The sequence below is a fragment of the Oncorhynchus mykiss genome, chromosome 21, assembly GCF_013265735.2.
Source record: "Oncorhynchus mykiss isolate Arlee chromosome 21, USDA_OmykA_1.1, whole genome shotgun sequence".
NCBI classification, from domain to species: Eukaryota; Metazoa; Chordata; class Actinopteri; order Salmoniformes; family Salmonidae; genus Oncorhynchus; species Oncorhynchus mykiss.
Genome location: NC_048585.1, coordinates 55,335,920 through 55,479,569, shown reverse-complemented (window position 1 = coordinate 55,479,569; position 143,650 = coordinate 55,335,920). Strand labels below are relative to the sequence as shown.

Sequence of the window (143,650 nt, the reverse complement as noted above, 5' to 3'; positions counted from 1 at the left end):
ATGCTTGACAATTGATATGAAGTGTTTTACAGAGGAATGCAGTGTTTGGTTTTCAGAAGAGACAATGGGACCCATCTAGTCCAAAACGTTAGTAGAAGGAACCATGAGTTCTGCTCAGTATCAAGTATCAGCAAGACAATGATCCAAAACACACAATCAAGTAAACATGAACATTTTTAAAAGCAACACATTTGTAGATTTGGAATAACCTCGTCAATGTCCAGACCTAATCATACCAACTGAGATGTTGTGGCAGGACTTGAAATGAGCAGTTCATGATTGAAAACCCACAAATGTCCCTGAGTTTACTTTTTAACACATTAACATTGGGTGTTACATAACTTTGTTGTGAAATAAATTAAATAAGTATGTAATTGTTGTGTTACTTGTTCACTCAGGTTCCCTTTATCTAATATTCTGTTTTCTTTGAAGATCTGATAACATTCTTCATCTTAAATATGTAAAAGTTGAGAAAATTAGAAAGGAGACAAATACTTTTTCACAACACTGAATATCAACATAACTACAAATAACTAATTTACAGACATGATGTGTGAAATGTCTATCTTGAGAACAAACCCTGTAATAAAACAACCAAGTCAAGAAAATTATCAATAAAAACATCTCATGATAAAACACTAATGTTTATACTTAAACAATTTATTTAATAAAACACATTTATTTAGGGTGAAAAAATACATCCCAGTACAGAGAATTAATATAACTAAAAAAGAGAAATTAAAGGAGAACATTTTACATAACTAGAGTTCTCTCTTTGTCATCATCCTCTTCATCTTCTTCTCCTCCTCTTCTTTCTTGGGAGACCCCTCTTCCTCCTTGTGGAAGACCTTCCCATCAGGCTGCTTTTTCCATGTCACTTTGGTGTCTGCAGGTAACCCCTGCTCCTTCAGCTTGTTCCTTATCTGGAGAAACACAAAGACACAGAGAGACCCACACGTTTATACCATCTATTGCATCTTGTCTATACCGGTTGGTCACGGCCCATCCATATATATGTGTTTGTGACCAATAACATCTGCTAGCCATGTGTTTGTGACCAATAACATCTGCTAGCCATGTGTTTGTGACCAATAACATCTGCTAGCCATGTGTTTGTGACCAATAACATCTGCTAACCATGTGTTTGTGACCAATAACATCTGCTAGCCATGTGTTTGTGACCAATAACATCTGCTAACCATGTGTATGTGACCAATAACATCTGCTAGCCATGTGTTTGTGACCAATAACATCTGCTAACCATGTGTTTGTGACCAATAACATCTGCTAGCCATGTGTTTGTGACCAATAACATCTGCTAACCATGTGTTTGTGACCAATAACATCTGCTAACCCTGTGTATGTGACCAATAACATCTGCTAACCATGTGTTTGTGACCAATAACATCTGCTAACCATGTGTTTGTGACCAATAACATCTGCTAACCCTGTGTATGTGACCAATAACATCTGCTAACCATGTGTTTGTGACCAATAACATCTGCTAACCGTGTGTTTGTGACCAATAACATCTGCTAACCATGTGTTTGTGACCAATAACATCTGCTAACCATGTGTTTGTGACCAATAACATCTGCTAACACTTGTGTTTGTGACCAATAACATCTGCTAACCATGTGTTTGTGACCAATAACATCTGCTAACCATGTGTTTGTGACCAATAACATCTGCTAACCATGTGTTTGTGACCAATAACATCTGCTAACCCTGTGTATGTGACCAATAACATCTGCTAACCCTGTGTATGTGACCAATAACATCTGCTAACCATGTGTTTGTGACCAATAACATCTGCTAACCATGTGTTTGTGACCAATAACATCTGCTAACCCTGTGTATGTGACCAATAACATCTGCTAACCATGTGTTTGTGACCAATAACATCTGCTAACCCTGTGTATGTGACGAATAACATCTGCTAACCATGTGTTTGTGACCAATAACATCTGCTAACCATGTGTTTGTGACCAATAACATCTGCTAACCATGTGTTTGTGACCAATAACATCTGCTAACCATGTGTTTGTGACCAATAACATCTGCTAACCGTGTGTTTGTGACCAATAACATCTGCTAACCATGTGTTTGTGACCAATAACATCTGCTAACCGTGTGTTTGTGACCAATAACATCTGCTAACCATGTGTATGTGACCAATAACATCTGCTAACCATGTGTATGTGACCAATAACATCTGCTAACCATGTGTATGTGACCAATAACATCTGCTAGCTATGTGTTTGTGACCAATAACATCTGCTAGCCATGTGTTTGTGACCAATAACATCTGCTAACCATGTGTTTGTGACCAATAACATCTGCTAGCCATGTGTTTGTGACCAATAACATCTGCTAGCCATGTGTTTGTGACCAATAACATCTGCTAGCCATGTGTCTGTGACCAATAACATCTGCTAGCCATGTGTTTGTGACCAATAACATCTGCTAGCCATGTGTTTGTGACCAATAACATATGCTAGCCATGTGTTTGTGACCAATAACATCTGCTAGCCATGTGTTTGTGAAAAATAAGATTTGATTTGAATATTTCACTCTGTATTAGTCATGTGTTTTTGGATATCCCACTGTCTCTGAGAAACGTGGGGTCACGGCCAGGATAGAAGGTCGTCCACAAACAGACTAGATCCCAGACCAGAGAGGAGGTCATCTACAACAGACTAGGACCCAGACCAGAGAGGAGGTCATCCACAACAGACTAGGACCCAGACCAGAGAGGAGGTCAAACACAACAGACTAAGACCCAGACCAGAGAGGAGGTCATCCACAACAGACTAGGACCCAGACCAGAGAGGAGGTCATCCACAACAGACTAGGACCCAGACCAGAGAGGAGGTCATCCACAACAGACTAGGACCCAGACCAGAGAGGTCATCCACAACAGACTAGGACCCAGACCAGAGAAGAGGTCTATACCGTTTGTATCATTACTGAGTTGGTTCTTCATGATCAGGATGAAACTCACCTGTTGTAAGATGACGTCCTGAACAGCAGGATCACTGAGGTTCAGATTTTGATCCTTCGGGGTCACTTTCATTCTCACCACCTGTCTCTTCAGTTGGGGCTTCTCAGGGGTCTCCACAGCTGGGCCTACAAGATAATACAATCCCACAATGACAGAAGTGAATCATGGGGGAAACAGAGTTCTCCTGTCATCATTATATCAGGTAGATCAGGTGGAAAATATGGTAACTTACCATAGCAGATGAAAGGTTTGCGGACGTCACAGGACACATTTATTAGATTTCTCCATTTAAGATATTTATACTTTTCAGAATAATAATAAAAAGAAAATAAATTTTCAAGAACATAAGACGACATCAGAGTACAGTTGTATCTCTGATCTGTTGAAGGCCATCCTGACTGCCAGTTTCTGAATGAGGAGTCACTCTGGTCTGACCATCTCCAGGAGTCTAGAAACAGACCGATCCACACAGGAAGTCCCCTCAGTGATATCTTCTTATTTATCTCTGTGTTCTCAGTCTGGTTCCTCACACTGACCAGGTCTGTGTGATTCTGTCTGCAGTAACTCTGAGCATCTATCCAGGTCCTGTTCTCCTGAATTAAGACGTATGTTAGGTTGGTGTCTTGTTTTCCTGCAAAAGTCAAATGTAATAATCAATACAAATATCCAGTGAAATATAATCTACTGATCATCTATAGTAAATGTTGTAATTGATTTGATAACAGATCATTAACTGATTAACAACTTAAAGCTATCATGGGTCTATGTTTCAACTCAATGGCAGCCCCAGGCTTCATCATTAGTATGTAAACACTCACCATCATAACAGAGGAAGTGATGCTGGTCATCACAGGATGTGTTGTTCCACAGACCAGCTGTACTCATTAATGCACAGTTACCATTTTGGGGTGTCCCAGTGTCCCAGTTTCTGAACTCAGTCTCCCCCTCTCTGTAGAAACGTCTGTCTGCCAGAGACCAGTGCCACTTCATTGAGTCTCCCTTCTTCAGTCCAATCCAGTGTCTTAATTTTAATTTATAGTCAATGACACTGGTAATCAGCCTGTTCAGGTCCTCCATGTCATCTACTGTGGCCAGGTCAGTGTAATGTGCTCTGCAGTAACTCTGGGCATCAGTCCAGTTCGTATTGTTGCTAATGAGGTGATACTGATGAAGGCATGAGGAAGGTGTGTAGAACCCTGTTAACAGAATAATGATTAATGAGGGATATTTTCTCCAGCATCTCCTCAACCCCAACCACACTATCTATGGATATGTTAACATACAGTACAGTACACCATGGTGTGCAAACACACAAACACACACCAACGACATCCATAAACACACACCCATCATACATGACCGCACATTCCCTGCATGGGTATTCCCACTAGGCCACCTGCCACCCCAACATATGTAAAAACACCTAACAGAAAATAGGGCTCATAAATATAAAAATGTATTAAATAATTTAGCAATATTTGATTTAACTTGTACTAAATAAATGATATATGAATAAATACCTATACAAAAGAGATTTAACTGATAAAATGCCATAAGTTGGTCATCAAGATCATTTTGTGAACCAAATGGGACCAAAATGGACAGCCGATCCAAAGAGTGGGCTTATTTCAGGAACAGTGAACTCTGTCCTCATCAGATATGAGCTGCCAACACTGGGCAACACTGGGCCAATGGGATAATATGGAGCTGATTAGCAAGGACGTATCGCTGGGACACACACACAGAAAACTGACCTGAGATTAGCAGGGTGAGATACAGTAAACTAACCTGAGATTAGCAAGGTGAGATACAATAAACTGACCTGAGATTAGCAGGGTGAGATACAATAAACTGACCTGAGATTAGCAGGGTGAGATACAACAACGTTTCCATCACTGTGAAATTCAAAGGATATATGATTAAAATGAATGTACTTCAAGGTTGCAACACTTCACCAACACAAACTGTCTTTCTCCTTCTTTACTGATATGACGTGGCAGGACAGGTGGAGATAATGCTCCCCACATAGAGGGTTATCACCTGTTCAGAGACAGGAACAATCAGTGATTGTTAGGTTAGGTTTCTAAAGTATTGGAAGTGGGTAGGGATGAAAAACCTCAACATAACATTTCCAGTGAGCCAACAAGGGTTAGAACACATGGTTGATTATTCTACAATGGAAACTTCAAAAACGGTAATAAAAACAGTATCTTATAAATAATATAAGCATTTATCTACAATAAAATATGTTAGAATTACAAAATGATTTCACAACCCAAAAAAGGCCTCACCTGTTTGTAGAAATCTCTTACTCTCTGTCTATCTCTCTCTCGCTATATTACTCTCTCCCCTTTCTCTCTCTCTGTCTCTCCTACTGTGTGCATGTTATCCCATGTTTATCCATATTTAAACCTTACACTGTTCCTCATTTGCTTGAATTTGTTATTCATCTCAAGTTAAAACAAAACTGTGACGTGACATGCATCTCACTGGATAAGGGGTTGGACAGAACTAGAGAAGGAAACAGTTACATTTGCATGTGATGTTGCTCTTGATTCAAAGGAGATAACACACTCCTCCACTCTAGTCTATTACCCAGAAATTGCTTCATTGTACAGAAAAGGGTTGAGTGATATCTAGTATTGTTCAGGTGAGTGAGTGAGGCCTTATTTGACAGTGACACTCCCAGGTACAGTCATGAACAGGGCTGGAGGTACCACACAGAGACAGACAGGAACCCAATGGACCTGGTCTCAGCTCTCACTGGTATAAGCTCTCACTGGTCTCAGCTCTCACTCTCTGAAAATGTGTTTTTTTAAGACACATTGTTTTTTTTCACCCTGTTTATATTTGAATGTTATTCAGGAAATGATTGTGTTGCTATGGTAAAAATGTACACTGAGCGCACAAAACATTAGGAACACCTACAGTTGCCCTCAAAACAGCCTCAATCGAGCCTCAATTCATCGAGGCATGAACTCTACAAGGTGTCAAAAGCGTTCCACAGGGATGCTGGCCCAAGTCAACACCAATGCTTCCCACAGTTGTGTCAAGTTGGCTGGTAGTGGATCTCTTCTCCAAATAGCTCGTTGCATCTCATCCCTCATGATCAATTGGATTGATATCTGCTGACTGGTGAATGACTGTTAACTGTCATGGAGAGAGCAGGTGGTCCTGATGTTTTGAAAATGTCTAGATAAACACCTCCAGCGTTGGGTACTCTGCCCTCCCTCTCCTCTGTTATTGGGTGCTCTGCTCTCCCTCTCCTCTGTCATTGGGTGCTCTGACCTCCCTCTCCTCTGTCATTAGGTGTTCTGCCCTCCCTCCCCTCTGTCATTGGGTGTTCTGCACTCTCTCTCTCTCCCCTTTCATTGACTGTGAATTAATGCAAAACTTCAGTCTTTTTCAAATGCAAATCATTGGTCAGCAGGTCATGGTTACAGTTGACACCTGTTTGGTGGTTGTGATGGGTATTAATGACTAACATATACATGAAATATGAACCAAATGTAACAAACACACCAATGTAAACCTTTATTTGGTCATAAAAAATGTGTAATTCACATAAAACCTTGTTGATGAATGACAGATTATTTCTTGAAATCTAAATGAACTTCCAGGATGGTAATCTGACATGAGATCTGTGCTTACAACTGGGACTTTCACCTGAATCATTCATTGATGTCAATCTACAGAAATTCCAGTGATCAGATCTCAAGTCTGAATACTGTCTATAATGACTGAGGAAAAAGAGCATCTCTCACCATGTTATTTATTCATATTCCAAATGAACCATCAAGTCTACAGTTGAAACTAGGTTCTAATATATAAACTAACAAAAGAGATTCAAACAATGAACAATGTTAAAGATTTGTAACTTAAAATCACATCCTATGATAAAACAATACTAATATACAATAAAACAAAATTCAATATTTTCACGCCCTGACTGTAGATTGCTTTGTATGTTTCCTGTTTAGTGTTTTGTTTCACCTTTCAGGACTGTTCGTTTGTCGTTTTTTTTTTCTCGTATATGACCACTTACCACGCTGCACCTTGGTCCACCTCTCCATCCACCAACGAAAGCCGTTACAAATATATGATTGAACAATATTAAATATGACCAGTACAGATAATTAATGTAAATAAAAAGAGAACTGTAAGGAGAACATTTAACATAACTAGAGTTCTCTCTCTGTCCTCATCCTCTTCATCTTCTTCTCCTCCTCTTCTTTCTTGGGAGACCCCTCTTCCTCCTTGTGGAAGACCTTCCCATCAGGCTGCTTTTTCCATGTCACTTTGGTGTCTGCAGGTAACCCCTGCTCCTTCAGCTTGTTCCTTATCTGGAGAAACACACACACAGAGACCCACAATATTCACTCTGTATTAGTCATTCTGAAGATCTACAACTACCATTCCTTCCTGCTATACTGAGACGATCTTCACTTTAACCCTTTGACTCTATGAGGAGATAAGGCTTATATTTGTCCTGTTTCTGTAAGGACCGACGCTGGAGTTGAGAAGCAGGTACCGGGAGTCATCATTTAATTAGGAACAAACATGGAACAAGACAGGAACAGCGTCAATACACTGATACACACTCTGTCCATAGGACAACAATCAGTCGTATATTGCACAATCTGGCCTTTATGGAAGAGTGGCAAGAAGAAAGCCATTTCTTAAAGATATCCATAAAAAGTGTCATTTAAAGTTTGCCACAAGCCACCTGGGAGACACACCAAACATGTGGAAGAAGGTGCTCTGGTCAGATGAAACCAAAATTGAACTTTTTGGCAACAATGCAAAACGTTATGTTTGGCGTAAAAGCAACACAGCTCATCACCCTAAGCACCCTATCCCCACTGTCAAACATGGTGGTGGCAGCATTATGGTTTGGGCCTGCTTTTCTTCAGCAGGGACAGGGAAGATGGTTAAAATTTATGGGAAGATGGATGGAGCCAAATACAGGACCATTCTGGAAGAAAACCTGATGGAGTCTGCAAAAGACCTGAGACTGGGACAGAGATTTGTCTTCCAACAAGACAATGATCCAAAACATAAAGCAAAATCTACAATGGAATGGTTCAAAAATAAACATATCCAGGTGTTAGAATGGCCAAGTCAAAGTCCAGACCTGAATCCAATCGAGAATCTGTGGAAAGAACTGAAAACTGCTGTTCACAAATGCTCTCCATCCAACCTCACTGAGCTCGAGCTGTTTTGCAAGGAGGAATGGGAAAAAATGTCAGTCTCTCGATGTGCAAAACTGATAGAGACATACCCCAAGCGACTTACAGCTGTAATCGCAGCAAAAGGTGGCGCTACAAAGTATTAACTTAAGGGGGCTGAATAATTTTGCACGCCCAATTTTTCAGTTTTTGATTTGTTAAAAAAGTTTGAAATATCCAATAAATGTCGTTCCACTTCATGATTGTGTCCCACTTGTTGTTGATTCTTCACAAAAAAATACAGTTTTATATCTTTATGTTTGAAGCCTGAAATGTGGCAAAAGGTCGCAAAGTTCAAGGGGGCCGAATACTTTCGCAAGGCACTGTATTACACATTTTTAACATGGCCTCACCGGTTGTTTGTAGGAAAGTCTGTCTCGCTCCGTCTATCTTGCTCTCTCCAGATCTCTCTCCTTCTGTGTCTATCTCCCCTGCTTGGTCCTATATACATCTTAAACTGATACTCATTGCTTTTAATTTGTTTTTCATATTCTGTTTCCAAACAGGGGTATGCAAAATGGAGTAGACATTCTCATAAAGTTATTATCTTACTCAAACAAACAGATGGCTCGTAACATCTATCACTATAGCAAAAGGTTTGGACAAAGCCAGGGACACCAGCTGAGCGTTTTGTCAAAGTTTAGAAACAGTTTTTTGAAGGAAGAATTCATGAAAATCAATTGATTTTAATTAGTCACAGTATCAACTGAAACATGATCCAGTGCCTTTTTCACATTCAATGTACCTTTAATCTTCGCTTTAATTAGCTTTTAAAATATAACTAAATGTGTGGATTGTATAAAATTAGCTACAAAACTGCAGATTTACACTCTGGCCAAACGTGTAGAATTGTAGGAAATTAAAACAGAGGGAGGAAGAGAGAGTGGGGTATATGAGGTAAATTGACCAAAAGTGGTAGCGGGGGAGGGGCATAGAGTTAATAGAAGAGGGGGGTGGGGGTGGGGGGGGGGTGAATGTGGCCTAAATTGAGTTTGACACTCCCAGGTAAAGACACTTGACTGGAACAGGACTGGAGGTACACCACAGAGACGGGCGGGAACCCAGCGGCCCTGGTCTCAGCTCTCACTGGTCTCAGCTCCCTGACCAGCACTACTCCCCCTACATCAGCAGTAAATATCATAACCCAGCGACCCTGGTATCAGCTCTCACTCCCTGACCAGCACTACTCCCTCTACATCAGCAGTAAATATCATAACCCAGCAACCCTGGTATCAGCTCTCACTCCCTGACCAGCACTACTCCCCCTACATCAGCAGTAAATATCATAACCCAGCGACCCTGGTATCAGCTCTCACTCCCTGACCAGCACTACTCCCTCTACATCAGCAGTAAATATCATAACCCAGCAACCCTGGTATCAGCTCTCACTCCCTGACCAGCACTACTCCCCTACATCAGCAGTAAATATCATAACCCAGCGACCCTGGTATCAGCTCTCACTCCCTGACCAGCACTACTCCCCCTACATCAGCAGTAAATATCATAACCCAGCGACCCTGGTATCAGCTCTCACTCCCTGACCAGCACTACCCCCTCTACATCAGCAGTAAATATCATAACCCAGCGACCCTGGTATCAGCTCTCACTCCCTGACCTGCACTACTCCCCCTACATCAGCAGTAAATATCATAACCCAGCAACCCTGGTATCAGCTCTCAGCTCCCTGACCAGCACTACTCCCCCTACATCAGCAGTAAATATCATAACCCAGCAACCCTGGTATCAGCTCTCACTCCCTGACCAGCACTACTCGCCCTACATCAGCAGTAAATATCATAACCCAGCGACCCTGGTATCAGCTCTCACTCCCTGACCAGCACTACTCCCCCTACATCAGCAGTAAATATCATAACCCAGCAACCCTGGTATCAGCTCTCAGCTCCCTGACCAGCACTACTCCCCCTACATCAGCAGTAAATATCATAACCCAGCAACCCTGGTATCAGCTCTCAGCTCCCTGACCAGCACTACTCCCCCTACATCAGCAGTAAATATCATAACCCAGCAACCCTGGTATCAGCTCTCACTCCCTGACCAGCACTACTCCCCCTACATCAGCAGTAAATATCATAACCCAGCAACCCTGGTATCAGCTCTCACTCCCTGACCAGCACTACTCCCCCTACATCAGCAGTAAATATCATAACCCAGCAACCCTGGTATCAGCTCTCAGCTCCCTGACCAGCACTACTCCCCCTACATCAGCAGTAAATATCATAACCCAGCAACCCTGGTATCAGCTCTCACTCCCTGACCAGCACTACTCCCCCTACATCAGCAGTAAATATCATAACCCAGCAACCCTGGTATCAGCTCTCACTCCCTGACCAGCACTACTCCCCCTACATCAGCAGTAAATATCATAACCCAGCAACCCTGGTATCAGCTCTCACTCCCTGACCAGCACTACTCCCCCTACATCAGCAGTAAATATCATAACCCAGCGACCCTGGTATCAGCTCTCAGCTCCCTGACCAGCACTACTCCCTCTACATCAGCAGTAAATATCATAACCCAGCGACCCTGGTATCAGCTCTCACTCCCTGACCAGCACTACTCCCCCTACATCAGCAGTAAATATCATAACCCAGCAACCCTGGTATCAGCTCTCACTCCCTGACCAGCACTACTCCCCCTACATCAGCAGTAAATATCATAACCCAGCGACCCTGGTATCAGCTCTCAGCTCCCTGACCAGCACTACTCCCCCTACATCAGCAGTAAATATCATAACCCAGCAACCCTGGTATCAGCTCTCAGCTCCCTGACCAGCACTACTCCCCCTACATCAGCAGTAAATATCATAACCCAGCAACCCTGGTATCAGCTCTCAGCTCCCTGACCAGCACTACTCCCCCTACATCAGCAGTAAATATCATAACCCAGCGACCCTGGTATCAGCTCTCACTCCCTGACCAGCACTACTCCCCCTACATCAGCAGTAAATATCATAACCCACTGCGTCTGTACTGATGAAATATGCTCCGTTTCTCCATACTCTCTCTCTCTCTCTCCCACACTCTCACTTTCTTTCTCTCTCATCTGGTCCCTCTATATTTATGTCCCTCTCCGTTCTCCCTCTCTTTTTCTCCCTCTCCATCTCTCTCAGAAAGACATGACATCTTTCTCTCACCTTGCAGGTGTTTGTTTATGTCACTTTAGTAGTGCTTCACTCGTTCACTCTTTTTTCCAGTCCAGTTCTGTTTAATGTGTTTAACCATCCTTGTAGGTACCAGAAGTCCTCACAAGGAAAGTTCAACTTGGAAAATTCAGGCAGGTGGGGACATTTTGCCAGTCCCCTCGTGGAAAAGGGCTATTTTAGGCTTAGGGGTTAGGTCTAGGGTTACAATTAGGGTTATAATTAAGGTTTGGGGTTATGTTGCTGTACCCCAGGAAAAGTAGCAGCAGCTATTTGGGATCCTTAATAAATACACATCAGTACAAATACAGTTAGGTATAGTTTTAGGGTTAAGGTTAGGCATAGGGTTATGTTTAGGTTAAGGTTAGGGTTGGATTTAGGGTTAGGGTTTAGGGAAAATAGGATTTTGATTTGGTCCCCACAAGGACAGCAATACAACATTTTCTGTCTGTCTTTTTCTGTAACAATCAATAGCTTGTAAATAGGCTTATGGAGGTCATGAGCCCAATACTCTATCTCTGCTGATGCTGTTGTTGTTGTTGTGTTAACAGTCCCTTATCGCATTTAGTGGTGAGCATCGCTGTTCGTAAAGTACAAAAGGTCCTGTCAGGTTTCTACTATCATGATCTCTGCCATTGAGGGCGAAATAGTTTGCATAAAGATAGTGAAGGAAAATACAGCATATGGAGAGAGATCCGGATCAAAGCTACAAAACAATGTACGCAGGGCAGAATTAGGCCAATATCCACTAATAATAAAAACTCAAAAGAGAAATAAAGTTTTAGAAACATCTAAAATACAGTGACCCCATCTCATATCAATACCAAGCCCTGCAATGCCAAGAGCAGAGCAAATAAGAGTCCCCTCATTCAGCTGGTTCACGAACCTGGTCTACGAACACACTGAAGCCTCAGGATCAGAACATCCAATCAACCAAATTACAACACAGTCAAAACAAAACTACATTACCTACTGGGAAACACAAGCACAAAACAATATTCAGTTCTATCTGGCCCTAAATCATTGTGGCTAACTATTTGACCATGGTTACTGATCAAAACCTAAGAAGAAAATTGACAAAGTACAGGCTCAGTGAGCACAGCTTTGCCATTGAGAAGGGTAGACACAGGAAAACCTGACTCCCTGTAGAGGAAAGGCTGTGCAACCACTGCACACCAGCAGAACCCAAGACAGAGCTGCATTTCGTGACAAAGGTCAAAAATATAAAACAATTAATTGTCATTTCCCCAAATTTGAAACCCTTATTCAATGTTTCAAAGACCTGTCTGATGATGATAGAGTCTCCCACTTAAAAAGATGAGAGAGGCCTGTAATTTTCATCATAGGTACACTTCAACTATGACAGACAAAATGAGAAAAGAAAATCCAGAAAATCACATTTTAGGATTTTTAATGAATTTATTTGCAAATTATGGTGGGAAATAAGTATTTGGTCACCTACAAACAAGCAAGATTTCTGGCTCTCACAGACCTGTAACTTCGTCTTTAAGAGGCTCCTCTGTCCTCCACTCGTTACCTGTATTAATGGCACCTGTTTGAACTTGTTATCAGTATAAAAGACAGCTGTCCACAACCTCAAACAGTCACACTCCAAACTCCACTATGGCCAAGACCAAAGAGCTGTCAAAGGACACCAGAAACAAAATTGTAGACCTACACCAGGCTGGGAAGACTGAATCTGCAATAGATAAGCAGCTTGGTTTGAAGAAATCAACTGTGGGAGCAATTATTAGGAAATGGAAGACATACAAGACCACTGATAATCTCCCTCGATCTGGGGCTCCACGCAAGAACTCACCCCGTGGGGTCAAAATGATCACAAGAACGGTGAGCAAAAATCCCAGAACCACACAGAGGGACCTAGTGAATGACCTGCAGAGAGCTGGGACCAAAGTAACAAAGCCTACCATCAGTAACACACTACGCTGCCAGGGACTCAAATCCTGCAGTGCCAGACGTGTCCCCCTGCTTAAGCTGGTACATGTCCAGGCCCATCTGAAGTTTGCTAGAGAGCATTTGGATGATCCAGAAAAAGATTGGGAGAATGTCATATGGTCAGATGAAACCAAAATATAACTTTTTGGTAAAAACTCAACTCGTCGTGTTTGAGGACAAAGAATGCTGAGTTGCATCCAAAGAACACCATACCTACTATGAAGCATGGGGGTGGAAACATCATGCTTTGGGGCTGTTTTTCTGCAAAGGGACCAGGACGACTGATCCGTGTAAAGGAAAGAATGAATGGGGCCATGTATCGTGAGATTTTGAGGGAAAACCTCCTTCCATCAGCAAGTGCATTGAAGATGAAACGTGGCTGGGTCTTTCAGCATGACAATGATCACAAACACACTGCCCGGGCAACGAAGGAGTGGCTTCGTAAGAAGCATTTCAAGGTCCTGGAGTGGCCTAGCCAGTCTCCAGATCTCAACCCCATAGAAAATCTTTGGAGGGAGTTGAAAGTCCGTGTTGCCCAGCAACAGCCCCAAAACATCACTGCTTTAGAGGAGATCTGCATGGAGGAATGGGCCAAAATACCAGCAACAGTGTGTGAAAACATTGTGAAGACTTACAGAAAACGTTTGACCTCTGTCATTGCCAACAAAGGGTATATAACAAAGTATTGAGATAAACTTTTTTTTATTGACCAAATACTTATTTTCCACCATAATTTGCAAATAAATTCATAAAAATTCTACAATGTGATTTTCTGGATTTTTTTTCATCATTTTGTCTGTCATAGTTGAAGTGTACCTATGATGAAAATTACAGGCCTCTCATCGTTTTTTAAGTGGGAGAACTTGCACAATTGGTGGCTGACTAAATACTTTTTTGCCCCACTGTATATATATACAGTATATACTGTAACTACACTGAGCAACAATATAAACGCAGCAATCAACAATTTGAAAGTGTTTACTGACTTACATTTAAAGAAGTTTCTGTACATTGCTTGCTGTTTGGGGTTTTAGGCTGGGTTTCAGTGCAGCACTTTGTGACATCAGCTGATGTAAGAAGGGCTTTATAAATACATTTGATTTGAATTTGATTTGAACGAAGTAAATCAGTCAATTTAAATAAATTCATTAGACCCTAATCTTTGGATTTCACATGACTCGGAATACAGATATATGCATCTATTTGTCACAGATGCCTTAAAAAAAAAGGCAGGGGCATGGATCAGAAAACTAGTCAGTATGGTGTGACCACGATTTGGCTCAGGCAGCGAGACATATCTCATTCACATAGAGTTGATCAGGCTGTTGATTGTGGCTTGTGGAATGTTGTCCCACTGCTCTATAATGGCTGTGCGAAGTTGCTGGATATTGGTGGGAACTAGATAACTCTGTCGTACATGTCAATCCAGAGCACCCCAAACATGCTTACTGGGTGTCATGTCTGGTGAGTATGCAGGCCATGGAAGAATTGCGACATTTTCAGCTTCCAGGAATTGTGTACAGATCCTTGCTACACGTGCATGTACATTATCATGCTGAAACATGAGATGATGGTGGAGGATGAAAGGCATGACAATGGGCCTCCAGGATCTTGTCACGGTATCTGTGCATTGAAATTGGCATAGATAAAATGCAATTGTGTTCATTGTCCTAGCTTATGCCTGCTCATGCCATAACCCTACCGCCACCATGGGGCACTCTGTTCACAATGTTGACATCAGGGAACCGCTCGCCCACAGGACGCCATGCGATCCACCCGGTACAGTTAAAACCGGGATTCATCTGTGAAAAGCATCCCTCTCCATCGTACCAGTGGCCATCGGAGGTGAGCATTTGCCCACTGAAATCGGTTACGACGCCGAACTGCAGTCAAGTTGATACCTTGGTGAGGACGAAGAGCATGAAGATGAGCTTACCTGAGATGATTTCTGACAGTTTGTGTAGAAATTATTCAGTTCTGCCAACTACAGTTTCATCAGCTGTCCAGGTGACTGGTGTCAGACAATCCTGCAGGTGAAGAAGCCGGACGTGGAGGTTCTGGACGGGCGTGGTTACACATGGTCAACGGTTGTGAGGTCGGTTGAACATATAGCCAAATTCTCTAAAACTATGTTGGAGAGAAAATAACATTCAATTCTCTGGCAACAGCTCTGGTGGACATTCCTGCAGTCAGCATGCCAATTGCACGCTCCCTCAAACGTTAGACATCTGTGGCAATGTGTTGTGTGATAAAACTGCACATTTTAGAGCGGCTTTTTATTGTCCCGAGCATAAGGTGCACCTGTGTAATGATCATACCGTTTGATTTGCTTCTTGATATGCCACACCTGTCTGGTGGGTGGATTTCTGTATGGTACCGGAGCGCCAAGTCTAGGTCCAAAAGGTTACTTAACAGCTTCTATCCCCAAGCCGTTATACTGCTGAACAATTCATCAAATGGCTACCCAGACTATGTACATTGACCCCCCCCCCCCCTTTGTTTTTACACTGCTGCTACTCTATGTTTATTATCTATGCAGTCACTTACCCCTCCCTACATGTACAAATTTCCTTGACTAACCTGTACCCCCGCACATTGACTCGGTACCGGTACCCCCTGTATGTGACCTCGGTATTGTTATTTTATTTAGTTAGGACTTGGACTTCATTGTAGGTTAATTAAGGGCTTGTAAGTAAAAACGTCACATGTAGGCTTAGTGTGGGCAAACCTGTGCTGGCCTTGGTGTGGGGAAACCTGTGTTGGGCTTGGTGTGGGGAAACCTGTGTTGGGCTTGGTGTGGGGAAACCTGTGTTGGGCTTGGTGTGGGCTAGCCTGTGTTGGGCTTGGTGTGCTCTAACCTGTGTTGGGCTGGTGTGGGCTAACCTATGTTGGGCTGGTGTGGGCTAACCTGTGTTGGGCTTGGTGTGGGCCTGTCTGTGTTGGGCTTGGTGTGAGCTAGCCTGTGCTGGGCTTGGTGTGGGCTAGCCTGTGCTGGGCTTGGTGTGGGCTAGCCTGTGCTGGGCTTGGTGTGGGCTAGCCCCTGTCCACCTTGCCCACCAAATACCCACATGGGGCCAATGGTGTCATGTTTGCTGGAAGTCTCCCGGGTGAGAGAGAGGTTTCTGTTCTTCCTTAAATTATTCAGTTTCTGTAAATGGCATGGAATCAGGAATAGAGTTTTAATTTTCATTCCAAACCAAACGGGCTCAGGCCGGGCAAGGCCTGAATTTCTGAGTATTCAATGGGGCCGGTTTTGAGCTTGAACAAAGAACAACAGGGCAATGCTACAGTATGCGTGTCACTAAAGCCACATGTTAGCATACAGTTGCTTAGCATACGCAAATGACAAACAAAGTAGCCTTCCACCACCTTCCATGTTACGTCACAACCACAGTACAATATCACCTTCTGTAGACAACATCTGTGTAGGTGCAAGGAGCCACCAGGCTCTCTGGTGAGAGAGAGGTGTCAGTTCTTACCTTAAATGATACATTTTCTGTAAATGGCATGGAATCATGAATAAACGTCACCTCATTTGTTGTCCGTGGTAAAATAAAGCACTTTGGACGTAAAAAAAAAAAAAAAAAGTTTTAATGTTTTAATGTAGAAGCACCCAAATGATTGTCTTGTTAGTTTTGGTTGATTTCCAACATGGTGGCTCACTGTCTGGCTTGGAACTGTGTGGAAAGAGTCTTTTCCCTCTCCTTAGAAAAACCTCATAGACAGTCACATGCAAACGCACAGATGAAGACTGGCAGGCCAGCAGGCAAACACACGTGCATACACGCACACACAATCTGAATAGCTTCATTGTGGCCTGCACAATAGGGAGGTGTCATCATTTAGTAATATAGCAGGATCAAAGGAAGAGATGGGAAATACACTTTTCTTAAGTCACTAATAAAATAAGTGTAACTGGTTCTGTACTGGTACCTTTCTGTGTTGTGTTCTGGTGAGGTGGAAGGGAAGAGAAAGTTCTGGACACAATTACATGACTGCATGGAATAGATACAAATAAATGGAAAACGTTCACAAGTATATTTGCCTGATAAAGACAAAAGACCGTGTATAATGCCCGTGAGAAAGTCGTCAGAAAAGTCACTCTGTCTGTACCTGAAAGAGACCGTCTCCCACAACCAAAGCTAACAGTAGCTGGGCTAGCCTTGCAAAAGATGCAATCAAAGTTGCACTTGGATATTGGATAAATCATCCCCATTCACAGTATATATTCCTACTAACAGTAGAATGAATGACGATATCATTTTTTGTGTCTTTATTTTTGTGCATTTGTGAACATTTGTGAACATTTGCGAACAAGCGCATTGAAAAGACGGGAGCCTACATAAACACACACCTCTCCTCGTCACGCTCTGAGCACACTGAGGAGTAAAAGCACGACTCCCGTTGATGACATCACAGAAAAAGAGAAAAAGAGTTGACTGTTGAAAGTAATGTAATACATCTCAGAATAACCTTCAAATAATATATTACATATATTAAACAACTGTTACATCAGGAGTTTAGACAGCAGCTGAAGCTGACTGAACCTGAAAAGGACAGCATTAAAAGATAATGTAACACTTTTGGGTGACCAATTACTAAGCAATTATTTAGATATTTATATTTATGATATTTACTGTTGGGTTATTATATTTACTGTTGGGTTAGGATATTTAATGTTGGGTTAGGATATTTACTGTTGGGTTATTATATTTACTGTTGGGTGAGGATATTTACTGTTGGGTTAGGATATTTACTGTTGGGTTAGGATATTTACTGTTGGGTTAGGATATTTACTGTTGGGTTAGTAAATTTACTGTTGGGTTAGTAAATTTACTGTTGGGTTATGATATTTACTGTTGGGTTAGTATATTTACTGTTGGGTTATGATATTTACTGTTGGGTTATGATATTTACTGTTGGGTTATGATATTTACTGTTGGGTTAGGATATTTACTGTTGGGTTATGATATTTACTGTTGGGTTAGGATATTTACTGTTGGGTTATGATATTTACTGTTGGGTTATGATATTTACTGTTGGGTTATTATATTTACTGTTGGGTTATGATATTTACTGTTGGGTTATTATATTTACTGTTGGGTTATTATATTTACTGTTGGGTTATGATATTTACTGTTGGGTTAGGATATTTACTGTTGGGTTATTATATTTACTGTTGGGTTAGGATATTTACTGTTGGGTTATGATATTTACTGTTGGGTTAGGATATTTACTGTTGGGTTAGGATATTTACTGTTGGGTTATGATATTTACTGTTGGGTTATTATATTTACTGTTGGGTTATGATATTTACTGTTGGGTTAGGATATTTACTGTTGGGTTATTATATTTACTGTTGGGTTAGGATATTTACTGTTGGGTTATGATATTTACTGTTGGGTTAGGATATTTACTGTTGGGTTAGGATATTTACTGTTGGGTTAGGATATTTACTGTTGGGTTATGATATTTACTGTTGGGTTAGGATATTTACTGTCGGGTTAGGATATTTACTGTCGGGTTAGGATATTTACTGTTGGGTTAGGATATTTACTGTTGGGTTATTATATTTACTGTTGGGTTATGATATTTACTGTTGGGTTAGGATATTTACTGTTGGGTTAGGATATTTACTGTTGGGTTAGGATATTTACTGTTGGGTTAGTATATTTACTGTTGGGTTATTATATTTACTGTTGGGTTAGGATATTTACTGCTGGGTTAGGATATTTACTGTTGGGTTAGGATATTTACTGTTGGGTTAGGATATTTACTGTTGAGTTAGGATATTTACTGTTGGGTTAGGATATTTACTGTTGGGTTATGATATTTACTGTTGGGTTATGATATTTACTGTTGGGTTAGTATATTTACTGTTGGGTTATGATATTTACTGTTGGGTTAGGATATTTACTGTTGGGTTATTATATTTACTGTTGGGTTATTATATTTACTGTTGGGTTAGGATATTTACTGTTGGGTTAGGATATTTACTGTTGGGTTATTATATTTACTGTTGGGTTATTATATTTACTGTTGGGTTAGGATATTTACTGTTGGGTTAGGATATTTACTGTTGGGTTAGGATATTTACTGTTGGGTTAGGATATTTACTATTGGGTTAGGATATTTACTGTTGGGTTAGGATATTTACTGTTGGGTTAGTATATTTACTGTTGGGTTATTATATTTACTGTTGGGTTAGGATATTTACTGCTGGGTTAGGATATTTACTGTTGGGTTAGGATATTTACTGTTGAGTTAGGATATTTACTGTTGGGTTAGGATATTTACTGTTGGGTTAGGATATTTACTGTTGGGTTATGATATTTACTGCTGGGTTAGGATATTTACTGTTGGGTTAGGATATTTACTGTTGGGTTAGGATATTTACTGTTGAGTTAGGATATTTACTGTTGGGTTAGGATATTTACTGTTGGGTTAGGATATTTACTGTTGGGTTATGATATTTACTGTTGGGTTATGATATTTACTGTTGGGTTAGTATATTTACTGTTGGGTTATGATATTTACTGTTGGGTTAGGATATTTACTGTTGGGTTAGTATATTTACTGTTGGGTTATTATATTTACTGTTGGGTTATTATATTTACTGTTGGGTTATTATATTTACTGTTGGGTTAGGATATTTACTGTTGGGTTAGGATATTTACTGTTGGGTTATTATATTTACTGTTGGGTTATTATATTTACTGTTGGGTTAGGATATTTACTGTTGGGTTAGGATATTTACTGTTGGGTTAGGATATTTACTGTTGGGTTAGGATATTTACTGTTGGGTTATTATATTTACTTTTGGGTTATGATATTTACTGTTGGGTTAGGATATTTACTGTTGGGTTAGTATATTTACTGTTGGGTTAGTATATTTACTGTTGGGTTATGATATTTACTGTTGGGTTAGGATATTTACTGTTGGGTTATGATATTTACTGTTGGGTTAGGATATTTACTGTTGGGTTAGGATATTTACTGTTGGGTTCTTATATTTACTGTTGGGTTAGTATATTTACTGTTGGGTTATTATATTTACTGTTGGGTTAGTATATTTACTGTTGGGTTATTATATTTACTATTGGGTTATGATATTTACTGTTGGGTTAGGATATTTACTGTTGGGTTATTATATTTACTGTTGGGTGAGGATATTTACTGTTGGGTTAGGATATTTACTGTTGGGTTATTATATTTACTGTTGGGTTATTATATTTACTGTTGGGTTATGATATTTACTGTTGGGTTATGATATTTACTGTTGGGTTAGGATATTTACTGTTGGGTTAGGATATTTACTGTTGGGTTAGGATATTTACTGTTGGGTTAGGATATTTACTGTTGGGTTATGATAGTTACTGTTGGGTTAGGATATTTACTGTTGGGTTATGATATTTACTGTTGGGTTATGATATTTACTGTTGGGTTAGGATATTTACTGTTGGGTTATTATATTTACTATTGGGTTATGATATTTACTGTTGGGTTAGGATATTTACTGTTGGGTTAGGATATTTACTGTTGGGTTAGGATATTTACTGTTGGGTTATGATATTTACTGTTGGGTTATGATATTTACTGTTGGGTTATGATATTTACTGTTGGGTTATTATATTTACTGTTGGGTTAGGATATTTACTGTTGGGTTAGGATATTTACTGTTGGGTTATTATATTTACTGTTGGGTTATTATATTTACTGTTGGGTTATTATATTTACTGTTGGGTGAGGATATTTACTGTTGGGTTAGGACATTTACTGTTGGGTTAGGATATTTACTGTTGGGTTAGGATATTTACTGTTGGGTTATGATATTTACTGTTGGGTTAGGATATTTACTGTTGGGTTAGGATATTTACTGTTGGGTTAGGATATTTACTGTTGGGTTAGTATATTTACTGTTGGGTTATGATATTTACTGTTGGATTATTATATTTACTGTTGGGTTAGGATATTTACTGTTGGGTTAGGATATTTACTGTTGGGTTATGATAGTTACTGTTGGGTTAGGATATTTACTGTTGGGTTATTATATTTACTGTTGGGTTAGGATATTTACTGTTGGGTTATGATATTTACTGTTGGGTTAGGATATTTACTGTTGGGTTAGGATATTTACTGTTGGGTTAGGATATTTACTGTTGGGTTAGGATATTTACTGTTGGGTGTAGATTACATCTCACATTCCAGTGTTCCTAATGGAGGTGTAGATTACATCTCACATTCCAGTGTTCCTAATGAAGGTGTAGATTACATCTCACATTCCAGTGTTCCTAATGGAGGTGTAGATTAAATCTCACATTCCAGTGTTCCTAATGAAGGTGTAGATTACATCTCACATTCCAGTGTTCCTAATGGAGGTGTAGATTACATCTCACATTCCAGTGTTCCTAATGGAGGTGTAGATTACATCTCACATTCCAGTGTTCCTAATGGAGGTGTAGATTACATCTCACATTCCAGTGTTCCTAATGGAGGTGTAGATTAAATCTCACATTCCAGTGTTCCTAATGAAGGTGTAGATTACATCTCACATTCCAGTGTTCCTAATGGAGGTGTAGATTACATCTCACATTCCAGTGTTCCTATTGGAGGTGTAGATTACATCTCACATTCCAGTGTTCCTAATGGATGTGTAGATTACATCTCACATTCCAGTGTTCCTAATGGAGGTGTAGATTACATCTCACAGTCCAGTGTTCCTAATGGAGGTGTAGATTACATCTCACATTCCAGTGTTCCTAATGGAGGTGTAGATTACATCTCACATTCCAGTGTTCCTAATGGAGGTGTAGATTACATCTCACATTCCAGTGTTCCTAATGGAGGTGTAGATTACATCTCACATTACAGTGTTCCTAATGGAGGTGTAGATTACATCTCACATTCCAGTGTTCCTAATGGAGGTGTAGATTACATCTCACATTCCAGTGTTAACTAAAATGTGTTAGTCATGTGATATCTCATTTGGTCCAATGGGGGGCACTGCATCATTCGTGGGGAACGTAATGTTGACTTTTGACTTGTTTAAGGTTAGGGTTAGGCATAAGGTTGGCAGTGTGGTTAAGGTTAGGGTTAACATCAGATATTAATAGAGAAATTGGCAGAGTTTCTGACTGTGGCTATGGTAACTGGTGAAGATCCAAGCTTGTGCTTTGGCACAGTAGGCTAATACAGTTTTGAGGTGAGCTGACGACCCAGGTTCAGTTGGTACTGTGACTAATTAGAATCAATTTATTTTCATGAATTCCTCCTTCAAAAAACAGTTCCTAAACTTTGTCCAACCCTGTTGCCATAGTGATAGATGTTACATGGCACATGTTTGTTTGACTAAGATAATAACGTTATGAGAATGTCTACTCCATTTTGCATACCCCTGTTTGGAAACAGAATATGAAAAACAAATTCAAAGCAATGAGTATCAGTTTAAGATGTATATAGGACCAAGCAGGGGAGATAGACACAGAAGGAGAGAGATCTGGAGAGAGCAAGATAGACGGAGCGAGACAGACTTTCCTACAAACAACCGGTGAGGCCATGTTAAAAATGTATGATATTTTTAGCATTAATGTAGAGAAATTAATGTAACCCAGTTTTTTTTTCAATCATTCTGGTTACATTTCAGATGTAATTGGTACCTTTTGAAATCTCTTGGAACACAACTCTAAACTGAGTGTAGGAGTCTCTGATCACATCACACTGATGGAAACTTCTTTGTACCTCACCCTCCTAATCTCAGGTCAGTTCAAGATGTGAGTTTGTGTGTGTGTGACACGTGTGTGAGTGTGCGTGCGCACGCTTGTGTGTTTTCACACCAAGGTGTACTGTACTATATGTTAACAGATGCGAAGATAGTGTGGTTGGGGGTGAAAGGTTGATGGATAAAATGTCCCTCATGAATCATTATTCTGTTCACAGGGTTCTACACACCTTCCTCATGTCTTCATCAGTATCACTTCATTACCAACTATATGAACTGGACTGAAGCCCAGAGTTACTGCAGAGCACATTACACTGATCTGGCTACAGTAGATGACATGGAGGACCAGAACAGGCTGATTACCAGTGTCAGTGTTGATGATTTGTTCTGGATCGGACTGAAGATGGGAGACTCCATGAAGTGGCACTGGTCTCTGGCAGACAGACGTTTCTACAGAGAGGGGGAGACTGAGTTCAGAAACTGGGACACTGGGACACCCCAAAATGGTAACTGTGTTTTAATGAGTACATCTGGTCTGTGGAACAACACCTCCTGTGATGACCAGCATCACTTCATCTGTTATGATGGTGAGTGTTTACATACTAATGATGAAGCCTGTTCTAAGTGCTGGAGCTGCCATTGAGTTGAAACATAGACTCATGATAGCTTTAAGTTGTTAACCAGTTATTGATCTGTTATCAAATCAATGACAACGTACTGTAGATTATATTTCATTGGATATTTGTATTGATTATTACATTTTGCTTTTGCAGGAAAACAAGTCACCAACCTAACATACGTCTTAATTCAGGAGAACAAGACCTGGATAAAAGCTCAGAGTTACTGCAGACAGCATCACACAGACCTGGTCAGTGTGAGGAACCAGACTGAGAACACGGAGATAGAGAAGAAGATAACACTGAGGGGACTTCCTGTGTGGATCGGCCTGTTTCAAGACTCCTGGAGATGGTCAGACCAGAGTGACTCCTCATTCAGAAACTGGTGGCCAGGATGGTTCATACCAGATCAGAAATTCAGTTGCACTCGGGTGTCTTCTCGTCGCGCTTCTTCTTTTTATACTAAATGGATAAATACGCCCTGTGAAAACTACGAGCCTTTCATCTGCTATGGTAAGTTACCATATTCTCCACCTGATCTACCTGATATAATGATGACAGGAGAACTGTAATGTTGCCCCCATGATTTACTTCAGTCATTTGAATCCAAGATGGCGTAGCAGTCAGACGTCTTTGTCTTGTCTCGTCACATGTGTATATGTATTTTTATTCTCGTTCTTTTAAATATATTTTCTAAACCTCAACTTCAAAAATACTCTCCTGCAACCCGCCTCACCCAATGTGTTGTGGATCTGTTTTTTTCCCCTAAAGTATTTATATTTACCTCCGGACTGGAATACCTCTTCTGAAGCTCGCTGGCTAACTAGCTACCAGCTATCAGTCAGCTAAACACTGCTAGCGGTCATCAGCTAACCTTTAGCTCGGAAAGCTCTCGCCAGTTCGTACAACGCGTTTCAAACCCGAGAATAACGGACCTATTTTTCTCTCCATATCCCCAAATTCCTACCACAAACTCTGAACCTTTTCATCTGGATCATCACAGCTAGCTAACTGCAACCCAGGTTGACTACTCCTGGCTAACGTTTGACTACTCCTGGGCTACAATATCCGGACACCTTCTACTGCCGGTATGGGGCACGGAACCCCACCGATCCTCTACGACTAGAATACAAACATAATCTACCCTAGGATTCCAACAGGCCCCTCAGGCGCTACGCCCGCTGAAGGCCCATTCTGCTAACCTGCTAGCTACCTAGAGCTACTTGGAACCCTACTAACTCCATGACTGGTCAATTGACGTCACCACAAGAAGAGGCAAAAACAGACTTACCCCCATCGCGACGTCCCCCAAAGGCTAACTTTCTAGCCCCGGTCTACTAACTGCTAGCTTGCCTGCCCTGGTCTGCTAACTGCTAGCCCCTGCTAACTGCTTGCTTTTTAACCCGGTCTGCTTACTGCTAGCTTGTTTAGCCCCGGCCTACTAACTGTTAGCATGTTAGCATCAGCCTGCTAACTGTCTGAATCGCCATGTCCCCAGTCAGCCCAACCACTCACTGGACCCATATGTTCACTTGGCTACGCATGCCTCTCTCTAATATCAATATGCCTCGTCCATTACTGTCCTGGTTAGTGATTACTGTCTTATTTCACTGTAGAGCCTCTAGCCCTGTTTAATATGCCAACCAACCATATTGTTCCACCTCCTACATATGCGATGACATCACCTGGTTTAAACGTCTCTAGAGACTATATATATATATATATATCTCATCATTACTCAATGCCTAGGTTTACCTCCACTGTATTCGCATCCTACCATACCTTTGTACACTATGCCTTGAATCTATGCTATCGTGCCCAGAAACCTGCTCCTTTGTTCTTATAGCATTCAGCCGTACCCTTATCCTACTCTGTTCCTCTGGTGATGTAGAGGTGAATCCAGGCCCAGCAGTGCCTAGCTCCACTCCTATTCCCTACCTTTCAGAAACAAGTCTCTCACTGTTGCCGCTTGCTATAGACCTCCCTCTGCCCCCAACTGTGCCCTCGATACCATATGTGAATTGATTGCCCTCCCCATCTATCTTCTGAGCTCATGCTACTAGGTGACCTAAACTGGGACATGCTTAACACCCCGACCATCCTACAATCCAAGCTTGATGCACTCAATTCCACACAAATTATCAATGAACCTACCAGGTACAACTCCAAATTCGTAAACACGGGCACCCTCAGTCATCCTAACTAACTCGCCCTCCAAATGCTGTTTTCATTCAAGACCTCAGCGATCACTGCCTCATTGCCTGCATCCGTAATGGGTCTGCGACCAAACGACCACCCCTCATCACTGTCAAACGCTCCCTAAAACACTTCTGAAAGAGCTGAAAAATCTAGACCTCTACAAATCAGCTGAGCTAGGCAATCTGGACCCTCTCTTTCTAAAATTATCTGCCGAAATTGTTGCAACCCCTATTACTAGCCTCTTCAAAGGGGGAGACACTCTAGACCCAAACTGCTACAGACGTATATCTATCCTACCCTGTCTTTCTAAGGCCTTCGAAAGCCAAGTTAAGAAACAGATTACCGACCATTTCAAATCCCACCGTACCTTCTCCGCTTTGCAATCTGGTTTCAAAGCTGGTCATGGGTGCACAGCCATGCTCAGCCACGCTCAAGGTCCTAAACAACATCATAACCGCCATCGATAAGAGACATTACTGTGCAGCCATATTCATCAACCTGGCCAAGACTTTCGACTCTGTCAATTACCACATTCTTATTGGCAGACTCGACAGCCTTGGTTTCTCAAATGATTGCCTCGCCTGGTTTACCTACTACTTCTCTGATAGAGTTCAGTGTTTCAAATAAGAGGGCCTGTTGTCCGGACCTCTGGCAGTCTCTATGGGGGTGCCACAGGGTTCAATCCTCGGGCCGACTCTCTTCTCTGTATACATCAATGATGTCGCTCTTGATGCTGGTGATTCTCTGATACACCCCCGCAAATGACACCATTCTGTATACTTCTGGCCCCTCTTTGGACACTGTGTTAACTAACCTCCAGATGAGCTTCAATGCAATACAACTCTCCTTCCGTGGCCTCCAACTGCTCTTAAAACGCAAGTAAAACTAAATGCATGCTATTCAACCGATAACTGCCCGCCCGTCCAATATCACTACTCTGGACGGCTCTGACTTAGAATACGTGGACAACTACAAGTACCTATCTGTCTGGTTAGACTGTAAACTCTTTCCAGACTCACATTAAGCATCTCCAATACCAAACATACCCTCGTAAAACTGACCATCCTACCGATCCTCAACTTCGGTGATGTCATTTATAAAATTGTCTCCAACACTCTACTGGATGCAGCCATCCGTTTTGTCACCAAAGCCCCATACACTACCCACCATTGCGACCTGTACGCTCTCTTTGGTTGGCCCTCGCTTCATACTCGTCGCCAAACCCACTGGCTACAGGTTATCTACAAGTCTCTGCTAGGTAAAGCCCCGCCTTATCTCAGCTCACTGGTCACCATAGCAGCACCCACTCGTAGCACGCGCAGCAGGTATATCTCACTGGTCACCCCCAAAGCCAATTCCTCCTTTGGTCGTCTTTCCTTCCAGTTCTCTGCTGCCAATGACTGGAACGAACTGCAAAAATCTCTGAAGCTGGAGACTCATAGCTCCCTCACTAGCTTTAAGCATCAGCTGTCAGAGCAGCTCACAGATCACTGCACCTGTACATAGCCCATCTGTAAACAGCCCATTGTTACTGTAATTTAATTATGCCAATGTGCTTTCATCAATTGAAAACCCTTAATCTATTTTATGAGAATTTATAAGATTCTTGTTGCATAAAATAGACGCAGACCAGTCTTTCAATAATAGGTAACATAATTTATTCTCGGAGCGCGCTGCCACTTAACCACGAGCAACAGTTTATATACAGATCATGACGTCATTTCATTGCTTTAACAGAATCCCCTCCTCTCGACCGGGACAAAGTGAGGTGAAAAGTTCATTCTAACTTACTAACACACTCCCAGGTAACTTTTGACCCCTCAACATTATCGATATGTGTTTACACAGTCCCCAACCCATTCGTTTCTTCCTAGTTGGAATGGTGTTCATTAACTTTAATTACTCCTTCTCCGTGTCACACAATCCCTTCTTATGAACTCATATTGTTAATCAGATATAATAAAACAGAGTATAAGTTTACTTAGTTACAGTTCCATTTAAAATGGGGATATTGTTTATTCATAATAATTCCAACACCCATCTATCTACCTACCTCATCCCCATACTGTATTTATTTATTTATCTTGCTCCCCAGTATCTCTAGTATCTCTACTTGCACATTCATCTTCTGCACATCTACCATTCCAGTGTTTAATTGCTACAGTGCCTTGCGAAAGTATTCGGCCCCCTTGAACTTTGCGACCTTTTGCCACATTTCAGGCTTCAAACATGAAGTGGAACGACATTTATTGGATATTTCAAACTTTTTTAACAAATCAAAAACTGAAAAATTGGCCGGGCAAAATTATTCAGCCCCTTTACTTTCAGTGCAGCAAACTCTCTCCAGAAGTTCAGTGAGGATCTCTGAATGATCCAATGTTGACCTAATGATGATAAATACAATCCACCTGTGTGTAATCAAGTCTCCGTATAAATGCACCTGCACTGTGATAGTCTCAGAGGTCCGTTAAAAGTGCAGAGAGCATCATAAAGAACAAGGAACACACCAGGCAGGTCCGAGATACTGTTGTGAAGAAGTTTAAAGCCGGATTTGGATACAAAAAGATTTCCCAAGCTTTAAACATCCCAAGGAGCACTGTGCAAGCGATAATATTGAAATGGAAGGAGTATCAGACCACTGCAAATCTACCAAGACCTGGCCGTCCCTCTAAACTTTCAGCTCATACAAGGAGAAGACTGATCAGAGATGCAACCAAGAGGCCCATGATCACTTTGGATGAACTGCAGAGATCTACAGCTGAGGTGGGAGACTCTGTCCATAGGACAACAATCAGTCGTATATTGCACAAATCTGGCCTTTATGGAAGAGTGGCAAGAAGAAAGCCATTTCTTAAAGATATCCATAAAAAGTGTTGTTTAAAGTTTGCCACAAGCCACCTGGGAGACACACCAAACATGTGGAAGAAGGTGCTCTGGTCAGATGAAACCAAAATTGAACTTTTTGGCAACAATGCAAAACGTTATGTTTGGCGTAAAAGCAACACAGCTGAACACACCATCCCCACTGTCAAACATGGTGGTGGCAGCATCATGGTTTGGGCCTGCTTTTCTTCAGCAGGGACAGGGAAGATGGTTAAAATTGATGGGAAAATGGATGGAGCCAAATACAGGACCATTCTGGAAGAAAACCTGATGGAGTCTGCAAAAGACCTGAGACTGGGACGGAGATTTGTCTTCCAACAAGACAATGATCCAAAACATAAAGCAAAATCTGCAATGGAATGGTTCAAAAATAAACATATCCAGGTGTTAGAATGGCCAAGTCAAAGTCCAGACCTGAATCCAATCGAGAATCTGTGGAAAGAACTGAAAACTGCTGTTCACAAATGCTCTCCATCCAACCTCACTGAGCTCGAGCTGTTTTGCAAGGAGGAATGGGAAAAAATGTCAGTCTCTCGATGTGCAAAACTGATAGAGACATACCCCAAGTGACTTACAGCTGTAATCGCAGCAAAAGGTGGCGCTACAAAGTATTAACTTAAGGGGGTTGAATAATTTTGCACGCCCAATTTTTCAGTTTTTGATTTGTTAAAAAAGTTTGAAATATCCAATAAATGTCGTTCCACTTCATGATTGTGTCCCACTTGTTGTTGATTCTTCACAAAAAAAATACAGTTTTATATCTTTATGTTTGAAGCCTGAAATGTGGCAAAAGGTCGCAAAGTTCAAGGGGGCCGAATACTTTCGCAAGGCACTGTATATTGTAATTACTTCACCACCATGGCCTATTTATTGCCTTAACTCCCTTATCTCACTTCATTTGCACTCACTGTATATTTACTTTTTGAAGAGGCTCTTCAACTGAGACAGGTGGTGAGAGTGAAGATGACACAAAGGGATCAACATCTGAACCTCAGAGAGCCTGCTGTTCAAGACGCCATCGTACAAGAGGTGAGTTTCACCCTGTTCATGAAGAACCAACTCAGTAATGATTTAAACTGTACAGACCTCTCTGGTCTGGGTCCTAGTCTGTAGATGACCTTTTCTCCTGACCGTGACCACGCGCTCTCTGGGTGCCTCAGGGAGAGTTGGGATATGCAACAACAACAAAAAAAAATCCAATTCACACATGTATATTAAAACACACGTGTACATGTGTGAAACAGGAACGTTATAAGCATAATCTCCTCATAGAGTGAAATGATTGAAGTCAAGAAAGAATAACTATTGAAGAATTAAAAATACTGTGTTTGTGTGTGTTTCTCCAGATAAGGAACAAGCTGAAGGAGCAGGGGTTACCTGCAGACACCAAAGTGACATGGAAAAAGCAGCCTGATGGAAAGGTCTTCCACAAGGAGGAAGAGGGGTCTCCCAAGAAAGAAGAGGAGGAGAAGAAGATGAAGAGGATGATGACAAAGAGAGAACTCTAATTATGTTAAATGTTCTCCTTACAGTTCTCTTTTTATTTACATTAATTATCTGTACTGGTCCAGATTGTCTCAGTTTAACTGAAACAGGTCTTTATCTGAGATACAGTTAATTGTTTTATCATACAGAATATTGTTTAATCATATATTAATTTTGTTTTACAATAGTGTGTGATTTTAAGTTACAAATCTTTAACATTGTTCATTGTTTGAATCTCTTTTGTTAGTTTATATATTAGAACCTAGTTTCAACTGTAGACTTGATGGTTCATTTGGAATATTAATAAACGACATGGTGAGAGATGCTCTTTTTCCTCAGTCATTATAGACGGTATTCAGACTTGATCTGCTCACTGGAATTTCTGTGCATTGACACCAATGAGTGATTCAGGTGAAAGTCCCATTTGCAAGCACATGGATCTCATGTCAGATTACCATCCTAACAGCTCTGTATTTCTTTACTGGAAATTCATTTAGATTTAAATAAATAATCTGTCATTCATCTACAAGGATTTATTTGAATTAAAATGTTCATTTTTATGACCCAGTAAATAACACAGTTGCTAAGAAGTGTACAGGTGCCATTGCAATGGTGGTCATCACACCACAGTTTTTTGGTTGTGATGGAGCAATGCTTCCATGGAAGGCTACTTTGTTTCTCGTTTGCCTATGCTAAACAACTGTTCACTGACATGTGCTTTAATGATGCACGTAGCCTACCGTAGCATTGGCCTGTGGTTCTTTATTGAGCCTTGCCGTTGTTATTTTTGACAATAAATTGTGGTGTTGTGGACCAGTTGGGTTTGTGGTGTACTAGCATCTACTGTTTACTGTTGTCCGGTAGTGTCACTAAGATACCAGTAGAGAGAGGAAGTTACAGCACCAGGAAGTGAATAAGAGTATTGTTGGAAACTGACTAAATTACTTGAAACTTTTAGTATGTTTGAAACAGTGCATTTGGAAAGTAGTCAGACCTTTTGACTTTTTCAACAAACAAAAAAATACGTTACAGATTTATTCTAAAATGGATTCCGTTTTTTTTTAATTCTCAGCAATCTACACACAATACCCCACAATGACAATGTGAAAACAGATTTTTAGAAACTAGAAACTAAAAACAGAAATACCTTATTTACATACAGTACCAGTCAAAAGTTTGTACACACCTACTCATTTGAGTTTTTATTTTGTATATTCTCTCTGGGTATTAAAAATAAAGTGCATAGATTGCTAAGATTTAAAAATATATATATATATTTCAGAATAAGGATGTAATGTAACAAAATGTGGAAAAGTCAAGAGGTCTAGCAGTGGAAAGTAACGTGTTATGGTTTAGATTGAATGATTTATGTGCAAATGTATTTGTGGCCAGAGGCAAAGTACAAAGAAGTCCCGTTTCTGAAACTAGTGGACTGCGGCAGGTTGAAAGAATCTGCACTTCTTAATCTCAAGGTTTCTCCTGACTGATAAGAAGACTGGAAGATGTGTGGAGGAGTACAGCGTTTCTGGGCTGGTACTGGGACGATGAGGGCACATGCCTAGCAACAGAGATGTATTGGCTGTCTAGATGTTGGATTATACCTTGAAATATACTTATACTTATGGTGTGTAGTAGTATAGTAGCGTGGTGTGTAGTAGTATAGTAGCATGGTGTGTAGTTGTATATTAGCATGGTGTGTAGTATATTAGCATGGTGTGTAGTTGTATATTAGCATGGTGTGTAGTAGTATAGTAACATGGTTTGTGGTAGTATTGTAGCATGGTGTGTAGTAGTATATTAGCACGGTGTGCAGTATAGTAGCACGGTGTGTAGTAGTATATTAGCATGGTGTGTAGTATATTAGCACGGTGTGTAGTAGTATATTAGCATGGTGTGCAGTATTGTAGCATGGTGTGTAGTAGTATATTAGCATGGTGTAGTGATATAGTAGCATGGTGTGTAGTAGTATAGTAGCATGGTGTTCAGTATAGTAGCACGGTGTGTAGTAGTATATTAGCATGGTGTGTAGTAGTATATTAGCATGGTGTGTAGTATATTAGCACGGTGTGTAGTAGTATATTAGCATGGTGTGTAGTATATTAGCATGGTGTGTAGTAGTATATTAGCATGGTGTGCAGTATTGTAGCATGGTGTGTAGTAGTATATTAGCATGGTGTGTAGTATATTAGCATGGTGTGTAGTGATATAGTAGCATGGTGTGTAGTAGTATAGTAGCATGGTGTGTAGTAGTATTGTAGCATGGTGTGTAGTAGTATATTAGCATGGTGTGTAGTAGTATATTTGCATGGTGTGTAGTAGTATTGTAGCATGGTGTGCAGTATAGTAGCATGGTGTGCAGTATAGTAGCATGGTGTGCAGTATTGTAGCATGGTGTGCAGTATTGTAGCATGGTGTGCAGTATAGTAGCATGGTGTGCAGTATAGTAGCATGGTGTGCAGTATTGTAGCATGGTGTGCAGTATTGTAGCATGGTGTGCAGTATAGTAGCATGGTGTGCAGTATAGTAGCATGGTGTGCAGTACAGTAGCATGGTGTGTAGTAGTATTGTAGCACGGTGTGCAGTATAATAGCATGGTGTGTAGTAGTATTGTTGCACGGTGTGCAGTATTGTAGCGTGGTGTGTAGTATTGTAACATGTTGCGCAGTGTAGTAGCATGGTGTGCAGTATAGTAGCATGGTGTGCAGTATAGTAGCATGGTGTGCAGTATTGTAGCATGGTGTGCAGTATAGTAGCATGGTGTGCAGTATAGTAGCATGGTGTGCAGTATAGTAGCATGGTGTGCAGTATAGTAGCATGGTGTGCAGTATTGTAGCATGGTGTGCAGTATAGTAGCATGGTGTGCAGTATTGTAGCATGGTGTGCAGTATAGTAGCATGGTGTGTAGTATAGTAGCATGGTGTGTAGTAGTATTGTAGCACGGTGTGCAGTATAGTAGCATGGTGTGTAGTAGTATTGTTGCACAGTGTGCAGTATTGTAGCGTGGTGTGTAGTATTGTAACATGTTGGGCAGTGTAGTAGCATGGTGTGCAGTATAGTAGCATGGTGTGCAGTATAGTAGCATGGTGTGCAGTATAGTAGCATGGTGTGCAGTATAGTAGCATGGTGTGCAGTATAGTAGCATGGTGTGCAGTATAGTAGCATGGTGTGCAGTATCTCCAACCCTCTTCCTGGAGAGATACCCTCCTGTAGTTTTTTGCTCCAACCTCAGTTGTAACTAACCTGACTCAGTTTATCAACCAGCTAATTATTATAATCAGTTGTGCTAGATTAGGGTTGGAATGAAAACCTACAGGATGGTAGCTCTCCAGGAACAGGGTTGGAATGAAAACCTACAGGATGGTAGCTCTCCAGGAACAGGGTTGGAATGAAAACCTACAGGATGGTAGCTCTCCAGGAACAGGGTTGGAATGAAAACCTACAGGATGGTAGCTCTCCAGGAACAGGGTTGGAATGAAAACCTACAGAATGGTAGCTCTCCAGGAACAAGGTTGGAATGAAAACCTACAGGATGGTAGCTCTCCAGGAACAGGGTTGGAATGAAAACCTACAGGATGGTAGCTCTCCAGGAACAGGGTTGGAATGAAAACCTACAGGATGGTAGCTCTCCAGGAACAGGGTTGGAATGAAAACCTACAGGATGGTAGCTCTCCAGGAACAGGGTTGGAATGAAAACCTACAGGATGGTAGCTCTCCAGGAACAGGGTTGGAGAGCAACGTTGTAGACAAATGTTAACCCCTCCCCTGCTTGGTTCCCCCGTGTATCGTGTTCAGCCAGACAGTCTCTCACCATTGCTGTGTCTGGATTCTGCTATGTTGCTACCCCCCCCATGTCTACAAGGTTTTGCCATGCCAATGAGAGAGCGGTTTTATGTCATGCCAACGTACACCCTTCTCTTCCACTAACAGACACTCTGTCCTCCAGGGCAAAGGGCTGGGTATGGTCCATGTCCCCTTCTTAGTTAACGCCAAGGAGTGACAACGCACGTGCACACGCACGCACACTCTCCAGGGAGAGTGTATGGAAAAGTGTATACCACACACACACAACTCTTCCTCTCACTTTCTCTCTCACAAGCACACACAGGTCCCATGTAGCAGAACCAGTGTTGGTTTATTATGGACTGTGGAGCGGGAAGGGAGTAGGAGAGAGAGCGGGAGAGGGAGAGCGAGCCGGAGAGGGAGCGGGAGCTGGAGCGGGAGCCAGAAAAGGACCCGAGAGGGAGCGGGGGAGACAGCGGTGGAGGCAGGTGAGACAGCGGTGGAGGCAGCAGGGAGAGGGAGCGGGAGCCGGAGCTCGACAGCGGTGTGGAGGCAGCAGGGAGAGGGAGCCGGAGCGGGAGCCAGAGAAGGACCCGAGAGGGAGCTGGGGAGACAGCGGTGGAGGCAGCAGGGAGAGGGAGCGGGTGAGACAGCGGTGGAGCGGGGGAGACTGAGCTCGAGCTGTTTTGCAAGGAGGAATGGGAAAAAATGTCAGTCTCTCGATGTGCAAAACTGATAGAGACATACCCCAAGCTAGCTGTAATCGCAGCAAAAGGTGGCGCTACAAAGTATTAACTTAAGGGGGCTGAATAATTTTGCACGCCCAATTTTTCAGTTTTTGATTTGTTAAAAAAGTTTGAAATATCCAATAAATGTCGTTCCACTTCATGATTGTGTCCCACTTGTTGTTGATTCTTCACAAAAAAATACACTTTATGTTTGAAGCCTGAAATGTGGCAAAAGGTCGCAAAGTTCAAGGGGGCCGAATACTTTCGCAATGCACTGCATATCTTTCCCAGTCAATAAGCACAGGACGAGATGTCCTTGGCTGTAGTCTCTGGGTAGCAGCTCTGATTACGTCTCTCTCCTATACCCACTAATCCACCACTCCTCACTCCTCTCCACAGGCCTCACTGTTAACTTGTCATGTGTCATCACCCTAACATTACAACATTATCCAGGAAGAGCGGGAGAAACCCTTTCCGACACCGTCAGTTCACCTTTCATATGGCTTTCCACCAGACTAGTTTTTTTAGTTATTTTAATGGCGTCGGGGAAAAGTCTAGTTTCACCGGAAACTCGAAGCGGAAGCGCAACTCAAACTCATGGGAGCTCCAGTCAGTCGGTGGGGTGTCACGTTCATTTTAACCCCACTGCTCATTACTCCTAGCGGGCAAGGCAAGAGCGCTAGCCCCCTAACCACAGCTGGTACTCTTATACAGTACTGGCCCCTCCCCAATTTATGGCTAATGATGATAAAGGTATTTGCATATGCTGATTTTATTCGTTTTTTGGCTTGTGCTGAGACTGTGTGTTGCTTGCTCGTTTGCAATAGGCCTACAAATGCAAGTGAATCGCCACTCCAATTCAACGAGAAATAATTTTACTGCAAATGTACATACATAGTGTGGATGAGACATTATTATTTCAAGCGAAAAGGTTGACCCTCAGTGTTCAGGAGCGTGTTGTTAAAACACGACCTATCTTGGTCTGTTGAAGCCTGACAACTGTCAATCCTTCTCTGTGATTCAGAGAGGCCGTCACTCAGCTCATTCCAAAGACCGTCATTCACCGGTGTGTCATTTCAAAACACAGTCATTGAAAAGCACCTACATTCAAAGCACTGTCATTTGACTGCCATTCGGGAGACAGCTTGCCACGCTGTTGACGAATCAGGAAGGCAGAGGCTAATCAGCAGTATTCAAATCTGGCCTTTGATAGCATGTCTACGGTTCACCCTCTCCGTCTAACCAGGGACTGATTTAGCCCTGGGTCCCCAGGTGACTGCAGTGGACTCAATGATGTTAATCAATCAACTAGCAGCAATTTATTTTTATTTTACCTTTATTTAACTAGGCAAGTCAGTTAAGAACAAATTCTTATTTTCAATGACGGCCTAGGAACAGTGGGTTAACTGTCTTGTTCAGGGGCAGAACAACAGATTTGTACCTTGTCAGCTCGGGGATTCGAACTTGTAACCTTTCGGTTACTAGCCCAACAATCTAACCACTAGGCTTCCCTGCCGCCCCAGCAAAGTAAAGCAGCAACACTCCTGACCTCGATGTCATGTCAGACTCAACCAGAAACAAGTGTATTGTCTTGTTCCTGTAATACAAATATAGACACTTTCATTTGATTATCCCAGCCAACCCTACAGTATTCAATCTCCTACTAATATCCTAGCCAACCCTACAGTATTCAGTCTCCTACTAATATCCTAGCCAACCCTACAGTATTCAGTCTCCTACTAATATCCCAGCCAACCCTACAGTATTCAGTCTCCTACTAATATCCTAGCCAACCTTACAGTATTCAGTATCCTACTAATATCCCAGCCAACCCTACAGTATTCAGTCTCCTACTAAAATCCCAGCCAACCCTCCAGTATTCAGTCTCCTACTAATATCCCAGCCAACCCAACAGTATTCAGTCTCCTACTAATATCACAGCCAACCCTACAGTATTCAGTCTCCTACTAATATCACAGCCAACCCTACAGTATTCAGTCTCCTACTAATATCCCAGCCAACCCTACAGTATTCAGTCTCCTACTAATATCCCAGCCAACCCTACAATATTCAGTCTCCTACTAATATCCCAGCCAACCCTACAGTATTCAGTCTCCTACTAATATCCTAGCCAACCCTACAGTATTCAGTCTCCTACTAATATCCCAGCCAACCCTACAGTATTCAGTCTTCTACTAATATCCTAGCCAACCCTACAGTATTCAGTCTCCTACTAATATCCCAGCCAACCCTACAGTATTCAGTCTTCTACTAATATCCCAGCCAACCCTACAGTATTCAGTCTTCTACTAATATCCCAGCCAACCCTACAGTATTCAGTCTTCTACTAATATCCCAGCCAACCCTACAGTATTCAGTCTTCTACTAATATCCCAGCCAACCCTACAGTATTCAGTCTTCTACTAATATCCCAGCCAACCCTACAGTATTCAGTCTTCTACTAATATCCTAGCCAACCCTACAGTATTCAGTGTCCTAATGTGCCTCAGAGTCAAACAAGTCATAAGATGCTACAGTAGCATCAGTCTGTTTGCACCCAGTCTGCCTTTGCCAAAGCTGACTTTGTCTTGCCTCGCGTGGATAAACATCGCTACTAATCGACCTTGGCTGTTCCTGTCTATTTACAATGGGGTTGGGACTGAGTCAAACGTTAAGGAGTGTGTGTATTGCCAAGGAGGGAAAGCCACTTTGAAAAGGCCCTCGTGTTTAGTAACGGAGAAAACATGCGAGTTTTCATGTAGGCAATTACTGTTTCTCTTCTCTCTCTCTCTCTCTGTCCGGCCCCTCCCCAGTCCTTTCACCCTTTCAAAAACACCCCCTTCCTTCCCTCCATGTGAGGAGAAAGGTACAAGGACTGGCCACCAGGGTCCCAGTTCATTAACCCATAACACTGAGATGGGAGCAGCAGACAAGGTAGAGTGGAATCCAACTGGGACATAGCTAGACCAGTAGACCCACTCTCTCCATCTATGTACACACACACACACACACACACACACACACACACACACACACACACACACGTTAAAGCCTCAGCACTACTACATTTAGGGCCTCTATTCATTACCTTCACTCCTATTCATTAAAGAATGAATGTGCCTTCGTCAGACCGTTAGCGTAGCATTCCTATATCTCCTGTCCGTTAGCGTAGCATTCCTATATCTCCTGTCCGTTAGCGTAGCATTCCTATATCTCCTGTCCGTTAGCATGGCATTCCTATATCTCCTGTCCGTTAGCGTAGCATTCCTATATCTCCTGTCCGTTAGCATGGCATTCCTATATCTCCTGTCCGTTAGCGTGGCATTCCTATATCTCCTGTCCGTTAGCGTAGCATTCATATATCTCCTGTCCGTTAGCATGGCATTCCTATATCTCCTGTCCGTTAGCGTAGCATTCCTATATCTCCTGACCGTTAGCGTAACATTCCTATATCTCCTGTCCGTTAGCGTAGCATTCTTATATCTCCTGTCAGTTAGCATGGCATTCCTATATCTCCTGTCCGTTAGCGTAACATTCCTATATCTCCTGTCCGTTTGAGATACGCATCTCTTTACGGCACCATACTGCAGCCAATTAGAGTACCGGGTGCTACACTAAATAGCCTCAACAGGTTGTTAACCCATCAACACCACTGGGAGAGAGGGTGTAGATAGTAGTACTATGTGGGCTAGTGTTAACCCATCAACACCACTGGGAGAGAGGGGTAGATAGTAGTACTATGTGGGCTAGTGTTAACCCATCAACACCACTGGGAGAGAGGGGGTAGATAGTAGTACTATGTGGGCTAGTGTTAACCCATCAACACCACTGGGAGAGAGGGGTAGATAGTAGTACTATGTGGGCTAGTGTTAACCCATCAACACCACTGGGAGAGAGGGGGTAGATAGTAGTACTATGTGGGCTAGTGTTAACCCATCAACACCACTGGGAGAGAGGGGTAGATAGTAGTACTATGTGGGCTAGTGTTAACCCATCAACACCACTGGGAGAGAGGGGGTAGATAGTAGTACTATGTGGGCTAGTGTTAACCCATCAACACCACTGGGAGAGAGGGATAGATAGTAGTACTATGTGGGCTAGTGTTAACCCATCAACACCACTGGGAGAGAGGGGTAGATAGTAGTACTATGTGGGCTAGTGTTAACCCATCAACACCACTGGGAGAGAGGGATAGATAGTAGTACTATTTGGGCTAGTGTTAACCCATCAACACCACTGGGAGAGAGGGGTAGATAGTACTACTATGTGGGCTAGTGTTAACACATCAACACCACTGGGAGAGAGGGGGTAGATAGTAGTACTATGTGGGCTAGTGTTAACCCATCAACACCACTGGGAGAGAGGGATAGATAGTAGTACTATGTGGGCTAGTGTTAACCCATCAACACCACTGGGAGAGAGGGGGTAGATAGTAGTACTATGTGGGCTAGTGTTAACCCATCAACACCACTGGGAGAGAGGGGGTAGATAGTAGTACTATGTGGGCTAGTGTTAACCCATCAACACCACTGGGAGAGAGGGGGTAGATAGTAGTACTATGTGGGCTAGTGTTAACCCATCAACACCACTGGGAGAGAGGGATAGATAGTAGTACTATGTGGGCTAGTGTTAACCCATCAACACCACTGGGAGAGAGGGATAGATAGTAGTACTATGTGGGCTAGTGTTAACCCATCAACACCACTGGGAGAGAGGGGTAGATAGTAGTACTATGTGGGCTAGTGTTAACCCATCAACACCACTGGGAGAGAGGGATAGATAGTAGTACTATGTGGGCTAGTGTTAACCCATCAACACCACTGGGAGAGAGGGGGTAGATAGTAGTACTATGTGGGCTAGTGTTAACCCATCAACACCACTGGGAGAGAGGGGGTAGATAGTAGTACTATGTGGGCTAGTGTTAACCCATCAACACCACTGGGAGAGAGGGATAGATAGTAGTACTATGTGGGCTAGTGTTAACCCATCAACACCACTGGGAGAGAGGGGGTAGATAGTAGTACTATGTGGGCTAGTGTTAACCCATCAACACCACTGGGAGAGAGGGGGTAGATAGTAGTACTATGTGGGCTAGTGTTAACCCATCAACACCACTGGGAGAGAGGGGTAGATAGTAGTACTATGTGGGCTAGTGTTAACCCATCAACACCACTTGGAGAGAGGGGGTAGATAGTAGTACTATGTGGGCTAGTGTTAACCCATCAACACCACTGGGAGAGAGGGATAGATAGTAGTACTATGTGGGCTAGTGTTAACCCATCAACACCACTGGGAGAGAGGGGTAGATAGTAGTACTATGTGGGCTAGTGTTAACCCATCAACACCACTGGGAGAGAGGGGGTAGATAGTAGTACTATGTGGGCTAGTGTTAACCCATCAACACCACTGGGAGAGAGGGATAGATAGTAGTACTATGTGGGCTAGTGTTAACCCATCAACACCACTGGGAGAGAGGGGTAGATAGTAGTACTATGTGGGCTAGTGTTAACCCATCAACACCACTGGGAGAGAGGGATAGATAGTAGTACTATTTGGGCTAGTGTTAACCCATCAACACCACTGGGAGAGAGGGGTAGATAGTACTACTATGTGGGCTAGTGTTAACACATCAACACCACTGGGAGAGAGGGGGTAGATAGTAGTACTATGTGGGCTAGTGTTAACCCATCAACACCACTGGGAGAGAGGGATAGATAGTAGTACTATGTGGGCTAGTGTTAACCCATCAACACCACTGGGAGAGAGGGGTAGATAGTAGTACTATGTGGGCTAGTGTTAACCCATCAACACCACTGGGAGAGAGGGGGTAGATAGTAGTACTATGTGGGCTAGTGTTAACCCATCAACACCACTGGGAGAGAGGGATAGATAGTAGTACTATGTGGGCTAGTGTTAACCCATCAACACCACTGGGAGAGAGGGGTAGATAGTAGTACTATGTGGGCTAGTGTTAACCCATCAACACCACTGGGAGAGAGGGATAGATAGTAGTACTATTTGGGCTAGTGTTAACCCATCAACACCACTGGGAGAGAGGGGTAGATAGTACTACTATGTGGGCTAGTGTTAACACATCAACACCACTGGGAGAGAGGGGGTAGATAGTAGTACTATGTGGGCTAGTGTTAACCCATCAACACCACTGGGAGAGAGGGATAGATAGTAGTACTATGTGGGCTAGTGTTAACCCATCAACACCACTGGGAGAGAGGGGGTAGATAGTAGTACTATGTGGGCTAGTGTTAACCCATCAACACCACTGGGAGAGAGGGGGTAGATAGTAGTACTATGTGGGCTAGTGTTAACCCATCAACACCACTGGGAGAGAGGGGGTAGATAGTAGTACTATGTGGGCTAGTGTTAACCCATCAACACCACTGGGAGAGAGGGATAGATAGTAGTACTATGTGGGCTAGTGTTAACCCATCAACACCACTGGGAGAGAGGGATAGATAGTAGTACTATGTGGGCTAGTGTTAACCCATCAACACCACTGGGAGAGAGGGGTAGATAGTAGTACTATGTGGGCTAGTGTTAACCCATCAACACCACTGGGAGAGAGGGATAGATAGTAGTACTATGTGGGCTAGTGTTAACCCATCAACACCACTGGGAGAGAGGGGGTAGATAGTAGTACTATGTGGGCTAGTGTTAACCCATCAACACCACTGGGAGAGAGGGGGTAGATAGTAGTACTATGTGGGCTAGTGTTAACCCATCAACACCACTGGGAGAGAGGGGGTAGATAGTAGTACTATGTGGGCTAGTGTTAACCCATCAACACCACTGGGAGAGAGGGATAGATAGTAGTACTATGTGGGCTAGTGTTAACCCATCAACACCACTGGGAGAGAGGGATAGATAGTAGTACTATGTGGGCTAGTGTTAACCCATCAACACCACTGGGAGAGAGGGGGTAGATAGTAGTACTATGTGGGCTAGTGTTAACCCATCAACACCACTGGGAGAGAGGGGGTAGATAGTAGTACTATGTGGGCTAGTGTTAACCCATCAACACCACTGGGAGAGAGGGGTAGATAGTAGTACTATGTGGGCTAGTGTTAACCCATCAACACCACTGGGAGAGAGGGGGTAGATAGTAGTACTATGTGGGCTAGTGTTAACCCATCAACACCACTGGGAGAGAGGGATAGATAGTAGTACTATGTGGGCTAGTGTTAACCCATCAACACCACTGGGAGAGAGGGGTAGATAGTAGTACTATGTGGGCTAGTGTTAACCCATCAACACCACTGGGAGAGAGGGGGTAGATAGTAGTACTATGTGGGCTAGTGTTAACCCATCAACACCACTGGGAGAGAGGGATAGATAGTAGTACTATGTGGGCTAGTGTTAACCCATCAACACCACTGGGAGAGAGGGGTAGATAGTAGTACTATGTGGGCTAGTGTTAACCCATCAACACCACTGGGAGAGAGGGATAGATAGTAGTACTATTTGGGCTAGTGTTAACCCATCAACACCACTGGGAGAGAGGGGTAGATAGTACTACTATGTGGGCTAGTGTTAACACATCAACACCACTGGGAGAGAGGGGGTAGATAGTAGTACTATGTGGGCTAGTGTTAACCCATCAACACCACTGGGAGAGAGGGATAGATAGTAGTACTATGTGGGCTAGTGTTAACCCATCAACACCACTGGGAGAGAGGGGGTAGATAGTAGTACTATGTGGGCTAGTGTTAACCCATCAACACCACTGGGAGAGAGGGGGTAGATAGTAGTACTATGTGGGCTAGTGTTAACCCATCAACACCACTGGGAGAGAGGGGGTAGATAGTAGTACTATGTGGGCTAGTGTTAACCCATCAACACCACTGGGAGAGAGGGATAGATAGTAGTACTATGTGGGCTAGTGTTAACCCATCAACACCACTGGGAGAGAGGGATAGATAGTAGTACTATGTGGGCTAGTGTTAACCCATCAACACCACTGGGAGAGAGGGGTAGATAGTAGTACTATGTGGGCTAGTGTTAACCCATCAACACCACTGGGAGAGAGGGATAGATAGTAGTACTATGTGGGCTAGTGTTAACACATCAACACCACTGGGAGAGAGGGATAGATAGTAGTACTATGTGGGCTAGTGTTAACACATCAACACCACTGGGAGAGAGGGATAGATAGTAGTACTATGTGGGCTAGTGTTAACCCATCAACACCACTGGGAGAGAGGGGGTAGATAGTAGTACTATGTGGGCTAGTGTTAACCCATCAACACCACTGGGAGAGAGGGATAGATAGTAGTACTATGTGGGCTAGTGTTAACCCATCAACACCACTGGGAGAGAGGGGGTAGATAGTAGTACTATGTGGGCTAGTGTTAACCCATCAACACCACTGGGAGAGAGGGGGTAGATAGTAGTACTATGTGGGCTAGTGTTAACCCATCAACACCACTGGGAGAGAGGGATAGATAGTAGTACTATGTGGGCTAGTGTTAACCCATCAACACCACTGGGAGAGAGGGGGTAGATAGTAGTACTATGTGGGCTAGTGTTAACCCATCAACACCACTGGGAGAGAGGGGGTAGATAGTAGTACTATGTGGGCTAGTGTTAACCCATCAACACCACTGGGAGAGAGGGATAGATAGTAGTACTATGTGGGCTAGTGTTAACCCATCAACACCACTGGGAGAGAGGGATAGATAGTACTACTATGTGGGCTAGTGTTAACACATCAACACCACTGGGAGAGAGGGATAGATAGTACTACTATGTGGGCTAGTGTTAACCCATCAACACCACTGGGAGAGAGGGGTAGATAGTACTACTATGTGGGCTAGTGTTAACCCATCAACACCACTGGGAGAGAGGGGGTAGATAGTAGTACTATGTGGGCTAGTGTTAACACATCAACACCACTGGGAGAGAGGGATAGATAGTAGTACTATGTGGGCTAGTGTTAACCCATCAACACCACTGGGAGAGAGGGGGTAGATAGTAGTACTATGTGGGCTAGTGTTAACCTATCAACACCACTGGGAGAGAGGGATAGATAGTAGTACTATGTGGGCTAGTGTTAACACATCAACACCACTGGGAGAGAGGGATAGATAGTAGTACTATGTGGGCTAGTGTTAACCCATCAACACCACTGGGAGAGAGGGATAGATAGTAGTACTATGTGGGCTAGTGTTAACCCATCAACACCACTGGGAGAGAGGGGGTAGATAGTAGTACTATGTGGGCTAGTGTTAACCCATCAACACCACTGGGAGAGAGGGGTAGATAGTAGTACTATGTGGGCTAGTGTTAACCCATCAACACCACTGGGAGAGAGGGGTAGAAAGTAGTACTATGTGGGCTAGTGTTAATACATCAACACCACTGGGAGAGAGGGATAGATAGTAGTACTATGTGGGCTAGTGTTAACCCATCAACACCACTGGGAGAGAGGGGGTAGATAGTAGTACTATGTGGGCTAGTGTTAATACATCAACACCACTGGGAGAGAGGGATAGATAGTACTACTATGTGGGCTAGTGTTAACCCATCAACACCACTGGGAGAGAGGGGTAGATAGTAGTACTATGTGGGCTAGTGTTAACCCATCAACACCACTGGGAGAGAGGGGGTAGATAGTAGTACTATGTGGGCTAGTGTTAACCCATCAACACCACTGGGAGAGAGGGATAGATAGTAGTACTATGTGGGCTAGTGTTAACCCATCAACACCACTGGGAGAGAGGGGGTAGATAGTAGTACTATGTGGGCTAGTGTTAATACATCAACACCACTGGGAGAGAGGGATAGATAGTACTACTATGTGGGCTAGTGTTAACCCATCAACACCACTGGGAGAGAGGGATAGATAGTAGTACTATGTGGGCTAGTGTTAACCCATCAACACCACTGGGAGAGAGGGGTAGATAGTAGTACTATGTGGGCTAGTGTTAACCCATCAACACCACTGGGAGAGAGGGATAGATAGTAGTACTATGTGAGCTAGTGTTAACCCATCAACACCACTGGGAGAGAGGGATAGATAGTAGTACTATGTGGGCTAGTGTTAACCCATCAACACCACTGGGAGAGAGGGATAGATAGTAGTACTATGTGGGCTAGTGTTAACCCATCAACACCACTGGGAGAGAGGGGGTAGATAGTAGTACTATGTGGGCTAGTGTTAACCCATCAACACCACTGGGAGAGAGGGATAGATAGTAGTACTATGTGGGCTAGTGTTAACCCATCCCCCCTGTCATGTCGGTAAGGATTTAATGGTTTAGCTTTTAGCTGGTTTTAACTTAATCAACGATGTGTATTTTACAGTTCGCTGTTTACTTTGAAATAGTATGAAGTAATAACCACCTACTGTACACGCTGATGTTTACATATTGGTCTCCTTGAGATTTGATAATGTTCCCCCGATACTAGCGGACACAGACAGGATAGGACGAGGTGCTGTCGTCATCGTTCGGGGATAACAAGCAAATCATTTGGCTGCAGATGAAATGACATCTCTCGTATTCTCACCACTAAGAATCAGCTGAATCAGCTTGTATGTCAAAGTGCCGTTGGTAGCCTACATTTGTTCCTTCTGAAGATGTCTCATGCAGCAGGAACATGGTGTGACACAGCGGCGGCTGGTGGGAGGAGCTTTAGGAGGAATGGGTTCATTGTAATGACTGGCGTAGAATCAATGTAACGGATGTGTGTTTGATACCTTTTTCATTCATTCCATTCCAGCCATTATAATGAGCCCATTGTCCCACCAGCCTCCACTGGTGCATCACCTTAGGTGGTGTTTGGTCGTAGTCATGATTTCTCCAATATATTACTGCAACCCAGTGGTCGTCTCTGGAACTGCACCCTGAGAGGGACAAGCCAATGGGCATTGTGTACATGTGTGGAAGGCTGGGATGCTGTGTACAGTGGCAGCCAAGCAACACATTCATCACCAAGCCAGGCGGCCCCGGTTCATTCCTGCTATGTGTGGAAGGCTGGGATGCTGTGTACAGTGGCAGCCAAGCAACACATTCATCACCAAGCCAGACGGCCCCGGTTCATTCCTGCCATGTGTGGAAGGCTGGGATGCTGTGTACAGTGGCAGCCAAGCAACACATTCATCACCAAGCCAGAAGGCCCCGGTTCATTTCTGCTATGTGTGGAAGGCTGGGATGCTGTGTACAGTGGCAGCCAAGCAACACATTCATCACCAAGCCAGAAGGCCCCGGTTCATTTCTGCTATGTGTGGAAGGCTGGGATGCTGTGTACAGTGGCAGCCAAGCAACACATTCATCACCAAGCCAGACGGCCCCGGTTCATTCCTGCCATGTGTGGAAGGCTGGGATGCTGTGTACAGTGGCAGCCAAGCAACACATTCATCACCAAGCCAGAAGGCCCCGGTTCATTCCTGCTATGTGTGGAAGGCTGGGATGCTGTGTACAGTGGCAGCCAAGCAACACATCCATCACCAAGCCAGGCGGCTTGGTGTGTGGAATTGATGAACCATCAGCGCAATTTTCATCACATTCAGTTTGTACTGATAAAGCAATCATGCATTGCTTTCTTCAATGTGTCCCTGTTCCTCCAGTCTCAAGACAAACGGGAGCGTCAACATTTGGTTTCTTCTTGTTCTGGTTCTACTATCCTGTGAAGACAAGTGGGAATCATAAACGTTTCTTCACTGTGGGGAGTGAGTCATCAATGCAGTCAGTTTCGGTTCTGAACACTTAATGAGTCGAAGACAAACCCCACCCATCCTCAATGTAAAATAAAATGTGTTTTCATACTGTGTTTAAAGAATGCGTCTTTGGGTGACAAATACTGTGAAAAAGTAATTCACTGAAGACAGCAATGTTTTTTTTTTTATTAATTTGTCTACGGTATACAAATAGTCACACACCAAATGTTCAAAAAAATCCCCTAACGTCTCGTAAACATTCATATGTTCTGCTCATCTATAAGTCGTTATTTTTGGGTCCGTGTGCCCTAACAGCACGTATACTCTCCTTCCTGGCGGGAACGCCGCCACCTACAACCTTTGTGTCGTCACATTCGCGTCATCACCGTAACAGGCTGCGACATCAGCTCCGTCACGGGTTACAGGGATGATGTGACAGTAATGACGGCACGTCCGGGATGAAGGGTTGAGGGCAGTATAATCACAGTGAGAACAGAGAACCCTTGAAACAGAGCACTCAGTCTATAGGCCCAGAGGTGAGCAAACACAGAACAATGAGAGGGGACAGGGGGTGAGGCAGGGATTTGATAGACAGACAGGGAGGTTTAGAGGGGACAGGGGGTGAGGCAGGGATTTGATAGACAGACAGGGAGGTTTAGAGGGGACAGGGGGTGAGGCAGGGATTTAATGGACAGACAGGGAGGTTTAGAGGGGACAGGGGTGAGGCAGGGATTTGATGGACAGTCACGGAGGTTTAGAGGGGACAGGGGGTGAGGCAGGGATTTGATGGACAGACAGGGAGGTTTAGAGGGGACAGGGGGTGAGGCAGGGATTTGATGGACAGACAGGGAGGTTTAGAGGGGACAGGGGTGAGGCAGGGATTTGATGGACAGACAGGGAGGTTTAGAGGGGACAGGGGGTGAGGCAGGGATTTGATGGACAGACAGGGAGGTTTAGAGGGGACAGGGGGTGAGGCAGGGATTTGATGGACAGACAGGGTAAATGGGTGACTGTAGGTTTAAGAGGGTGACTGTAGGTGTAAGAGGGTGACTGTAGGTGTAAGAGGGTGACTGTAGGTGTAAGAATGTAGGGATGTGCTATGAAAGCTAATTTGTCTGCAGACTTCTGATCTTACAAATGCATATTGTAAAATATCAACAATTAACTTTACTCTTCGGTTTAGCTTGTCTCCTGCTATGTACGTTGCTAGTGACCAGTCCCTATCATAGCGTATGTAAATGATGGAAAAGGAAGTTGAGGTAAAACAGGTGAAATTAACGGTAAAATATTGAGGGAAAAGCTTAGGAAAGTTTACAACGACAAGTAACAAGAGTACAGGTATCAAATCTGTATATTATTTAGCTCTCCTCAGTGAAAACCAGTCAGTCCTTGTGAACCCCCACCAATAGAAATCACATTGTCTACAAAACATCTACAAGAACATAATGAAGGCAAAACAAAGTGTCTAAACAGGGAGCTCTGACATTATTGACCTCTTCAATAAAGATGAACAATAATGATTGTACACTAGAAATAATTCAAACACTGAGCTATAATCCTAAAAACATTTTTTACAAATAAATAAAGGAAAATTATACATTTTTTATGAGAAGATGTATTTTGTTTAACAAGTAATCATTTTTTCCCCTCAAAAAAGATAAGGGTCAAAATGATTGGCACCCCTAAATATTCTTAAAAAATAAATGAGTCAACATTGTTGTATTTGGTTCCATATTCCTGCCACCTAATGACTACATCAAGCTTGTGACTCTACAAACTTGTTGGATGTATTTGCAGTTTATTTGGGTAACGTTTCAGATTATTTTGTGCCCAGTAGAAATTATTGGTAAATAATGTAGTGTGTCATTTTGGAGTCACTTTTATTATGAATAAGATTATAAACTAGGTGGGTCGAGCCCTGAATGCTGATTGGCTGACAGCCATGGTATACCACATGTATGACAAAACATGTATTTTTACTGTTTTAATTATGTTGGTACCCAGTTTATAATAGCAATAAGGCACTTCAGGGATTTGTGGTATATGGCCATTTTACCACGGCTAAGGGCTGTATCCAGGCACTCTGCGTTGTGTCGTGCTGAGGAACAACCCTTAGCCGTGGTATATTGGCCACATACCACACCCTCCCAGGCCTCATTGCTAAAATAGAATATGTTTCTAAACACTTGGTACCGTGATTATGGAAAATCCTGAATGAATTGTGCATCCACATGAATGAAACATTCTATAACAATGCTGTCTTCAGTGAATTACTTAAGACTTTTTTCTCCAGTGTTTGTCACTCAGAGAGGCATGCTTCAAACGCATTACGTCATAGAATGAAAGCGTTTTGATAGTCACGTTACATTGAGGATGTGTAGGGAGGAGTTTGTCTTCGACTCATTAGGTTTCAGAACCAAAACTCAATAGAAGTTAATTAGGAAACTATTATATTCTTATTTTATAAGAGAAGTGACTCCAAAATGACAGAATACATTAATCACCATTCATTTTTTCATGGGAAAAACAACAAAGACAACAAAAAAAAAGAGTGTGAAACAACCAAATAAACTGCAAATGCATCCAACAAGTTTGTAGAGTCACAAGTTTGATGTAGTTATTGCGTGCTGGGAATATGGGACCAAATACTACACTTTTGACTATTTATTTATAAGAAACTTTAGGGGTGTCAGCAATAAATTAAAAAAATGAATAAGTTGTTAAACAAAACCTCTTTCGCTGAGCAAATGTATTACCCAGAAAATATAAACGCAACACGAGCTGAAATAAAAGATCACAGAAAAGGCTTATTTCTCTCAAGTTTTGGGCACAAATGTGTTTACATCCCTGTCAGTGAGCATTTCTCCTAGGCCAAGATAAGCCGTCCACCTGACAGGTGTGGCATATCAATAAGCTGATTAAACAGCAGGATCATTACACAGGTGCACCTTGTGCCAGGGACAATAAAAGGCCACTCTAAAATGTGCAGTTTCTTTGTCACAACACAATGCCACAGATGTCTCAAATTTTGAGGGCACATTCAATTGACATGCTGACTGCAGGGATGTCCACCAGAACTGTTGACAGATAAAACATTAAATTTTTTCTCTACTGTAAGCATCGTTTTAAAGAATTTGGCAGTACGTCCAACCGGCCTCACAACCGCAGGCCACGGGTATGGAGTCGTGTGGACGAGCGGTTTGCTGATAACAACATTGTGAACAGAGTGCCCTATGATGGAGGTATGTTATGGTAAGGGCAGGCATAAGCTACAGACAACGAACACAATTGCATTTTATCGATGGCAATTTGAATGCACAGAGATACCGTGATGAGATCCTGAGGCCCGTTGTCGTGCCATTCATCCACTGCCATCGCCTCATGTTTCAGTATGATAATGCACGGCCCCCGTGTCACATGGATCTGTACACAATTCCTGGAAGCTGAAAATGTCCCAGTTCTTCCATGTCCTGCACACTCACCAGACATGTCTCCCATTGAGCATGTTTGGGATGCTCTGGATCGACATGTTTGATAATGTGTTCCAGTTCCCGTCTATATCCAGTAACTCTGCACAGTCAATGAAGAGGAGTGGGACAACATTCCACAGGCCACAATCAACAGCCTGATCAACACAACGTGAAGGAGATGTGACACGATGCATGAGGAAAATGGTGGTCATACCAAATACTGACTGGTTTTCTGATCCATACCCCTACTTTAAAAAAAAAAGGTATTTGTGACCAGCAGATTCATTTCTGTATTTCCCAGTCATGTGAAATTAGGGCCTAGATTAGGGCCTAATGCATTTATTTAAATTGACTGAATTCCTTAACTGTAACTCAGTAAAATCATAGAAATTGTTGTTTATATTTTGTTCAGTATAGTAGAATTGTTTTTAGAATAGAATATAGCTCATTATTTGAATTATTTTTTAATACAGTTATTATTGCTCATCTTTATCAAGGGTGTCAATAATTTCAAACCTCACTGTGTGTGTGTGTGTGTGTGTGTGTGTGTGTGTGTGTGTGTGTGTGTGTGTGTGTGTGTGTGTGTGTGTGTGTGTGTGTGTGTGTATATATAGAACAATCCATAACGAGAGACATTGGAAAACGCACCAACTGGTTCTGGCTGCAATAGTCTACCACATGTTGCATCTCCCCAAGGCCTCTATCCATACATCATTCTCTTCCACACATCAATATTTACTCCGCACGCAGAGGCGGTCCTTTCCCAGAAAACAGGAAGGCAGTAGTGCAACAAACTCAGCAGGATTTTTACTTCTCAAAGGAAATGAGTCCAGAGCTCAGGAGCCTCTGTCAGACAGGAAGTGATGTCAAGCTAACAAGCCCACCATGTAAACCCCCTCAGTTTCCAGATAGAACAAGTGTTATTTATTTTTTGGTTCTTTAACTCAAAAAGAACAAGAGAAGACAAGAGATGTGACCAGGCTAATGCTCTTCACGATTGCCTGGGCGACGGCAGCTGGCACGACCCTTGACCTTTTGACTTTTCTGTAACCTTTGAAGGCTTAAATGTGAGGCTATGGTCGCGTTACCCTATTCATACGTTGCATGCATCAACCAATGTTTGCGCGCCACATCATCGACTGACAGATTGCTACAACATATGATGTGGTTCGCTGATAAGTAAAATACCTATCCAGGTGTTGTAAGATCTGGTATGCATCAGCAGCACCCTATGAGTGGAAAAAAAGGCATTATTGAAAAATAAGGCTTCCAATCTGGAAGAGGTATGAGGGATTCAGCCAGAGATACATTCCATCTTGGAAGAAAAAAAAGGAACAAAAATAATGTTTTGGCTTCCTTTGATGACGGCCATTTTTTTAAGGCTAGAATCTCTCTCTATCTCTCTCTCTCTCTCTCTCTCTCTCTCTGTGTGTGTAGGACTATTTTTTCTTCTTGAACAAGCTCTTGATTTTGGACGAGGACCTCTTGGCCTTGTCTCCGTTGCCACTGGAGTCCTGGGAGGAGGTACTCGGTTGCTTCTGCTCCTTGGCCCCCGCCCCCCTGCCCTCATTGTCCATTGAGGTGAGGGACGGGTAGCGCCCGACCGCCACCCCGCCTGCCCCTGTCATGCTCGCGTGCAGCTGGCCCATGCTATAGGACTTCTCCAGGATGCCGTTGTACATGGCCTTGTTGCCTGCCGACGAAGTGGTGAAGGACATGCTGTGGGACCCTGGGATAGATCCGCGGGTGAGGTCGGGCGAACCCTTGTGTTTGTGTCTGTGGTGCTCCAGGGCTGGGGAGGGGGCCGAGGATCCCCCTTGAGGAGGTGGTGAGTCCCGGACATAAGACTGAGGCTCCTGCTGGCTCAGCATCATCAGCTCCTCACGGGAGATCTTGCGGTAGGGGGTCTCTGGGCCCGGTGTGCAGGGGTTGGTGTAGGACTGTTTACGCCCCATGGAGGAGTTGAGAGAGTCTGTGTCTGAACACGTGTCCTGAGTATCCCTGTCTCCGAGAGGGGGAGATAGAGAGAGTAAGAGACAGAACGAGACAGAACACACACAGAGAGAGCGAGAGAGAGTAAGAGTGAGTAAGAGAGAGCGCAGAGAGAAAGGGCACAGCGAGAGGCAGAGCGAGAGAAAAAAAAGAGAGCAGAGCGCGAGAGGCAGAGAGTATGACAGAGCGGAGAGAGCGAGTATGATGCAGAGAGAGAAAAAGAAAGAGTAGAGAGAGAAAGTAAGAGAACAGAGAGAGAGAAAGTAAGAGAACAGAGAGAGAGAAAGTAAGAGAACAGAGAGAGAGAAAGTAAAAGAACAGAGAGAGAAAAAGAACAGAGAGAGAGAGAGAGAGAGAGAGAGAGCAGAGAGGCAGAGCCAGAGAGGCAGAGCCAGAGAGAGAGAGCCAGAGAGAGAGAGCCAGAGAGAGAGAGCCAGAGAGAGAGAGCCAGAGAGAGAGTCAGAGAGAGAGAGAGCAAAAGTGAGAGCAGAGAGCAAGAAACTGAAAGTCAGATCAGCACATATTCAAAGATTCAGACCCCTCTGATTCAGAGGGGTTGGGTTAGATGCACCAGACACATTTCAGTTGAATGTATTCAGTTGTACAACTGACTAGGTATCTCCCTTTCCCCTTGCTATTCTGAACGCATTATCATAAACAGACCTGCACAAAAATAGGGCAGAAGTGGTTTAAGGTAACATACCCCTTTCTCTCCATGAAGAAGATGTATCCCTCTTCCCCCTCGGGATGATAGGAGAGGGCTGAGCTGGTCATGGAGAGCAGGTCGGGGTCGGCTGACGTCATTGAAGTGCTGTAGAGGCTCCGGCGGGAACGGCACAGGCTGCTATTGCGTGTTAAAGGGGGCCGCATCATAGAGGCTGCTGGGAAAAATCAGAGAGAGCGAGGGGGTTTGTATGGTTACTATCATAATCATACATAGTGGACACTTAACACACGCGAATTAAAAACACACATTTTTAAATCTATTTGAGCCTTGTTGAGGTCATACTGAGGTCATACTGAGGTCATACACTCTGTCACTTTACAACTGTAAATGGAGTATTTTTTGCATTTCCATGACAACCTCCACACTTACAGGTTAACTGTGGAATGATTGGAGGAGTGTCCTCATCGAGGTCGTCCACCCCACCGGCGATGGGATAGGGGGGCACGGAGACGCGGGGCATGACCACCCAGCTGTGGTCTGAGTACAGGGTGGCAGTCAGGCTGGGCAGCCCAGCGTTGTGCACCAGGGGGAAGCCGCACAGCTTCTCCATCTGCTGCCAGCGGTGGAGGCGCTCCCTCAGGCAGGCCGTCACCTCCGACAGGGACTTCCTGGAAACAATCAAATGTATTTAGAAAGCCATTTTTATACCAGAACTTATCACTATGTGCTTTCACAGCAAACCGGCCTAGACCTCAAAGAGCAAGCAGAAGCAGGGACACGTTGGCGAATCTCCCTAGAAGGAAGAAACCTAGAGAGGAACCCAGCTCAGAGGGGAGGCCCATTCTCTTCTGGCAGTACTGGCCTTTATCCAGACACTTGGGTTTCTGTGTTTATATTTGAAGCAGATACCGCTAATGCATGGACAACAAGTTACTCTAATAGGTATTTATACCCGATAGGTAGAGTTTGACCTATGTGGGGATCCTGCTAGCCTCAGTCAGTAAGCAATAGATCTGGCATAAATCCCCAAGCCTTTCCACATCAATTCAGCTCAATGGACAAAGACATACGGATCAGGGTGACAAGGCACAGCACGGTGACAGCAGAGAAAATGAATGGTGAGAGCACGCGTCTTCTCTTACTTGGCCTCTAGGATCTTGTGGTCCACCTCGTCCAGTGACGAGCTGTGAGCGACGTGAAGGGTCCCAAACACACTACTTCTCTTCCTCTTGATTTTCTCTGCCTGACACAAAGACATAAGACACCGTTGGGCTTTGAGAAGATGAAACATACTTATTCATGTCCCTGAGGGAGAGAGGGTCATGGGTAACCTTTACATTACTTCAGGTATCCTATTGAAATATTGGGTGCAGGGAAGTGATCACATATGGCAGATATTGATAAGGGGAGAGAGACATGGATTAGTGATGAAGGGGCATCAAGATCAGGTCAGGTCAGGTTAAGGGAGAAATTAAAGTTTATGGCCCGTATCACTTCGTGTCCTGCCTAGCAGTAAAGATACAATGTTTGTACAGATGGGTAGGAGGAGACTCAGCCTAGGAGGAAGGGTTAAATATCAGTGTTTGTGTGAAAATGTGTCTAATGCAGCTGTATTGCTCCTCTGGGAAGAATAAACTTGGTGAAGCTTTCATAATGTCGGTTGAGTTTTCATTCTGAATGAGAACCTAACAACACTATATGAGGCGGCAGGGTAGCCTAGTGGTTAGAGCGTTGGACTAGTAACCGAAAGGTTGCAAGTTCAAATCCCGAGCTGACAAGGTAAAACTCTGTCGTTTTGCCCCTGAACAGGCAGTTAACCCACTGTTCCTAGGCCGTCATTGAAAATAAGAATTTGTTCTTAACTGACTTGCCTAGGTAAATAAAGGTAAAATAAAAAATATGGCTGATCCCCACTATCATTTAATATTTCCATTCTCTGCTACAATGCATGTTCGTGTCAAAAATCGGCCCATTGTAAATTCAACATTCCTTCAGAAAGTCTTCACACCCCTTGACTTTTTACACATTTTGTCGCGTTACATACGCCTGAATTTAAAATGGATTCAACTGAGATGTTTTGTCAAATGGCCAACATAGGAATAACCCCATAATGTCAAAGTGGAATGATGTTTTTAGACCTTTTTACAAATTCATTTTTTTTTTAAATTATATGCTGAAATGTCTTGAGTCAATAAGTATTCAACCCCTTCGTTATGGCAAACCTAAATAAGTTCAGGTGTAAAAATGTGCTTAACAAGTCAAATAAGTTGCATGGACTCACTATGTGTGCAATAAAAATGTTTAACATGTTTTTTTTAATGATTACCTCATCTCTGTTCCCCACATATACAATTACAGTATCTGTAAGGTCCCTCAGACGAGCAACTTCAAACAGATGTAACCACAAAGACTAAGGAGGTTTTCCAATGCCTCGCAAAGAAGGACACCTATTGGTAGATGAGTAAAACATTTAAAAAAGCAGACATTGAATATCCCTTTGAGCATGGTGAAGGTATTAACAACACTGGATGGTGTATTAATACACCCAGTCATTACAAGGTACAGGCGTCCTTCTTAACTCAGTTGCCGGAGAGGAAGGAAACTGCTCAGGGATTTCACCATGAGGCCAATGGTGACTTTAAAACAGTTACAGAGTTTAATGGCTGTGATAGGAGAAAACTGAGGATGGATCAACAACATTGTAGTTACTCTAGAATTCTAACCTAAATGACAGAGTGAAAAGATGGAAGCCTGTACAGAAGACAAATATTCCAAAACATTGAATCAAAACTGCTAAAAATGTGGCAAAGAAATTAACTTTATATCCTGAATACAAAGTGCTATGTATTGGGGCAAATCCAACACAACACATCTCTGAGTACCATTATTCATATTTTCAAGCATGGTGGTGGCTGCATCAAGTTATGTGTATGCTTGTCATCGGCAAGGTCTAGGGAGTTTTTCTAGGATAAAAAGAAACAGAATAGAGCTAAGCACAGTCCTAGAGGAAAACCTGGATCAGTCTGCTTTCAGACAGAGACAAATTTACCTTCAAGCAGGATGATAACCTGAAACACCAGGCCAAATATACACTGGAGTTCCACACCAAGACAACATTGAATGTTCCTGTGTGGCCCAGTTACGGTTTTGTCTTAAATCGGCTTGACTTGAAAATGACTGGCTAGCAATGATCAACAACCAACTCAACAGAGCTTGAATAATTCGTAATACATGTGCGCAAAGCTCTTCGAGATTTACCCAGAAAGACTCACAGCTGTAATCGCTGCCAAAGGTGATTCTAACATGTATTGACTCAGAAGTGTGAATACTTATGTAAATGAGATACTGTATTTCAATATATTTGCAAACATTTCTAAAAACATGTTTTTACTTTGTCATTGTGTGTGTAGATGGGTGAGATACAAAGTCAATGTAATCCATTTTTTAAATTCAGGCTGTAACACAACATAATGTGAAATAAGTAATGGGGTATGAATTCTTTCTGAAGGTGCTGTACATCTCTTGCCAAGACCACAATCTGTTGGCTAGAACAGAAACAGACTGGTGTCCAGACTGATAGACAATACAATTTACTACAGAGACTAGTTTTATCAATAAGTCCTCAAATTGGGACACATCTACTTTAATGAGAGCAACATATTGCTGTGTCTCCTGGTTTGTGCTATCACAGCGCCGCATTTAATTGACTTCTGAAATTGCCTGATGAGTCAGTCTCGCTGCAAAGGCAAAAACAAACAATGCAATTAAAAAGTAATTTAGCTGTGTCATTAAAAAAACTCATTAGGAAAAAAAAAAACTAATTTTGTTTCTGTGTGTGTGTGTGGTTTGTTTCTGTGTGTGTGTGTGGGCGCGCTTGCCTGTCCGTGTATCTGTGTGCGTGCTTGTGTGTGTGTGCTTACGTGCGAGTAAGTTTTCAATTATACAAGGGCAACGCTTGTTCCAAATTGCACCTCAGAATTGAACACTCAACTAGTTTACAAATTCAGAACCCAGTGAGGTTTGAACCAAAATCCACTTAAAGTCTGATCCTACTTAGAAAAACTCTCTCAAAGGAAGTGATGTCTTAGCGATGTCATTTGTTCTCCAGGAAGTTACCTCTTCCTTAGCGACCGTGAGCTGTAGCTCCGCACTGTGTTTCTTGATGTTGTAGTATTGGACCTCCACCTCGTGGGTGAGTTGTAGCCACATCTGTAGGGCGTCGGGCACCGACCACTCCGTCTGCATCTCCTTCTCTGCTCGCTTCAGGGCCATACGAACCTGGAGACAGGAGGGGAGGGGGGGGACACATTTAGGCGTCGCACGCGTATGAATTAAAACGGTATCAGGGCATAAAAGTGGGGGCAGTACTGTTACTGTACACAAGGGGGTGGTACTATGCAATGTGCAGGGGAACAAAGTCAAATGCTTTACTGTGGAATACCAGTATACACAGAGGAATAGTATTCTGTGTAGTAAGCATATGCTCTGAATTCCACACTGCATTCATATGGTAATTGAGATTGCATTGTACTGTCTGCGCCACTAGGGGGAAGTATTTCACGTGACACAGAGAGACAGGATTTGACGCAACAAAGGGGGACAGTATTTCACGTGACACAGGGGGACAGTATTTCACGTGACACAGGGGGACTGTATTTCATGTGACACAGGTGGACAGTATTTCACGTGACACAGGTGGACAGTATTCTGTTGAGCGTTTCAAAAGGGAGGGAATTTTACCCGGTGAGAAAATGTGCCAGTAAACTAGCAGATGTACGGAAACGTAAGGATTTTTAGGTCACTTTCATAACATGTAAAAGATCAAATAATAAAACAAGCTGTTTTAAATATGAAAAATAGATTGACAAAGCTGTAAAACATGATCTTAAATATAAAACATCAACTTAGTGAATACCATTGGTGTTTAATATGAGGGTTTCAGCCTGATGTATACTTTATATTCTTTAAACTTTTTGACTAATGTCTATATGTTTTTGTTGTCGATGTTTTGGGGCTAAACTGGGGGCAGAAGTAGTCTATAGTTGGAAGAGTAGCAGAGTAAATCGCTAATTATGTAATTAGGCAGGTTTTCATGGATTCATGCATAAAACTTATGGACAATATTGACACAGATTTGACCAAAATGAATATTTTATAAGAAAAATTGGTTATTCAACAAGTATACATTACCCACATACACACACTGAGTATCTCTCTCTCAGATTCCAACAACTGATTCATGTTTGGAAATATAAATACTGTAAAGCTACCAAAGAACGGTCTGTTAATTGCTCACTTGAATATATTCAGTTTAAGGAACAAAATTAATGAAATATGCTGTCTAGGGCAGTCAAACAATATTCATGTATTGGCAATATGAGAGACTCACTTTGGACTCTTCTATTGAGGATGCTGAGATCTCTATACACGGAGACAATATGTTCAGGAGGGACAGAAATAGATATGGGGGCTGTAGTTGCAGTTTACATCCAGAGTCATATTCCAGCAAAACAACGTCAGGACTTCATGTGGAGTGGATTAGAGGCACTATGGGTACAGGTGCATTAACCACATTTGAAACCTATACTAGCTGGTTGCTGCTATAGGCCACCTAGAGCTGATGTGAAATATCTTGATGTAATTTGCGAAATGTTGGATAAGTTATCTGATGAAAATAGGGAAAAATATATATTTTTTTGTGAGATATGAATAGTGATGTACGTATGTAACCTGACCCAAGTTATGACATCATCAACCAGAACGTTCACTGATAGGTCCGGTATTACATCATCAACTTGTATGGATCACATTTCTACCACCATGGCTGAACATTGTTCTAAAGCTGTATCAGTGTCACTAGGTTGCAGTGATCGTAACCTGGTTAAATTCACTAGGAAAACTACAATACCAAAAGGCTGGCCCGACAGAGGGTTCAATCAGGACTCGTTGGTGGATGAGATTAAGATGTAAAGCAAAGTGAAAAAAAAAAAAAAAAAACTATTGAGGGTCATGTTGGACGCAGCTTTATCACGGTCAGAACACGTAGATCATGTTGTTATTAATATGGGTAAGGGAACACAGATCAGATTGTAAATAAGATGGGTAAGGGAACACATAGATCATGTTGTTATTAATATGGGTAAGGGAACACAGATCAGATTGTAAATAAGATGGGTAAGGGAACACATAGATCATGTTGTTATTAATATGGGTAAGGGAACACAGATCAGATTGTTAATAAGATGGGTAAGGGAACACATAGATCATGTTGTTATTAAGATGGGTAAGGGAACACAGATCAGATTGTTAATAAGATGGGTAAGGGAACACATAGATCACATTCTTATTAAGATGGGTAAGGGAATTACTGTTACAAGAAAATGTTCAGAGTATGTAACATCTAGCACACTGAATCAGGTGATTCAATCCCTGGTCCTATCACACTTAGAGTACTGCCTGGTCCTATCACACTTAGAGTACTGTCCGGTTATATGGTCAATCCCTGGTCCTATCACACTTAGAGTACTGTCCAGTTATATGGTCAATCCCTGGTCCTATCACACTTAGAGTACTGCCTGGTCCTATCACACTTAGAGTACTGTCCAGTTATATGGTCAATCCCTGGTCCTATCACACTTAGAGTACTGTCCAGTTATATGGTCAATCCCTGGTCCTATCACACCTAGAGTACTGTCCAGTTATATGGTCAATCCCTGGTCCTATCACACTTAGAGTACTGTCCAGTTATATGGTCAATCCCTGGTCCTATCACACTTAGAGTACTGCCTGGTCCTATCACACTTAGAGTACTGTCCAGTTATATGGTCAATCCCTGGTCCTATCACACTTAGAGTACTGCCTGGTCCTATTACACTTAGAGTACTGCCTGGTCCTATTACTGTCCGGTTATATGGTTATCTGCAGCAAAGAAAGATATAAAAAAGCTCCAAAACAGGGCAGCCAGATTACCTCTTCATTGCTCTAAACAGGGCAGCCAGATTACCTCTTCATTGCTCTAAACAGGGCAGCCAGATTACCTCTTCATTGCTCTAAAAAGGGCAGCCAGATTACCTCTTCATTGCTCTAAACAGGGCTGCCAGATTACCTCTTCATTGCTCTAAACAGGGCAGCCAGATTACCTCTTCATTGCTCTAAACAGGGCTGCCAGATTACCTCTTCATTGCTCTAAACAGGGCTGCCAGATTACCTCTTCATTGCTCTAAACAGGGCAGCCAGATTACCTCTTCATTGCTCTAAACAGGGCTGCCAGATTACCTCTTCATTGCTCTAAACAGGGCTGCCAGATTACCTCTTCATTGCTCTAAACAGGGCAGCCAGATTACCTCTTCATTTCTCTAAACAGGGCTGCCAGATTACCTCTTCATTGCTCTAAACAGGGCAGCCAGATTACCCCTTCATTGCTCTATCCAAATGAATATTATCCAAATGCATCAGAATCTCTCTTTAGGAATGTTATAGATATACATATTTTTTTATACAGTCTTTTCCAGTCCAATTTGTACATACTAGCAACACGCATAACCACAAAACCCGACAGGCAAATTCAGGGCAGCTACAAACAACTCAAGCCAAGGACAATGCCAAAAAATCTACAGTTTTATATAGAGCCATAGCTGAATGGAACTTTTACCAATCCATATATTTTCAGGCAAACAGTAAATCCACCTTCAAGAAAAAAATAAAAGAACATCTAATGTGATAGACCATATGACTGGACAGGAAATAGAAAGCATCAACTGAATGTTAAAACCTCTCTGGGATTGGGGGCGGTATTTTCACATCCGGATGAAAAGCGTGCCCAAAGTAAACTGCCTGCTACTCAGGCCCAGAAGCTAGGATATGCATATTATTAGTAGATTTGGATGGAAAACACTGAAGTTTCTATAACTGTTTGAATATTGTCTGTGAGTATAACAGAATTGATTTGGCAGGTGAAACCCAGAGCACAATCCATCCAGGGATTTTTTTTTAGGTCAATCTGTTTTCCATTGGTTTCCTATGGCAAGCCCGTTTTAATAGAAATATGCTTGCAGTTCCTATAGCTTCCACTAGATGTCAACAGTCTTTAGAAATTGCTTGATGTTTTTCTTTTGAGAAATGAAGAAGTAGCCCTTTCCTTTCTGGGTGTATAGCCTAGTGAAGTCTTTTGTTTGGGGCGCGTGACCTGAAGCTCGCTCCACTATCATTTTATCCGCTATTGAACGTAGTTTATCCCGTCTTAAATTTGATTGATTATTTACGTTTTAAAATACTTAAAGTTGGATTAGGAAAGTTGTTTGAAATGTTTGGACAAAGTTTACAGGTAACTTATTAGATCATTTGTAGTCATGCTGGGCGAGTTGGAACCGGTGTTGGAACCGGCGCCAAATAAATTGAGATTATGGGGATATAACGATGGAATTAATCGAATAAAAGGACCATTTGTGATGTTTATGGGACATATTGGAGTGCCAACAGAAGAAGCTATTCAAAGGTAAGGCATGAATTATATCGTTATTTCAGAGTTTTGTGTCGCGTCTGGCGGGTTGAAATATGATTGTCATGTGTTTGTTTGATGGGGTGCTGTCCTCAGATACTCGCATGGTTTGCTTTTGCCGTGAAGCCCTTTTGAAATCTGACACGCTGGATTAACAAGAAGTTTTCATTTGGTGTATTGCACTTGTGAATGTATGAAAGTTAAATATTTCTAATAATTTTTTTTAAATTTCTCGCTCTGCATTTTCACCGGATGTTGTCAAATCGATCCCGCTAACGGGATATGATCCATAAGAAGTTTAAATGTGTTTCCTGTCAGGTTTTTTAATTATCTGTATTGTCTACTTTTAAATGTGGTTGTTTGTAATGTCTTGTTAATTATGGCGTTAGCTAATGAGGATCCTAATAAAAACTACAAAATTAAATTACAGGTTTCCATAAATAAATAAACCAAAATTAGTAAACATTCTGGTAACTTTGGTAAATGACCGGTAGTTTTGCAACCTTAAGGACATGCGTAACGCTCTCAATGGTTCCTACCTGCACCAGCTCCTCCTCTGCGTATTTGAGGCGGCTGAGCTCACACTCGGCCCCCTGGCGGAGTTCGCGGAGACGGTACGACTCCTTCTTGGCCCCGCTGATCTCGTCTCTCATCTTCTGCTCCAGGTTCTGCTTCTCCACCGCCACTGTGCGGTTCTCCTCCTGGGCCTTCTCCAACCTGGTGAGAGCCATGAAAACCTGACAAAGTCATCTTCACCATCCAAAAACAACCAACTTCACTTAATACACCCGAACCCTGGGCCCAGTCCAATGCCTAAGACGTTACACAAAGAGATCGAAATCTTTTAACAAGGTGGCTAGGTGTTCTAGTGAGGTCAGAACAATACCTGTAACATCTATATACCGTATACACACCCTTTATAAAACCGTAATAAAAACTACTAGGTTACGTACCGTCCCTGTAGGTCCATGAGGCTCTGCTCAGCACTCTGCAGGCTCTCCAAGTCCTTCATCATCTGACCCATGTGGACCCGGGAAGACTTGTTCTGGATATAAGCGAACCAGCAGCCCCCCACCCCGATCACTATAGATACCATCAACACAAAGTCCTTCAACCAGTTGTGTTGCGGACCTGGGAGAGAGAGGGATGGAATGGAACAGTGTTTATTGGCGGTCCAAGCACGGCTCAGTTGGTAGAGCATGACCCTTGCAATGCCACGATAGCGGGTTCGATTCCCATGACCACCCATACGTGAAAAAGCATTACGGACGTATTGACCTTACAGGAAAGCTGTACAATAGTATGCATGGTATCTTTAGATTGATGGTTTGGTAAAAAGGTTCTGGTGAATGTAGAGATGGGGGGGGGGTCTGCAGATCAGAGTAATATTGTTGATCATTTCCTTGATGGAAGAAGACATATGATGAGTAAACGTGGTTCTGTTTTTACCCAGACACCCCCGTAGTGGCACCAAACCCACACGTATGTATAGTGTACTTACGTGAGGGAGGGCCGAAGAGCACAGCGTCTAGTGCTTTGAGATTGAGTTTCTGTTTGTGTCGCTGGTCTAATATCTTCAGCTGACCCGACATAAACGACGGTTCGTTCGCCGCCAATCTGAAACAGAGAAAGAAAACGAAACGTATTGAGAACGATACCCTTCACTGAGAACGATAATAGAACGCTGATCAACCAACTACAGTATGTGATACAGGATCAAGTAAGACAAGGTCTGTCTTGAACAGTGTGTGTCAGTGTGAGTGTCTGTGTGTGTCAGTGTGAGTGTGTGTGTGTGTCAGTGTGAGTGTCTGTGTGTGTCAGTGTGAGTGTCTGTGTGTGTCAGTGTGAGTGTCTGTGTGTGTCAGTGTGAGTGTCTGTGTGTGTCAGTGTGCGTGTCAGTGTGTGTGTGTCAGTGTGTGTGTGTCAGTGTGTGTGTGTCAGTGTGTGTGTCAGTGTGTGTGCAGGTGTGCGCGTCAGTGTGTGTGCAGGTGTGCGCGTGTCAGTGTGTGTGTCAGTGTGTGCGTGTGTCAGTGTGCGTGTGCGTGTGTATCACTGTGCGTGCGTGTCACTGTGCGTGCGCGTCACTGTGCGTGCGCGTCACTGTGCGCGTCAGTTTGCGCGTCAGTGTGTCTGAACAGTTTAGACAACATGGCAGCCAGCGACACCCAATCCACTGCTGTGACATCATTTAATGAGTCAGCACCCCCCACGGGTACGGGGGGGGGGTAAAACAACTCCCCTGACCCCCTTCAACCCTCCTCTTCAACCCTCTTCTATCCATGTAGTCATTCCATACATGAGTACATGGAGTCTCAGCGAGTCTCATTCCTGAAGAGATTCTAGTGGAACTGCTCTGACTCTCCCCTTCATGTCATTAAGACGGTGTTATTGGTCCCATCTAAACAAGATCAAGTCCATATAAAGGTGACTCCTTGATATAACAATCGCCTGCTGACTTCGGGGTCATGACATAAACTGGGATGTCTGAACTGCACTAACGTGACTATCGGACAACATGGGCAGGGAGATGTTTTGCTAGTCGAAGTGGGCATATGTTTTATGTGTGTGTGTCCTGTTTGATACTTTCTTTCTCATTCTACCTGCATTAACCTCACATATCCAGCAGAAGGGAGCATTGGACTGAGTAACAAATTGAGCTCATTGTTTATGATGTGCATTTCAACTTTTCAAACTAAACCTGAAACCGTTTAGCATATATCTACATATTGATAAAGCAGTGCAGAGCGATATCTTCACCATCACACAAAATCACTACTGTTTACACAACATGGAAGACACGATTCAGTTCAGTGGTGTTGTTGGTATCTGTGATATGCTGTGTTGTGTGATAATGTAGTCACCGAGGCAGAGTGTTTCCATTGATCCGGAACTCTCTGAAGCTCGTCTCGTACTGAGGCAGCTCCACAGATTCCTTCAGCCACTGGACTGTGTCCTCCGTCGTCCAGTTATGAACTGCAGACAGAGACTGAAATTGACATTTGCTTCTTCCATTTACCCCCTCTCCCATTCCTCCCTTCCATTTACCCCCTCTCCCTTCCTCCCACCCCACCCTTCCATTTACCCCCTCCCTTCCTCCCACCCCCTCTCCTCTCCATTTACCCGCTATCCCTTCCATTTACCCCCTCTCCCTTCCTCCCACCCCCCCCTCCCTTCCTCCCACCCCCTCTCCCTTCCATTTACCCCCTAATCCCTTCCATTTACCCCCTCTCCCTTCCTCCCACCCCCCTCCCTTCCTCCCACCCCCCTTCCCTTCCATTTACCCCCTCTCCCTTCCTCCCACCCCCTCACACTTGTTGTATTCGGCGCATATGGCTAACAAAGTTGGATTAGATTTACCCTCTCTCCCTTCCTCCCTATTTTAAACAATCCCTCCCTCCCTCCATCTCTCTCCTACCTTCTGAGGTTTTCCAGCCCTTCCACAGCTCTTCCACAGTGATGTGTTGGTCTTCCCTGTGCAGGTTACTGTGTTTGTTAGTTTGTTGTTGCTTCATATCTTCTCTAATAAACTGCAAGAAGAAGAAGACATTTGGTTAATATTACTGGTTATTCTATCATTACAGACTGCAATAAAACTGACACAGTGGGAACACAAACTAACAAGTTAAATACAGGCACAGAGTTATGACATTGTAGAGGATCATGGATACCAGCAGACGTGACTTTCAGTGTGATGTGAGATCTATTAGTTGTGTCTCTATTGGAAGTTGGCAGATTAATTAGGGTCGATTTCAAGTTTTCATAACAATCGGTAATCTGCATTTTTGGATGCCGATCATGGCCGATTACATTGAAATCCACGAGGAGACTGTGTGGCGGGGTGACCACCTGTTACGCGAGTGCAGCGTCAAAAGGACCTTGTGTCTGCAAGGAGCCAAGGTAAGTTGCTAGCTACAGTAGCATTAAACTTAACTTATAAAAAACAATCAATCTTACCATAATCACTAGTTAACTACACATGGTTGATGATATTACTAGGTTAACTAGGTTGTCCTGCATATAATCAATGCGGTGCCTGTTAAATTTATCATCGAATCACAGCCTACTTCAACTTTGCCAAACGGGGGATGATTTAACAAAAGCACATTCGCAGGAAAAAAAGCACATTCGTTGCACGACTGTACCTAACCATAAACACGACTGTACCTAACCATAAACACGACTGTACCTAACCATAAACACGACTGTACCTAACCATAAACACGACTGTACCTAACCCTAAACACGACTGTACCTAACCCTAAACACGACTGTACCTAACCATAAACACGACTGTACCTAACCATAAACACGACTGTACCTAACCATAAACACGACTGTACCTAACCATAAACACGACTGTACCTAACCATAAACACGACTGTACCTAACCATAAACACGACTGTACCTAACCATAAACACGACTGTACCTAACCATAAACACGACTGTACCTAACCATAAACACGACTGTACCTAACCCTAAACACGACTGTACCTAACCCTAAACACGACTGTACCTAACCCTAAACACCAATGTACCTAACCATAAACACGACTGTACCTAACCATAAACACGACTGTACCTAACCATAAACACGACTGTACCTAACCATAAACACGACTGTACCTAACCATAAACACGACTGTACCTAACCATAAACACGACTGTACCTAACCATAAACACGACTGTACCTAACCCTAAACACGACTGTACCTAACCCTAAACACGACTGTACCTAACCCTAAACACCAATGTACCTAACCATAAACACGACTGTACCTAACCATAAACACGACTGTACCTAACCATAAACACGACTGTACCTAACCATAAACACGACTGTACCTAACCATAAACACGACTGTACCTAACCATAAACACGACTGTACCTAACCATAAACACGACTGTACCTAACCATAAACACGACTGTACCTAACCATAAACACGACTGTACCTAACCATAAACACGACTGTACCTAACCCTAAACACCAATGTACCTAACCATAAACACGACTGTACCTAACCATAAACACGACTGTACCTAACCCTAAACACCAATGTACCTAACCATAAACACGACTGTACCTAACCCTAAACACCAATGTACCTAACCATAAACACGACTGTACCTAACCATAAACACGACTGTACCTAACCATAAACACGACTGTACCTAACCATAAACACGACTGTACCTAACCATAAACACGACTGTACCTAACCATAAACACGACTGTACCTAACCATAAACACGACTGTACCTAACCCTAAACACCAATGTACCTAACCATAAACACGACTGTACCTAACCATAAACACGACTGTACCTAACCCTAAACACCAATGTACCTAACCATAAACACGACTGTACCTAACCCTAAACACCAATGTACCTAACCCTAAACACCAATGTACCTAACCCTAAACACCAATGTACCTAACCCTAAACACCAATGTACCTAACCATAAACACGACTGTACCTAACCATAAACACGACTGTACCTAACCATAAACACGACTGTACCTAACCCTAAACACCAATGTACCTAACCCTAAACACCAATGTACCTAACCCTAAACACCAATGTACCTAACCATAAACACGACTGTACCTAACCATAAACACGACTGTACCTAACCATAAACACGACTGTACCTAACCCTAAACACCAATGTACCTAACCCTAAACACCAATGTACCTAACCCTAAACACCAATGTACCTAACCCTAAACACCAATGTACCTAACCCTAAACACCAATGTACCTAACCCTAAACACCAATGTACCTAACCCTAAACACCAATGCCTTTCTTAAAATCAAGTATACATTTTGAAAACTACATACTTAGTTAAAATAAATGCATGTTTGCAGGCAATATTAACTAGGGAAATTGTGTCTCTTCTCTTGCGTTCAGTGTAAGCAGAGTCAGGGTATATGCAGCAGTTTGGGTCGCCTGGCTCGTTGTGAACTGTGTGAAGACCATTTCTTCCTAACAAAGACTGTAATTAATTTGCCAGAATTTTACATAATTCTGACATAATATTGAAGGTTGTGCAATGTAACAGCAATATTTAGACTTAGGGATGCCACCCGTTCGATAAAATACAGAACGGTTCCGTTTCACTGAAAGAAAAAACGTTTTGTTTTCGAAATGATAGTGTCCGGATTTTACCATATTAATGACCAAAGGCTTGTATTTCTGTGTGTTTATTATATTATAATTAAGTCTATGATTTGAAATTTGATAGAGCAGTCTGACTGAGCGGTGGTAGGCAGCAGCAGGCTCGTAAGCATTCATTCAAACAGCACTTTACTGCGTTTGCGAGCAGCTCTTAGCAATGCTTGTTGCACAGCACTGTTTGACTTCAAGCCTATCAACTCCTGAGATTAGGCTGGCAATACAAAGTGCCTATTAGAACATACAATAGTCAAAGGTATATGAAAAACAAATGTTGTAGAGAGAAATAGTCGACACATCATAATTCCTATAATAACTACAACCTAAAACTTCTTAACTGGGAATATTGAACCACCAGCTTTCATGTGTTCTCATGTTCTGAGCAAGGAACTTAGCTTTTTTACATGGCACATTTGCACTTTTACTTTCTTCTCCAACACTGTGTTTTTGCATTATTTCAACCAAATTGAACATGTTTCATTATTTATTTGAGACTAAATTGATTTTATTCATGTATTATATTACGTTAAAATAATAGGGTTCATTGTTCATTCAGTATTGTTGTAATTGTCATTATTACAAATACATATTTAAAAAATTGCCAGATTAATCAGTATCGGCTTTTTTTGGTCCTCCAACAATCTGTATCGGCGTTGAAAAATCCTAAAATCGGTCGACCTCAAGTCTCTATGGTCAGACCACAGGTGTTGTGAATATGGTGTTTGAGCAGACTAGACTGTGTCCTTCTCCCACATAGCAGCCTAACCACCGGAGGTCTTTCTCTGGTACACTAGATCTCCTCCATAACACCCTGCCATCAACAACCTACCTTTCTCTAGCCCTCACAACAGCCCCTGAATAGCCACAGCACCAACCGACATTGCCAAGGAAACAGGTATGGGCAACACAACAAAACCTTAAAAGCTCCAATCGCCTTGGGAACAGCATGAGTTGATTTGGCACGAGTTGTGTCGCTACGCCACAATAAAGCACTGCTATTCTGCTCCCTACCTGGGTTTTAAACAGTGAGTCATGATAGCTACAAAGCTCTGTGTTGAGCTAGGAGAGAAGGGAGCGTGTGTGTGTGTGTGTGTGTAGAGCTAGAAGGGAGAATGTTGACTCAGGTTTTTGCATTGACCAATAACAGAGCTGTACACCATAAAGGTAGGATATAAGGACTACAGAGGCTAGCTCAATGTGGTTCTAAACCAGAGGTTACCTTCGAGGATTAGCTCAATGTGGTTCTAAACCAGAGGTTACCTTCGAGGATTAGCTCAATGTGGTTCTAAACCAGAGGTTACCTTCGAGGATTAGCTCAATGTGGTTCTCAACCAGAGGTTACCTTCGAGGATTAGCTCAATGTGGTTCTAAACCAGAGGTTACCTTCGAGGATTAGCTCAATGTGGTTCTAAACCAGAGGTTACCTTCGAGGATTAGCTCAATGTGGTTCTCAACCAGAGGTTACCTTCGAGGATTAGCTCAATGTGGTTCTCAACCAGAGGTTACCTTCGAGGATTAGCTCAATGTGGTTCTAAACCAGAGGTTACCTTCGAGGATTAGCTCAATGTGGTTCTAAACCAGAGGTTACCTTCGAGGATTAGCTCAATGTGGTTCTAAACCAGAGGTTACCTTCGAGGATTAGCTCAATGTGGTTCTCAACCAGAGGTTACCTTCGAGGATTAGCTCAATGTGGTTCTAAACCAGAGGTTACCTTCGAGGATTAGCTCAATGTGGTTCTAAACCAGAGGTTACCTTCGAGGATTAGCTCAATGTGGTTCTCAACCAGAGGTTACCTTCGAGGATTAGCTCAATGTGGTTCTAAACCAGAGGTTACCTTCGAGGATTAGCTCAATGTGGTTCTCAGTGTGAGTTTTGTGGGTTGGGCCGTCTACGGTATTAATTGCTGTGATAATTTGTGGTCTTGCTGTGGGTTGAGATCAGTGACTGGAAGGCAATATCAACCATACTGAGAATAAATAAACTTCTTCATGTTTCAGGAATGAATATGGGTCATAGATACTGTAGATGGTTTAGTCATTTAGCAGACGGTCTTATGCAGAGCGACTATCAGAGTATTTATCTCAAGGCAGCTAGGTAAGTGAATTACCTCAAACCTTTACTCAAACCAACTGTCAGTAAAGTCAGTGCTAGTGAGACAAGTGGGAGTGTTAGTATTCAGTGTTTTAGTAAAATCTATCAGTATGTCAGCTGTAGTTCTCCTAAATGGTTGAACAGGAGAAATGACTGCCATTTCCACTTGAGTTGGTTTCCTAGCAAACAGAATGACAAAGTTTAAACAGTGGACGTTTATTCGTTAACAAACACATTGACAAGTTGCACAACTTCAGTTCGTTTGCTATTGATGTTGTTATCCAACGGGAGTTTTTGAAAATAGCTGAGTCACCTGACAAATGACTAGGATATTATCTCAAATGGACAGGAAGCACGCACACAATACAAAGGGGCTAGTTGTCTGAGTTGGATTCTAGTTGGGTCTTCCCATGAGCCTCTGCTGCCCTTTCAAACAACACACTCTGAACTTCTGTAAGGTTGTGCGTGAGAGATGAAGGGGCTGGGTGGGGCAGGGGGGGGCAGTGAGAGATGGGCTGGGTGGGGCAGGGGGGCAGTGTGTGTGTGAGAGATGGGCTGGGTGGGGCAGGGGGGCAGCGTGTGTGTGAGAGATGGGCTGGGTGGGGCAGGGGGGCAGCGTGTGTGTGAGAGATGGGCTGGGTGGGGCAGGGGGGCAGCGTGTGTGTGAGAGATGGGCTGGGTGGGGCAGGGGGGCAGTGTGTGTGTGAGAGATGAAGGGGCTGGGTGGGGCAGTGTGTGTGTGAGAGATGAAGGGGCTGGGTGGGGCAGTGTGTGTGTGAGAGATGAGATGAAGGGGCTGGGTGGGGCAGTGTGTGTGTGAGAGATGAGATGAAGGGGCTGGGTGGGGCAGTGTGTGTGTGAGAGATGAAGGGGCTGGGTGGGGCAGTGTGTGTGTGAGAGACGAAGGGGCTGGGTGGGGCAGTGTGTGTGTGTGAGAGATGAAGGGGCTGGGTGGGGCAGGGGGGCAGTGTGTGTGTGAGAGAGATGAAGGGCCAGGGGGCAGTGTGTGCGTGAGAGATCAAGGGCCTGGGTGGGGCAGGGGGGCAGTGTGAGCGTGAGAGATGAAGGGGATGGGTGGGGCAGTGTGTGTGTGAGAGATGAAGGGCCAGGGGGCAGTGTGTGCGTGAGAGATCAAGGGCCTGGGTGGGGCAGGGGGGCAGTGTGAGCGTGAGAGATGAAGGGGATGGGTGGGGCAGTGTGTGTGTGAGAGATGAAGGGGCTGGGTGGGGCAGTGTGTGTGTGAGAGATGAAGGGGATGGGTGGGGCAGTGTGTGTGATTTGAGGAGGTCTGAATATCTAGCCATGGATCCTCTGGTGGTGACCAGTAGCACATGTCAACAACTCGCTGAGCTATCCTTCCCTCAATAAATTATGCCTGCCTGTGTGTGTGTGTGTGTGTGTACACGCTTCCAGGCATGTCTATGGGTACCACAGAGCCCTTTTACACTGGAGACCAGCTAGGAAATCAAAACAACGACCCCCATACACTCCACAAGCAGAACGACCCCCATACACTCCACAAGCAGAACGACCCCCATACACTCCACAAGCAGAACGACCCCCATACACTCCACAAGCAGAACGACCCCCATACACTCCACAAGCAGAACGATCCCCATACACTCCACAAGCAGAACGACCCCCATACACTCCACAAGCAGAACGACCCCCATACACTCCACAAGCAGAACGACCCCCATACACTCCACAAGCAGAACGACCCCCATACACTCCACAAGCAGAACGACCCCCATACACTCCACAAGCAGAACGACCCCCATACACTCCACAAGCAGAACGACCCCCATACACTCCACAAGCAGAACGACCCCCATACACTCCACATGCAGAACGACCCCCATACACTCCACAAGCAGAACGACCCCCATACACTCCACAAGCAGAACGACCCCCATACACTCCACAAGCAGAACGACCCCCATACACTCCACAAGCAGAACGACCCCCATACACTCCACAAGCAGAACGACCCCCATACACTCCACAAGCAGAACGACCCCCATACACTCCACAAGCAGAACGACCCCCATACACTCCACAAGCAGAACGACCCCCATACACTCCACAAGCAGAACGACCCCCATACACTCCACAAGCAGAACGACCCCCATACACTCCACAAGCAGAACGACCCCCAAACTAGTCACAATATGAATAATCCACGTCTATAAAAATAGCGAATCTATTCGTATAACATTGCTGACTGAGGTCCAACTCGCACTCAGTCCAACAGGTGATGGTCCACTATCCAGTAGCCCTACACTAGAACCCCATCACTACTGGTGTCACTATCCAGTAGCCCTTCACTACACTAGAACCCCATCACTACTGGTGTCACTATCCAGCAGCCCTACACTACACTAGAACCCCATCACTACTGGTGTCACTATCCAGTAGCCCTACACTACACTAGAACCCCATCACTACTGGTGTCACTATCCAGCAGCCCTACACTACACTAGAACCCTCACTACTGGTGTCACTATCCAGTAGCCCTACACTACACTAGAACCCCATCACTACTGGTGTCACTATCCAGCAGCCCTACACTACACTAGAACCCTCACTACTGGTGTCACTATCCAGTAGCCCTACACTACACTAGAACCCCATCACTACTGGTGTCACTATCCAGCAGCCCTACACTACACTAGAACCCTCACTACTGGTGTCACTATCCAGTAGCCCTACACTACACTAGAACCCCATCACTACTGGTGTCACTATCCAGTAGCCCTACACTACACTAGAACCCCATCACTACTGGTGTCACTATCCAGTAGCCCTACACTACACTAGAACCCCATCACTACTGGTGTCACTATCCAGTAGCCCTACACTACACTAGAACCCCATCACTACTGGTGTCACTATCCAGTAGCCCTACACTACACTAGAACCCCATCACTACTGGTGTCACTATCCAGTAGCCCTACACTACACTAGAACCCCATCATGACTGGTGTCACTATCCAGCAGCCGTACATCATCACTACTGGTGTCACTATCCAGAAGCCCTGTACTACACTAGAACCCCATCACTACTGGTGTCACTATCCAGTAGCCCTACACTACACTAGAACCCCATCACTACTGGTGTCACTACCCAGCAGCCCTACACTACACTAGAACCCCATCACTACTGGTGTCACTATCCAGTAGCCCTACACTACACTAGAACCCCATCACTACTGGTGTCACTACCCAGCAGCCCTACACTACACTAGAACCCTCACTACTGGTGTCACTATCCAGTAGCCCTACACTACACTAGAACCCTCACTACTGGTGTCACTATCCAGTAGCCCTACACTACACTAGAACCCCATCACGACTGGTGTCACTATCCAGTAGCCCTACACTACACTAGAACCCCATCACTACTGGTGTCACTATCCAGTAGCCCTACACTACACTAGAACCCCATCACTACTGGTGTCACTACCCAGCAGCCCTACACTAGAACCATCTCACTACTGGTGTCACTATCCAGTAGCCCTACACTACACTAGAACCCCATCACTACTGGTGTCACAATCCAGTAGCCCTACACTTCACTAGAACCCTCACTACTGGTGTCTCTATCCAGCAGCCCTACACTACACTAGAACCCCATCACTACTGGTGTCACTATCCAGTAGCCCTACACTACACTAGAACCCCATCACTACTGGTGTCACTATCCAGCAGCCCTACACTACACTAGAACCCTCACTACTGGTGTCACTATCCAGCAGCCCTACACTACACTAGAACCCCATCACTACTGGTGTCACTATGCAGCAGCCCTTCACTACACTAGAACCCCATCACTACTGGTGTCACTATCCAGTAGCCCTGTACTACACTAGAACCCTCACTACTGGTGTCACTATCCAGTAGCCCTACACTACACTAGAACCCCATCACTACTGGTGTCACTATCCAGTAGCCCTACACTACACTAGAACCCCATCACTACTGGTGTCACTATCCAGTAGCCCTACACTACACTAGAACCCCATCACTACTGGTGTCACTATCCAGTAGCCCTACACTACACTAGAACCCCATCACTACTGGTGTCACTATCCAGTAGCCCTACACTACACTAGAACCCCATCACTACTGGTGTCACTATCCAGTAGCCCTACACTACACTAGAACCCCATCACTACTGGTGTCACTATCCAGTAGCCCTACACTACACTAGAACCCCATCACTACTGGTGTCACTATCCAGTAGCCCTACACTACACTAGAACCCCATCACTACTGGTGTCACTATCCAGTAGCCCTACACTACACTAGAACCCTCACCACTGGTGTCACTATCCAGCAGCCCTACACTACACTAGAACCCCATCACTACTGGTGTCACTATCACCATATTATGCCCCCTGTGACAAGGTTACTGTCAACTCCGTTACCTGATCACTGTCACCCGTTACCTCACTACTGCCAGGAAGAGAGATTGAGGTTGTGTGCGTGTGGCAGGGGGTGAGGACATCCCTAAAGTGGCCCCCTTTCCTCAACCCTGTCACCATCAACCCTGTCACCATCAACACCGACTTCACCAATTTTCTTACAACTCCAAAAGGCATTTAACCCTTAACACAATTTTTCATTCATAATAAAATAATCAAACAAAGTGTGTCAAACAAGTTATTGGGAATAATGTATATACACTGAGTATACCAAACATTAGGAACACCTTCCTGTTGCCCTCAGAGCATCTCAATTCATCAGGGATGCTGGTCCATGTTGACTCCAACAGTTGTGTCAAGTTGGCTGGATGTTCTGTGGCTGGTGGACCATTCTTGATGCACACTGGAAACTGTTGAGTGACAAATCCAGCAGCATTGCAGTTCTTGACACAAACTGGTGCGCCTGGCACCGACTACCATACCCTGTTTAACTTCTCTAGGGTAGGGGGCAGCATTTGAAATTTGGATGAAAAGCATGCCCAAATTAAACAGCTTTCTACTCAGGCCCAGAAGATAGGACATGCATTAAATTAGTAGATTTGGATAGAAAACACTAGAGTTTCAAAAACTGTTAAAATAATGTCTGTGAACAGAACTGATTTGGCAGGCAAAAACCTGAGAAAAATCCATTCAGGAAGTAGGATTTTTTTTCTATTCAATGCCATTACAGTATCCATTGACTTAGGTCTCAAATTGCAGTTCCTATGCCTTCCACTAGACGTCAACAGTCTTTAGAAATTGTTTCGGGCTTGTATTCTGAAAAATGAGGGAGTAAGACCAGTCTGAATGAGTGGACCCTGCCGTGTCACAGAGGTTCTTCATGCGCGCGACCGAGAGAGTGCCTTTCTTGTTTACCTTTTATATTGATGACGTTATTTTCCGGTTGAAATATTATAGATTATTTAGGCTAAAAACAACCTGAGGATTGAATATAAACATAGTTTGACATGTTTCTATGAACTTTACGGATACAATTTATATTTTTTTGTCTGCCTGTTGTGACTGTGTTTGAGCCTGTGGATTACTGAAGAAAATGCAAACAAAACGGGGGTTTTCGGATATAAAGAGAGACTTTATCGAACAAAAGGAACATTTATTGAATAAATGAATGTCTTCTGAATGCCACAATATCAAGCTCTTCAAAGGTAAGGGATTCATTTTATCTCCATTTCTGACTTGTGTAACTCTTCTACTTGGCTGGTTACTGTTTGTAATGATTTGTCTGCGGGGCTATGTTCTCAAATAATCGCATGGTTTGCTTTCGCCGTAAAGCATTTTTGAAATCTGACACCGTGGTTGGATTCACAAGAAGTTAATCTTTAAACCAATGTAAAATAGTTGTATCTTTTCTGAATTATTATAATGAGTATTTCTGTATTTGAATTTGGCGCTCTGCAATCTCACTGGATGTTGGCCAGGTGGGACGCTAGCGTCCCACATATCCTAGAGAAGTTAAAGGCACTTCAATCTTGTGTTTATTCACCCTCTGAAAGGCACACAGACACAATCCATGTCTCAAGGATTAAAAAAAACTCTTTAACCTGTCTCCTCCCCTTCATCTAACAACTGACATCAATAAGGGATCATAGCTTTCACCTGGATTCACCTGGTCAGTCTGTCATGGAAAGAGCAGGTGTTCTTAATGTTTTGTACACTCAGTGTAAAATTGGGTGAATTTTCTAAAACGGTTAGGCTCCTAACAGCATGAACAGAAAAGAGCAGACCATGTCACATGTTCGCCTGAGTGTGTCAATCCAATCTCCCTGGGAATAGTCACACATTCCAGGGTCAAGTTTCGCTCGGGGTACAGATGTAGGATCAAATTCTCCTCCCCAAATCCTAACCTTAACCATTAGTGGAGAAAATTAAATAAATGTTAAAAAAATCACCCAAGATCAGCGTCTATATAGAACTTCACCCTGCACCTAGTCGTACACCACTGGGGATCTCTAGTGACACTACAATCGTCCTCTTAAGGGCTGATCCGAGGACAGCTCATGTCTTGGCAGAATGGGCAACTCTTTGCCTCCTTGCACTCAAGAAGAGCTATCAAATCCTACTGGGGCCATAAACATGGGCTTTTACGAAGCTTCTCTTTACTCTTTCAAGGCGCAGGGCCTTGGTCTGTGCTCCCATAAATGTGCAGGGCCTTGCTCTGTGCTCCCATAAAGGTGCAGGGCCTTGCTCTGTGCTCCCATAAAGGTGCAGGGCCTTGCTCTGTGCTCCCATAAAGGTGCAGGGCCTTGCTCCGTCATCCCACACATGCATGGGCACACAAACACAAATGTGTAAGCACACACACACACACAATAAATGTGTTTTTTTATTCAACTAAGACGGTGCTGATTACGAGAGGTTATAGGTCAGACCAGGTCATGGTGGTCTTACTGTCAATCACACTGAGAAAGGCCTATCATGTTATAGTTCTCTCTCTCTCTCTCCCTCTCTTATCTCCACTATCTCTCCACGAGCTTCCTAAGCTGATAATGGCTTGCAAACATTACTCCATTAGTTTATGGCGTTGTTTATGAGGCTGTAAGGCTTTAAGGCCAAGTTCAGGTCAACTTTTAAAGCCACAAAGCGTTCCCACCTTAACAATGCATACTCAAAACATTATCATTAAAAAAAAAATTACTTGGAAAACAGAAATGACCAGGGAACAATGACGACTTGGTAACAGAGATGACTTCATAACAACAATGACCAAATTACACACATGACTTGTAACATAAATAATCAGGTTACATACATGACTTGATAACACCAATGTCTTGGTATCACAAATGATCAGCGAATGTCACATACAGACTAATCCAGTTTTAGTATTACTCACCTCTACACTCTCGTTGACCTCGATTCCCCCGTCATTGTCATCATCCAGCTGTTTGTGAATGACCCGGAGGGCCTCCAGGCTGAAACGGTCTGCGTCACCCATGCATGGAGGCATCACGGTTAGACAGGGGTCTGGAGAGAGTTCAAAGATCAAATGTTATAGGTCATACTCAGGTTAAAGGTCGCAGGCATCAAGTCTTGTGTATTAAGTAAGGGATAATCAATGAGGGCCTATGCATTTTATGCTAAATAATTAATGGCGTGGAAGTGGCGGAACTCTTTCCGGAGAACGCATAGAGCCCCTATTTGATTATCCCTGTTATACCATGGCTATAATTTAACACATTTTCAGCCAGAAATGCGTTAATTTGGCACAAGAAATGTGTTCAACATCCACTGAAGTAGCTTCCGAGTTGACTAGATAGATACAGTAGTTGCCTTGATAACCAAACACAGACTTGCTAGTTTAGCTAACCAAAACATCAGTCCTAGCTTGCTATTAAGGAAAATCTAACTCAACAAATGCCAAATTTGACTTTTGCTTTCAAAAGCAGCTCAAATATAGAACATGTAAGAATGAACTATAGCCATTGAATTTGACCGTGCAGAGAAACCGCGCGCTGCAAGGAAATAATGAACGCTCTAGGATGCCCTCCAAGCCAATTCAGAAATGAGAATTCCATAATGCCATGGTATAATCACATCTACAAACATCCATTTGGTGAGACGTTGACAGATGTTCACGATTCACGTCCAGACAGATTTGCATGATTTATTATTTACATGATTTATTATTTACATGATTTATTTGACATGATCTGTTTTAAAAACACTGTGCTACACTGTGCTAATGGGTGAATAGTGCTGTACCACAAGGTCACGTCACTCCAAGGTTACAAAGAACAGAGCCTCTCAAAAATGAATGTCTGAAATTTTCAAACTTAATTCTAGAGATTGTATTGAAGACATTTAACAGCATCAGAGAGCAAAACTGTGTCATTGGATTTCCGCATGGGCACTATTGTATCCTGTCAAAAACATCACGTCTGAGAAACCCTCTTCCAGCAATGTTTCCATTTTACAGTCTGGTATGATATTCCTCTCACATCCCAAGAGGCCACATTGTTTTCATTTGTGCTCTAGAGAATCCTACAGCAAATGAGTCCAGCAGTACAGCCTACAGTGCCTTGCAAAAGTATTCATCCCCCTTGGCGTTTTTCTTTATTTTGTTGCGTTACAACCTGTAATTTAAATAGATGTTTATGTGGATTTCATGTAATGGACGAACACAAAAGTCAAAACTGGTTAAGTGAAAAATAGTTTCAAAATATTTCAAAAAAAATCTAAAAAATGGAAAAGTGGTGCGTGAATATTTGCTGTGAAGTCCCTAAATACGATCTGGTGCAACCTATTACCTTCAGAAGTCACATGATTAGTTCAATAAAGTCCACCTGTGTGCAATCTAAGTGTCACATGATCTGTCACATGATCTCATTATATACACACACACATCTGTTCTGAAAGGCCCCAGAGTCTGCAACACCACTAAGCAAGCGGCACCATGAAGACCAAGGAGCTCTCCAAACAGGTCAGGAACAAAGTTGTGGAGAAGTACAGATCAGGGTTGGGTAATAAAAAAAATATCAGAAACTTTGAACATTCCATGGCGCACTATTATATCCATTATTAAAAAAATTGAAAGAATATGGCGCCACAACAAACCTGCCAGAGAGGGCCGCCCACCAAAACTCATGGACCAGGCAAGGAGGGCATTAATCAGAGAGGCAACAAAGAGGTCAAAGATAACCCTGAAGGAGCTGCAAAGCTCCACAGCGGAGATTGGAGTATCTGTCCATAGGACCACTTTAAGCCGTACACTCCACAGATCTGGGCTTTACGGAAAAGTGGCCAGAAAAAAAAGCCATTGCTTAAAGAACAAAAAAAGCAAACACATTTGGTGTTTTCCAAAAGGCATGTGGGAGACTCCCCAAACATATTGAAGAAGGTACTCTGGTCAGATGAGACAAAAGTTTAGCTTTTTGGCCATCAAGGAAAACTAAGTCTGGAGGCAAACCCAACACCTCTCATCACCCCGAGAACACCATGTTTTTCATCTGCAGGGACTGGGAAACTGGTCAGAATTGAAGGATGGTGCTAAATACAGGGATATTCTTGATGGAAACCTGTTTCAGTCTTCCAGAGATTTGAGACTGGGACGGAGGTTCACCTTCCAGCAGGACAATGACCCTAAGCATACTGCTAAAGCAACACTCGAGTGGTTTAAGGGGAAACATTTAAATGTCTTGGAATGGCCTAGTCAAAGCCCAGACCTCAATCTAATTGAGAATATGTGGTATGACTTAAAGATTGCTGTACACCAGCAGGAACCCATCCAATTTGAAGGAGCTGGAACAGTTTTGCCTTGAAGAATGGGCAAAAATCCCAGTGGCTAGATGTGCCAAGCTTATAGAGACATACCCCAAGAGACTTGCAGCTGTAATTGCTGTAAAAGGTGTCTCTACAAAGTATTGACTTTGGGGGGTGAATAGTTATGCACGCTCAAGTTCAGTTGTTTATCTTATTTCTTGTTTGTTTCACAAGAAAACATATTTTGCTTCTTCAAAGTGATAGGCATGTTGTGTAAATCATTTTTTTTTTCAATTTTAATTGCAGGTTGTCAGGCAACAAAATAGGAAAAATGCCAAGGGGGGTGAATACTTTCGCAAGCCACTGTATCCCTTTCAAAAGGACAGTGTGATCTGGGCCTGCGCCAAACTGTCTGAGCGAGTGCCACACACATTATCTATACAGTCCAATAGAACACATACACACACACACTCACAAAAGCATTCCTATGTATTCGCTATAACCACACAAAAGTGCACACACACACACACTGTAAACAGACACATGCACAGATGACAACCTACACACAGCTGATAATGTAGTGTACACTGCACATGGACCAGTCATTACTCTAAACCAGACTATGTTCGTCAGGACAGACAGGATAGTGAGTGCAGAGTGTCAAACCAGCTGGGATCTATAGAATAAGACACTCTCTCTTTAAACAATATTCCACTGGATACAATGAGTAAGGAATTATGTGTTGAACAATACACACTAACACAGAAACGTAAACACTGCATCAACATGTAAAGTGTTGGTCCCATGTTTCACGAGCTGAAATAAAAGATCCCAGAAATATTCAAAAAGCTTTCTTCTCTAAAATGTGTTTAAATCCGACTTCCACACCCGGCTTCTTCACAAGCCACCCGGACAGCTAATGAACCCAAAAGGATTTCAGCACAAACTGTAAACCATCTCAGAGAAGCTCCTCTGCATGCTCAGCAGGGTCTTGACTGGACTGCAGTTCGGCATCCTAACCGACTTCAGTGGGCAAATGTTCACCTTCGATGGCCGCTGGCACGCTGGAGAAGTGTGCTCTTCATGGATGAATTGCATTTTATTTATGGCAATTTGAATGCACAGAGATACTGTGACGAGCGAGGCCCATTGTTGTGCCACTTATCCGCCATCGCCTCATGTTTCAGCATGATAATGCCGGGCCCCATGTCGCCAGGATCTGTACACAATTCCTGGAAGCTGAAAATGTCGCTGTTCTTCTGTGGCCTACACTCAGACATGTCACCCATTGAGCAGTTTTGGGATGCTCTGGATCAATGTCTACAACAGCGTGTTCCAGTTCCTGCCAAAATCCAGCAACTTTGCACAGACATTGAAGAGGAGCAGTGGGACAACATTCACCAGACCACAATCAACAGCCTGATCAACTCTATGTGAAGGAGATGTGTCGTGCTGCATGAGTCAAATGGTGGTCACACCAGATACTGACTGGTGTTCTGCTTTAGACCAGGTCATAGCATTATCTCTGCTGCATCCCTATGTTATAAATGATGTAGTTAACTGTATGGATAAAAGGAAACATTGACTTTTGATTGGAACACAGCCCAGGCTAAGTACAGGTGAGAGGACACTGGGTAAGAATCCCATGTTACTTGGCAAAACTATTGGCAAGGGCGCGTGATTGGACAATATCGCTTAAATGGAAAAAAATACAAAATATGTTCAGTAAATCATTGACATTATAATCAAAGTAATGCAGCTAAATAATGAAATGCAACTTGTCATGAAGACAAAACGTTTTTGAAGGAGGCTTAGCATATCTAAATGATGTTTACAACGGTCATATAATTCATTTGCTTAGCAGGCGTCCTCCGTCACAGAAATGTACATATTTACATAGCATCTATTTGGCTACCTGGTGATATCTTAAGCGCTAAGTGCATTCCGTATTGCATCAGTGTGACAACAACCATGGGTCGGGTCTCAAGTCCAACTCCCTCACCACTTCTTACAGCACATCCATTCTACAAAGACATGTCATGCTGTCCACCCAGGAAAGAGATGGTGATGTTCATGTTTTATCGCTGTACAGAAGACACAAACCCTGTAGACCTTGTACAGTAATACTACTATTTTGTTTAGGTTGTGCCCAATTTGAGAAAAGTGTTTTAAGTTCTTATCAAAAGTCTTGTAAAATAACAAGTGAAACTTGGGTAGGCCACCTGCTGCAATTCAGGAACATAAAACTCACCTTCCCATTCCCTTCAGATGTCATATTTTCAGTGTGTGTGTGTGTGTGTGTGTCACATCATTCTCAGTGCGCAAGTGTATATGTGTGTGTGACGTGCTGACCCTACAATGACCCATGTGACAGGAAGTGAAGTGATCCGTGGTGACACTGTGTTCCGGGGGACTCATGATAAATAAAAACACCCGTCAGAATACGACCCAAAAGGGGTCAAATTTGAGAACTGTGAGCTAAAAATAGTCCCTGGAAACCAGTGGGCTTATCTTGGAAAACCTCAACAATGGAACGTCTCCCTCTCGCTCGCTCTCACACTCACATGCGAACAAACTCACAACATGAAGGAAACATCTTGTTTCAGAGCGAATGTGTACTGTAGTTCTGTCACTGTTACAACTACAGCAAATCTACTGCCAATATGAAACTATGCTAAACACCTGCAGTAAAATGTCCCATCTGCACTTCTGAAGAAAGATGTCCTGGATGCATATGGAAACATCTGAATCCAGAACTGGTTCTGGTGCTGTTTGTAAAAGGAGAGATTTGAAAGTGTATGTGGGTTTGACGACGACATCTGTTTGTGGGTTCATGAGGACACGTTGTTTATGAAGGCAACTTCCTGTGTGTGGCGGTCGTCTGGTGGTATGCCGTCTCTGGCTTCGCAGGAAAAAATCTCTAAAATCTCTATCACAAAGCATCCTGGGTGAGTGGGCGGCAAGATGAATGGAAATAAAAGGAGGAAGTCTATTTCGAGGTGACATAAACAGGATATTTTTTCCATTCATGTGAGATGTGTGTTGGTTGCTTGCGCTATTGGTTGTTCCTGGTGTTGCGTTTGTTGTCCCTGGTGTTATCTTGTTGCCTTCTAACTGACACAGTGTACCGGTTCTCCTTAACCTTAACGACAATATCAATTATTGAGGTTATCATCAACACGACACTCTAATTCCCCTCTCCATAAATAAACCACCAGAACAGAGAGAACAGCTAAGGTCAGCGCATGAAAATACACCTCTTTATTACAAGGTAAAAGAACATCAAAGAACTGAAGCAGAGAGTAGCAGTAGTAAGTAACCATGACATCTACTCAGACAGCTGACACCACAGTTACTGACTGGGACCTAGCAACTAACTGGAGAGCTCAAAGAAAAAGCATTGTCATTTCTCATTCTGTAGTTGTCCTTAGGCACAGATCCCTCGCTCACACACACACACACACACACACACGCACGCACACGCACACGCACACACACGCACACACACGCACACACACGCACACGCACACAGACACCGGGGACGCTGGATCTGCGTGTGGTTGTGGGTGCCTGCTGGTTCCGGTGGTTGGTGTAGATTACGTGGTAGTCAAGAGGAGAGCTACGGCAGACAGATGGGTCTGGGTTTCCCACCAGCTCTTCCTCCAACGTACCCTGACCAAAGATTGCACTATTCACCAGAAATTCCCGTGGCTTCACTCATTGGCTAGCTAGCATTATCCAATGACAACACGCCATGTATACTTTACTCTCACCTGTACGTGGACACTTTCATACACGTCACTGCATTATGTTAACACATTCTGATCCCTTAACTCAATATTGGATCTACTGTAATCTAAGGATCAGGAGTTTCTGGAGAGACGGAGCAGGGGGTCTAAACCAAACAGAGGACTGGGAAAACACGCCCTACAGTATCATCAACACGCCCTACAGTATCATCAACACGCCCTACAGTATCATCAACACGCCCTACAGTATCATCAACACGCCCTACAGTATCATCAACACGCCCTACAGTATCATCAACACGCCCTACAGTATCATCAACGCACCCTACAGTATCAACAACACGCCCTACAGTATCATCAACACGCCCTACAGTATCATCAGCACACCCTACAGTATCAACAACACGCCCTACAGTATCATCAACACGCCCTACAGTATCATCAACACACCCTACAGTATCAACAACACGCCCTACAGTATCAACAACACGCCCTACAGTATCAACAACACGCCCTACAGTATCAACAACACACCCTACAGTATCAACAACGCACCCTACAGTATCATCAACGCACCCTACAGTATCAACAACGCACCCTACAGTATCAACAACGCACCCTACAGTATCAACAACGCACCCTACAGTATCAACAACGCACCCTACAGTATCAACAACGCACCCTAAAGTATCAACAACGCACCCTAAAGTATCAACAACGCACCCTACAGTATCATCAACGCACCCTACAGTATCATCAACGCACCCTACAGTATCATCAACACACCCTACAGTATCATCAACGCACCCTACCGTATCATCAACGCACCCTACAGTATCATCAACGCACCCTACAGTATCATCAACGCACCCTACAGTATCATCAACGCACCCTACAGTATCATCAACGCACCCTACAGTATCATCAACGCACCCTTCTGTATCATCAACGCACCCTTCTGTATCATCAACGCACCCTACTGTATCAACCAACAGCACCAAGGCCCCCCCTCGACAGTATCAAGACCCCCCGACCGTATCAAGGCCCCCCGACCGTATCAAGGCCCCCCGACCGTATCAAGGCCCCCCGACCGTAGCAAGGCCCCCCGACCGTAGCAAGGCCCCCCGACCGTAGCAAGGCCCCCAGACCGTATCAAGGCCCCAGACAGTAGCAAGGCCCCAGACAGTAGCAAGGCCCCAGACAGTAGCAAGGCCCCAGACAGTAGCAAGGCCCCCAGACAGTAGCAAGGCAACAATAGCATGTGAGCACATGTATACAAGGGGCGTGACGTCAACTTGGAACAAACTAGCTCCTTGTCAACTGTAACCATATGGCATATGTCATAACTCAACTGGACAGGCCAGACACTTTTAAAGAACAGTAAATAACGATTCTCAACGGTCTACTATTTCAGGTCCTCAGCACAGCTATTAGGACACATTTCATTAGCCAGCTAGTCGTTAACTGGAGGCTAGCTGGGACCAAGAGAGGAGATTGAGAGCGGGGTGCGAGAGGGAGAGAGAGAGGAGAAGAGATCGGGAGAGAGAGAGAGCGGAGAGCGAGAGAAAGAGGGGAGAGAGAGAGAGAGAGAGAGAGAGAGAGAGGGGAGCGAGAGAGGGGAGCGAGAGAGAGAGAGGAGCGAGAGAGAGAGAGGGGAGCGAGAGAGAGAGAGAGAGAGGGGAGCGAGAGAGAGAGAGGGGAGCGAGAGCGAGAGAGAGAGGGGAGCGAGAGAGAGGGGAGCGAGAGAGAGAGGGGAGCGAGAGAGAGAGAGAGGAGCGAGAGACAGAGAGAGAGGAGCGAGAGACAGAGAGAGAGGGGAGAGAGAGAGAGAGAGGGGGGAGAGAGAGAGGGGGGAGAGAGAGAGAGAGAGAGGAGCGAGAGAGAGAGCGAAAGAGAGAGGGGAGCGAGAGAGCCTTGCACAAGCACTTAAAATCCAGAGGGGCATGTGTCAAATTAAACACTGGTCTTCCATTTAACACTTCTAAATGCAGGAACACACCTGACACGGGTCTTCCACTTAGTATAGGAACACACACCTGACACGGGTCTTCCACAGGAACACACCTGACACGGGTCTTCCACAGGAACACACACCTGACACGGGTCTTCCACTTAGTATAGGAACACACACCTGACACGGGTCTTCCACAGGAACACACACCTGACACTGGTCTTCCACAGGAACACACACCTGACACTGGTCTTCCACAGGAACACACACCTGACACGGGTCTTCCACAGGAACACACACCTGACACGGGTCTTCCACAGGAACACACACCTGACACAGGTCTTCCACAGGAACACACACCTGACACAGGTCTTCCACAGGAACACACACCTGACACAGGTCTTCCACAGGAACACACACCTGACACTGGTCTTCCACAGGAACACACACCTGACACTGGTCTTCCACAGGAACACACACCTGACACTGGTCTTCCACAGGAACACACACCTGACACGGGTCTTCCACAGGAACGCACACCTGACACAGGTCTTCCACAGGAACACACACCTGACACTGGTCTTCCACAGGAACACACACCTGACACGGGTTTCCACAGGAACACACACCTGACACAGGTCTTCCACAGGAACACACACCTGACACTGGTCTTCCACAGGAACACACACCTGACACGGGTCTTCCACAGGAACACACACCTGACACTGGTCTTCCACAGGAACACACACCTGACACTGGTCTTCCACTTAGTATAGGAACAAACAGACTTACAGTTTCTCTTCGTTCCAATTACTGCAAACTGAAATATTTTCCAAAGAAATTCATCCAAATCCAGAGCCCATAAAACTGAAGTTGGACGTTACAGTACTTGATAAGTGGAATAAAAAAAGCACATTGTTAAACGTGTTAATGATTAATGTCCCTGTGTGTTAACTTCCTTAATGAAACGACAGTGAGGAGATGTATCTTGATTCCCCGTTTAAATATACAGCTAATGTTTATTTGCCCGGCTGTCAGTTTTTGTTATGATTGAACTGCCGCCAACATTTTGGTTTCTGTTTGACGGGAGTCCAAATTCGAGTTTGTGAGGCGGCGTGGCAACTGGACACTCTCCTACCCATGGTGCCTTGAGGCATGGCGAAAGTAATTATCTGTGTGGTATTACAGCAGAATCTTCACTGAACTGATAGAAAAGCAGCTGGGATTGTGGGTAATGGCTGTGACAGTTATGGAACATTGGATGACGCTTATTGGCCAGCCAAATGACCGCGGTCACCGTAATAACCATTCAAATAGATGTTTTTTTTTAAAAGACCCACATTTTCTCTTCTCATCCGCTCCTGACTGCATGTGCTGCCATAGAAATAGAATGAATAGAACAAGTAAATGATAGTATAATGGGTGCACTGTACCCATAGGAGCAAAGCAGGAAGTAAAATCAGGAAGTGAACCCATCAATAGTGCTGTGATTTGTTGATTCAACTCAACTGAAAACACATTCCACTACATCAGTTATCATTTGAATGAACGTTCTACATTACCATGGAAATTATTGCATCACAATACGAGGCAGCCATTGTGAGCGTATGTATGAGTTTACCAGTCAAATTGCCAGGGTTAGAGATTCCATTCCATTCATTACAGACACACACACACACACCATTCGGAAAGTAACAAAGAACCCTTGACTTTTTCCACATTTTGTTACAGTACAGCTTTATTCTAAAATCCTCAGCAATCTACACACAATACCCCATAATGACATCACAATACCCCATAATGACATCACAATACCCCATAATGACATCACAATACCTCATAATGACAAAGCGAAAACAGTTTGACATTTTTGCTAATTTATTATAAATTTTAAAAAATCAATTTACATTCAGACAATTTGCTATGAGATTGAGCTCAGGTGCATCCTGTTTCCATTGATCATCCTTGAGATGTTTCTACAACTTGATTGGAGTCCACCTGTGGTAAATTCAATTGATTGGACATGATTTGGAAAGGCAAACACCTGTCTATATAAGATCACACAGTTGACAGTGCATATCAGAGCAAAACCCAAAGCCATGAGGTCGAAGGAATTGTCCGTAGAGCGCAGAGACAGGATTGTGTCGAGGCACAGATCTGGGGAAGGGTACCAAAACATTTCTGCAGCATTGAAGGTCCCCAAGATCACAGTGGCCTCCATCATTCTTAAATGGAAGAAGTTTGGAACCACCAAAACTCTTCCAAGAGCTGGCCGCCGGCCAAACTGAGCAATCAGGGAGAAGGGCCTTGGTCAGGGAGGTGACCAAAAATCCAATGGTCACTCTGACAGAGTTCATCTGTGGAGAAGGGAGAAACTTCCAGAAGGACAACCATCTCTGCAGCACTCCACCAATCAGGCCTTTGTGGTCGAGTGGCCAGACGGAAGCCACTCCTCAGTAAAAGGCAGATGACAGCCCTCGTGTCCTTTGCCAAAAGGCACCTAAATACTCTCAGACCATGAGAAACAAGATCCTCTGGTCTGATGAAATCAAGATTGAACTCTTTGGCCTGAATGCCAAGCATGACGTCTGGAATCTGTATTTATTTAATGATTATGGAGGATATTTTATTTTCATGGTGGTCTGTTATACGGTAATTGTGCACAGTGCTGGGGCGCATTGCTTTCCCAGACAGGGGTCAACACTTAGAAATTCACACGGGTGCAAACACAAGCCACATTTCTCAAGTGCCGCCCATACAGAGTCAAAAGGATCAAGTTTCTCCTGTAAAACACAAGCCCTGCCGATCACAGGCTCTCTCACTCACCCACACACACACACACACACACACACACCTGCATAGTAAGGGGATTGAGGGGCTGAAATGACAAAGCAGCTCTGATCTTGGTTGAGGCTGACACAGGCTGTTACATAAGTTTGGGTCTGAATGTGCTCTGTTGAAACACACTGGAATATCCTGTACTGAAGTTAACCTACAAGCTACATGTGAGTCTAAGTTTTATACTAAAGAACATGATGTAATATAGGAGTCTCTTCACCCCAGTCCCACCACCTATCAACCTCCCACCACCAGCCAACACAACCCCAGTCCACCACCTATCAACCTCCCACCACCAGCCAACACAACCCCAGTCCACCACCTATCAACCTCCCACCACCAGCCAACACAACCCCAGTCCACCACCTATCAACCTCCCACCACCAGCCAACACAACCCCAGCCCACCACCTATCAACCTCCCACCACCAGCCAATACAACCCCAGTCCACCACCTATCAACCTCCCACCACCAGCCAACACAACCCCAGTCCACCACCTATCAACCTCCCAACACAACCCCAGTCCACCACCTATCAACCTCCCAACACAACCCCAGTCCACCACCTATCAACCTCCCACCACCAGCCAACACAACCCCAGTCCACCACCTATCAACCTCCCAACACAACCCCAGTCCACCACCTATCAACCTCCCACCACCAGCCAACACAACCCCAGTCCACCACCTATCAACCTCCCAACACAACCCCAGTCCACCACCTATCAACCTCCCACCACCAGCCAACACAACCCCAGTCCCACCACCTATCAACCTCCCACCACCAGCCAATACAACCCCAGTCCACCACCTATCAACCTCCCACCACCAGCCAACACAACCCCAGTCCACCACCTATCAACCTCCCAACACAACCCCAGTCCACCACCTATCAACCTCCCACCACCAGCCAATACAACCCCAGTCCACCACCTATCAACCTCCCACCACCAGCCAACACAACCCCAGTCCCACCACCTATCAACCTCCCACCACCAGCCAACACAACCCCAGTCCCACTGCCTATCAGCCAACACAACCCCAGTCCCACTGCCTATCAGCCAACACAACCCCAGTCCCACTGCCTATCAGCCAACACAACCCCAGTCCCACTGCCTATCAGCCAACACAACCCCAGTCCACCACAGAGTGGTGTATTTTGTCTGTAATGTTCAACAGAATAGTATGAGAACGTATGCACTCGCTGTGTCAGCTAAATTAATCAAATGTAAAAATGTATTTTTTGTTTTCTGTCGGACCGCAGTAAGACAAGCTGTCTCTAATGGGGATCCGTATCAATCTCATCAACATCTGCCTAGATGGGCAAAAACAAAGGAGAGAGGAGGAAAATGAAGCTAAATGCAACCAGGCAGCACACGAGGCCTCCCGATCCAAAAACTTCCAGAAAAGGAGACACTCCTCATGGCTTGGCGTCCCTGGAATGCTTGCATCAACGACGGAACAGGGGATGTGATGTGTGCAGCCAGCAGGGCAGCAACAAAAAGAGAGAGAAAGAGAGAGAAAGAGAGAGAGAGAGAAAGAGAGAGAAAGAGAGAGAGAGAAAGAGAGAGAAAGAGGAGAGAGAAAGAGAAAGAGAGAGAAAGAGGAGAGAGAAAGAGAGAGTACACAGAGTACATACAGAGAAAGAGTACACACAGAGAGAGAGTACACAGAGTACATACAGAGAGAGAGTACAGTACACACAGAGAGAGAGAGTACACACACAGAGAGAGAGTACACACACAGAGAGAGAGAGTACACACACAGAGAGAGAGAGTACACACACAGAGAGAGAGAGTACACACACAGAGAGAGAGAGTACACACAGAGAGAGAGAGTACACACACAGAGAGAGTACACACACAGAGAGAGAGTACACACACAGAGAGAGAGTACACACAGAGAGAGAGAGTACACAGAGAGAGAGAGAGTACACACACAGAGAGAGTACACACACAGAGAGAGAGTACACACACAGAGAGTACACACAGCGATAGAGAGAGTAGAGAACAAACAGAGTATACACACTAAGCACTGGTCTGAGCCTAACGGTTTCCTCATGTGTCTCATGGCCTAGGGGAGGAAGAGCCTTGTGAAGCAGCAAAGAGCCAGACTCCTCTCCCTATGAACTCATGAGAAACAACATTGAATACTAATGCAGAGGGTGATAATGCTAACCTTGAACGCTAATGCAGAGGGTGATAATGCTAACCTTGAATGCTAATGCAGAGGGTGATAATGCTAGCCTTGAATGCTAATGCAGAGGGTGATAATGGCAGCCTTGAATGCTAATGCAGAGGGTGATAATGCCAGCCTTGAATGCTAATGCAGAGGGTGATAATGCTAACCATGAATGAAAATGAATGCTAATGCAGAGGGTGATAATCCTAACCATGAATGAAAGCTAATGCAGCAGGTGATAATGCATGCCTGGTTCCAGATGTGTTTGTGTTACCTTGCTAATTCCTACGATCATTGTCACACCATTCTCATATAGGAGTTGGCAAGATGGCACAAACACATCTGTAACCAGGCTACTATTCTACTCCTCTTCAGTGACCCCTTAGACCAGAGGTCACCAACCGGTCGATTGCATTTACATTCACGTCATTTATGTACACATTGTGTGTACACATTGTACAATCAAAATATCAACATTTGTACATATCCACTGTGTATATATACATGTATTAATTGCGGCAAAGTTGGTTCCTTTTTCAGTCACGTCTTTGGTCACCTTTGTGTGGGTCAAACAAAAACAGCCTAATGATGATTGGTTGACAATAGAGCCTACCACGATGCAGTTTTTGGCTGCAGGATGAAGCTGGTAAAGTTGCAGTCGACTGAACTCAAAACTTCACGACCATTGATCACAGGATTTTTTTTTAAAGTTCATGCAGTCGACATGTGGGTGCAAGTCGGACAATTTTCATCCCCATAATGCAACACACTTTGAAAGGCGGTGAAAGACGATGGTCACCGACTTGACAAAAGGGATCTGCTCGAACGCACCCTATGACTATGACACAGGTCTATGTTTAATGTGGGGAAGACTATAACTGTGACGCACGTCTGTGTTAAGAAGCCGAGAGAGAGAGAGACAACAGCCAGCTCAAACAGTCCCTCCACATTGGACTCATGGTGTGTGGTATATGGCCAATATACCACAGCTGAGGGCTGTTCTTAGTCACGACAACGCAGTGCCTAGATACAGCCCTTAGCCTTGGTATATTGGCCATGTACCACAAACCTCCAAAGTGCCTTCTTGCTATTATAAACTGGTTACCAACGTAATTAGAGCAGTAAAAATAAATGTTTTGTCATACCACGGCTGTCAGCCAATCAGCATTCAGTGCTCAAAACACACAATTTATAATAAGATAACTGTGATACCTGAATTAATATATATATATTTTTTAAATTGTATGCAACTTTAAAATGTTCCATGGCTTTGTGAGGTTAAGTCTTACAATTTACAAATCGACATATTGGTTTCCTGTAAGCAGCAGCAGGGTGAAGAGAGTTAAGTTGTTCATCTTTGTACCCAGCACTACTTTCAATGTTATTTCATCATATACTCTCCTCTTCCCTGGACTTTAATGGGAACCTCCAGGCTGAGATGTCCTGAGAAACAGCAGAGCACCGGCCATATCGGCAGCCAGTAAGAAGACGACTACTGGTTTGTCTCACTTCTGTCACCTTGGATGAACTTCCTGTTTAATAAAGAACTGACTCTTCCTGTCAATCTGATGCTCCTTCAACATTGCAACTAGTGCTAGCATTCCACAGTAACACTAAAATTACAAACTTCTTTATTCATTTTCTACTGTACTTTACCTCAGAATTGCATCTGTACCATTTGCAAAGCTTCATGGGCAAAATGTGATGACTCTTTCCACTTGTGATGTGTGAAGACCTACATCTCTCTCATCCATTTGATGCCAAGGACAAACATGAAACAGACGCCTCCCAACTCCACAGGCGGAATCTAAGAGACAAAATGTCGAGCCGTCAAGCGACATGAAACAGGCTATTAGCATCGCCACACTTGTGAAGGTTACCAGACCGATCGCTCAATAACTGGGACAGACAGCAGTGAGGGCACAGAGAGGAGAGCAGTAGCTACCGTACTGTAAGTGAAACGTAGACCTTACAAATGAGGTGCTGATGGAGAAACTGAACCCATAACCCTCATAGGCCTACATGACTCCATTGCCTTTTGAAAAGAGTCAAGAGAGAGGCAGAAAAAAAGGTCATTATTTTCAGTGCTACTGGGTCTCCTTCGATGTGTAATAATAGCCGCGGTCAGTTTTGGACAGCGATCAAGGGGGTGGCTAAGCAGCTCCTGAGAACGCACCTGTTTCGCCCGGACACACACCACTGTTTTCTAGCGCCGAAATGGATTACCACCCGTCCGCCAACTAAATCCACGTTACGAAATGGGTTTGAGTGACCTTTCACTCGCCTTGAAACCAGTCTACTTCCTCCTCCACCTTTCTAGAAGACAATACAAAATGTAGCTAGGAGGAAGTTGTCAAAGGACATTACATTAAACAGACAGACAGACAAAGGTATGTGGAAACCCCTTCAAATAGTGGATTCTTCCATTTCAGCCACACTCACTGCTGACAAGTGTATGAAATTGAGCACACAACCATGCAATGTCCATAGACAAACATTGGCAGTAGAATGGCCTTACTGAAGAGCTCAGTGACTTTCAACGTGGCACCGCAATAGGATGCGTCAAATCTCTGCCCTGCTAGAGCTGCCCCGGTCAACTGTAAGTGCTGTTACTGTGAAATGGAAATGTCTAGGAGCAACAACGGCTCAGCCGCGAAGTGGTAGGCAACAAACGCTCACAGGACGGTCCCACAAAGTGCTGAAGCGCGTACAAAAATAGTCTACCATTGTTTGCAACACTCACTACCGAGTTCCAAACTGCCTCTGGAAGGAACATCAGCACAAAAACTGTTTGTCGGGAGCTTCATGAAATGGGTTTCCGTGGCCGAGCAGCCGTGTGCAATGTGCAATGCCAAGTGTCAGCAGGAGTGGTGTAAAGCTTGCCGCCATTAGACTCTGGAGCAGTGGAAATGCATTCTGTGGAGTGATGAATCACGCTTTGACATCTGGCAAACAAATCTGGACTTGGCGGATGCCAGGAGAACGCTACCTACCCCGATGCATAGTGCCGACTGTAAAGTTTGGTGGAGGAGGAATAATGGTCTGGCGCTGTTTTTCATGGTTCGGGCTAGGCAACCTAGGTTCCAGTGAAGGGAAATATTAACGCTACAGCATACAATGACATTCTAGACGATTCTGTGCTTCCAACTTTGTGGCAACAGTTTGGGGAAGGCCCTTTCCTGTTTTAGCATCATAAACAAAGCGAGGACTGTACAAAAATGGCTTGCCCGAGATCAGTGTGTAAGAACTTGACTGGCCTGCACAGAGCCCTGACCACAACCCCATCAAAACACCTTTGGGATGAATTGGAATGCTGATAGCCAGGCCTAATCGCCCAACATCAGTGCCCGACCTCACTAATGCTCGTGGCTGAATGGAAGCAAGTCCCCGCAGCAGTATTCCAACTTCTAGTGGAAAGCCTTCCCAGAAAAGTGGAGGCTGTTATAGCAGCAAAGGGGGGGGGGGGACCAACTCCATATTAATGCCCGTGATTTTGGAATGAGATGTTCAACGAGCAGGTGTCCACATACTTTTGGTCATGTTGTGTATCTTCTAGAGTTAGTCAGCATGACACATGTATTTGACGGACTCGATAGACAGCTAGCACTTCCCACAGTCAGACAATGGCATTGTTGAATGGTAAAGTGGATTGGTTATGTGGTGACACAGGAATCCTAGCGCACAGCAGTTCTAAAGGGTGGCACCTACACTACTATAGAGTCTGGATGTAGTTGTGGGCCTTGACTTGAGGGAACATCTCTTTCACACACCTCTGATCATTGAATGAGAGAGCAGCCCTTAGAAAACGTATATAGAATCCCTAACGCGTTCCACATGCAACTAACCGTATGCCAGAGACACGTAACAAAACATCACTCCACCTCTCTTTCTCCCCGCGTGTGGTAGTGAGAGTTTATGCTTAGTCTTGGATTGTGAGTGAGTATGCATAGCTGAGTTATATGAGCTACAGAAGAGTCAGGGCAGAGAGCATGCCTAAGAAATCTGCACCCGGTCCCCTCGTTTCCCTACCCGCCGACCCCACCACATCCTCCTGCCAAGGGAAAGCCCCTGGAATCAAAGGGCACTGCTATCTCCATCCAAAATTCTACCTAACTGACTTTGTCCCCATGTGGATATTTTGTTGCAGTATCATGTACACATTAAAGTGCTGTTTAAATACAGTAGAAAAACAGTTTGACAAAACAAAATTCCTAACAGTTACATAGCAGTAAAAACATGTTTTAAAGAGACCAGCCTGCTGGCCTCACTGGGTCAATAGGAACATGAACCTGGGCTGTTTATGAGGGATATCACACCTGGCACAAATTATTATCTAGTTGTATTTTCCTGCCAGGGGAGGGGTGGGGGCTATACAGGACCTGCAAACAGAGGGGAGGAGTTCAAAGACCGGGTGTCTTGGGTGAAAAATGATTTTGTGAGCCTTGCTGAAGGCCCTGACCTTAAAGATCTCATCCAAGCCTGTCTGTTTGACTCCTACTACCTTGCTTGCTGTGGTGACAATCCTTCTCAGCATATTTCTCTGGCTGACGGTGGGATTGCCAAACCAACAAACAAACACAAAAAGTTTAAAAATTCTCAAATGAAAGATTTGTAAAAACAAAGTCAATGTAGTACAGTCAACATTAAAGATCTCTGTTTACTATTTCTGTAGATCAGGTCTGTACATTTACAGATTCCTTTACGATCTCTATGTTCTGACCTGCAGTGGTAGGTGCTTCCTGAATGCAGATCTCTTTGGTCTTGTTGGTATTGGAGGACCAAGTGTGATTCACTCTTAACCCCCCCCCCCCCCCCAATTCCATTAACATCCATGGCCTAACCTGCATACCAGAACCTCTCCTCCTCTCCTCAGAAACAATACTCCATCCAGATGTTCACAGCCGTTGTCATGTGACTGGATTTGCATGGGGAGCTGGTGAAAGCCAAAAAGAGAGTTTTATTATATTGTTGACAGCAGACAGCAGTGAAGTTAGTGTAGGGTGTTGTGTTTCTTTTCACACCCACTCTATATGTAGCAGCGGCTTCCTCTCGTTCTTCTTCACACGTTTAGAAAGAAGAACGGAGACTACAATAGGTCTCTACAGCTGCCGTGTTTATCCAGGTTAGTCTCATTGAGATAGACATCTCTTCCGCAAGAGAGGCCTGGTCAGTGGTCAAGGATTGATAGATATGCCTGTAATGTCACAATGAGAAGACTGGCTGCCAATAGTAACATGTCACAGTGAAGGACATGTCATCATGAAGCCATCGTCCAACACACGACCCCTTCACAGTGGGTTGTTCCTAATACTCGGTATTAACATGCCACAGTCCCCTCCTTATTTAACTTCAGCTACCACTATGACCCCTATCTATCAGACACGTGTGTGTCGTGTGCATGTGTCTGATGGGATGTGATGGAATTTTGGATGACGGTAATTGGCCAGCCAAAATGACTGCGGTCTCCATAACAACCGTCCGAATGACAAAAAAATAAAAAATCTAAATAGAATTGTGTGTTTATTTGTGTCGCACATTTTCTCCTTTCCTCCTGACTGCATGTGCTGCCATATAAATAGAATGAATAGACCGGCGTCCATATTCAGGTCAATGATAGCAAAGCAGGAAGTCAAATCAGGAAGTGAACCCATCAATATGTGCTGTGATTTGTTGATTCAACTGACAATACAAAAAAAAAGACATTCCATTGCATGAGCCACATCAGTTAACATCATTTGAATGAACATTCTACATTACCATGGAAATAACCGCGTCACAATACCAGGCATGTCATTGCAGCCATGAGTTTACCAGTCATATTGCCAGTGTTCAAGGTTCCAAGCCCATTCTATATACTGTTTACTACAACAGCTTTCTTGTTTCAGCAAGGGGCAGCAAAGTTTCATCTCGTTGTTAAGAGTCTATTTTATCGTGGAAACAGACTCAACCGCACGAATGTCGGGCCGTACTGTCTTCAGTCAGCTGTTCGTTCCAAAATACACACACCTTATTTTTTACTATTTTCTACATTGTAGAATAATAGTGAAGACATCAAAACTATGAAATAACACATATGGAATCATGTAGTTACCAAAGAAGTGTTAAACAAATCAAAATATATTTGATATTTGAGATTCTTCACAGTAGCCACCCTTTGAATGATGACAGCTTGGCTCACTTTTGGCATTCTCTCAGCCAACTTCATGAGGTCAGGTTTTTTTTTACGCAGTTATACAATAATTGTGTCATCCCTACGGTGTGTGTGAGAGAGAGAGTGTGCGTACAGCGTCATGCCACACCATGTGAAATACATTCATGTGTATGTCTCAGTATTTACATAACATGTGTCCCACACCATCAAAACAAATACAGACAGCTTGTACAAGTGTGTGTTTACATGCCAGTCAATGAGAGTGTCCTTCAGGGAACAGATCTGCATCACAATGGAAGACAGAGAGACAGACCAACAGACAGGAGCCGAGCAGACAGCTCAGGGATCAACGCCTTGCGACGTGGAACAACAAAAGCCCTGTGGCCCGACTGAGTGGCCAGTTTCCTCTGCTCTGACTGTTGCTAACAGGACTCTCACAGCAGGAAGTAGAGTACAGTACAGCTGGTGACCTAAATCCAGGGGTCACTTATTAAGCAACCAGTGGGAGGTTGGTCGTGGTTTCTACTTTACTGTCAGGAAAGGAGGAGTACCAGAAAGTTATTGGAAGATAATAATGGTGCATTGGTTTATGTGTAAATACTGTAAATATAAGCGCGTAAAGAGTTCAAAACATTATTACAGTTTTACATATCTAGCATCCATATTTTGACTGTTGTTAGTAAACTAAACACTGAATGCGTGACATGTGTAGTCCACAACACGACAGTCAAAATACAACCGTCAAAGAAACAGGTGGCAGTTCGATGACCAAATTGTGGTTAACGACTCAAAATCGCCTGGTGTCTCAACGGGGCAGTGTTGCACCATAGTGAGGATGCCATTCCTCATGGTCTGATGGAGACACCATGGGAAAGGACAGTCTGACCCAGACACTGGGCGACAGGTGGGGACTGAGAGATACTCAGTGTATTTACATGTGACCTCTATGATGAGAGGATGGCCAATGCCATTATCAACTCCATTTTTATCAAATGCATTCTATATCAATTATATTGTAGAGCAAGTACATTCTATTTCAGATAGCCAATATCCCTTCAGGCCATACAAATGTGATCAATGGTTAAGAAATACATGTTAGTTATACATTAAAGTACATGTTAGTAATACATTAAAGTACATGTTAGTTCTACATTAAAGTACATGTTAGTTCTACATTAAAGTACATGTTAGTTCTACATTAAAGTACATGTTAGTTCTACATTAAAGTACATGTTAGTTCTACATTAAAGTACATGTTATACATTAAAGTACATGTTAGTTATACATTAAAGTATATGTTAGTTATACATTAAAGTACATGTTAGTTATACATTAAAGTACATGTTATACATTAAAGTACATGTTAGTTATACATTAAAGTATATGTTAGTTATACATTAAAGTACATGTTAGTTATACATTAAAGTACATGTTAGTTATACATTAAAGTACATGTTAGTTCTACATTAAAGTACATGTTAGTTCTACATTAAAGTACATGTTAGTTATACATTAAAGTACATGTTAGTTATACATTAAAGTACATGTTAGTTATACATTAAAGTACATGTTAGTTATACATTAAAGTACATGTTAGTTCTACATTAAAGTACATGTTAGTTCTACATTAAAGTACATGTTAGTTATACATTAAAGTACATGTTAGTTATACATTAAAGTACATGTTAGTTATACATTAAAGTACATGTTAGTTATACATTAAAGTACATGTTAGTTATACATTAAAGTACATGTTAGTTATACATTAAAGTACATGTTAGTTATACATTAAAGTACATGCTAGTTATACATTAAAGTACATGCTAGTTATACATTAAAGTACATGTTAGTTATACATTAAAGTACATGTTAGTTATACACTAAAGTACATGTTAGTTATACATTAAAGTACATGTTAGTTATACATTAAAGTACATGTTAGTTATACATTAAAGTACATGTTAGTTATACATTAAAGTACATGTTAGTTATACATTAAAGTACATGTTAGTTATACATTAAAGTACATGTTAGTTATACATTAAATACATGTTAATGACATGTTTAAGCACATAGTCCTGTCTCATTTAAAGCTGTCCTGATGGCAGGGTGTTGAGTGATTAGAAACAGAGTGGCCCAAAGTAAGCCATTAAAGTCCAATTAGTTCTCCTGCCGGCGAGCGAGGTTGAAAGCCGAGTAGGCCCTGTGGTAGTGATACCAGAGCCCAGCTATGAGGAACACTCGGAGCCTGCGTCTGTATCATCGTCGGGTCAGCCATGCATCCCGACCCGGATACTGCCAGCATACTGAATGACGGACCGCGCGCGGAAAGGAAAACGCAAGGCTGCTCTCTTATCGGGAAAAATTACCAGGGTTAAAAAAACAATTGTTTTCATCACTGAAAAATGTTCAGGTCAGCTGAGTGCAACTTCCAGCGCGTTTACTGTGAACACTGAGGCTGTAGCTGCTTTAAGTTAGTTTTAAACTGTGGCCAGGTATGCTACTGTGGCTATTTTAATCATAATGTAGGTCTACCAGAGAGACCGATCATCAAAAACAATGGAGAAAATGCATCCCGTAACATTTTAACATGGAAACAGCCGTTCCATCATTCAGCCTACAGTAGCAGCCAATGTGTGGTGTTCAATGTCGGCCTATAATCAATGAGAAATGCAGGGCTGGACATCAACCTGTTGATCCACTTGTCATTCAGACAAGGTGGTGACTGGAAATGTTGTGTTTTTTAATGCAAAAACCACTTTACTAAATAAAATGCATCATTATTCCCATGACATTATTACAGAGAATCAGACAAATGATGCTACCCTCTGCCTATTGGCTACTTAGTTTAATCAAGCCTACCTAAAAATGCAACACTGCCCCATTTAAGCCCCCCAAAAAAAGCTCTTCATCTGACTAGCTTTTCAAAGACCTCTAGAAATGTTGGAGCCAGATAGCTTCCAAAAGGTTGAACGTACGCAGGATCGTGAGAAAATGTAGACGGAAATTGTTAGGATCGTAAGAAAAGCCATGCATTAAACATGAAATGTAAAAATTCCATCTGTGAACATACAACCACTCAATGCTGGTCTGACCAATCGGAAGCCACGCTTCAAGAATGTTTTGATCACGTGGACTGAAATATGTTCCGGTCAGCCTCAGAGAACAACATTGACCTCTAGGGACAGCCATGTTTGATAGAGCATATTTGATAGAGCAGTCTGACTGAGCGGTGGTAGGCAGCAGCAGGCGCGTAAGCATTCATTCAAACAGCACTTTACTGCGTTGGCCAGCAGCTCTTAGCAATGCTTGAAGCACAGCGCTGTTTATGACTTCAAGCCTATCAACTATCAGGATTAGGCTGGCAATACTAAAGTGCCTATAAGAACATACAATTGTCAAAGGTATATGAAAAACAAATGTTGTAGAGAGAAATAGTTGAGGCGTCATAACCGCAAGGCTCTCAGAGGGTGGTGCGGTCTGCACAACGCATCACCGGTAAAAAAACTACCTGCCCTCCAGGACACCTACATCACCCGATGTCACAGGAAGGCCAAAAAGATCATCAAGGACATCAACCCCCCGAGCCACTGCCTGTTCACCCCGCTATCATCCAGAAGGCGAGGTCAGTGCAAGTGCATCAAAGCTGGGACCGAGAGACTGAAAAACAGCTTCTATCTCAAGGCCATCAGACTGCTAAACAGCCATCACTAACTCAGAGAGGCTGCTGCCTAGATGGAGACCCAATCACTGGCCACTTCAATAAATGGATCACTAGTCACTTTAAACAATACCAATTTAAATAATGCCACTTTAATGTTTACATATCTTACATTACTCATATCATATGTATATACTGTATTTTATACCATCTACTGCACCTTGCCTATGCCGCTCGGCCATATATTAATACGTACATATTCTCATTCACCCCTTTAGATGTGTGTATTAGGTAGTTGCTGTGAAATTGTTAGATTATTATTATTTATTAATTTATTATTGTTAGATATTACTGCACTGTCGGAACTAGAGGCACAAAAATTTCGCTACACCCGCATTAACATCTGTTAACCATGTGCATGTGACCAATAAAATGTGATTTGATTTGACAAACACCATGTTACGATTACGGACAAAAATTTTAGGCTCGAACAAATCTTGTGTTGCAAATCTGATGTACAATAATACCTTGTAGAGTTTTGGCAGTTTCATCTCACCAACAACAACATACACCAAACAGCCTGCGAGGAGTGCTACGCAAACAAATATAACACCGTATAAAAACAACAGGGAAACCAGAAAAGGGCATGTTCCCTCTATTACTCGTCAGTTGAGTTTACTTCACATTTAGGTAGATAATGTAATGGATTCGTTTGCCAGCGTGAGTCTAGACGGCCCTGGCTGTGTTATGTCTACAACAGTGAAGTTTGTCCGCTAGGTGGATCTCTACAACATGGACATATCTCTGGGTGACGTGGACATCCCCATGCATGCACCTTATCAGCTCTTTCTGCAATCATAACCAGTAGTATCTACCGGGAATAATGAATCATAACCAGTAGTATCTACCGGGAATAATGAATCATAACCAGTAGTATCTACCGGGAATAATGAATCATAACCAGTAGTATCTACCGGGAATAATGAATCATAACCAGTAGTATCTACCGGGAATAATGAATCATAACCAGTAGTATCTACCGGGAATAATGAATCATAACCAGTAGTATCTACCGGGAATAATGAATCATAACCAGTAGTATCTACCGGGAATAATGAATCATAACCAGTAGTATCTACCGGGAATAATGAATCATAACCAGTAGTATCTACCGGGAATAATGAATCATAACCAGTAGTATCTACCGGGAATAATGAATCATAACCAGTAGTATCTACCGGGAATAATGAATCATAACCAGTAGTATCTACCGGGAATAATGAATCATAACCAGTAGTATCTACCGGGAATAATGAATCATAACCAGTAGTATCTACCGGGAATAATGAATCATAACCAGTAGTATCTACCGGGAATAATGAATCATAACCAGTAGTATCTACCGGGAATAATGAATCATAACCAGTAGTATCTACCGGGAATAATGAATCATAACCAGTAGTATCTACCGGGAATAATGAATCATAACCAGTAGTATCTACCGGGAATAATGAATCATAACCAGTAGTATCTACCGGGAATAATGAATCATAACCAGTAGTATCTACCGGGAATAATGAATCATAACCAGTAGTATCTACCGGGAATAATGAATCATAACCAGTAGTATCTACCGGGAATAATGAATCATAACCAGTAGTATCTACCGGGAATAATGACTCATAACCAGTAGTATCTACCGGGAATAATGAATCATAACCAGTAGTATCTACCGGGAATAATGAATCATAACCAGTAGTATCTACCGGGAATAATGAATCATAACCAGTAGTATCTACCGGGAATAATGAATCATAACCAGTAGTATCTACCGGGAATAATGAATCATAACCAGTAGTATCTACCGGGAATAATGAATCATAACCAGTAGTATCAACCGGGAATAATGAATCATAACCAGTAGTATCAACCGGGAATAATGAATCATAACCAGTAGTATCAACCGGGAATAATGAATCATAACCAGTAGTATCTACCGGGAATAATGAATCATAACCAGTAGTATCTACCGGGAATAATGAATCATAACCAGTAGTATCAACCGGGAATAATGAATCATAACCAGTAGTATCTACCGGGAATAATGAATCATAACCAGTAGTATCTACCGGGAATAATGAATCATAACCAGTAGTATCTACCGGGAATAATGAATCATAACCAGTAGTATCTACCGGGAATAATGAATCATAACCAGTAGTATCTACCGGGAATAATGAATCATAACCAGTAGTATCTACCGGGAATAATGAATCATAACCAGTAGTATCTACCGGGAATAATGAATCATAACCAGTAGTATCTACCGGGAATAATGAATCATAACCAGTAGTATCAACCGGGAATAATGAATCATAACCAGTAGTATCTACCGGGAATAATGAATCATAACCAGTAGTATCTACCGGGAATAATGAATCATAACCAGTAGTATCTACCGGGAATAATGAATCATAACCAGTAGTATCTACCGGGAATAATGAATCATAACCAGTAGTATCTACCGGGAATAATGAATCATAACCAGTAGTATCTACCGGGAATAATGAATCATAACCAGTAGTATCTACCGGGAATAATGAATCATAACCAGTAGTATCTACCGGGAATAATGAATCATAACCAGTAGTATCTACCGGGAATAATGAATCATAACCAGTAGTATCTACCGGGAATAATGAATCATAACCAGTAGTATCTACCGGGAATAATGAATCATAACCAGTAGTATCTACCGGGAATAATGACTCATAACCAGTAGTATCTACCGGGAATAATGAATCATAACCAGTAGTATCTACCGGGAATAATGACTCATAACCAGTAGTATCTACCGGGAATAATGAATCATAACCAGTAGTATCTACCGGGAATAATGAATCATAACCAGTAGTATCTACCGGGAATAATGAATCATAACCAGTAGTATCTACCGGGAATAATGAATCATAACCAGTAGTATCTACCGGGAATAATGAATCATAACCAGTAGTATCTACCGGGAATAATGAATCATAACCAGTAGTATCTACCGGGAATAATGAATCATAACCAGTAGTATCTACCTGGGAATAATGAATCATAACCAGTAGTATCAACCGGGAATAATGAATCATAACCAGTAGTATCTACCGGGAATAATGAATCATAACCAGTAGTATCTACCGGGAATAATGAATCATAACCAGTAGTATCTACCGGGAATAATGAATCATAACCAGTAGTATCTACCGGGAATAATGAATCATAACCAGTAGTATCTACCGGGAATAATGAATCATAACCAGTAGTATCTACCGGGAATAATGAATCATAACCAGTAGTATCTACCGGGAATAATGAATCATAACCAGTAGTATCTACCGGGAATAATGAATCATAACCAGTAGTATCTACCGGGAATAATGAATCATAACCAGTAGTATCTACCGGGAATAATGAATCATAACCAGTAGTATCTACCGGGAATAATGAATCATAACCAGTAGTATCTACCGGGAATAATGAATCATAACCAGTAGTATCTACCGGGAATAATGAATCATAACCAGTAGTATCTACCGGGAATAATGAATCATAACCAGTAGTATCTACCGGGAATAATGAATCATAACGAGTAGTATCTACCGGGAATAATGAATCATAACCAGTAGTATCTACCGGGAATAATGAATCATAACCAGTAGTATCTACCGGGAATAATGCATAACCAGTAGTATCTACCGGGAATAATGAATCATAACCAGTAGTATCAACCGGGAATAATGAATCATAACCAGTAGTATCTACCGGGAATAATGAATCATAACCAGTAGTATCTACCGGGAATAATGAATCATAACCAGTAGTATCTACCGGGAATAATGAATCATAACCAGTAGTATCTATCGGGAATAATGAATCATAACCAGTAGTATCTACCGGGAATAATGAATCATAACCAGTAGTATCAACCGGGAATAATGAATCATAACCAGTAGTATCTACCGGGAATAATGAATCATAACCAGTAGTATCTACCGGGAATAATGAATCATAACCAGTAGTATCTACCGGGAATAATGAATCATAACCAGTAGTATCAACCGGGAATAATGAATCATAACCAGTAGTATCAACCGGGAATAATGAATCATAACCAGTAGTATCAACCGGGAATAATGAATCATAACCAGTAGTATCTACCGGGAATAATGAATCATAACCAGTAGTATCTACCGGGAATAATGAATCATAACCAGTAGTATCTACCGGGAATAATGAATCATAACCAGTAGTATCTACCGGGAATAATGAATCATAACCAGTAGTATCTACCGGGAATAATGAATCATAACCAGTAGTATCTACCGGGAATAATGAATCATAACCAGTAGTATCTACCGGGAATAATGAATCATAACCAGTAGTATCTACCGGGAATAATGAATCATAACCAGTAGTATCTACCGGGAATAATGAATCATAACCAGTAGTATCAACCGGGAATAATGAATCATAACCAGTAGTATCTACCGGGAATAATGAATCATAACCAGTAGTATCTACCGGGAATAATGAATCATAACCAGTAGTATCTACCGGGAATAATGAATCATAACCAGTAGTATCTACCGGGAATAATGAATCATAACCAGTAGTATCTACCGGGAATAATGAATCATAACCAGTAGTATCTATCGGGAATAATGAATCATAACCAGTAGTATCTACCGGGAATAATGAATCATAACCAGTAGTCTCTACCGGGAATAATGAATCATAACCAGTAGTATCTACCTGGAATAATGAATCATAACCAGTAGTATCTACCGGGAATAATGAATCATAACCAGTAGTATCTACCTGGAATAATGAATCATAACCAGTAGTATCTACCGGGAATAATGAATCATAACCAGTAGTATCAACCGGGAATAATGAATCATAACCAGTAGTATCTACCGGGAATAATGAATCATAACCAGTAGTATCTATCAGGAATAATGAATCATAACCAGTAGTATCTACCGGGAATAATGAATCATAACCAGTAGTATCTACCGGGAATAATGAATCATAACCAGTAGTATCTACCGGGAATAATGAATCATAACCAGTAGTATCTACCTGGAATAATGAATCATAACCAGTAGTATCTACCGGGAATAATGAATCATAACCAGTAGTATCTACCGGGAATAATGAATCATAACCAGTAGTATCTACCGGGAATAATGAATCATAACCAGTAGTATCTACCGGGAATAATGAATCATAACCAGTAGTATCTACCGGGAATAATGAATCATAACCAGTAGTATCAACCGGGAATAATGAATCATAACCAGTAGTATCTACCGGGAATAATGAATCATAACCAGTAGTATCTATCAGGAATAATGAATCATAACCAGTAGTATCTACCGGGAATAATGAATCATAACCAGTAGTATCTACCGGGAATAATGAATCATAACCAGTAGTATCAACCGGGAATAATGAATCATAACCAGTAGTATCTACCGGGAATAATGAATCATAACCAGTAGTATCAACCGGGAATAATGAATCATAACCAGTAGTATCTACCGGGAATAATGAATCATAACCAGTAGTATCTACCGGGAATAATGAATCATAACCAGTAGTATCTACCGGGAATAATGAATCATAACCAGTAGTATCTATCAGGAATAATGAATCATAACCAGTAGTATCAACCGGGAATAATGAATCATAACCAGTAGTATCTACCGGGAATAATGAATCATAACCAGTAGTATCAACCGGGAATAATGAATCATAACCAGTAGTATCTACCGGGAATAATGAATCATAACCAGTAGTATCAACCGGGAATAATGAATCATAACCAGTAGTATCTACCGGGAATAATGAATCATAACCAGTAGTATCTACCGGGAATAATGAATCATAACCAGTAGTATCTACCGGGAATAATGAATCATAACCAGTAGTATCTACCGGGAATAATGAATCATAACCAGTAGTATCTACCGGGAATAATGAATCATAACCAGTAGTATCAACCGGGAATAATGAATCATAACCAGTAGTATCTACCGGGAATAATGAATCATAACCAGTAGTATCAACCGGGAATAATGAATCATAACCAGTAGTATCAACCGGGAATAATGAATCATAACCAGTAGTATCTACCGGGAATAATGAATCATAACCAGTAGTATCTACCGGGAATAATGAATCATAACCAGTAGTATCTACCGGGAATAATGAATCATAACCAGTAGTATCTACCGGGAATAATGAATCATAACCAGTAGTATCTACCGGGAATAATGAATCATAACCAGTAGTATCTACCGGGAATAATGAATCATAACCAGTAGTATCTACCGGGAATAATGAATCATAACCAGTAGTATCTACCGGGAATAATGAATCATAACCAGTAGTATCAACCGGGAATAATGCATAACCAGTAGTATCTACCGGGAATAATGAATCATAACCAGTAGTATCTACCGGGAATAATGAATCATAACCAGTAGTATCTATCAGGAATAATGAATCATAACCAGTAGTATCTACCGGGAATAATGAATCATAACCAGTAGCATCTACCGGGAATAATGAATCATAACCAGTAGTATCTACCGGGAATAATGAATCATAACCAGTAGTATCTACCTGGAATAATGAATCATAACCAGTAGTATCAACCGGGAATAATGAATCATAACCAGTAGTATCTACCGGGAATAATGAATCATAACCAGTAGTATCTACCGGGAATAATGAATCATAACCAGTAGTATCTACCGGGAATAATGAATCATAACCAGTAGTATCTACCGGGAATAATTAATCATAACCAGTAGCATCTACCGGGAATAATGAATCATAACCAGTAGTATCTATCGGGAATAATGAATCATAACCAGTAGTATCTATCAGGAATAATGAATCATAACCAGTAGTATCTACCGGGAATAATGAATCATAACCAGTAGCATCTACCGGAAATAATGAATCATAACCAGTAGCATCTACCGGGAATAATGAATCATAACCAGTAGTATCTACCGGGAATAATGAATCATAACCAGTAGTATCTACCGGGAATAATGAATCATAACCAGTAGTATCTACCGGGAATAATGAATCATAACCAGTAGTATCTACCGGGAATAATGCATAACCAGTAGTATCTACCGGGAATAATGAATCATAACCAGTAGTATCAACCGGGAATAATGAATCATAACCAGTAGTATCTACCGGGAATAATGAATCATAACCAGTAGTATCTACCGGGAATAATGAATCATAACCAGTAGTATCTACCGGGAATAATGAATCATAACCAGTAGTATCAACCGGGAATAATGAATCATAACCAGTAGTATCTACCGGGAATAATGAATCATAACCAGTAGTATCTACCGGGAATAATGAATCATAACCAGTAGTATCTACCGGGAATAATGAATCATAACCAGTAGTATCTACCGGGAATAATGAATCATAACCAGTAGTATCTACCTGGAATAATGAATCATAACCAGTAGTATCTATCAGGAATAATGAATCATAACCAGTAGTATCTACCGGGAATAATGAATCATAACCAGTAGTATCAACCGGGAATAATGAATCATAACCAGTAGTATCTACCGGGAATAATGAATCATAACCAGTAGTATCTACCGGGAATAATGAATCATAACCAGTAGTATCTACCGGGAATAATGAATCATAACCAGTAGTATCTACCGGGAATAATGAATCATAACCAGTAGTATCTACCGGGAATAATGAATCATAACCAGTAGTATCTACCGGGAATAATGAATCATAACCAGTAGTATCTACCGGGAATAATGAATCATAACCAGTAGTATCAACCGGGAATAATGAATCATAACCAGTAGTATCTACCGGGAATAATGAATCATAACCAGTAGTATCTACCGGGAATAATGAATCATAACCAGTAGTATCTACCGGGAATAATGAATCATAACCAGTAGTATCTACCGGGAATAATGAATCATAACCAGTAGTATCTACCGGGAATAATGAATCATAACCAGTAGTATCAACCGGGAATAATGAATCATAACCAGTAGTATCTACCGGGAATAATGAATCATAACCAGTAGTATCTACCGGGAATAATGAATCATAACCAGTAGTATCAACCGGGAATAATGAATCATAACCAGTAGTATCTACCGGGAATAATGAATCATAACCAGTAGTATCTACCGGGAATAATGCATAACCAGTAGTATCTACCGGGAATAATGAATCATAACCAGTAGTATCTACCGGGAATAATGAATCATAACCAGTAGCATCTACCGGGAATAATGAATCATAACCAGTAGTATCTACCGGGAATAATGAATCATAACCAGTAGCATCTACCGGGAATAATGAATCATAACCAGTAGTATCTACCGGGAATAATGAATCATAACCAGTAGTATCAACCGGGAATAATGAATCATAACCAGTAGTATCTACCGGGAATAATGAATCATAACCAGTAGTATCTACCGGGAATAATGAATCATAACCAGTAGTATCTATCAGGAATAATGAAACAGCATAATAATAGATGTTTGGTAAATCTATGATGTATGATCCCACTAGAGTCTTTGCCACTCAAAATATATTTTTAAATAATATTTTAGATTTGTTTCATATGAATCCAGTCACGAACACATATATAGGACATTGAAATGAACAAGTTAGAGGTTAAAACGTAGAATAAATCTGGCATAATCTTATTCTCACACTTTACAATAACTCTGCTGCAGTGGTCTTATCGGCTATCTCCGTTTCGGCTATCCCTCTCACAGCGACGCTGCTGCCCAGTTAGATAGCTTGTGATCTCCATGCAGCGCCTCGCGCCTTCAGAAAAGCCCCCCTCCGTCTCAAAAGATGCTCTTCTGGAGGCATGCAGTAAGAATTGAAAGTGTTCGTTCATAGGGTTTGTACGTTTACAGATGTCATTTAACGTTTCATGTTTCAAGAATGGTTTTCCTTACGATCCTAACAATTTACATATGGATTTTCTTTACGATCCTAACAATACGTACGTTCAACCTTTTGGCAGCTATCTGGCTCCATAAGAAATGCACACGTTTTGTGCTCTTGCAGGAAGCAACATCACTCCCCCATTGCTGACTACAAATGACCTATAACTGGGCTAATAATTCACTCAGTCTCAAAGGATATGAACACAAGTGCACATGACACTTCATGTAGCTCTCGCTTTCTCGGTCTGTGTAGAGCACATGCCTGAGTGGTGCCAGTCAATGCAATCCTACTCCGATGCGTTCTGCCTACAACAAAAATCTCTTGCATAGTTAGTTTTGCATTCTAAGTCTTGCATAGTTTGTTTAGTTTCGGTACGTTGCATTGAAAGTGGCTAATATTGCGTTGATTCGATCGCAATTTCCACAGTGAAGGGAAACGTTGATAGTGTTAACAGTGAAAGCAATAGAACGTTGAGGAGTCCAATCTCGTGGTTCTCTGCATGCGTTGATATTGCTTCTGCACAGCAGTCCCGGGGAGCTGCACAGCCACACAAGCGTGCAGCTTAGAGGGAACATTGGTTATAAATACACCCTGGTTTCATTGGGCCTGGAGTCTGTCCCTAATAGGACGGCTCTCTACCCCCGAAGCCCCTGATGGAGATCACAATCAGCTGCCTAGGGTCAGCAGAACACAGTCTGACAGAGTGATGTGAAACTCTGGGCCTATGTCACAGTCCTACCAACCTTACCTAAGACCTAAGAGAAGAAACTCTCAATGGATGGACTCTGTGGTCAGGGCAGGGTTACAGTATGCAATCTTGTCATTTAGCAGATACCCTTACCCAGAGTGACTAACAATAAGTGCATTCAGTGTTGAAATTGAAACAAGGGGTTGTTCAAGAGATTAGTTTGGAGAAGGAATCCCTGTTTAATGTTTCAAAGTTATTGTGTTGGTGGCTTGACTGCTGAGTTCTTTGGCGAGGTCCGTTTTTTGGGGGGGATTTTATATGATTGTACGGTTGAGCTGAATGTTCATTCTGTTTGAAGTGTCAGTTTCCTCAGGATGGTCCCATCACTTGAGAACTGTGTGTTCCTCTCTGTAGAGACAGAATGGGTTTGTTTGTTGAAACACTAAAAGGAGCTACATACATAGACACAGAATTGTGAGGCCGTCCACTTTCGACAGCCACGCTGTCACGTGGAACCCTGAAATTCACCCCTGACCCCTGACCTTGCAGCAGCAGATAATACCTGGTTTTGGTCAAAAAAGAAAAAGTTAAAGAAACAAAGAAGAAAATAAGTCCCTAAATTGCAATTCCTGATTCCAATTCCTTCCACCAAAACTCTGAGTCCGAGTCAACAAGCCCTAGGGGAGAGGCAAATGTTCACCTTCCTTTCAAACAAATCACCTCATTAATTCCCTCTCTGTTCAGAGAGATAACCATGCTGAGATGGACGCTGTGCACTTAGCTTCATAACAGAGCAATAGAGCGAGTGGGTTTTCTCCAAACTCACCAGGCTTTAAGTGGGCTCTTACTAACAACGTTGAGGGACGAACACTGTAAAAATAGCCTAAAACATATTTCAGCCTCTTCAAAATGTTATAAACATCCATCTTTGAGTAACCCACTCATAAAACCTGTAACAGTAAAGACAGGAGTTTCTCGGAGTCCAATGAAAGCTTATGTAAAAAGTGACTTTTCTCTTAAGGACTGTCATCTTCCGGACATCATTTCAGAACACTGTGTTCCGCTCTGGGAGAAAGAGGCAAGGGCTTTGTTGAAACACTAAAACAAGTTAAATAAACAGCGGCATTTCATTCAAATGTGAGGAAGTCCACATAGACCTTGGGTGTTTCTCAAACTGCCTACTACCGTGCAGTGAGCACGCAAACTGCAGCATCCGAGCGTTGGCGTAGGAGTCCAAATCAAAGTATGTGAAACGGAGCACGGAGGGGGCACTTGTCGAAGGTGTACTCCGTTTGTACACGTTTGGAATCACGCGTCGATGCAAGCTTCAACATGAAATATCAACCACGTAAAAAAAAGTATGCACAATTTCTAAAAATCAATGGCAGTTATTATTTGAGCTAAAGCGAGAGAAAATACACTCCGACCTCAAAATGAAAATGTTGCTTATTCACATCTCATATGTTGCCTGACTACAATATTTTATGTTGATACGTTAATAAATGCATTCCGTGTTATTTTTGGCATGTTTACCTGCCTACGTACCGTAGATAGCAAGCCCATAATAAGTCAATAGGGATAACTGGCTAGCTACAAGCACTTTTCGTTAGCCACAAAGAATTGATAGCTAGCTACCTACGAAAAATTGAAATGTATCTTGCATAATATTAGTTTTAGGTCATTTTTGCCTGTTTAACTAGCTGGTTAGCTACATAACGATTCACATAACACTGATAGTTAAGAAGTAAAATAGTTGCTTTGTGTACATCTTGTTTCGATTCTATTGCCATTGCTGTCCTGGCAGGAAGACGGTTCAGTGAATGTGTCAAGAGTGAGCTAATACAGTAAGGGAAGTGTGAGTGCTTCTCAAATGTATTGTTTTATGCATTCTCCACACACGCGGTTGAACACTTTTGAGAAACACCCATTGTCACTCAAGCAAGCCCCAGCCACCAGCCACCCTTAGAGATTCACCCTCTCTCCTCTTATCTGAAGGTACTGTACAGTATATGCTCATTAGTCCACCAGTTTCACCATAAACTTCAAACATTTGCTGAGTTGCGAGGTTCTCTCATATAACAAGTTGTTAGAGAGTTAGACAGTTGTGGAACTTCGATATAACAACCACATTCATTCAGCAGGTGCAGCATGAGCTACCCACCACTGTCCTATATGAACATCCCAGACTAACCACAGAAAACCACTCTGGTCAGCCATAAAAACGACCGAGGTAAGACGTCAGTAGGCCCACCATGTATAAAAGCACATGAGCTCCGTGACATATCCTCTAACCTCGCTTGGTCTGACGGTCCATGTGATCATTAGTTCTAGCACACTAGTAACCCTAATAATAACCACATCAGGCATCAATTCTCAACCATCTTAGTTTCCTTGAACTGCGAAACATCACAGGGGGAAAAACATCACCAGATTCACAGGGAATGCGTTACAAAAAAAGGTTGAAGGAGGAATAATCCAATCCGTAGCTTCATACTACTGGTCAAACATAGATAACGGATACTGTATTCTGGTGGCTGGCGTGGGATTGGCATGGGGTGCGAGGGGTCCGTGGGTATTCTAGGCCAGGCTCATCCTAAAAACTACTGCTGTACACACCTTTTCTATTCATATACTGGCAACACGCACCCTTACATACATTACGGACTCCTTACTCGTTCTGATATTTATTCATGTCTATTTTTATTTTGGGGGGTTTTCTAGTCAATGATCTTCCTAATTTGCCTTCAGAAAGTGTTCATACCCCTTGACTTATTCCACATCTTGTTGTGTTACAGCCTGAATTCAAAATGGATTACATTGACGTTTTACCTCACTCATCTAAACACAATACCCCATCGTGCAAATGTATTGAAAATGACATACGGAAATATCTCACTTACATAAGTGTTCACACCCCTAAGGCAATACATGTTAGAATCAGAGACGACAGCTGTGAGTCTTTCTGGGAAAGTCTAAGAGCTTTGCACACCTGGATTGAATAATATTTGCAAATTCTTCAAGCTTTGTTAAGTTGGTTGTCGATCATTGCTAGCCTGCCATTTTCAAGTCTTGTCATTGATTTTCACGCAGATTTAAGACAAAACTGTAACTTGGCTACTCAGAAACATTCTTCTTGTTAAGCAACCCCAGTTTAGATTTGGCCTTGTGTTCTATGTTATTGTCCTGCTGAAAAGGTGAATTATTCTCCCAGTGTCTGGTGGAAAGCAGACAACCAGGTTTTCCCCTCTAAGATTTTGCCTGTGATCAGCTCCATTCAGTTTATTTTTTAATCTTAAAACTCCCAGTCCTTGACGATTACAAGCATACCCATAACATGATGCAGCTGCCATTATGCTTGAAATATGGTACTCAGTAATGTGTTTAGGGAAAATCCAAAACATAACACTTTGTATTACAGACAAAAAGTTAATTGCTTTGCCACATTTTCATGCAGTATTACTTTAGTGCCTTGTTGTAAACAGGATGCATGTTTTGGAATATTGTTCTATTCTGTACTGGCTTCCTTCTTTTCACTCTGTCAACTAGTTTAGCATTGTGGAGTAACTAAATGTTGTTGATCCATCATCAGTTCTCTCCTACCACAGCCATTAAACTCTGTAACTGTTTTAAAGTCACCATTGGCCTCATGGTGAAATCCCTGAGCGGTTTCCTTCCTCTCCGTCAACTGAGTTAGGAAGGACGCCTGTACCTTGTAGTGACTGGGTGTATTAATACACCATCCAAAGTGAAGGGGAGGACCTTTTCTATTCATATACTGTCCATACTGTCTATATACACTAGAGGTTGACCGATTAAGCGGAATGGCCGATTAATTAGGGCCGATTTCAGGTTTTCATAACAATCGGAAACCGGTATTTTTGAGCGCCGATTTGCAGATGTATTTATTTTTATACCTTTATTTAACTAGGCAAGTCAGTTAAGAACACATTCTTATTTTCAATGACGGCCTAGGAACAGTGGGTTAACTGCCTTGTTCAGGGGCAAAACGACAGATTTTCAACTTGTCAGCTCGGGGGATCCAATCTTGCAACCTTACAGTTAACTCGTCCAACACAATAACGACCTGCCTCTCTCTCGTTGCACTCCACAAGGAGTCTGCCTGTTACGCGAATGCAGTAAGCCGAGGTAAGTTGCTAGCTAGCATTAAACTTATCTTTGAAAAAACAATCAATCATAAATCACTAGTTAACTACACATGGTTGATGATATTACTAGATATTATCTAGCGTGTCCTGCGTTGCATATAATCGGACTGAGCATACAAGTATCTAAGTATCTGACTGAGCGGTCGTAGGCAGAAGCAGGCGCATAGACATTCATTCAAACAGCACTTTCGTGCGTTTTGCCAGCAGCTCTTCGTTGTGCGTCAAGCATTGCGCTGTTTATGACTTCAAGCCTATCAACTCCCGAGATGAGGCTCGTGTAACCAAAGAGAAATGGCTAGCTAGTTAGTGCGCGCTAATAATCGTTGTGTTGCTGGTTCGAGCCCATGGAGGAGGGAGGAGCGAGGAGAGGGACGGAAGCTATACTGTTACACTGGCAATACTAAAGTGCCTATGAGGACATCCAATAGTCAAATGTTAATGAAATACAAATGGTATAGAGGGAAATAGTCCTATAATAACAACAACCTAAAACTTCTTACCTGGGAATATTGAAGACTCATGTTAAAAGGAACCACCAGCTTTCATATGTTCTCATGTTCTGAGCAAGGAACTCAAACGTTAGCTTTCTTACATGGCACATATTGCACTTTTACTTTCTTCTCCAACACTTTGTTGTTGCATTATTTAAACTAAATTGAACATGTTTAATTATTTACTTGAGGCTAAATTGATTTTATTGATGTATTATATTAAGTTAAAATAAGTGTTCATTCAGTATTGTTGTAATTGTCATTATTACAAATAAAAATTAAAAATGTCAAAAAAAATTGGACGATTAAATCGGTATCGTCTTTTTTGGTCCTCCAATAATCGGTATCGGCGTTGAAAAATCATAAATTGGTCAACCTCTAATACACACCATCCTATATAACTACTGTCAATACCGTCTATACACACCATCCTTTTTAACAACTGTCCATCCTATATAACAACTGTCTATACACACCATCCTATTATATAACTACTGTCCATACTGTCAATACACACCATCCTGTATAACTACTGTCTATACTGTCTATACACACCATCCTATATAACTACTGTCCACACTGTCTATACACACCATCCTATATAACTACTGTCTATACACACCATCCTATATAACTACTGTCTATACATGCCATCCTATATAACTACTGTCCATACACACCATCCTGTATAACTACTGTCTATAATGTATATACACACCATCCTATATAACTACTGTCCACACTGTCTATACACACCATCCTATATAACTACTGTCTATACTGTTTATACACACCATCCTTTATAACTACTGTCTACACACCATCCTGTATAACTACTGTCTATACTGTCTATAAACACCATCCTTTATAACTACTGTCCATACTGTATATACACACCATCCTATATAACTACTGTCTATACATGCCATCCTGTATAACTACTGTCCATACACACCATCCTGTATAACTACTGTCTATAATGTATATACACACCATCCTATATAACTACTGTCCACACTGTCTATACACACCCTCCTATATAACTACTGTCTATACTGTCTATAAACACCATCCTATGCAACTACTGTCTATACACACACCATCCTATTTAACTACTGTCTATATACACCATCCTATATAACTACTGTCCACACTGTCTATACACACCATCCTATATAACTACTGTGTATACTGTCTATAAACACCATCCTACGTAACTACTGTCTATACACACCATACTATATAACTACTGTCTATACACACCATCCTATATAACTACTGTCCATACACACCATCCTATATAACTACTGTCTATACTGTCTATAAACACCATCCTATGTAACTACTGTCTATACACACCATCCTATGTAACTACTGTCTATACACACCATCCTATATAACTACCGTCTATACACACCCTCCTATATAACTACTGTCTATACTGTCTATAAACACCATCCTATGCAACTACTGTCTATACACACACCATCCTATTTAACTACTGTCTATATACACCATCCTATATAACTACTGTCCACACTGTCTATACACACCCTCCTATATAACTCCTGTCTATACTGTCTATACACACCATCCTATATAACTACTGTCTATACACACCATCCTATATAACTACTGTCTATACACACCCTCCTATATAACTACTGTCTATACTGTCTATACACACCATCCTATGTAACTACTGTCTATACACACCATCCTATATAACTACTGTCTATACACACCATCCTATATAACTACCGTCTATACACACCCTCCTATATAACTACTGTCTATACTGTCGATACACACCATCCTATATAACTACTGTCTATACACACCCTCCTATATAACTACTGTCTATACACACCATCCTATATAACTACTGTCTATACACACCATCCTATATAATTACTGTCTATACACACCCTCCTATATAACAACTGTCTATACTGTCTATACACACCATCCTATATAATTACTGTCTATACACACCCTCCTATATAACTACTGTCTATACTGTCTATACACACCATCCTATATAACTACTGTCTATACACACCCTCCTATATAACTACTGTCTATACACACCATCCTATATAACTACCGTCTATACACACCATCCTATATAACTACTGTCTATACACACCATCCTATATAACTACCGTCTATACACACCCTCCTATATAACTACTGTCTATACTGTCGATACACACCATCCTATATAACTACTGTCTATACACACCCTCCTATATAACTACTGTCTATACACACCATCCTATATAACTACTGTCTATACACACCATCCTATATAATTACTGTCTATACACACCCTCCTATATAACAACTGTCTATACTGTCTATACACACCATCCTATATAATTACTGTCTATACACACCCTCCTATATAACTACTGTCTATACTGTCTATACACACCATCCTATATAACTACTGTCTATACACACCCTCCTATATAACTACTGTCTATACACACCATCCTATATAACTACCGTCTATACACACCCTCCTATATAACTACTGTCTATACTGTCTATACACACCATCCTATATAACTACTGTCTATACACACCCTCCTATATAACTACTGTCTATACTGTCTATACACACCATCCTATATAACTACTGTCTATACACACCATCCTATATAACTACTGTCTATACTGTCTATAAACACCATCCTATATAACTACTGTCTATAAACACCATCCTATATATCTACTGTCTATTCATACTGTACACTGTCCATAACGTCTATAAACATACTGTACGTATATTTATATTCCGGACTATTACATATTTCTTAATTCCTTTATTGTTGGGATTTGCATGTATTGTTTTGTATTGTTGGGAGACAGGAAGGAACACTAGCATTTCGCAACACGAGCGATAACATCTGCTAATTGTGTACGCGACTAATACATTTAACTTGACACACACACACACACACACACACACACACACAGTAGGCCACCATCAGCATCACAGGAGGCTTCTGAGGGGAGGACAGCTCATAATCATGGCTGGAACAGAGCAGATGGAATAGTATCAAACACCTGGAAACCATGAGTTTCATGTATTAGATAGCATTCCACGTCAGCCATTACCATGTGTCTGTCCTCCCTAAATCAAAGTGTCACCAACCTCCTGTGGTCAGTACAAGGCCCACTGGGAGGAAAAGCGGACAGTCCCCCTGAAAAGAGGACAGTCCCCCTGAAAAAAAGTGGACAGTCCTCCAGAAAAAAAGTGGACAGTCCTCCAGAAAAAAAGTGGACAGTCCTCCAGAAAAAAAGTGGACAGTCCTCCAGAAAAAAAGTGGACAGTCCTCCAGAAAAGCGGACAGTCCTCCAGAAAAGCGGACAGTCCTCCAGAAAAGCGGACAGTCCTCCAGAAAAGCGGACAGTCCTCCAGAAAAGCGGACAGTCCTCCAGAAAAGCGGACAGTCCTCCAGAAAAGCGGACAGTCCTCCAGAAAAGCGGACAGTCCTCCAGAAAAGCGGACAGTCCTCCAGAAAAGCGGACAGTCCTCCAGAAAAGCGGACAGTCCTCCAGAAAAGCGGACAGTCCTCCAGAAAAGCGGACAGTCCTCCAGAAAAGCGGACAGTCCTCCAGAAAAGCGGACAGTCCTCCAGAAAAGCGGACAGTCCTCCAGAAAAGCGGACAGTCCTCCAGAAAAGCGGACAGTCCTCCAGAAAAGCGGACAGTCCTCCAGAAAAGCGGACAGTCCTCCAGAAAAGCGGACAGTCCTCCTGACTCCCATGCTGTCAGAAATCCCTTTCCACAGTAGATGTGGAAAAAGCAAGTATGATTTCACCTTAATTAAAGATATCACTTTATTTTAAGGGCATGGTTTTTGTCGTTTTAAAACGGATGTAAATTCTTTATTTCACAAATAGCTTTAACAGATTTACAGAGAGATGTTTTGAAAACTTTGAGACTGGGTTTATAGGCTTATCTTTCAAGTGTGAGCTAAACATTATTTTATTTTTTCATACAAATTTCATGGCCTAGTTTTACGTTTGAATAATTATTCTCCATAAATATTTGAACTGTGGGAAGTGGAAGTTCTGCGGAAATGAGTGTCTTTAATCTCTTATTTCATCACAGATCATTGTCAACTAACAGCCAATAGGGAAAGATCTAGAAGAAGAGCCTTTATATCTGGGCAGGTAACTTTCTATACTTCAGCTAATACCCAGCTGAGTACACAAGTCACTATATGTAAAAATGAGTTATGCAAGTCACCTAAAGTTGTTTATGGAGGCCTTATCTATTTGCTCTGGATAAGGATGACAGGAGAAGCAGGCTTCGAATGCCTACTGTCGAACCCATGTTCAACCAATCTGGGTCTATGTCTGTGTCGTAGTTCTACAACCCTTCTGCTTAGAACAATCCACAATATTTCACAGGGGACTGAAAACTTTCACCCAAGTATTTACTTCGATTTTTTGAAAGCTGTGTGGCAAGCCAGTGCACTTTCAATAGGACCTGACAACCTTCATACCATTCAGTGGAGAAGAGCACTTGATGCTTGTAGGACTTGTCTTTATTTTTACATGGCTCCAAACATGGCTCCATTTCACTTATGATGCTGTTCAGGGTATACTTAATGAACGTCAGAGATGTCCACAGACCACTTCTATCACGATTCAAAATCATGTGCCAAAAGAGAAACCCAGTGAGCACGTTTCATCTATAAGAGAAACCCAGTGAGCACGTTTCATCTCTAAGAGAAACCCAGTGAGCACGTTTCATCTCTAAGAGAAACCCAGTGAGCACGTTTCATCTCTAAGAGAAACCCAGTGAGCACGTTTCATCTATAAGAGAAACCCAGTGAGCACGTTTCATCTATAAGAGAAACCCAGTGAGCACGTTTCATCTATAAGAGAAACCCAGTGAGCACGTTTCATCTACAAGAGAAACCCAGTGAGCACGTTTCATCTATAAGAGAAACCCAGTGAGCACGTTTCATCTATAAGAGAAACCCAGTGAGCACGTTTCATCTACAAGAGAAACCCAGTGAGCACGTTTCATCTCTAAGAGAAACCCAGTGAGCACGTTTCATCTATAAGAGAAACCCAGTGAGCACGTTTCATCTCTAAGAGAAACCCAGTGAGCACGTTTCATCTATAAGAGAAACCCAGTGAGCACGTTTCATCTCTAAGAGAAACCCAGTGAGCACGTTTCATCTCTAAGAGAAACCCAGTGAGCACGTTTCATCTCTAAGAGAAACCCAGTGAGCACGTTTCATCTCTAAGAGAAACCCAGTGAGCACGTTTCATCTATAAGAGAAACCCAGTGAGCACGTTTCATCTCTAAGAGAAACCCAGTGAGCACGTTTCATCTCTAAGAGAAACCCAGTGAGCACGTTTCATCTATAAGAGAAACCCAGTGAGCACGTTTCATCTATAAGAGAAACCCAGTGAGCACGTTTCATCTCTAAGAGAAACCCAGTGAGCACGTTTCATCTCTAAGAGAAACCCAGTGAGCACGTTTCATCTATAAGAGAAACCCAGTGAGCACGTTTCATCTCTAAGAGAAACCCAGTGAGCACGTTTCATCTACAAGAGAAACCCAGTGAGCACGTTTCATCTATAAGAGAAACCCAGTGAGCACGTTTCATCTCTAAGAGAAACCCAGTGAGCACGTTTCATCTACAAGAGAAACCCAGTGAGCACGTTTCATCTCTAAGAGAAACCCAGTGAGCACGTTTCATCTACAAGAGAAACCCAGTGAGCACGTTTCATCTACAAGAGAAACCCAGTGAGCACGTTTCATCTATAAGAGAAACCCAGTGAGCACGTTTCATCTATAAGAGAAACCCAGTGAGCACGTTTCATCTACAAGAGAAACCCAGTGAGCACGTTTCATCTATAAGAGAAACCCAGTGAGCACGTTTCATCTACAAGAGAAACCCAGTGAGCACGTTTCATCTATAAGAGAAACCCAGTGAGCACGTTTCATCTATAAGCAGTTACTACCTATTCTGCCTTCCCACTTACATAAAGACGTGTGTGAAAGTGACAGGGTTCCTCCCACTTATTTCACCACGCCCACTTTCAGACACACTCCACGTATGCAGTTACTCATGACTCCAAAGTCCTGCACGTCATGGGCAAGGATTTGGCCTGATGGGAAGTTGTGATGTCATCGACCAATAGAGAAGAGAGTAAACAAAGTTAAGTAAATCAGGTGTTATATGGGGTGATAAAAGAAAGGAGACCCGAGTGCCACTTTAACGGTGGATGAAAAGTCTCTGCACTACACCCAACCCTAACCCTTTTCCCAGTAGACAGTGTGTATATTCACATCTTAATCCCCACTGATGCGTATCAAAATAGTGTAGTGGAGGTATACACCATATAAATTAATAAGGCTGATGGAAGAGATCAGAATATTTAGCTTCAAAAAAATGTTGAAAAACAATTATTTCTTCACATTTTAAGCGCAGCAATGTGCACACGGCGGTTTACCTATGCGCTAATGTTCCACAATTCAATTTGCGGAAGAAAAAAAAAACACAGTTCTAAAAACACACGCAGCGATTTGACGGACAGATATGGCAATATCCATTAGAAATGTTGACAGATCTAAAGTTCCAACAACTATCATGGAGAGCTAATATGACTAGGATAATGCCTTTGGCTGCTAGACAATGAAAGAAAGCTGATCAGAAATCCAATACTGGAGAAATAATATGACTAGGATAATGCCTTTGGCTGCTAGACAATGAAAGAAAGCTGATCAGAAATCCAATACTGGAGATTTATGACGAAGTCTTCAGAAAACATTTAGAATGGTGTGATTTTGGCTCAGCTACTTTGAAGCAAGGTAAGACATGCCTCAATATGAAGTAAAAAAGTCCAGGTTTCAAACCAATTAGGAACAGGAAACACATAGAGATGGTAATGACAGACCTAACTGTCTTCTGGTAGACGGAAAACCTTTCCCAAAAAACTTCTCAATGAAATGTTAACGAGCTACAAAGTAGCCTATGCCTACCTGGCAGAATGACATCATGATAATTTGCTTCTATCCGGTGGTCTTTTTTGTTGTTGTTACAAACCCCATCTCCATGTGTGCTACAGAAACACTGCGAACCTAACAACAGTGCTAGGTGCCTGAACACTTGAATTATAAGGTAACTACACTCAAAAAGCTAAATGTCTTAATGCGTTCACACTGCACCTTCGCCCAGGGCTAAGATTTTAGCCCGGGGCTAAGAGTCGCCTTAGCACTAGGATAAGGGAGATTTTAGCCCGGGGCTAAGCGAGTGTTCACACTTGCACATTCTAAAGTGGGCTAGCACCAACCTTAGCCCAGGGCTAGCTGGCCCTGTTCCGGAGCATGGTTAGCACCGAATTTTCAGGGTTAGCCCCAGAAACACATTGCCAGTGTGAAACAGGGTCAAGAACAACACCCAGAATGCTCGCTGTCCAATCACAAAATCTGCCCTGTCACTTCATTTCCATATGCTGCAAGACGTTCTGCACCTTATTTTGATAAGTACCGTAACATACCGTTTCTCCTTCCATCCGAGGATTAAAAAAAAACGACATACTTTCATCCATGCAGAAACATTGGTCGCTATGCCTAACAAAAATGGTGACTACGCAAGCTGGCTAAAATCTTCTCACTTAGCCAAGTGTTATAAATGTTATTTATAAATGAGGGATACCTGGAGAAAAATCAAGACATCTCTGAAATAAAAAATGGATGGCCTTTTGCCTTCAGTAAAATGTATATTTTACACGACTCTACCTGAACACTAGAAAGAACACTTTGTTTGCATTATGAGTTGATAACAGAAGAACATGCCTACCGTTTGCAGTCACTCCTAGGACAGACCAGAGCCTTAGAGATGCAGTTTTAGAAACGGTTATTTATCTTGTAAGCATTATATGGAAAAGTAGCCAGGAGGCTGTGGATGAAAAGACTATAGAATTATAATAAAAAGGACTGTATGAACCCATCATCTTATTTGCGGTGTGAAAGCCTTTTAAAGACTCATTTCATTCAATTCTACGTCGTTTTACGTGACTGGAGACAGGCAGTATATTTCTTAATACCACAACAGAGCATGACAATGAATGAGCGCATGCTGCAGCACCAGAGACCGTTTGATTTCTATACAGGATGTTGTTGGTGGGTTTTTTTTAAAGACGATTGTCTAAGTTTGGAACTGTGATGAAGTTGTCTATCAACTGTAAAAAAAAAAAAAATGGAGCTCAACAGAACCAGTTACAACTGATGTATCTGGGCAAACAATGAATTCGATAAAAAGCCATCAGTTGTTTAAACACAGCAGCCGCATATCATCAGGTAGGTGACTATTTATAAATGAGGGATACCTGGAGAAAAATGAAACTATCATTTTCTAAAATGATTCTATTTTATTCCATGATGTTGTTGTTACAAAACAGATGTGTTGACTGTGATTAGGTTATGGAGAATATAAGAGCAGCTGCTAGCCTAAAACAACAAACTAGGCGTGCATAGCTCACCACATGATCCTCAAATCAAAGACTGGCCAAAGTTGCATGTCACAAATGTGTCACAATTTATTTCTTAAATGACAATATATCCATGAACAATTAATTTTTGTTCCTTTACAGACTACCTGGCTTGATCCTGACTGATTTGGGACCAACCGCCTCGATTCGGTCTGAAAATGTTTTTTTTTATACATTGGATAAGAGTAGAGACTCAGAGCTACAAAATAGTATATCATACACTGCAAATGAGGAACAATGGGAGAGTAATTCTGCTTTGAAAGTTGATAAACTTGTAACACCACTTTGAGAAAATGGCCCTTAAATATTGTTACACCTACTGGAGAGCCTTTCTTTGTCGACACCTATTCGGCATCGTTCACACCCCCTTAAGCCTTTGCCCCACCCATCTCATTAAGTGTTCACATGTGAGGCCATGTACTAAACAGAGTGAGTGAGGTAGTGTAGTAAACAACCAAATATTTGAAGACTAAAAGTGTTGAACGTAGTAGCCTACAATAAGGCAAAACTTCAGGTAAAAATACACTATCTAGTCTTTGGCCTTTATCCTGGTCTGACTTTGCAAGTCATGTTGTTCTTCACTAGAGTTTGACCGATTATGATTTTTCAACGCCGATAGCGATTATTGGAGGACCAAAAAAGACGATACCGATTAATCGGCCAATTTTTTTTATCTTTATTTTTTATGTATTAGTAATAATGACAATTACAACAATACTGAATGAACACTTATTTTAACTTAATATAATACATCAATAAAATCAATTTAGCCTCAAGTAAATAATGAAACATGTTCAATTTGGTTTAAATAATGCAACAACAAAGTGTTGGAGAAGAAAATAAAAGTGCAATATGTGCCATGTAAGAAAGCTAACGTTTGAGTTCCTTGCTCAGAACATGAGAACATATGAAAGCTGGTGGTTCCTTTTAACATGAGTCTTCAAAATTCCCAGGTAAGAAGTTTTAGGTTGTAGTTATTATAGGACTATTTATCTCTATACCATTTGTATTTCATATACCTTTGACTATTGGATGTTCTTATAGGCACTTTAGTATTGCCAGTGTAACAGTATAGCTTCCGTCCCTCTCCTCGCTACTACCTGGGCTTGAAACCAGGTACACATCGACAACAGCCACCCTCGAAGCAGCGTTACCCATGCAGAGCAAGGGGAACAACTACTCCAAGTCTCGGAGCGAGTGATGTTTGAAACGCTATTAGCACGCGCTAACTAGCTAGCCATTTCACATCGTTACACCAGCCTAATCTCGGGAGCTGATAGGCTTGAAGTCAAACAGCAGAGCTGCTGGCAAAATGCACGAAAGTGCTGTTTGAATGAATGCTTATGAGCCTGCTGGTGCCTACCATCGCTCAGTCAGACTACTCTATCAAATCATAGACTTGGTTATAACATAATAACACAGAGAAATACGATCCTTAGGTCATTAACATGGTTGAATCCGGAAACTATCATCTCAAAAACAAAACGTTTATTCTTGCAGTGAAATACGGAACCATTCGGTATTTATCGAACGGGTGGCATCCCTAAGTCTAAATATTCTTGTTACATTGCACAACCTTCAATGTTATGTCATAATTACGTAAAATTCTGGCAAATTAGTTCACAATGAACCAGACGGCCCAAACTGTTGCATTTACCCTAACTTGAACGCAAGAGAAGTGACACAATTTCACCTGGTTAATATTGCCTGCTAACCTGGATTTTTTTTAGCTAAATATGCAGGTTTAAAAATATATACTTCTGTGTACGATTTTAAGAAAGGCATTGATGTTTATGGTTAGGTACACGTTGGAGCAACGACAGTCCTTTTTCGCGAATGCGCACTGCATCGATTATATGCAATGCAGGACACGCTAGATAAACGAGTAATATCATCAACCATGTGTAGTTATAACTAGTAATTATGATTGATTACGTTTAATGCTAGCTAGCAACTTACCTTGGCTTCTTACTGCATTCGTGTAACAGGCGGGCTCCTCGTGAGGCAGGTGGTTAGAGCATTGGACTAGTTAACCGTAAGGTTGCAAGATAGAATCCCAGAGCTGACAAGGTCAAAATCAGTCGTTGTGCCCCTGAACAAGGCAGTTAACCCACTGTTCCTAGGCCGTCATTGAAAATAAGAATGTGTTCTTAACTGACTTGCCTAGTTAAATAAAGATGAAATAAAAGGTGTAAAAAATATATTATTTGATTTTTTATTAGATTTTTTAATTGGCAATATCGGCGTCCAAAATTACCCTAATTAATCGGCCATTCCGATTAATCGGTCGACCTCTATTCTTCACATTACCGTCTCTGGTAAACACACACCATATCAAATCAAATATGTTTATTTGTCCCATGCACAGGTTACAGGTGTAAATGGTACAGTTAAATGGTTACTTGTACATTTGCATAATAGCCATATCAAAAATAAAGTGTCCAGATAAACACATTTTATAAATTGTTAGATGATGCTTACCCCGACAAACTTGTCTAAACTGATGGGTCATGTGATATAAATGCTATAGCTAACCACCGCCCCCAGCCATATCTAGCTAAGTGGATGGGTCACTCTTGTGACATGTACACATGTTCATGAAGATGGTTGTAATCACCCAGACACATCTGGCTAACTTGATGGGTCATGTAATCATCTGGTGAAGTGGAGACTTTTGTTTAGACATGTAGATAGCTAGCTAGCTAAACAATAAACCATAATCCCAACCCATAGCTACAGTACAAACGGATTGTCATAGCTAGCCACATGCATAAACGCTGTAGTATGAATCAGCGGGTAGCTAAAACTAGCTAGCTAACATTAGGCTATAACTAGCAATGCAAATGTCTTTCTGAGATACTAATAATATTAGTACACAGATCATACATGTAACGTTAGCAAGCGAGCCAGCTAGCTGACGTTCGCTAGCTAGGTAACAGTACGCTTTAATTTGCAATAAACACGACCGCTAATTATTTTTTTTTACGTATAATATCTGAAAATGTAGCTAGACTGTTACCCATATACATGGATGAACGATTCATAGCAGCCTGTCTTTTCCGTTGTTTGTGGTTTACACGGACTGTGTGCAGAAAGTTGTCCATCACAACTTAATCCCACTGATCTTTGTGGGTAGCACCTGCTGAATTTAGGGCAGCAATGTTGTTGAGAGCAGTAGCAACACTTTTGCAGTTCTTCATGGCTAACGTTAGAGCTTTAAAAAAAAAGCTGCGGTAGCAAGGATTATCTACACATACTGAGCAGCTAATGTAATAGACAGAAGCACGCTACATGGCAGACCAATCCGGAGAAAGTGCATGGGCTGGACATTCACCATCTCATCCAATCATGACTAGGTTCCTGCCTTTTTCCTTGGCTAAACTAACTAGGCTCGTGATTGAACAATTTTATTCGTATTTACAGATGGCATATTTGTTATTAAGGCACTTGAAATTTCACATGTTCCAGAAGGCATTTCAGCCCCAAAAAATGGATTTTGACATATATATACACAGTATAATGCCTCTCCTGTAAAGTAGTGACTTGCGACATACACCTAGCTTCTTTAAACAGGTCACATTTAGAGTTAGTATGTTGTTTAATAGCCTATTGAAATGTCGAAAGTCAATTGATAGTGACAGAATCACACACCAAGCAAAACAATAAATACAATTTAAATGTCTCCTGGGATATTGAAGGTCCAAAAGTCAGAGACAAACTGGACTGGAGTCACACTTTTATTTTACATTTTACCTTTATTTAACTAGGGACGTCAGTTTAAGAACAAATTCTTATTTACAATGATGGCCTACCAGGGAACAGTGGGTTAACTGCCTTGTTCAGCTCGGGGATTTGATCCAGCAACATTTAGGTTACTTACCACTAGGCTACCTGCCGCCCCGACATTTTACAGCTTGTTTCTTGTTCATTGTGAACTAAAGCGTCGTTATAGATCGCTTTATATAAACAGGTCCAATATTTTTTGTTTTATCTTAATCTAACAAGCCTATGCTTTTAGACATGTTCTGGAACAAAACCCACAATAGCCTCAGATACACCCCTCAATTCAAGCCCTGGTTCTAACTTAACACACTAAGCTCTTCAGTGACACAGCTATTGAAGAGGTGCACGGTGATTGAATGAATTGGCTGAAGTCTATGGATAGTCGATTATAATGTTGTATATCAAACAGGTAGTCCTACCTCTTATTTCTTGAATAGGAAGAAATAGGCTCCAACACAAAGCCCTCTTGTTGTTAGTGGCCTAAGGTCAAATTAAAATGTTTAAATTAATATATCTTCTCAAATTAGCCTACTTTCAGCACCCATGAACTGTCCATCTCCGCAGCTGCCGCATCATAGTGATGGAAGATATGTAAATTACTTGAAAATGACTTATTGTGAGGTTAATAACTCTCATAAATAGCTTCATTATGGGCAACGAAACATATTGTTTTTATTAAAATCAATTCAAGCAGTAGCAAGCTAACCTCTGGTCCTCCTCATCTTCACACTCTCCCTCTCAAACTGAACTTCAGTAGAACCTCCCCCAAACTCTGTAGCTCGAAGGACAGAAAAAGCTACATTTTCCTCTGTTTCCATAGCTTTTATATTGACATGTAATTAGATATATCCAAGATAATACTTATTGCATGATTTCGCCTGAATCCGAAAAGTCGATGTCTCGTTTGTGCACTGCACAGCGTTCTCTGTACAGGGGCGAGATCGAATTTCAAAAGTGAAACATTGTTTCCGAGGTTAGACAGTAACATTTATACAAACCATCACTGTTGGAAATCAAATGCTAATCCAGACGCAAGAGGGGGAAAATGTGTCAATAACGGTCTTATAACATTATAACACTGGTGCGTGACAGAGATAGAATGTTGGGTGCATGTTGTGCTTGTCAGTTAGCCCAGGGCTTTGGAATATACGTGTGAATCCTTAGCCCAGGGTAAATAAATGCTTGTGTGAACAAGCTGGCGCAGGGCCAGTCTAACCTGGGGCAAAAAAAAATGTAAACTTCATGTCAGTTAAGAACAAATTCTTATTTACAATGACGGCCTACATCGGCCAAACCCAGACGAAGCAGGGCCAATTGTGCGCCGCCCTATGGGACTCCCAATCACGGCCGGTTGTGAAACAGCCTGGATTCGAACCAGGGTGTCTGTAGTGACGCCTCAAGCACTGAGATGCATTGCCTTAGACCGCTGCGCCACTCAGGAGCCCAAGACAGCCTGGGACTAACAACAATGCAGTGTGAAAATGCCTTTAGAGATGTCGGAGGTGGTTTAAACATTGTTGTGGACTTAAAACAACAATGTTGGATGTTCTTTCTATTAAAACAGGGTGACAGAGCGAAAACCTGAAAACAATGGGAAATTCTGTGAATGAGCAGACAGTCTCATGTATCTATTTCAATAGTAGGCCTATACTATTAGCCTATACAGTACAGATTGGCTTGCACTCTTAGAAAGAAGGTGCGATCTAGAACCTAAAAGGGAAAGGTGACTGCCTACGTAGACAACTCCAGCTTACCATCAGTCTCTCAGAATGACTGTGCGTCAGGGTGGCATTATGCGAGAATGCGAAGCGATAAACATGCGTGAATAATCGGTAACAGTGTCTCGTTGGATTGGCACACTTACCTGTAGTGGCTACAATTGCGGCATTAGAAGCACGGGTCGACAGATCGGTTGAGTAACTGCTTTCCAATCCCAGTACCGCAGAGATGACGAGTCCACGTAGCAATAGAAGCACTGCTTGGTAGAAGTAACTCATCGTGGGGGAAGCCACTAATTATTTTCCGTGTGAAGAGAGAATAAATACAAAAATAATGTCTATACCGAAATGGAACGCTTTCTCCAAGGATTCCGCCGGGTGTAAAGACTACCTGGAGAATTGCGTTTGGGGTATGAATATTCGAATATGTCGAGCCACAAGAATGAAACGTCAGAAGACAGTTAGATAAAATGCATCACCTTTAAAAACCCCGCTGTGTTTAGATAAATACCACATATGAATAGATAACAGCGAAATAGACTAGGAGCTGTTGGTGTTTAGAAATGCTCCACTATTTGCATCTATAGGCTATAGATAATGACAACGAATAGGCTAGGCCTATCTACAAAAAAATATCTAATTCAAGTGTTCGCAACGTCAAAAATTAGGCCATAATACTTCAAAAGTCCATCCAAGAATGATAGGCCTGCTCCAGTGCGTGGCATGAAGTAGGCTAGACCTCAAGCGACTCCCCTCATGCGTTACTCAGATCTTATAGAACGATTTCAAGCTAGCTCTATGAGACAAACCGGTAGCACACTCTACTTTAAAGTCAACTTCCAAAGAAAAAAGTGCAAATGGGTAGAGGTATGGTATCTTCTATCTGAAAAAACACACGACCAAATTAATTGGCTCTAGCTCGCTGCCAGGAAATAATACGCGGTGTCTCCAACGCGGTTTAAAGGACAATGTATCCGATCCTCATGATTGAATAAAGACAGAATGGTAACCTATCTGTACTTCCACATACAGTATGAACACACCGGGCCTGCTTTCAGCATATCGAAGACGCAGTGAGGGGTCCGCCTCCTCAAATGAAACGTATTCATCAGCTTCTCCCTGTCGCCCTATTCCCTCCAGTTTCACCACCGCGTCCACATACGACAGCTGCCCACGACGACGTTTACTCTCTTTTCCTATTCAAAGTTAATGTCAGGTTTCCATTCCTTCGTTTGACAACATCTGTTCGTCTACCTCCCCTGGCGTCGTAGCTCAACTGCTTGCCGGCTGATGCAGAACTGAAGACATGGGGCGGAAGTCGGTCACTTGACATCAGCCACAGCAAATGTATTGAGCGAGTTCGTTTTGCATTGCCCGCTGCCCCGGATGGTTTATCTCTCTTCAGGACGAACGGAATCGTCTAAAATACGTAAACTCGGTTCACCCGGGGCACCGGCCGATTCAAAACGAACTCGCCTATTCTTTCCCTGATGTGTGGAGGAGTTTTTTACGCGGGGATGATATGCTAGGCTACATAGTAACAATTTGCCGTGGGGGTTTGGCGGCTACATAGTGTCGTGTTCTGAACACTGAGGAAGCCCACGCCAAAGACTCACTTTCCCCCAGGGGCTTGTCCCTATGTTCAACTGCCTTCAAAGCAGAGGAATTCTCAGCAACTTCGTGGGTGTTTTCTCGACACCTCGACGAGGTTCATCTGCCACTTCCCTATTTGTTTTGCTTCCCATCGTGCGACACCTATCGAATCATCCACGGTTTCCTCCTTGCTGAGCTCTGTCATTGGTCAGACTGTCCAACATGGCAGAGTGTGATTGGTTGATCGAGACATCCTTTGACACTTTTTAACACGCGTCTCATACATGTATAGATCAGCCTGTATCGATCAAACATGCATTGGCCAGCATTTCTGTAGCCCTGAGCTCTCTAACTCTGCTTTCGGCGAGTCATCCTGTACATTTTCACTCCAACCAAAATCTAGCACACACGATGATAATAGATAGTCGGTTGATAAACAATCAGGTCAGTAACACCTGGGTTGGGAGCAAAAACCCACAAGAGGAAATGTAGCCTATTGGCAACAAAAATAAAATCATAGTATTAGCTGTCAGATGACAGCGGGTTTAATTAAAACATTTTTAAAATTATTTTAGGAGACCGATTTTAATGCAGTAGCCCATAAACCCATTGGTTTATGATGTCAATTCAATGTCTATTCCATGTTGAAATGACATGGACACAACGTTGATTAAACCAGTGTGTGCCCAGTGGGAAGTCTGCATTCATGGTCTGAAGAAAACTGTTAGCCAGGCTACAGTAGGCTAATATATCCCCATTTAGGCTATACTAATAGTAATGACTCATATGCATATAGGCTTCTGTACCGTCGAACAGTGTCAAATTATAGGCTACATTTTCATGTTATAGCCTAAAACAAATGCCAGATGGACAGATTCATCGTTAGCCCAGTGGGCCAGTCTAACTTGTTTTGTTTAGGCAGGCAAAATAATCTAGTTAATTATGGTGGCCTCAAGGGAAAAAAATTGACCTGCTTGATAGAAATTCCAAGGCCGATTTCTTGTGCCCAGTCCTCCCCTCTGCTCGTTTGACATTGAAATGAATATATTTGGTCCACTATTCCCATATCTGTATCATTACTATCAACTGGACCGTACTTGCTCATTTTATATTGAGAGTGTCACAAGTAAGTGAGACAGGCAACCTGATAGAGCCATCTACATGTAATCTTTCAACCACGGGAAGAGCCAGAGTGATGACGGATGGAATGACAGTCATCATGGCACATCCATCCTGCAGTGCATTGTTTCAACCAAAGGGGGCGCTGTTGCAAGGAGCCAAAGGTGGTGTCTTGTCGAGTGGGGGGGGGGGGGGGGCGAAGGGAAACCAAAGGGGAAGCCAGCGGCCCCCGTGGCGAGCGGCGATAAGCAGGAATGGCCGTGGGAGTCTGGGTTAGACGGGTAGCAAGATGTAGCAGGCATGACCAGACCGCAGCGACCAGCATGAGAGAGAGGAAGAAGGAATGAGGGAGAGAAGGAGGGCAGTGAAAAGAAGAGCAGCCTAATTGGATAGGAGCGTACAGAATGGAGGGAAGGCAGCGCAGATGCTCGGAGGTACTGGGGGCGGACCATGTGTAGTCAGTCGCTCAGTGCTGCTACCTGTCAATTACTGCTTCTGCCTACTGACTCCTCAGGCTCAATGCTCTGGTGAGCGGCCAAAGTACAGTACGCCACGTCCAAATATTTACCCTATCCAATAAGAAGACTGACATTTCATTATGTTGGACGGTGGAATATGCTACTGCTGTGGCAAAATGGAAGGAGGCTGCCAAACAGAGATCCTGGAGCCATATGTTACGTCGTGGGGGGGGGGGGGGGGGGGGGGGGGCGATGGAATAATGAGTTTGTCAAGGTATTAAGCTATTCTACAGAGAAGTCAAATTGAATATACAAACTAGTAGATATACAGTTATTCTCATTGTATTTTCATTGAAAAACAAAAATAAAACATGCTATGATTGATTCATATCCCCTTAACTCAGCAACATTGATTGATATGATTGATTGATTCATATCCCCTTAACTCAGCAACATTGAGATCATTGACATAGAAAGAAACGTACGTAACCTGGGCAGATACATTTGACGATGGGTACAACACTGAATAAAATAGGTTATGGGATCAAATAGTATGATGAGACAAATACAATTATAAACTGGGTGGGTCGAGCCCTGAATGCTGATTGGCTAAAAGCCATGGTATATCAGACCGTATTCCACAGGTATGACAAAACACATTATTTTTACTGCTCTAATTACGTTGGTAACCAGTTTATAATAGCAATAAGGCACCTCGGGGGGTTTTGGTATATTTCATTTAAATTGTTACCTTTATTTAACTAGGCAAGTCAGTTAAGAACAAATTCTTATTTTCAATGACGGCCTAGGAACAGTGGGTTACCTGCCTGTTCAGGGGCAGAACGACAGATTTGTACCTTGTCAGCTCGGGGGTTACTAGTCCAACGCTCTAACCACTAGGCTACCCTGCCGCCCCAAGGGGTAGCCAATATACCACGGCTAAGGGATGTGTCCAGGCACTCCACAATGCATTGTGGTTAAGAACAACCCTTAGCTGTGGTAAATTGGCAATATACCACACCCCCTCGTGCCTTATTGCTTAAATATAGAATGTGAATGCAATAATTCAAGAAATCCATAAAACATTTTTTTACAACATAATTGTTTTACATATAAAACAATACTGAGACAAAATCTTGTAGTATTGTAATACTTATAAACACAAGTCATGTCTTATTATAATATCTTGCATATTAAAAACAAACATAATATTAGTTTAAGAATGATTAATTAAGACCTATTAATTTATTAAGATGATTAATTAAGACCTAGATAATTAACTGATATAATTGGTTTGAGTTAACCGGCAAGCGGCAGCTTCCGATCTGCTCCTAACACAGGGTTATTATTGAAGGATTCACTAAAATAGGACCTTTAAGACCCCATTTAAACACTTATCAGTGTTTCATTAACACTTATCAATGGTTCCACTGTAGAGAGCTAACACTGTCCTCTCTCACAATGCCAATTACAACCCAATACAATACTGTTCCATGCAATCCAGCTTTCATTGGACTTCTCAAGCTGGTTCCAAGAATTTGGCATACTGTATGTATCATCTTACTCAGAGGGCATAGCTTTAAGGAGGTTAGGTTAGCTTAGCTTATCTGAGGGCTAGACTTACATACTGTATAATATATCTAATAATATGATACATGTCAATAACTATTTCTGTAGCATGCAGAAATGCAAGGACATGCAACTTTGACCCAGTCAAAGGAATATGGCAGGACCAATATACACAGTTTCAGAGGTCTTTTTTTTGCCTTTTCATACAAGGTGTGGTTGGCATCTCTGACTGATGGATGATCGCTGGCGTTGGCATGGAAACATGCCCCCCCCCCCCCCCCCTCCACACACACACACACACACACACACACACACATACATACACACAGGTCTTCAGATGACAGTGGCGAACAGAAAGATCTGGATGAGGGGCATGACCTTCATAGTTGAAAGGTCGGCGAGGACGGCCTGTGGTGAGGGTGGTCGTCAAAGAGAACACACGTCAGTCAACGGCCATTTTGTCAAAACACAGACACACGCTCTCTGACCAACAGCAGACTCACACAAACCAACCAGTGAACAAGCTCCATGTAATAAAGTCTTTCCAGAAATTATTTTTAGGGGCACATTTTTTAAAACACTATTGTGCTTCAGATTGCCTTTTCGCATGCTTCATGCAGGGAATATGCTGTTCCCTCGCCCAGGCCTTTTGGGATTTACAGAAAGGGTCTAATATTTCAGGCCCTCGGCTCTGACTCTAAAAATAAGAAAGCATGTTATGACACCTTCTCCAGTGGATCAGGTGGTAAACTAGCAAGGAAATACTGTGGGACAGCATCTTAGCATTAGGTCAACCTGATGCCTGTGTGTCACATTCTGGAGGAGGGAGGTAAGAAGGGACAGTGGGAGGTTCACCTGGTTTAAGATTTACTATGGCTGTCAGTCAAATGGGGAAACTGTTTAAGGTCTGTCTTAAGTAGGTTCATGGTTCGTACAGATCGGGATCTTAGAAATGCTCAATACATGTGTTCTTTGTCTGTTTTTGTGTCGTCTGTATTATTATTAATTTTTAAATCATTTAACAACACTTAATGCTCTCTCTCTCTCTCTCTCTCTCTCTCTCTCTCTCTCTCTCTCTCTCTCTCTCTCTCTCTCTCTCTCTCTCTCTCTCTCTCTCTCTCTCTCTCTCTCTCTCTCTCTCTCTCTCTCTCTCTCTCTCTCTCTCTCTCTCTCTCTCTCTCTCTCTCTCTCTCTCTCTCTCTCTCTCTCTCTCTCTCTCTCTCTCTCTCTCTCTCTCTCTCTCTCTCTCTCTCTCTCTCTCTCTCTCTCTCTCTCTCTCTCTCTCTCTCTCTCTCTCTCTCTCTCTCTCTCTCTCTCTCTCTCTCTCTCTCTCTCACACACGTACAGACCCGTGAGCATTTCGGGGATAGGGCGGGCAGCAGGGTGTTGAGGGGCAGGAGGTTTGAAATGACCACTCAGCGTTTTTAGGGCATGTGCATGCAGAAGACTGGGTTACTGGTGCTGGTTGGGAGTCTGGAGCTATTTGAGTCACCCCAGGCCAGGGTGGAGGCCAGTGTGTGTGCCTGTGCGCACGTGTGTGTGTGTGTGTGAGAGAGGGGGGGGGGGGGGCTGCTTGCGTCCCAGTGGGTGGGTGGTGAGCTGACCGAGCTGGAACCAGAGTCACCCACCCCCTCTCCTCATCAGTGAAAGGCACACTCACCTCAGCTGAGGCCAAAGAGGGAGGGAGGAGAGAGGGGCAATGCCCTCACTACACTTAATAAGCATCAATGCAGCCCTTTGATAATACTATATAACACACATCTAAATAATTATGTAGCAACTAGTGAACTAACTTTTAACACTAGAATGCAGTCATAAAGTGTACTGTGTTATTAATATGTGATTACATATCTCTATGTGGGCTGCCATACTTGCAGCGATCTCCAGTGAATCGTGACCCAGGATTCAGTCCCACTGCAGTAGAAGTCGGTCAGTGGAGAGGTACCCAGAAAATGCACTCGCCATCCACTTGACACCAATACGCAACCTGAGGGTACGTTTACAACCACACAACAGTTAGACACTGTTGCATCATGCTTTCATGTACCATCTTCTGGGTCCAAATGTGCTGTACATTTGCACGTGTACCTTTTATATCTGAATGAAGGACAACCAATTGTATTCCTCCATATTTAAACATGTGACGCCGGCTCCCTCTCCACTTGGCTATTTCATGTGTATTTCTACGTTAAGACGCTTATGTTCGAATTTCCTACAACCGCCAAACTCTTCTGGCCATCTGGATCACACGATCGAGATGAACGAAGCAAGCGCCCCTGTTCAACGGGTTTAACTGTTATGTGATCACACGATCGAGATGAACGAAGCAAGCGCCCATGTACAACGGGTTTAACTGTTATGTGATCACACGATCGAGGCGACCGAAGCAAGCGCCCATGTACAACGGGTTTAACTGTTATGTGATCACACGATCGAGATGAACGAAGCAAGCGCCCATGTACAACGGGTTTAACTGTTATGTGATCACACGATCGAGATGAACGAAGCAAGCGCCCATGTACAACGGGTTTAACTGTTATGTGATCACACGATCGAGATGAACGAAGCAAGCGCCCATGTACAACGGGTTTAACTGTTATGTGATCACACGATCGAGATGAACGAAGCAAGCGCCCATGTACAACGGGTTTAACTGTTATGTGATCACACGATCGAGGCGACCGAAGCAAGCGCCCATGTACAACGGGTTTAACTGTTATGTGATCACACGATCGAGATGACCGAAGCAAGCGCCCATGTACAACGGGTTTAACTGTTATGTGATCACACGATCGAGGCGACCGAAGCAAGCGCCCATGTACAACGGGTTTAACTGTTATGTGATCACACGATCGAGGCGACCGAAGCAAGCGCCCATGTACAACGGGTTTAACTGTTATGTGATCACACGATCGAGATGAACGAAGCAAGCGCCCATGTACAACGGGTTTAACTGTTATGTGATCACACGATCGAGATGACCGAAGCAAGCGCCAGCTAAGAAGAGAAAGAAAAGCAGGCTTCCGAGCGAGGCTGAAACGTCGGGCAAAACATCCTTCTCTTCCTGGTATTATTCTGGCTGATGTCCGAACACAGGATAATAAAGTGGAGGAACTCAGAATGCAGCTAACATCACAACGAGACATCAAGGAATGCTGTGTTTTTGTCTTCAAGTTAACATGGCTGACGGAAACTACCCTGAAAGATGGGTTCTCCATTTTACTCATGGATCGAACAGCGACCTGTGGCAAGAGTAAGGGGGAGGAGCTTTCTCTTCTTGGTGTGATGATGTGGAAGTCATCTCAAGCTCCTGCTCACGCAATCTGGAGTTTCGGATGTTAAAATGCCGGCCCTACTATCTGCCGAAGGAATTCATGTCTGTTATCAACACCAATGTTTACATACCACCACAAGCCAACACCACGGTGGTACTCAGCGGACTGTATGAGACCATTAGCCAGCAAGAATCCTCTCACACAGAAGCAGTCTTTATCATCGCAGGATATTTAATCTAGGCAAACCTAAAACGAGTCCTTCCAAAATATCATAAGCTCCTGTCCCACACAAGAGCTACGTGTACTAGACCATGTTTACATAAACATCCACAACAATCCTCCACCCCCACTTCGGCCAATCAGATCACATATCTCTGTTCCTACTCCACGCCTACAAACAGCTACTCAAGAGGACCAACCAACAGAGAGAATAGTGAGGCGCTGAATGGAGGAGGTGGACTCAATGCTGCAGGATTGCTTTGATGGTATTGATTGGAATATGTTCGAAGACTCATCCGCCCAGGACTCATCCACCCAGGACTCATCCGCCCAGGACTCATCCGCCCAGGACTCATCCACCCAGGACTCATCCTTTAGCATCAATGGATTAGACATCATCAGTCACAGGTTTCATCGGGAAATGTGTTGATGATGTTGAACTTACAATAACAATCCGGTCATAACCCAACCAAAAACCCTGGGTTAACAGTGAGATCCGTGCTGACGGCCCGTACTGCAGCATTCATCACCGGTGACATTGATGTGTACAAAGCAAGCAGGCGCAAGCAGGCGCAAGCAGGCGCAAGCTCCGAAAATTCATTAGGGACACAAAAAGATCAAATAAAATATAGACTCAAACTGGAATCACAGTATGACAACTAAGACGTGTGGCACATGTGGCAAGGATTACCGGCTATTACGGACTACAGAGGGAAATCCAGCCGTGTCCATCGAGACTTCGCTCCCAGACAAGCATAATAGATTTTTATGCTTCGAGGCGGACAACACTGAACTAACCTGGAAGACTCTCGTTGCTCTGGACGACCATGTGATTTCGCTCTCTGAGGCAGACGTGAGGAAAACTCTCAAGAGTGAATACTCACGAAACCGTTTGCCCAGATGGCCCCGATGTGACATAATATACTAGCCTAAACACTATATAGAGAGCCTTCAGAAAGTATTCACACCATTTCACTTATTCCACATTGTGTTGTTTTACAGCCTGAATAAAATACCCCATAAAAAAAAAGTTTACAAAAAACAATTTTGCTTATTTATTGAGGATTCATACCCCTGAATTACAGCTGGGAGTGTTTCTGGCTAAGTCTCTAAGAGTGATTACAGCTGGGAGTGTTTCTGGCTAAGTCTCTAAGAGTGATTACAGCTGGGAGTGTTTCTGGGCAAGTCTCTAAGAGTTTTCCACACCTGGATTGTGCAACATTTCCCCATTATTCTTTTCAAAATTCTTCAAGCTTTGTTAATTGGTTGTTGATCATTGCTAGATGTCACGCCCTGGCCATGGAGAGGCTTTTATTCTCTATTTTGGTTAGGCCAGGGTGTGACTAGGGTGGACCATTCTATGTTAATTTTCTATGTTTTGTATTTCTTTGTTGTTTGGCCAATGTGGTTCTCAATCAGAGGCAGCTGTCTATCGTTGTCTCTGATGGAGAGCCATACTTAGGTAGCTTTTTCCCCACATGTGTTTTGTGGGTAGTTGATTTCTGTTTAGTGTTTTTCACCTTTCAGGACTGTTTCGGTTGTTTCCCTTTTGTTATTGTAACGAGTTTCGTCTTCATACGAAGGAGAGTCGGACCAAAATGCAGCGTGTGGTTTACGATCCATGTTTATTAATAATACGAAACACGAATCTCCAATACAATACTACAAAACAAAACGTAACGAAACGAAACCCTAACAGCCTATATAGTGTGGACACATAGGACAGGAACAATGACACTAAGGACAATCACCCACACCCACACAGTGAAACCCAGGCTACCTAAATATGGTTCCCAATCAGAGACAATGACGAACACCTGCCTCTGACTGAGAACCATATCAGGCTGAACATAGAAATAGACAAACAAGACATGAAACATAGAATACCCACTCAGATCACACCCTGACCAATCAAAACATAGAAAATACAAAGTAAACTATGGTCAGGGCGTGACAGTACCCCCCCCCCCAAGGTGCGGACTCCGGCCGCAAAACCTGAACCTATAGGGGAGGGTCTGGGTGGGCATCTGTCCGCGGCTCTGGCTCTGGCGCTGGACGTGGACCCCACTCCATGACAGTTTTAATCCCCCTCCTAAACGTCCCTAAATAGGTTACCCACCACAATGATAACATGGGACAGAGGGACAGCTCGGGACAGAGGTAACTCGGGACAGATGGGTAGCTCAGCACTGAGAAGAAGCTCAGCACTGAGAGGAAGCCCAGGCAGGTAGTAGAAACTACCAGAACCTGGCTGGCTGGCGGTTTCAGCAGATCCTGGTCGACTAGCAGATCTGGAAGAATCTGGTCGACTGGCGGATCTGGGAGAATCTGGTCGACTGGCGGATCTGGGAGAATCTGGTCGACTGGCGGATCTGGGAGAATCTGGTCGACTGGCGGATCTGGGAGAATCTGGTCGACTGGCGGATCTGGGAGAATCTGGTCGACTGGCAGATCTGAGAGAGTCTGGACGACTGGCAGATCTGGAAGAGTCTGGACGACTGGCAGATCTGGAAGAGTCTGGTCGACTGGCAGATCTGGAAGAGTCTGGTCGACTGGCAGATCTGGAAGAGTCTGGTCGACTGGCAGATCTGGAAGAGTCTGGTCGACTGGCAGATCTGGAAGAGTCTGGTCGACTGGCAGATCTGGAAGAGTCTGGTCGACTGGCAGATCTGGAAGAGTCTGGACGACTGGCAGATCTGGAAGAGTCTGGACGACTGGCAGATCTGAGAGAGTCTGGACGACTGGCAGATCTGGAAGAGTCTGGTCGACTGGCAGATCTGGAAGAGTCTGGTCGACTGGCAGATCTGGAAGAGTCTGGTCGACTGGCAGATCTGGAAGAGTCTGGACGACTGGCAGATCTGGAAGAGTCTGGACGACTGGCAGATCTGGAAGAGTCTGGACGACTGGCAGATCTGGAAGAGTCTGGACGACTGGCAGATCTGGAAGAGTCTGGACGACGGGCAGATCTGGAAGAGTCTGGTCGACTGGCAGATCTGGAAGAGTCTGGACGACGGGCAGATCTGGAAGAGTCTGGACGACGGGCAGATCTGGAAGAGTCTGGTCGACTGGCAGATCTGGAAGAGTCTGGTCGACTGGCAGATCTGGAAGAGACTGGTCGACACAGACTGGCTGCTCTGGCTGCTCCATGCTGACTGACAGCTCTGGCTGCTCCATGCTGGCAGACTGCTCTGGCTGCTCCATGCTGACTGACAGCTCTGGCTGCTCCATGCTGACTGGCGGCCCTGGCTGCTCTGGCTGCTCCATGCTGACTGACAGCTCTGGCTGCTCCATGCTGACTGGCGGCCCTGGCTGCTCTGGCTGCTCCATGCTGACTGGCGGCCCTGGCTGCTCCATGCTGACTGGCGGCCCTGGCTGCTCCCTGCTAACTGGCGGCCCTGGCTGCTCTGGCTGCTCCATGCTGACTGACAGCTCTGGCTGCTCTGGCTGCTCCATGCTGACTGGCGGCCCTGGCTGCTCTGGCTGCTCCATGCTGACTGGCGGCCCTGGCTGCTCCATGCTGACTGGCGGCCCTGGCTGCTCCCTGCTAACTGGCGGCCCTGGCTGCTCCCTGCTAACTGGCGGCCCTGGCTGCTCCTTACAAACTGGCAGCTCCGGCGGCTCCTTACAAACTGGCAGCTCTGGCGGCTCCTTGCAGACTGGCAGCTTTGGCAGCATCCTGCAGACTGGCAGCTCTGGCGGCTCCTTGCAGACTGGCAGCTCCTTGCAGACTGGCAGCTCTATGCATACTGGCAGCTCCTTGCTGACTGGCAGCTCTATACAAACTTGCAGCTCCATGCAGACTGGCAGCTCCATGCAGACTGGCAGCTCCGAACAGGCGGGAGACTCCGGCAACGCTGTAGAGGCGGAAAGCTCTGACAGCGCTAAACAGGCGGGAGACTCCAACAGCGCTGAAGAGGAGGAAGGCTCTGGCAGCGCTGAACAGGTGAGAGACTCCGACAGCGCTGGAGAGGAGGAAGGCTCCGACAGCGCTAAACAGGCGAGGCGCACTGTAGGCCTGATGCGTGGTGCTGGCACTGGTGGTACTGGGCCGAGGACACGCACAGGAAGCCTAGTGCGGGGAGCTGCTACCGGAGGGCTGGGGTGTGGAGGTGGTACTGGAAAAACCGGACCGTGCAGGCGCACTGGAGGTCTTGAGCACCGAGCCTGCCCAACCTTACCTGGTTGAATGCTCACGGTCGCCCTGCCAGTGCGGCGAGGTGGAATAGCCCGCACTGGGCTATGCAGGCGAACCGGAGACACCGAGCGCAAGGCTGGTGCCATGTAAGCCGGCCCAAGGAGACGCACTGGGGACCAGCTGCGTAGAGCCGGCTTCATGGCATTAGGCTCGACGCTCAATCTAGCCCGGCCGACACGCGGAGCTGGAATATACCGCACCGGGCTATGCACCCGCACTGGAGACACCGTGCGCACCACTGCATAACACGGTGCCTGTCCGGTCTCTCTAGCCCCCCGGTAAGCACAGGGAGTCTGCCCAGGTCTCCTACCTGGCTTAGCCATACTCCCTGTTAGCCCCCCCCCAAGAAATTTTTGGGGCTGCCTCTCGGGCTTCCTTGCCAGCCGTGTTCCCTCATATCGCCGGCTCCTCTCTCCGGCTGCCTCTGCTCTCCTAAGTGCCTCCACCTGTTCCCATGGGAGGCGATCTCTTCCAGCCAGTATCTCCTCCCAAGTGTAACAGCCCTTGCCATCTAAAACGTCCTCCCATGTCCATTCCTCTTTACGCTGCTGTTGCTGCCTGTTGACACGCTGCTTGGTCCGTTGGTGGTGGGTGATTCTGTAACGAGTTTCGTCTTCATACGAAGGAGAGTCGGACCAAAATGCAGCGTGTGGTTTACGATCCATGTTTATTAATAATACGAAACACGAATCTCCAATACAATACTACAAAACAAAACGTAACGAAACGAAACCCTAACAGCCTATATAGTGTGGACACATAGGACAGGAACAATGACACTAAGGACAATCACCCACACCCACACAGTGAAACCCAGGCTACCTAAATATGGTTCCCAATCAGAGACAATGACGAACACCTGCCTCTGACTGAGAACCATATCAGGCTGAACATAGAAATAGACAAACAAGACATGAAACATAGAATACCCACTCAGATCACACCCTGACCAATCAAAACATAGAAAATACAAAGTAAACTATGGTCAGGGCGTGACAGTTATGTTTGTATTAAGTGTTCAGTGTCAATAAACAAACATGAACACGTCCCACGCTGCACTTTGGTCCTCACCTTTGTCCACCAACAGCCGTTACACTAGACAACCCTTTTCGGGTCTTACCATACATGTTCAAGTAGATTTAAGTCAAAACTGTAATGCGGCCACTTTGAACATTCAGTGTCTTTTGGTGTAGCAATTCCAGTGTAGATTTGGCCTTGTGGTTTAGTTTATTGTCCTGCTGAGCGGTGAATGAATCTCTCAGTGTCTGCTGGAAAGCAGACAGAACCAGGTTTTCCTCTAGGATTTTGCCTGCGATTAGCTCCATTCCGTTTCTTTTTTTATCCTCAAAAACTCCCCAGTCCATAACGATTACAAGCATACCCATAACATGATGCAGCCGCCATTATGCTTGAAGAAATGGAGAGTGGTACTCAGTAATGTGTCTACTGGATTTGCCCCAAACATAACACTTTGTATTCAGGACAAAAAGTTAATTGCTTTGTCACATTTATTTACAAACAGAATGTATGTTTTGGAATATTTTGTACTGGCTTCCTTCTTTACACTCTGTCAACTAGTTTAGTATTGTGGAGTAACTACAATGTTGTTGATCCATCCTCAGTTTTCTCCTATCACAGCCCTTAAACTCTGAAACTGTTTTAAAGTCACTATTAACCTCATGGTGAAATCCCTGAGCAGTTTCCTTTGTCTCCGGAAACTGAGTTAGGAAGGAAGCCTATATCGTTGCAGTGACTGGGTGTATTGATACACCATCCAAAGCGTAATTAATAACTTCACCATGCTCAAAGGAATATTGAATGTCTTTTTTTATATACCCATCTACCAATAGGTGAGTCTGTGTTTGAAATTCACTGCTGGACTGGGGACCTTACAGTGTTGTGTACAGAGATGAGGAACCTTACAGTGTTGTGTACAGAGATGAGGGACCTTACAGTGTTGTGTACAGAGATGAGGGACCTTACAGTGTTGTGTACAGATGAGGGACCTTATAGTGTGTGGTACAGATGAGGGACCTTACAGTGTGGTGTACAGAGATGAGGGACCTTACAGTGTGGTGTACAGAGATGAGGGACCTTACAGTGTGGGCTACAGAGATAAGGTACCTTAGTGTGGTGTACAGAGATGAGGTTGTCATTCAACAATCATGTTAAAAACTATTATTGCACACAGAGGGAGTCCATGCAACTTATTATGTGACTTTTTAAGCAAATGTTTACTCCTGAACATATTTAGGTTTGCCATAACAACGGGGTTGAATACTTATTGACTCAAGACATTTCAGCTTTGAATGTATTTATTTTTTGTAAAAAGAAAATCTAAAAACATAATTTCACTTTGACATTATGGGGTATTGTGTGTAGGCAAGTGACAAAACAGTCTCAATTTAATCCATTTTGAAATTCAGGCTGTAACAACAACAAAATGTGGAAAAAGTCATACTTTCGGAAGGCCCTGAACTGACAAAAGTACATATCACAGCATAATTTCCCCCTCCAGAAATAAGCCGAATAACAACATATTGGTCCATATTACCAGGCAGGTGTGCTATTGAGCAAAAAGCATCATCGTTAGCCCAACTGATGCAGTATAGTGGCTATAAATAGGGTGACGGTTGCTATCTGCATTTACCTCATTGGGCCAATCATTAGCTAGATCACAAACTCTAAACATTGTCTTGTTGCTAGTTAAATAAGTGTTGTGACCCTAAAATGCTCTGTGCTCCTCCCTCTTTTAACAGTGGCCATCAGCTGCTTTCAGAGGTGTGGTTTCCCACCATTTTATTCTTAAGAATGTTGTACAATGACTGTCACGTTCGTCGTAATGAGGAGACCAAGGCACAGCCTGATATGAATACATTCCTCTTAAATAAAAGAGACCATTGAACAAACTATACAAAACGACCGTGCCGGTACATAACACTGGTGCTGACACAGGCAACTATACATAGACAATAACCCAAGAATATGGCTACCTAAATATGGTCCCCAATTAGAGACAACGATAAACAGCTGCCTCTGATTGAGAACCAATCTAGAACCATAGACATAAAAACACCTAGACTAGGCACAAACCCCATAAACATACAAAAACCCTGGACAGGACAAAAACACATATATCACCCTCGTCACATCCTGACCTAACCAAAATAATAAAGAAAACAAAGAATACTAAGGTCAGGGCGTGCATGTTTCTCTCCCTGTGGGGAACTTGCAGTTTGACTTGCAGTTTGATAG

General features: G+C 43.0%; 4 protein-coding genes and 1 long non-coding RNA gene across 6 annotated transcripts; 1 reads left to right on the top strand and 4 right to left on the bottom strand.

Annotated features, from left to right (window-relative positions):
• Positions 1-649: 649 nt before the first annotated feature.
• Positions 650-3,135, bottom strand: LOC118942951. Its single transcript, XM_036958264.1, has 2 exons — positions 3,005-3,135; positions 650-923 (listed from the first exon to the last, which is right to left on the bottom strand). Exons 1-2 carry the CDS (start codon positions 3,074-3,076, stop codon positions 762-764), a joined length of 234 nt encoding a protein of 77 aa, XP_036814159.1. The 5' UTR covers positions 3,077-3,135; the 3' UTR covers positions 650-761.
• A 31-nt stretch (positions 3,136-3,166) lies between these two features.
• Positions 3,167-5,348, bottom strand: LOC110500896 (macrophage mannose receptor 1). The gene is made up of 5 exons (XM_036956520.1): positions 5,296-5,348; positions 4,861-4,899; positions 3,823-4,200; positions 3,233-3,635; positions 3,167-3,188 (listed from the first exon to the last, which is right to left on the bottom strand). Exons 2-5 carry the CDS (start codon positions 4,895-4,897, stop codon positions 3,167-3,169), a joined length of 840 nt encoding a protein of 279 aa, XP_036812415.1. The 5' UTR covers positions 4,898-4,899; positions 5,296-5,348.
• A 1,177-nt stretch (positions 5,349-6,525) lies between these two features.
• LOC118942953 lies at positions 6,526-23,513 on the bottom strand. The gene is made up of 2 exons (XR_005038650.1): positions 23,430-23,513; positions 6,526-7,347 (listed from the first exon to the last, which is right to left on the bottom strand). It is a non-coding gene; the product is annotated as an uncharacterized LOC118942953 (long non-coding RNA).
• On the top strand, positions 22,808-30,932 carry LOC118942950 (C-type mannose receptor 2-like). The gene is made up of 6 exons (XM_036958263.1): positions 22,808-22,895; positions 22,992-23,105; positions 23,285-23,653; positions 23,840-24,196; positions 29,694-29,794; positions 30,112-30,932. Exons 2-6 carry the CDS (start codon positions 23,069-23,071, stop codon positions 30,271-30,273), a joined length of 1,026 nt encoding a protein of 341 aa, XP_036814158.1. The 5' UTR covers positions 22,808-22,895; positions 22,992-23,068; the 3' UTR covers positions 30,274-30,932.
• An 18,931-nt stretch (positions 30,933-49,863) lies between these two features.
• On the bottom strand, positions 49,864-129,655 carry LOC110500895 (stromal interaction molecule 2). 2 transcript variants are annotated; one of them, XM_036958259.1, is made up of 12 exons: positions 128,114-129,655; positions 76,655-76,785; positions 64,474-64,585; positions 63,920-64,031; positions 62,560-62,675; positions 62,012-62,189; positions 61,598-61,775; positions 56,678-56,839; positions 53,704-53,804; positions 52,991-53,229; positions 52,598-52,775; positions 49,864-51,903 (listed from the first exon to the last, which is right to left on the bottom strand). In XM_036958259.1, the coding sequence occupies exons 1-12, from the start codon at positions 128,244-128,246 to the stop codon at positions 51,342-51,344; spliced, it is 2,202 nt and encodes a 733-aa protein (XP_036814154.1). In that variant the 5' UTR covers positions 128,247-129,655; the 3' UTR covers positions 49,864-51,341. The 2 variants fall into 2 exon arrangements, with proteins under 2 accessions (XP_036814154.1, XP_036814155.1); XM_036958260.1 differs by having other exon boundaries at positions 52,598-52,772.
• Between the last annotated feature and the right edge of the window lie 13,995 nt (positions 129,656-143,650).

Coding starts and splice junctions, on each gene's coding strand:
- LOC118942950 (XM_036958263.1), top strand. CDS start 23,069: ATGGAAACTTCTTTGTACCTCACCCTCCTAATCTCAG. Junction 23,654..23,839: donor TCACTTCATCTGTTATGATG/GTGAGTGTTTAC, acceptor TTGCTTTTGCAG/GAAAACAAGTCACCAACCTA. Junction 24,197..29,693: donor CGAGCCTTTCATCTGCTATG/GTAAGTTACCAT, acceptor TACTTTTTGAAG/AGGCTCTTCAACTGAGACAG.
- LOC118942951 (XM_036958264.1), bottom strand. CDS start 3,076: ATGAAAGTGACCCCGAAGGATCAAAATCTGAACCTCAGTGATCCTGCT. Junction 924..3,004: donor AGGACGTCATCTTACAACAG/GTGAGTTTCATC, acceptor GTGTTTCTCCAG/ATAAGGAACAAGCTGAAGGA.
- LOC110500895 (XM_036958259.1), bottom strand. CDS start 128,246: ATGAGTTACTTCTACCAAGCAGTGCTTCTATTGCTACGTGGACTCGTC. Junction 76,786..128,113: donor CGCAATTGTAGCCACTACAG/GTAAGTGTGCCA, acceptor AACTCTCTCCAG/ACCCCTGTCTAACCGTGATG. Junction 51,904..52,597: donor TTCTTCATGGAGAGAAAGGG/GTATGTTACCTT, acceptor TCTCGGAGACAG/GGATACTCAGGACACGTGTT.
- LOC110500896 (XM_036956520.1), bottom strand. CDS start 4,897: ATGGAAACGTTGTTGTATCTCACCCTGCTAATCTCAG. Junction 3,636..3,822: donor TCACTTCCTCTGTTATGATG/GTGAGTGTTTAC, acceptor TGACTTTTGCAG/GAAAACAAGACACCAACCTA. Junction 3,189..3,232: donor CCTTTCATCTGCTATGGTAA/GTTACCATATTT, acceptor TAATGATGACAG/GAGAACTCTGTTTCCCCCAT.